The sequence below is a fragment of the Bufo gargarizans genome, chromosome 7 (genome assembly GCF_014858855.1).
Source record: "Bufo gargarizans isolate SCDJY-AF-19 chromosome 7, ASM1485885v1, whole genome shotgun sequence".
Classification (NCBI taxonomy): domain Eukaryota; kingdom Metazoa; phylum Chordata; class Amphibia; order Anura; family Bufonidae; genus Bufo; species Bufo gargarizans.
This window is the reverse complement of record NC_058086.1, coordinates 69,360,559-69,504,737: the sequence shown is the minus strand read 5'-3', so window position 1 is coordinate 69,504,737 and position 144,179 is coordinate 69,360,559. Positions and strand designations below refer to the sequence as shown.

General features: G+C 45.3%; 1 protein-coding gene across 3 annotated transcripts; it reads right to left on the bottom strand.

Moving 5' to 3' along the window:
* Positions 1 to 32,580: 32,580 nt before the first annotated feature.
* PTPDC1 (protein tyrosine phosphatase domain containing 1) lies at positions 32,581 to 139,678 on the bottom strand. 3 transcript variants are annotated; one of them, XM_044300989.1, is made up of 11 exons: positions 139,593 to 139,678; positions 136,817 to 136,941; positions 67,182 to 67,271; positions 57,192 to 57,363; positions 55,027 to 55,107; positions 52,196 to 52,315; positions 50,120 to 50,257; positions 43,630 to 44,849; positions 42,678 to 42,863; positions 39,193 to 39,303; positions 32,581 to 33,369 (listed from the first exon to the last, which is right to left on the bottom strand). In XM_044300989.1, exons 7-11 carry the CDS (start codon positions 50,193 to 50,195, stop codon positions 33,283 to 33,285), a joined length of 1,680 nt encoding a protein of 559 aa, XP_044156924.1. In that variant the 5' UTR covers positions 50,196 to 50,257; positions 52,196 to 52,315; positions 55,027 to 55,107; positions 57,192 to 57,363; positions 67,182 to 67,271; positions 136,817 to 136,941; positions 139,593 to 139,678; the 3' UTR covers positions 32,581 to 33,282. The 3 variants fall into 3 exon arrangements, with proteins under 3 accessions (XP_044156924.1, XP_044156925.1, XP_044156927.1); XM_044300990.1 differs by lacking the exons at positions 32,581 to 33,369; positions 39,193 to 39,303; positions 42,678 to 42,863; ... (4 more) ...; positions 57,192 to 57,363; positions 67,182 to 67,271 and adding exons at positions 102,111 to 103,191; positions 108,496 to 108,588; XM_044300992.1 differs by lacking the exons at positions 32,581 to 33,369; positions 39,193 to 39,303; positions 42,678 to 42,863; ... (4 more) ...; positions 57,192 to 57,363; positions 67,182 to 67,271 and adding an exon at positions 102,111 to 103,191.
* Between the last annotated feature and the right edge of the window lie 4,501 nt (positions 139,679 to 144,179).

Genomic DNA, 144,179 nt, shown 5'->3' with positions numbered 1-144,179 from the left:
GGAGCTTCGTGCCCTGGATGTGCATCCTTCAAATCTCCATCAACTGCAAGATGCTATCCTATCAATATGGGCCAACATTTCTAAAGAATGCTATCAGCACCTTGTTGAATCAATGCCGCATAGAATTAAGGCAGTTCTGAAGGCAAAAGGGGGTCCAACACCGTATTAGTATGGTGTTCTTAATAATTCTTTAGGTGAGTGTATATATATATAACTAACTACCATTAACTGCAGGTCTTTTTTCACACCTAAAAAAAAAAATGTGCAGATGCTACTGAGCACACTACAGATTGTGCCTGTGTGCAAACACTGTAGTATAAAAATTCACTACAGTGCTCTGCAAAATGCACGCACGCAGATGGTGCGTTCGTGCAAAAACCTAAACTCACACTAGCTTAAATTTATATATATATCTATCTAACTTACTACCACTAACTGCAGCTCTTTTTTCACAGCCCAAAAATATTTAAAAAAAAACCTCAAAAATAAGCAGATGCTACTGAGCACACTACTGATCGGTGCTCTGCAGCACGCACATACACAGATCGTGCAAAAACTGTAGTATAAAAATTCACTACAGTGAACACTGGCTAAAAAATTTACATATATAAATATATATATATATATAAATATAGAACTCTCTACAGTGGTGTATCTTGGTTTTGTGCTGCCCTAGGCGAGACTAAACTCGGGCACCCCCCTAATATAAATTTGACCCACCCCTTCCTGTCACGACCAAACCACTTCCTCTGTAAACCCCACCCCTTCCTCTTTAGGCTCCACCCTTTCCTGTTTTGCATAACAATATTAAGAAATTTATCGTGATAACGATATATATCGCGATAAATACCTGTTTAAAAGAAAAAAAACACAAGAAGACGTTATACTGTATGGGGCAGCCTCAAGGAGACGTTATACTGTATGGGGCAGCCTCAAGGAGACGTTATACTGTATGGAGGCAGCCTCAAGGAGATGTTATACTGTATGGGGGCAGCCTCAAGGAGACGTTATACTGTATGGGGCAGCCTCAAGGAGACGTTATACTGTATGGGGGCAGCCTCAACGAGACGTTATACTGTATGGGGCAGCCTCAACGAGACGGTATACTGTATGGGGGCAGTCACAACGAGACGTATACTGTATGGGGGCAGCCTCAAGGAGACGATATACTGTATGGGGGCGGGGGCAGCCACAAGGACACATTATACATACTGTATGGGGGCAGACATAAGGAGACGTTATACTGTATGGGGGGCCGGGGCAACCACAAGGAGACACTAAACTGTATGGGGGCTGCCACAAGCAAATAGTGCACTCTGCTCTGTGTCATAAATAAAGGTGGTATGTCAGACTGTCTATGGTGGCCCTGGCCTCTCCTTGAGGCTGCCCCATACAGTCTGTATGGGGCAGCCTCAAGGAGAGGCCAGGGCCACCATAGACAGTCTGACATACCACCTTTATTTATGAGTCTCACTCTCACAGTGCACTATTTGCTTTTTAACTCTCGTCACACTCACTCCTGTTCCTCTGCCTGGACTGGACCTGGACATTCCTCGCAGGCCAGGAGTCAGGCGAAGTGGCCAACTCTGTTCTGTGACTGTCTGTGTGAGGAGGGAGGTATGTAGACTTTTCCCGTGGCTGCCCCTTGTGTTGTGAATATTCCAGCCCACTGCGCATGCGAGAAAAAGATGGTTCGGCGAAGGCGCAGTAGTTGAAAATTTCGGAACACCTAAGGTTGGGAGGAAGTCAGGAGGACTCGGGAGGAGGGTCCCTTCTTCACTATGCGGCGCCGGCGATGCCGCTCGCATAGTGAAGGATCGGCAAGCAGCGGACAAAGGGGAAAAAAGTTTGGCACATTTTACTATCACTAGGCAAACAAGGCATTTTGCCGCCCCATTGGCAAGTGCCACCCTAAGCAAATGCCTTGTTTGCCTCGTGATAGATACGCCTCTGACTGCGCCCCCTGTTGGTCAGACAGTAAAGTTAGAGTAGAAAAGTAGGAACTCACCAGCACATAATGACTGGTAAACAGTAGAGAGGTGCAAAGCAGCAGGACAAAGGGATGTGTGACTGGTAATAAAGAAATAACATGCCTGTTATTAATTCTCATTACAGACAAAATAATCTTAGTTACATAGTTGATATGGTTGAAAAAAGACAAAAGTCCATCAAGTTCAACCAAGGGATAGATGGGGACGAGAATCCCAGAAGGAAGTGAGACTCAGATTTCTACACGTTTTCATAAGCATTAATGTTTACTTTTAAGAATTCATCTAAACCCTTTTTAAAACTGTCCACTGTTCCTGCTGTGACCACGTCCTGAGGAAGTCTATTCCACAGTTACACAGTTCTTACAGTAAAGAAGCTTTGATGCTTCTGGAGACTGATCTTTTTCCTCTCCAGTCGGAGGCAGTGCCCCCTTGTCTTTTGAGGGCATTTTACATGGAACAGTTTTTCACTGTATTTTTTGTATGGCTCATTTATATATTCGTATAGGTTAATCATGTCCCCCTTAGACGTCTCTTCTCAAGACTTAATAAATTCAATTATTTTAATCTTCATAACTAAGACCCTCCATGCCCCTTATCAGTTTAGTCGCTCTCCTCTGTACTTTTTCCAGCTGCAGTGCGTCCTTTCTATGGGAAATAGCTCAACACCTTTAGATCAGGAGGGATTGTCAGCCTGGCTGGGCATGGTTTTAGCAGTTACTGGACTGGAGCAGGTAATATTGAGCTAATGGGCACAACGTGATGTATATTGCAGTAACAAATCACTTTTGGACTATCGAACCCCCCCCCCCCCCAAAGAAATCCTTGGCGGATGTTCTGCTCCACTACAGTGAGGGCTTGGTAAATGATGATGATGAGAGTAGAATTAGGAGAGGAAAGGATTGACTACTCACTAGGTTGTCTCCTTCCCTGATCCTGAGGAAGTAAAATGAGGAGGTAGGAGACTCCTCCTACAACAGAACCCCAGAAACCTGCAGTACAACCCCTGATATCTCTGACTCCAGTACACCACCAAAAAATAGAAGAGTGGACACAGCTTTGTGATGTTGATGAGAGCTGTGTTGTCTAGGAGCAGGACTTCTAATGATGTCATTAGAGATATGATCTGAAAGTATGAGAAGATGATATTCCACCTCTAGTAACATTATAGACACTAAGTGGGTCATTTATCAAATTGGTGTAAAGTAGAACTGAATTTTGGCCATGGGTGGTATGTGCAGCTCCCTATTTAGGATGCTTGGACTAGGTGGGTTTCTACATTTCAGCTCCAGCCCAAGCTCCTGTCAGTGCTCAGCTGCTTTGTGGTCCTATCTATGGCCTGAGGTGTTGGATGCTTATAACTAATACCAGTCACCTCCACTGCTATTTATCATCTCTCTGCCATTGCTCTCACTACAGCTTTAAGGACCTTAAGTCACATGGTCCAAAGTTGGGTCCTGTGCACCCACACAGAATATTATCCAGCAATAGTACAATTGACCGTTAGATTGCAGCAAACATGTATCACAGTACATACATATTTGTGCGGTATCCACAGGGTGTTTCCCCTAACCCCAGTGCAGCTCATGTTCAATGTCCAGTGCTTTATGCAAAGGATATGTGTTTTCTTGTAAGAGGGTGTGCACTTTGTTTCAACACTGTTACAAGCACAATAGACCTGCTTTCACATAATTGAGTAGTGCTTGCTGGCAGCTTTGAAACATCAGTAGCATTCTTGCCATGAGGAGATGACACACTCACCAAGGATGCAGTGGGAGGATGGTGCCAGCGACTCGCCACACAGAAAGCGTCCCATGGTTCCAGAAGATCCGAGCCCCAAACCAAAAATATCAATGTAAAAGTATGTGTGAAACCAGCCTTAGGGTACTTTTACACTTGCGGCAGGACGGATCCGACAGGTTGTTCACCATGTCGGATCCGTCCTGCGGCTATTTCCCCGTGCCGCCGGGACCGCGCTCCGTCCCATGACTATAATGGGGGGCGGAGCTCTGGCACAGCACGGCGGTGCCACGGTGAAAGGCCGCCGGACTAACCTTACTGCATTGTCAGGCTTTTTAGTCCGGCGGCTTTCTCGTGCACCGCCGTGCTGCGCGGAGCTCCGCCCCCGTCCCCATTATAGTCAATGGAGACGGAGCGGCGGTCCGTATTGAACACACCATGTAAACATTCACAGTGCAGGTTGAAAAAGTATGTGAACCCTTGGATTTAATAACTGGTTGAACCTCCTTTGGCAGCAATAACTTCAACCAAACGTTTCCTGTAGTTGCAGATCAGACGTGCACAACGGTCAGGAGTAATTCTTGACCATTCCTCTTTACAGAACTGTTTCAGTTCAGCAATATTCTTGGGATGTCTGGTGTGAATCGCTTTCTTGAGATCATGCCACAGCATCTCAATCGGGTTGAGGTCAGGACTCTGACTGGGCCACTCCAGAAGGCGTATTTTCTTCTGTTTAAGCCATTCTGTTGTTGATTTACTTCTATGTTTTTGGTCGTTGTCCTGTTGCAACATCCATCTTCTGTTGAGCTTCAGCTGGTGGACAGATGGCTTTAAGTTCTCCTGCAAAATGTCTTGATAAACTTGGGAATTCATTTTTCCTTTGATGATATCGATCCGTCCAGGCCCTGACGGAGCAAAGCAGCCCCAAACCATGATGCCCCCCCACCATACTTCACAGTTGGGATGAGGTTTTGATGTTGGTGTGTTGTGCCTCTTTTTCTCCACACATATTGTTGTGTGTTTCTTCCAAACAACTCAACTTTAGTTTCATCTGTCCACAGAATATTTTGCCAGTACTGCTGTGGAACATCCAGGTGCTCTTGTGCAAACTGTAAACGTGCAGCAGTGTATAATGCGATGGAAAAATGAATCCAGCCAGCAAAGAAAGCAATATGGACAATCCTCCCATGAAATCCATTCTTGTTTAGTGTTTTTCGTATCGTAGATTCGCTAATGGGGATGTTAGCATATGCCAGAGACTTTTGTAAGTCTTTAGCTGACACTCTAGGATTCTTCTTCACCTCATTGAGCAGTCTGCGCTGTGCTCTTGCAGTCATCTTTACAGGACGACCACTCCTAGGGAGAGTAGCAGAAGTGCTGAACTTTCTCCATTTATAGACAATTTTTCTTACCGTGGACTGATGAACAGCAAGGCTTTTGGAGATACTTTTATAACCCTTTCCAGCTTTATGCAAGTCAACAATTCTTAATCGTAGGTCTTCTGAGAGCTCTTTTGTGCGAGGCATCATTCACATCAGGCAATGCTTCTTGTGAAAAGGAAACCCAGAACTGGTGTGTGTTTTTTATAGGGCAGGGCAGCTGTAACCAACATCTCCAATCTCATCTCATTGATTGGACTCTAGTTGGCTGACACCTCACTCCAATTAGCTCTTGGAGATGTCATTAGTCTAGGGGTTCACATACTTTTTCCACCTGCACTGTGAATGTTTGCATGGTGTGTTCAATAAAAACAAGGTAACATTTAATTCTTTGTGTGTTATTAGTTTAAGCAGACTATGATTGTCTATTGTTGTGACTTAGATGAAGATCAGATCACATTTTATGACCAATTTGTGCAGAAATCCATATCATTCCAAAGGGTTCGCATATTTTTTCTTGCAACTGTATACTATATGCTCCCTGTCACTCCTTTCCGGCTCTGTGGCTCTCAGTCTGTTTTCACTGCACTTCCTGTAACGACTGACAACTTCTACACGGACTGGGCGACGTGCGCTGCTGCAGGCAATGACTGGCCTTAGAGGTGATTTGTTCCCAAGCGAGATGACCCAGCAGTGATGTGCCATATGGGGAACTAGATAAGATAAAACTAGAAAGTCTAAGGATGCTCCAAGTTTATCACAGTGGCTGATACTGACTGATAAATCTGGTGCATCTTCTGGCTCTCTAGTCTAATTTTATAGCACCTATTAGTTGGCTTATATGTGTATATAGTGGGCTTTCAATATCTGGCACTGCACATTGGGTCTAACATATTTATTAACAAGTTCCAATAATAGCAATCAATTACATACATTAAAAAACATTATTCCCCAATTGTTGTGTACGACAATATATATTTGCTAAAATTGTTAGTTGATTAATAGGCTTTGTAAAATCCATAAAATTCCTTTAAAATATTCCACATTAAGAAAATGCAATTGATAAGATATAAAATAAACTGCTTTGCACAGTGTGATTGTTATATATTCATCAACAATATTTAGCTCGGTAAGTGGTCCCACTTGTATAGCAGATACTTATCGGGTGTTATTTCTAGTTGGGGGTTAGTTACATGCAGTTCATTATTTGCTTACTGCTAATTATTCAACTTGTCTCTGTATCTGACTATAGTGGCGTCCCACTGCTAGTCAGTTCACTCACCCCTCTTCTTATACACTGTAGAGTATGTTTACTTGCACTCCCACTCTGGGATGTTGCTGCGTTGTCCTCCGGTCTCCGGTCGGTCTCTGTTCAGCGTCCCAGTGTGAAGGCGTCTTTAGAAGTGCAATATAACCATGGCCTGGGTGCATCACACATACACATTGTGTTGCAAACAGCATTTTATAAATTTGTACTGGTCGTATTCTGTACAGTGCCCTACACAATGTGGCTTGGATTGGCAATGGACTGGGTATGCATACTTCAGGTTTTTAGTTTTTTTTAAAGTAGATTTAAAGCAGACATTTCTCTAAGTGAAATCTGCCACATGTGAATTCACCTTTAGGCCTCTTTCACACGTCCCTATCCGTGAAGCTGCCCGAGAAGGATCTGTCACGGAATGTGTACAGGAAACAAGACAACACAAAATGAATATACGACTCACTGGATCCAAAACTAAGGAACAAAAAGGGAGACCCCTGCATAAGACCTGGCTCTCTCCCTTACTGCTTAGCCTATGCGAAAATCCCAATGGTAGATGATCGCATATCCTCGTACCCCGACTGTATAAGACCTGAACACCCTACAATAGTGAGGGGACACGACCACCGGCTCCCTACACTCGATACGGAGGGAGTCAGGGTCACCTGGGATCCAGCAAACAGAAAAACACAAATGAATGCACAACACTTATCTTGTAGAAGACTGGAAAATGGGATCAGCATGCACACACACTCCAGGAAGTAATATAAACCGCACACTGATGCACTATGGGGAGGAATTTAAAGGGATGCAATCAGTACAACTACATGACAGCTGAGCGAGGCTAACGAGATGAGGAACTGAAAGCAAAACTAAGGAAGCTCAAGGAGGAGGTTCTGGAAGGCATCTGTCAGAGCTTCTCAGATGTCTGGTGGTGACAGGATCCATGTTTAGTTCATGTGTCCATTTTTTGTTCTCTGTGTGTCATCTGTATTCCATGAACACCGCTTCCGTGATCTGTGAAAGACCCCTTTTAGGTGAATACACACATTAAAGCCAATGGCTACGTGTGCTGTCCATGAAGACCATGTACAGCACATGTCTGTGATTCACTGACATGTGAAAGAGGCCACACACTGTGTTAACTTCATCCTTCTCAGTGTTAATAGCACAGGGTTCTGGTAGTTTTGTGGTAAGTGAGATACATGTCTTGGCAGATGCTCTTTTCCTACGACCACCATGGTTCCAACAGATATGGAACCATGATTGAGTCACCAAGGCTTCATAGAAATGCAGAGTTCTTATGGTGTCTCCTTTCTGGTTTGACCTACAAACTTCTGTCTGTAGTCTTGATCATGCTTAACTAATGACAGCAGTTGGTAAGGGTTGGGGAGAGCTACAAACATATGTTTTGTGAACCTTTTAATATCGGTAATGTGAATATGAAGTTTTATTCTGCTAGATTCTGCTCCAGCAAGTGCCCAGAGTGGTGCTTTACTGTGAAGTGCTCTCTGCATTGAGCTGCTTCATAGTACCTCCCCTTTGCTCTGAGTGACAGCTGTAGCATCCAACCAGGAGACCAATACAGCTGTCACTCAAAGCAGAGGGGAGGGGCTGTGAAGACTTCACAGTGGCGCTCTTCCTGCACTGCACTTACAGAAGCAGAATTTCTGCCTCTTCTTTGTAGTTTCCACTCCTGGTTTTAACTAATAGTGATTTTAAGAATTGACCAAATACAGACAGTATGATAGTGAGCAAAGACATTTCTAGTAGGAATAACAGAGGTATTCCGATAATATCAAGCTATCCCCATTCCAAAGGATAATAGATAACTATAGATCGGTGGGGGTCTCACACTAGAACTCCCACAATCCCAGGAATGGGAGCCCCATACCCCACGTGGACCACCAAAATGAATTTAGAGGCACGTCGAGCATGCACACCACCACTCCATTCATTTCTACTGGATTGCCAGAAACAACCATGTACAGCACTCACAATCCCATAGAGATGAAATGGAGCAGCAGTACGCATGCTCAATCTACTGATCCTTTCTTTTTGGGGGCCCCTATTCTCATGATCAGACCACTGGGATCCTCACTGATCTAATAGCCTCTATCCTGTGGTTATACGTTCATGTAACCAGAATACCCCTTGAAATAGTATTTTTCACAGTTCTGATAGATATCAGATAGTCACTAGTGTAACTTAATTATAATGTAATCACAGAGTACCTTCACCAGTGTAAAACGTAACCTTTACTGATTATCATTAAAAATCACCCAATTTGTGCCCTTAAAAAGCAATTAACAATGAGTCTGGACAGGACAAGGAAAGGAAATTGACTCACCCTCACACTTGCCCTATCAAGCTATAGGCCCTGCCTAGCAAAAACAGAATGGCCGCCCTGATAGGGGCGATCCCGTGTCAGGCACCTCCTGATAAGCCCTATATGTCCCTGACAAGGGATAGATACCGCCATCCGAGAAGAGACCTAGTATGACTACAGTCCAATAGTAATGTCATAAGTCAATACATGTATCAGAAAATAATGAAGTTACAACAAAAATAATCGCACATAATACATACATGCTCCCAAATAAACCAGTGGCGTCCAGGTTTTAATCACAATTGGGAAAAAAAGAAGCACATACCATATGTCCCAGGAATGCAAACTTTGTTCCGACACATTTATCTGAACCGTCTCTGGGGTCAGTTCATCAGGGGACCACATATAACAAAAAAAACCTCCAAAAAACAAAAGATACAGGAATGGAGGCAATAATATGTGTGTGAATTAGATTATATTCTTGTAGTAATACTCAAATAATAATGGTAAATCTCATGGCCATAAAGAAAGACAATTCCCACATATTTGGGACCAAATATAATGCATCTGCATCACATACCACATGTCCACAGAGCTGCTACTACTGAGACCCTTTTCAAATTCTACCACACACCATTTAAATATTGATAATTAGAGTTGAGCGGACACCTGGATGTTCGAGTTCGGCCGAACTTGAAAAAAAAAGTTTGTGTTCGGGTCCCGAACTTGACCCCGAACCCGAACCCCATTGAAGTCAATGGGGACCCGAACTTATGGCCACTAAAATGGCTCTAAAATAGTCCTGGAAAGGGGCTGCAAAAGGCATCAAAATGTGCTTAGAGCATGACAACTGTTCTGCAAACAAATGTGGATAGGGAAATGACTTAAAATAACATAAAATACAGAAAAATTAAAAATAACAATCTGGATCTAGGAGTAGGAGGTTGAGGATGCGGTGGATGGGTGGATGTGGCGGTGTAAGTTGACGTGGCGGTGTAGGTGGAAGCGGTGGTGAAGGAGGAATAGGCAGCCAACACAGATTTGTGTTATTTTTTATTTTTAAATTGGGACATATAACAAAATAAAACTAAGAATAAGCGCACTTGAGTACAAGAATGGATGGTTGAGGCTGGTATAAATGTCTATTCTGCACAAGGTACGGACAAGTCCTGTGGGATCCATGCCTGGTTCATTTTAATAAACGTAAGCTTGTCCACATTGGCTGCGGCCTGTGATAATGCTCTCTGCCGTGCTAAACACACGTTCACACTATACACTGGCTGCAGGGCAGGTCAGCACCTCCAAGGCTGACAAAGCTTTTCCATATTTGGGCCATGCTAACCCTTCCTTCTCAGGTGCTGGTAGTGCCCGGCTGCATTGGCGACCTCTTCCTCCTCCTCTGCCTTCGCCTTGTGCTTCCACTGTGCCCCCGCTGTCAGGTGGGAATGCCATCATCAGCGTGCGCTTGTAGTCGCGCATCTTCCGATCACTAACAGATGTTTTCACTAAATTTAGTTCCCTGTCAGCAATGCAGAGCAGGGATTCATTCAACAGGGGGTACATGTCCCCCAGCAATAGAACAGAGGATTTTGAGAGATTTAGGCCCCTGTCACCCGGGCACAGCAGGGGTTCATTCACGGCAAAAGGGGGTTCTTGTCACCCAGCAATAGAACAGAGGATTTTGAGAGATTTAGGCCCCTGTCACCCAGGCACAGCAGGGGTTTGTATACGCCAAAAATAGTAAAATGTCACCCGACAATTGAAAATAAGAATTTTATGCACCTATGCACGTGCAATCACAGATGTGCAGTATATGAATTTATTTTTATTTTTTTAACAACAGTATCCTAACAACAGTATCCTAATAGCCGTATTTGTGGCCTAAATGTGACAGTCACCTATGCACGTGTAATCACAGATGTGCACTATTTGAAAAAAATATATTTTTTAAGCACAGTAAGCAGAACGCTGTATTTATGGACTAGCAGACATGCAGATAGATAGTGCTGGTGCACTATCGTTGCATAAAATGGCTGCCGATAAAAAAGTTTGTTTTCAGCAGTAGCAGTAGTTGGCTCAGTGCAGGCTTAAAACAATTGTGCACTGCACCCACAAAAGACATTTGATGTAAATCGCTGAGAAAAATGCCAGTTCTTCAGAATATTTCTCCCTGATCTCTCCCTGACAGCAGCTGCATCCTCTCCCTACACTAATCCGAGTAGAGTGACGGGCAGGGCTATGTGACTCCAGCTTAAATAGAGCCTGGGTCACATGCTTCAGTTGTCCAATTACAGCCATGCCAATAGTAGGCATGGCTGTGATGGCCTTTTGGGGCAAGTAGTACGACGCTTGTTGATTGGCTGCTGTGCAGCCTTTCAAAAAGCGCCAAGAAAGCGCCGAACCCGAACGTTTACGTAAATGTTCGGGTCCGGGTGCCGAAAAACCTAAAGTTCGGTACGAACCCAAACTTTACAGTTCGGGTTCGCTCAACTCTATTGATAATCAAAGTATGGCTTTCAGTAAAGGCAAAATTGCACCAGGATAGGCCAATAAACAAAGGGGAGGATATGATTATACTTCCCCAAATCCTAGATGAGATGCCAAGCCTAGAGAGGGTACGATAAGGGATCAGTCTGGGTCCATCAGGTGGGACAGGACAGCCAATTGAGACGTTTCAGCACATGGACACCCCCCCTACCCTATAAATAAACCCGATCTGGCCGCCATTTTACATTCTGTTTTTTGCCAGTGTAGGGAGAGGTTGCCTCGTGGGGCAGGGACAGGCTGTTAGGGACACTAAACGCTAGCTAATAGGTCCACAAAAGTCCTTTTAAGGACTGGTATAGGTGTGCTATCGATAGGTGTGATACGCAGAGGGGTGTAATATACTTATAATTTACTTTCTAACATAGAAAGTACATTATAGTGCATTTGTATTGTGCAGCAGTTGTGTGCGGTTCTGCTGCGATACTGCAGCTATACAAAAGGACAAACGCTATTGAAACAACTAATTGCAACTGGTGTGCTATACCAGTTGCCCCCCAAAAAAATCTGATTGAGGCAAGGGTGTCATATACCTATAATATAATTTCTATACAGTGCATTTGTATGCGGTTCTGCTGAGATACCGCAGCTATACAGAGGGACAAACGCCATTGGAACAACTCATTGCAACTTGTGTGATATACCAGTTGCCCCCCAAAAAATCTGATTGAGACAGGGGTGCGATATACCTAGAATATAATTTCTATACAGTGCATTTGAATAGTGCAGCATTTGTATGCGGTTCTGCTGAGATACCGCAGCTATACAGAGGGACAAACGCCATTGGAACAACTAATTGCAACTTGTGTGATATACCAGTTGCCTCCCCAAAAATCTGATTGAAGCAAGGGTGCGATATACCTAGAATATAATTTCTATATAGTGCATATGTATTGTGCAGCATTTGTGTGTGGTTCTGCTGATACACCAGTTGCCCCCCCCAAAAAAAACTGATTAAGGGGTTCTATATAATTGCTTCCACAAATACTGCTCTTCTCTAGGGACTTTGGCACAGGGTCATTTTGAAAATGACAGGCAGAAGAAGAGGCAGGCCATTCCGTAGGGCTCGGGCAGGTGCACCAGGCCGGAGCCTAAGTGGGAAGTTGGGGAAGGTGCATGCAATTACGTCAAAGGACGCACCAGACTTGGTTAAGTTGCTCACTCAGCCTTCCGCTTCTACACCCTCCTCATTCTCTGCTGTGTGCACCCCCAACGCCACCACCACCATAGCCCCTACACTCGAGTCAGGAATTATTTTCCCATCAATTTCCAGACCTTACCGATGCGCAGCCATTCTTGGCATCAGAAGAGGAGGTAGCAACGGCCACCACCCAGTGGTCTGACCACAGTACCTAGATCAGCCCAAGGAGGGTGGTCCTAGCTGTTGCTGCCTACTCCGAGATCTCCAGATCTAATGTCCGTGTTGGTGAAGGTAACAATGACGTGTCGATGGATATCACATGGGTGCCCACAAAAGAGGAAGAGGAGGGGAGTTTAGAGGGAGAGACGGAGCAGCAGATAGAGAGGAGAAGCAGGCAGAACTCACAGTGCACAAGAGACAAAAAGCAGACTGCAAATGTATCTGGAGCGAGCCATCCACCATGCACGGTCAGATCTTGCGCTCCCAGGACGCCGGCACATGGCTCCGCAGTGTGGGCTTTATTTTTTAATATGTCAACTGCTGAGAATAGTGTTGCTATCTGCAGACTGTGCTGTCAATGCCTAAGTCGCGGTTGACCGCCTTAAGAAGGCACCTGGCCTCCCATCACCGAGCCCAGTGGGAGCAATGCCGTCAGAAACCACAAAGCCACACTCCACGTCCTGCCTCTTCTCCTCTCTCCTCCCATTTGTCCTCCACCTTCCACCGTGCCGTCGTCACGTTCATCAAGCACAAGGCAGGCTTCCGTGGCCCATATGTTCGAGCGTGAAAAAATTATGATGCAGGATAATCCTCTTGCCCAACAGCTGACCGATGGCTTGTCGGAACTGCTAGCCCACCAACTACTGCCATATAAATTGGTAAACTCGGAGGCCTTTAAAAAATTTGTGGCCATTGGCACACCGCAATGGAAGATCCCCGGAAGGAAATATTTCTCCCAGAAGGGCATCCCTGAACTATATGGACACGTTCAGCGGCAAGTTAATATATCTCTGGCACATAGTGTCATTGCCAAGATACATCTGACTACAGACACGTGGTCTAGATAACACAGGCAGGGAAGGTAGATAACTTTTACTGCCCACTGGGTGAACCTTCTGACGGCCGTCAAGCATGTAACCCGTGGCACCTGTGTGGATTTGGTGTTACCGCCACAGATTGCATGCAGGCCTGCCTCTTCTCCTCCTACTCCATAATTCGTCTTCTCCTTGGCTGACTCCACCTTTTCCACTACTACCGCCTCTTTCGCTGCACCCCCAAGCTCCCCAGAACCTATTTGACGTGCCAGGTGAGACGTTGCCATGCTGTGCTGCGGCTGTTGTGCCTGGAAGCCAAGAGCCACACCGGTCCTGCACTCCTTTCAGCTCTGCGGTCACAGGCCGATCAGTGGCTTACCCCGCTCAATTTGACAGTTGGTAAAGTGGTGTGCGACAACGGTGCCAATCTGCTGAGCGAGCTGAAACAGGGCAAAATGACACACGTGCCGTGCATGGCACACATCCTGAAATTGGCCGTGCAGCAATTCGTTGCCAAATACATCGGCGTCCAGGACGTCTTGCGGCAGGCCAGGAAAATCTCTGGCCATTTTAGAAGATCTAACACGGCCATGGCTCGCCTTGCTGGCGTTTAGCGGCGACACCACCTCCCCGTCAGATGTCTGATTTGTGACTGCCCGACGTGCTGGAACTCCTCCTTGTACCGTATATGCTTGATAGGCTTCTCTAGCAGAAATGTGCCGTTAACAACTACCTGTACGAACTCTGTAGCAGGATAGGTTCTGGGGAGCTTGTTTTTTTTTTTCACAGTGCCAGTGGTTGCTCATGCAGACTTCTGTGGCCATTTGATGAGATCACCAAACTGGTCAGTCGCAGTCAGGGTGCCATCAGTGACATCGTACCTTACACCTTCTTTCTGGAGCGTGCTTTGCATCGTGTCATTGATCAAGCCGTCAAGGAGCGGAAAGATGAGGAAGTCGCAATGCTGAATGAATTCCCAGGGGGGCTACTCTATCTCCTCCTATCAGAGGAGGATGGTGCTATGGGGGAGGAGGAGGAGCAAGAAGAGCAGGCTTTAAACTTTTCTGGGATACCTGGTGTTGTCCGTGGATGGGGGGAGGAGACCGAGGACGACATTCTCCTGGGCAATGAGCAGGAGCCAGGCCGCTCCACCGGATCAAATTTAATGCAAATGGCAGCCTTCATGCTCCAGTGTTTGAAGAGGGACCCCCGTATAAAAAGCATAAAGGGCAAGGACCAGTACTGGGTGGAAACGTACTTAAACCCCCGGTACAAACACAAAATGGCAGACATGTTACCAGCATCACAGAGGGCTGTCAGAATGCAGCATTTCCAGGCCTTGCTGCGAGGGATGCTGCATTCTGCTGTTGTGGGTGCTGGAAGAGGAATTTCCACCCACAGAGAAACAGTTGCGAGTACCAATCCTACAGCGCATGCAGAAGCTCTGAGGAGCGAGGAACCCCTTGACTACTGGGTGTGCAGGCTTGACCTGTGGCCAGAGCTGGCACAATTTGCTATGGAACTCTTGGCTTGCCCCTCGTCGAGTGTCCTGTCCGAAAGGACATTCAGCGCAGCAGGGGGGATCGTGACCGATAAGTGCACTCGCCTAGCTCCCGAAAGTGTGGACTACCTCACATTTCTAAAAATGAATGAGGCATGGATCTCGGAAGAATTCAACACCTGTGACGACCACGTTTAATTGAATTTCTTCATGACAGCCCACAAATATCCGCCACCCAGAACAAATAATGGTCCCTGTCTTAGGTAAATACAGCGGCATAAAAGGTCTTTTCTGTCCAGTGAATGCCTAATGTTTTGGACCTCAGAGGAATTCAACACCTGTGACGACCACGTGTTATTGTATTTCAACTATTATCATTTGGTTTTTTTTCAAGAGGGGGGATTTCGTTAGCCATGTTTTTAATCCAATTTTATATTTTTTGTTCTTTTAAACATATCTATTTGACATGTATTGGTACTGGCAGTAAAACTGATATCCAATGACCATCTAATATACCTCCAGCCACATAATCAGTTGATGTTTTCTGTCTGGTGAATGAATAATTTTTGGGGCCTGTAGTCCAGTGTCCCGCAGTAAAATTGATATTGAATGGCCGTCTAATATACCTTCAGCCACATAATCACTTGATCATTTATGTACGGTGAATGCATAATTTTTGGGACCTGTAATCTAACTGGCCAACAGTAAAATTGTTATACGGTGACCGCCTAATTTACCTCCAGCCACATTATCAATTGTTCTTTTTTGTCAGGTGAATGAATATTTTTGGGGCCTGTAGTCCACTGGCCTGCAGTAAAATTGATATCCAATGATAATCTAAAATACCTTCAGCCACATACAAACCGGATTCCCAAAAAGTTGGGACACTATACAAATCGTGAATAAAAACTGAATGCAATGATGTGGAGATGGCAAATGTCAATATTTTTTTTGTAATAGAACGTAGATGACAGATCAAACGTTTAATCCGAGTAAACGTATCATTTTAAAGGAAAAATACGTTGATTCAAATTTTCACGGTGTCAACAAATCCCCCAAAAGTTAGGACAAGTAGCAATAAGAGGCTGGAAAAAGTACATTTGAGCATAACGAAGAGCTGGAAGACCAATTAACACTAATTAGGTCAATTGGCAACATGACTGGGTATAAAAAGAGCTTCTCAGAGTGGCAGTGTCTCTCAGAAGCCAAGATGGGTAGAGGATCACCAATTCCCACAATGTTGCGCAGAAAGATAGTGGAGCAATATCAGAAAGGTGTTACCCAGCGAAAAATTGCAAAGACTTTGCATCTATCATCATCAACTGTGCATAACATCATCCGAAGATTCAGAGAATCTGGAACAATCTCTGTGCGTAAGGGTCAAGGCCGTAAAACCATACTGGATGCCCGTGATCTCCGGGCCCTTAAACGACACTGCACCACAAACAGGAATGCTACTGTAAAGGAAATCACAGAATGGGCTCAGGAATACTTCCAGAAACCATTGTCAGTGAACACAATCCACTGTGCCATCCTCCGTTGCCAGCTGAAACTCTACAGTGCAAAGAAGCCATTTCTAAGCAAGATCCACAAGCTCAGGCGTTTTCACTGGGCCAGGGATCATTTAAAACGGAGTGTGGCAAAATGGAAGACTGTTCTGTGGTCAGACGAGTCACGATTCAAAGTTCTTTTTGGAAATCTGGGACGCCATGTCATCCGGACCAAAGAGGACAAGGACAACCCAAGTTGTTATCAACGCTCAGTTCAGAAGCCTGCATCTCTGATGGTATGGGGTTGCATGAGTGCGTGTGGCATGGGCAGCTTGCATGTCTGGAAAGGCACCATCAATGCAGAAAAATATATTCAGGTTCTAGAACAACATATGCTCCCATCCAGACGTCATCTCTTTCAGGGAAGACCCTGCATTTTTCAACAAGATAATGCCAGACCACATTCTGCATAAATCACAACATCATGGCTGCGTAGGAGAAGGATCCGGGTACTGAAATGGCCAGTCTGCAGTTCAGATCTTTCACCTATAGAGAACATTTGGCGCATCATAAAGAGGAAGGTGCAACAAAGAAGGCCCAAGACGATTGAACAGTTAGAGGCCTGTTTTAGACAAGAATGGGAGATCATTCCTATCTCTAAACTTGAGAAACTGGTCTCCTCGGTCCCCAGACGTCTGTTGAGTGTTGTAAGAAGAAGGGGAGATGCCACACAGTGGTGAAAATGGCCTTGTCCCAACTTTTTGGGGATTTGTTGACACCATGAAATTCTGATTCAACATATTTTTCCCTTAAAATGGTACATTTTCTCAGTTTAAACTTTTGTTCTGTGATTTATGTTCTATTCTGAATAAAATATTAGAAGTTGGCACCTCCACATAATTGCATTCAGTTTTTATTCACGATTTGTATAGTGTCCCAACTTTTTTGGAATCTGGTTTGTAATTACTTGTTCTTTTCTGTCCGGTGATGTCCTAATGTTTGGGGCCTGTACTCCAATGGCCTACATAAATTTTTTTATCCATTGACCGCATAATGTACCTCGAACCACATAATCACAATTTCTTTTATGTCAGGTGAATGCCTAATTTTTAAGGACCGTACTCCCGTGGCCCAAAATAAATTTTTTATAGGCTCCAGCAGGGCATACTTTTGAGAATTTCCCTCTTAAGACGCATGAAAATGGCCCCTGATTAAAATACACATTTTTAGGGGGAATTTTTGCCATTGATCCCCCTCTGGTATGTCACTGTCCAAGTTGTGGGACGATTTATGCACTTCTTGTAAGTATTTGGTGGCTGCAAATATGACCTGAAGGTTTTTCAGGTTCGCCTGCCATTAAAGTGAATTGGGCCCGCCGCGAAATTGCGGTTTGCGAACATTTGATCGCGTTCGTGAATCGTCCCGGCAGATGTTTGTCCATCATTAGTGGTGCAGTGGTGGTCATCTTGAAGTCCGCGGTGGAACGCATGGTGGAATGCAAAAACAAGAAGTAAATCGCAGCTATTACTGATAATGCAGAAAAAAATAATTGTACAGATGAGCATCCACTATACCCTGTTACTACAAGAAGATTATTTGACTTTTGAAAAATAGTATTTTGCCATATATCATTGTAACTTCATATCAGCTTAACGGACGGGGGATGGGGAGGTAAAATGAGAGGGAGGTTACTATCCCTCATATTATAAGATGAATATTAGGTGCCTAATTAAAATTATAAATAGCACCCTACCTCACCCATAGATACAAATAACATCAGACAGGCCAGTCCAAACACGTAATTATGTAAATAAAGCACACAAAATCAATATATTCATTAAGACCGCAAGGGGTAATGGTGTTCAACGTATACTGTATGTCCATCTGGCTTCTTTCTGTTTCAAAATGGTGTCAAGATCTCCACCTCTAATGCCTGTCCTGATCGTCTCTAACACACAAAAGGTCAGAACTATCGGGGCGGCCATTCCGTTTTTGCTAGGCAGGGCCTATAGCTTGATAGGGCAAGTGTGAGGGTGAGTCAATTTTCCTTTCCTTGTCCTGCCCAGCCTCATTGTTAATTGCTTTTTAAGGGTCCACAAATTGGGTGAATTTTAATGATCATCAGTAAAGGTTACATTTTACACTGGTGAAGGTACTTGTACTGCAGGAAATCACGGGGAGATGTTTATCGACAGTGTATTCATTTGCTGATTACTATACTGTATAGGATTGCTGTCGTTGTAATCGCTTTAATCTGTAATGGATTTAAAGGGGTGCCACCAACTTGGACACTGATAACACCGCCATATGCCATACATTTCTGATATTTGGGTGTCCAACCTGCAACTGTGTGATAAACAACTCACCTGGTGACCCCCATTTTCCACAAAGGGTATGCCGTAAATGACCAAGCTCAGAATACCTCTTTAATAAGAAAAACACTGAAATAAACCAACAGTATACAAAGGAAGCACAGAAATAAACTAAAGCCAGAATTAGAAGGATTAAAAAGCTTTTATTTATGAAACGGTAAAATGACAAAGATCGATAGAAAGATTAAGAGCGCTAGACAGTCAATGAGCTTCCTCCGCAGTCTCTCCATTGACTCCCCCACTAAAAATGAATTTATAGGCCAATACAAAAGCAACAAAAATAGTCCTTTAGGGTTGAACTTTTTCTAGATGGTGGCTTCTTCTTTAAATAATGGTATCAATAATATAAATACACTATCTTTTCTAGTACCTAGCAAACCTAGTGTAGATGGCTATCATGCCAACGTAAACAGACATACAAGTGTAAATGACACAATGCAACATAAAATACACATATGTACATACAACTAACAACATCTATGTATGATTTGGCCCCAAATATAATGGTAAACATTCAACAGGTAACATTTTTTCTTATGAGGACTTCTTACCTAAATGATCTGTAGACCGTCACTCCATAGTAAAAGAATATTCCTTACACAACAAGCAATCCAAGTCTAGAGCAATTAAGATGCAGATCACGTGTGTAAGATACGGACCATGCAGGGCAATGCAATAGGCTGGAGTGCTCCACTGTGTGATTTGCAAACCAAATCTACTAGCCATCACTATCCTTGGCAGAACGGGCATAGATGGGGCGCATATTTTTTTTTAGGTTACAGCAACACTAAACACAGAAAATGCACAAAATAAAATAGACCAGCAACCCCCCCCCCCCCCTCCTCCTCCTTCTTCATCTATTTCATTCCATAGATCCTATTTTGTCGCAGGTGACAATGAATACTGAGAAAAATAAATCTTCTGTGTGTGTCCTAGGAGATCAGTCATGTTCCTCCTCCTGCTCCTCACTGTGGTGTCTCTGGCTGTACGAAGAGTGGCTGGAGCCTTGCTAAGACAAAAAGATTATTTAGACCTGCCCCTTGCCTAAGCTCCACCAACAGTTGGTCTCTATTCAAAGATGAAACTGATCAGCAGAGAACCCCTTTGAGAAGACTGCAGACTGACAAACAGTCAGGGCAACCATGTTTCTTCTTTACTTTTAGCATATTTTTCGAGGTTTAGCGTTCATTTAAGCCCTTACTTCCATAACTAGAACAGGGATGGCAAGTCTACTTTTTAAAAAGGCTCACTGTGTAGATAAAAGCAGATCAGTATCACAAAGATCACAAATATGGTGGTAACGCATTTCAATCCATGTGCATTATCCCCTGAATACACTGGGGCAGATTTACTAACCCTATCTGAAATAAAGACAACATAAACTTAGACAAGGCATTCAGAAGATGCGACAAATCTGTCACGGAGGAGCACGCTGTGTGACTTGGTACATCTTGCTAGAAGTTAGACCCCTTTACATTATAACAGTTCAAATTTAGCTTACTTTACACCATTAAATTAATAAATAATTTGATGGATTTTAGAAATCCACTTAGCCATGGCCCCATTTTCTAGACACTTTAGTTTGGTGCAAAATTTGTCTAAAACCCTTAAAGGGGTTGGCTCAGCTGGGACATTGATGGCATATCACTAGGTTATGCCATCAGGGTCAGACAGGTGTGCCTCCTACCTCTGGGACCCATTTCTATTTCCAGAACAAGGCCCCCAAAGCGAACAGAGTGCTGCAGTGCAGGCACAGCTTTCCTCCATTCATCGCTATGGGAGGTCCGAAAATAGGGTAACGCCAGCTCAGCTATTTTCAGCAGTCCCATATCGGTGAATGAAGAGGAGGACGCACTTGCACAATGTGTCCTCCTTCCACTGCTATGGGAGGTCCGAAAAAAGCCAAGCGTCAGCTCAGCTACTGTGTATTTCCGTTAGTCCCATATCGGTGAATGGAGAGGTAGCAGTGGGTCCCTGAGGTGGTCCCCGCACCTATCCAACATTGATGGCATATCCTAGCGGTATGCCATCAATGTCCAAGATGGACCAACCCCTTTAATAAATGAGGAGCATGGCATATGCACCAGAATACTGGCTCAATTTGCAATCGTAAATCTCACCCACCGTTTCTGGTGGTTCTATGGGGAAACAGTGTCACATACGGCACCAAGGCAATAAAGTACTGCCACATTATGGTGTGCAATACATCCCTGTAACATATTCCAGGCAACTGTTAAGTTTTTCTAATATAGCTTAAAAAAATGAACCTGAACAAGACCACATTTATTTTGATGCATGAGGTCCACTGAGTAGAGCTGCACTTAAAGGGGTCGTTCAGCCATGTTCCAGTACTTTTTTTTTTTTAAACAATTAAGAATGCTTTAAAATAATAAACTAAGTAATACCATACTGAATCACATCTATAAACCGCCCCAAAAGGGGCAGGAAGGCATCCACAAACCTTCCACTTTAGGGTGAATTTGCACAAGCCCACCTCCTGTCCTGTTTGCGGTCATCTCTGTCCCCTTCCCAGCGGTTTCACAGGACTGTTACAAACTATGGCAATCCTGTGCCGCTCCAAGTCTCTGTACTTCTAGGTCCCTGTTGACAGAAAAATGTGACCGCTCAGCCAAAAAAATAAGTGGCTGGACAACCCCTTTAAAATATGTTGTAAACTAAGACTCTTTTCACACTTCAGCAGTCTGTTTACCGTATGAGCTGCAAAAGGTCCCACAGCATCCCATAGGAACCCACAACACTGATGGATGCTAAAAACGTATCCCGTGTGCTTGTAGAGGGTCCAAAGACCAGAGATGTAAAAAGATCAATCATTTAAACAGTATCATCAAATAAATGTTCTATTTCATAATATAAGTGCATTCACAGTACCACAGAGAGACGAAGCAGGGAGATAGGGAAAATTCAGGCATGCTCCGAGAAAACCAGTCAAATGTCCATAATCGCTCAGTTCTTTTCGGAAATCCCATAAAAGTGAATTGAGACCACACCGCGCATGTGTGGTGCATTCTCCTTAGCTTTGAGACCCAGTTCTAGAGATAGGTGCAGGTCTCAAAGGTAGAACCTGCAGCTATCTGGCATTGGTGGCATATCCTATTGATATGCCACCAATGTGTGAGATGGGTAAACCGCTTTAAGGCCCCTATACACATTAGTGTATTTTTGTCCAAACCCACCAAGAACAGTGGGTTTGGCCGAGAGTCTTAGGGTACTTACATACAACAGTGAAAAGCAGCTGTCACATGGCCATTTTAAGAAACATTGCAGTCTATGTGGCTATTCACATGGCCGTTTTATTTTTTATTTTTACGAGCAGTGAATAGCGGCCGTCGAAAAATAGGACATGTCCTATTTTCGGCTGTTTTAAAATCAATAGTCCTTTACAAGTGCACCCATCTAACAGCCATTAAAAACATGGCTAGTGGAAGGAACAGAGATAGGACAATCCCTTTAAGACACCTTCTGGAATAAGATTCATTTACAGGGTTAGGCATGTAAATGACACATTACAGGCATTTTTCTTTCCTTTTGGACAATCTTGACACTAAGGGGGGGGCGGGGGATTTATTATTCCCTCCCACACTAGTTTTATAGTGTAAAAACAAGTTTATAACTTTTTAAACTCCGCTGCAAGACTTTTTAAGCACCGCCCTTGCCACATTCTGAAAAAGGGGGCGGGGAGGGCGCAGGGCCAGCAGGGCCCGCACATTGATCTTCATTCACGCCAGTTTTCTAGGAGGCTGCAGTAGATTTCAGTCTGGCGCATGGCCTGCTGAAGGATATGCCAAGTGTATGATGAAGTCTGGGTATTGGCATAAATTTGGCGCAACCTCTGGCTGCGCAGGAGAAATCAAGACTGGAAAAGAAAATGCTGGTCTTGATAAGTGACCGCTAAATTGAGATATTTCTGGATAGGAATTCTTTCAGTTGCACTTTCTATATGGTATTACGGCAGCCTATGGATTTTCTGTAGGTGAAGTCATGTGCCCGTAAGGTCCTCATCCTACAAAATAACACACTTGTGGCAACAGAGAGATTATTTTTCCTATTCTTGATGGCTTCTCTTTACAAGTCATATCTGTTGTTGCAATTGGATGTTATAACTTAGTAAAGGCACAGTACAACCAACTTGTAAGTAAAGTCTGCGATCACAGTGATTGCTGATTCCTTATTTATATGTAAATGAAAACAAATCAAACATTTACAGCACGATTTTAAAGTGATTTCATTTCCATTACAGTCGGCCATGTGATGATTCGGAGGTGGCTGAATGCACTGGCAAATACAACCAAGGGGCTCCATTCATCAAAACTGTCCGACATTGCCCATAGTATCCAATATTTGTCACTGATTGGTTGCTATGAGCAACAAGGCGGTTTTGATAAATAAGGCATTTGGAGGGGGGGGGGGGAATATATCAGAATAGTGTAAAGGAAATGTGGACCAGTTGCCATAGTAATCAACTAGATTGTGAGGTGAAACCCGATTACAGATATGTCAATCTAGGAAGCAGAACATGGCAGAAAGGGGTGTGGACTTTTTGCGGAGTGACATAAGACTGTGGATAAATATATTCAGTACCCTCTATTGTAATATCTGACCCCAGATTAGACTCTGAAAGAACTGTCAGACCCCAGAACAAATTGCCTAAATATAATTATACTCTAGGGAAGAAAAAAAAGTCACAGTTTTGTGGCGTGAAAAAGTCACAAAAACCAGGTGTGCGAGTTTTTAAATGACACTTGCGCCATACTTTTTTGTGCACGTCCCATTTCTAAGTCTCCCTCTCCACTTCCTATAATGGGAGTAGTGTGGATGCAGTGCGGGGGCTCTTATGGCATAAATGATGACTGGCGTAGATTTAAAGGCTATGTACACCTTTGGCAGCATTTTTATATTTTTTTGTTTCTGAGTAGCCTTGAAGTTTCTCTACTAGCAGGCTCTGAATTTCCACTTTGTTCCGTCAGGCAGCTTAACTGACGGCTTCATAAATCTGCTTGAATAAGTATTTATGACCTTTTTGTAGTTTAGAGCTAAGGTTTAATACCTTAGGACCAGCAAAAAGTTAAAGAAAAAGTACAGTTCTCACAGCTAGTCAGTTAGCTCTTTGTGACAGAACAGCTGAATCGTTTTTTTTAAATAAAGACCAATTGAAAAAAAGATTTTTCGCCCCAAATGAGTAAAATGCAATCATAAAAAAATTGCCCCCGAAGGTGTACATAACCTTTAATTTTAGGTACACGGCCGGCCAGAGGATGCTCTTAACATATGACAAGGCGTGGGCCTCGTCGGTGGAGTGGGGACATCGATACCAGCATAGAAATCGTCGGCCCTGGTAACTCACCCAGAATGTTTTCTAAATGGTGCCACGTGTCAGCTGCACAGCACAGCATTTCAGGCCAAAGCTAATGTGTTACCTGCGGATTTTGTGCGGATTCGCCAGGGATGTTACCCATTCATGTAAACTGAAAATCTGCACAATTTCTAGTTAATGGAAGATGTTATATCTTTATTACTGCTGTAGCAAATGTGAAGCTGCTACATATTTGTTGGATGTAAAACTTTAATAAAATAAAAATAAAAACTACCCAATTTCTGAGACATTATTTGGAAAACTCGCAGCATGCTTTATATTTTTTATATTTTTTCCCACTATGTGCGGATGGAATTTTGAAAACCCTGTTTAGATATATTGTACTGTCAAATGTGGATTCTGATGCACCAAAAATCTGCGACAATTCTGCCATTTCTGAAGCTGATATCAAATATGCCAGTTTGTCATCTGCTTTCTAACCCCCTTTTGTGCGGTGCCCTACTCTCGCTCTGCACATTTGTGCTCATGGGCAGGGTCTAATTACGCAAGATTTTGCCATCACAAACATTAAAATTGCACGAAGGGCTGCTTTCCAGGAGAAAGCAGCCCTTCATGCAAAACTGGAGAGATTTGCCAACTCGTCCTCGAGGTCTCCCCTTTTTCAGGGAGCTCCTGGATGATCTGGTAGAGTTGGCAGGTATGATTTAGGTGAAGTCATCAGGTGACATTATCCAGATGCTAAAGAATGCCCTGGTATGTAAAATCCAAGTTAGAATGTACCTTTTCAAAAGAAATTGCTAATATTTTAGGGAAATAATAGAATTGGCCATTTGAGACTGTCTGGTTCCTAGAACCAGAGACTCTGAATGCGATTTCAAGGCAGGACGTCCCCCGCAACCAGTCTATTTCAGACTAATTAAATCAAGGTCAAAATGGTTCTGAGCTGAGGGGAAGGAAGGCTTTGCAACCCCCAACCAATACTGTTCCCTCTCTTTTTGTGACTTTAATAAACTTTTTGAAAAAATGTCTGTAGAATGTCTTTACTATGTACCTATGATATCAATAAAAGTGACGAAATGGGAGTGATACAGGCTACTTTCACACTTGCGTTCGGAGCGGATACGTCTGGTGTCTGCACAGAAGGATCCGCTCCTATAATGCAAACGATGGTATCCGTTCAGAACGGATCCGTCTGCATTATATTTCAGAAAAAAATCTAAGTCTAAAAGTTAGTCAGACGGATGCGTCCTGACTTTGCATTGAAAGTCAATGGGGGACGGATCCGTTTGAAATTGCACCATATTGTGTCAATGTCAAACGGATCCATCCCCATTGACTTACAATGTAAGTCTGGACGGATCCGTTTGGCTCCGCACGGCCAGGCGGACAGCCGAACGCTGCAAGCTGCGTTCGGGTGTCCGCCTGCTGAGCAGAACGGAGGCCAAACAGTGCCAGACTGATGCATTCTGAGCGGATCCACATCCACTCAGAATGCATTAGGGCTGGACGGATCCGTTCGGGGCCGCTTGTGAGAGCATTCAAACGGAACTCACAAGCGGAGCCCCGAACGCTAGTGTGAAAGTAGCCTTACTGGTGAGAGCCTTTGAAGGAATATTAACCATAGGTTCATGCATACCCCTGCTCTTCTCAATATTCTAATACATCCCCTCAATGATAAAGGAAGATCACCCCCCCCCCCCCCCCCAAAAAAAAACCTTCTTTCTATAGCTAGTAATATATGGCGGCAGATAGAAAGGCACTCATAGGGTAAATACGTCAAAATCTGCTCCTCAAAGAGGATGTAGTTTGCTCACCTGTTTGTGTTGTGCTAACCTGGGCAGAATACCAGTATAAGCAGAAGAGAAGAAAAAAGCTGGTCGGTGCAGCCGAGACTATCTGGAACCCTTGTGGCAGGAGCCAAACCGCCAGTGGGGTACGATATAGCAGTAAAAATTGGCAAGACTAAACTCGTCGAGCTGATTGTTGATAGTACACAACCAGACGTGAGTATAATGATGATTACGATTTTATTTTAGGTTCGAGACAACTCGTTTCGAGGTACGTGGGACCCCTTTATCAAGTCTGTATAACTGGCGTAGATGCCAGAGGATGTATCGCTGAGAAGCGTGGCCCCGCTGTCCGGGGCTGTCGGCAGTTGAAAAAGCTACTTTCAATAGCCGACAGCCCCGGATGCTGCATGTGCCTCTGTAGCACAGCCAAGCCGCGCTTCTTAGCGATACATTCTCTGGCGTCCACACCAGCTATCCCACGTACCCCGAAACGCGGTGTCTCAAACCTAAAATAAAATCGTAATCATCGTTATACCTGACGCCAGGTTGTGTACTGCAACAATCAGCTCGACAACTTCAGTCTTGGCAATTTTCACTTTTATGGCTAGTTTCAGATCTGGCAATGCCAAATGGTGCTGCCTGCCTGCCAGACGCCATTGACTATAATGGGAACCAGGGGCGATCCGGCCACTGTCCAGTAAATATACCGGGATTCGGCCAGACAAAAACAACTGCAAAAAATGGTTTTGCCCGGCCAATTGCCGCCGGAACAGTCGCTGGAAAGCTGTGATGCAGATCTGAAACTGGCCTAAGAAATGTACATCGGAATAAATGTGGCAACTGCTCCGCTTTCCTGTCTTCATAAAAATGAACATGTGGTATTAAAGGGCTTCTGTCACCCCACTAAAGTCATATTTTTTTTTTTGGGCTAGTTACATTCCTTATAGTGCGATATATGAAAATATAATGGTGTTACTTACTTTCATTCAGCCGTTTCTTATAAAAACTAAGTTTTATAATATGTAAATCAGGTCTCTACCAGCAAGTAGGGCGTCTACTTGCTGGTAGCCGCCGCAAAAAACCGCCCCCTCGTCGTGTTGATTGACAGGGCCAGCCGCGATCTTCTCCTCCGGCCGGCCCTGTCAGCATTTTAAAAATCGCGTGCCTCTGTTCATTCGGCACAGGCGCTCTGAGATGAGGAGGCTCGCCGATGACATCTCTTTCGGTGATGTCATCGGCGCAGGTGCACTGAGGGAGTTCTGAGGAGACGAGCCTCCTCATCTCAGAGCGCCTGCGCCGAATGAACAGAGGCGCGCGATTTTTAAAATGCCGACAGGGCTGGCCGGAGGAGAAGATCGCGGCTGGCCCTGTCAATCAACACGACGAGGGGGCGGTTTTTTGCGGCGGCTACCAGCAAGTAGACGCCCTACTTGCTGGTAGAGACCTGATTTACATATTATAAAACTTAGTTTTTATAAGAAACGGCTGAATGAAAGTAAGTAACACCATTATATTTTCATATATCGCACTATAAGGAATGTAACTAGCCCAAAAAAAAATAATGACTTTAGTGGGGTGACAGAAGCCCTTTAAGAAAGCTAAACACATGCTGAGAGAATTGGGATCTTCTTGGGTCTCTGCTCAATTCATCCTTTGGTCTATTGAATAAGTAGGCCTCACGTCACATTAATTCTTATACTGATGTGAAGGGAATACTGACTGTAAAGTACAACACTATTTTCCTACTGCGGTATCTCTCTAGAAATTAGTATAACACCTAATACAAACCAAATAATTTTTTGAATTATTTAAGGGAGTCTGTCACCAGGAAATTCACTGATAGACCAGGCACAATGTCTTGTAGGGCTAGCTCAGGTGAATGTAATGATACATTTCACTCATTCATTCAAGAGAAAAATGACATTCCATAATGTATATGTAAATGAGCAGTTAAGTGCACTGAGGGCGGACCCAGGCCACTCTGAGCACCCTTGCTCCTCCTGCTTTCCTCTGCTAAGCTCTCTCACTCTCCTTCTTGATTGACAGGGCCATGTTACTGCCTAGCCATCTCGCCTGGCCTGGCAATCAAGAGGCAGAACAAGGGTTTGGCAGAAGAAGCAGAATGAGGAAGGGTGCATCAAAAATGGCTTGGGCATCCTTCAGTGCACTTAACCTCTCATTTACATACGGCTTAAAAGTAATTTTTCTCCAGAATGAAGCAATAGATTACTAAGTGAAAGGTATCACTTGCATTCAGCTGAGCTAGCCCTACAAGGCATTAAGCCTAGTTTAAAGGAGTTGTGTAATCTGATACATTGGGGACATATCGCTAGGATATCGCTATCTCTAAAATGAAGGACGCAAAGAGGAGGACAGTGGGCATGTGCGGCCGCCCTCCATTCATTTCTATAGCAGTGCCGAAAACAGACCCACAGCACACTGGGCTATTTCTGTCAGCCCCATAGACGTGAATAGCGCAGTGGCCTTGCTTGCGCAGTGCAATTCCCATTCATTTCTATGGGACCTCAGAAAATAGCAGCACACACCGCTAGGCTACTTTAGGCACTCCCATAGAAATGAATGGTCCTCTTTTCTTCTCTTTGCAGGCTCCGTTTTAGAGATAGCTACCGGTCCCAGAGGTGGCACCTGCACCTATCAAACATTGGGGGCATATACTAGCGAGAATCCCTTTAAAAGGGTTGTCTCAAAAGGACATTACAAAGAGTGGTCTCCTGATCGGGACTCTTCTATATGGGCCAGACTGCTCAAGAAAGGGAAATTAATCTGGTGGGCACAACCGCATTACTTTTTCAGCAATTCATTTGAATGGTTGACCTGTAAATACTACATTTCTTGTCCACTGAAATGTACACTTTCCTTAAGGGGTGATCATTAGGGTCGAGCAAAGCAAGATCGAGGTCGCTTTGGTGGACGGAGATCCGTCTCCGTACAGCATTAAAATGTATGGGCTCCGGTGAGGTGAAATTCGTTATCACTGAAGTCTCTCAGGACTTTGGTGAACAACTTTGGACTTTGATTTTTAAACTTGAAAACCAGTTTAAAACTTTTTAGTACCAAGGTACGAACCAGTAACCGAAGCCGACTTTGGATCCAAGTTTTAAAATGTTTTTTAGGTTTAAAATCGATGACCTAAGTTACTAACTTCAGTGATAACAATTTCACCTCGCTGAAGAGCATACATTTTAATGCTGTACGGAGACAGATCTCCATACTGCATTAAAATGAGTTTTTTACGAATCGACTTGAGATCTTGGATCCGAAGCTCGATTCGCTCATCACTAGTGATCATCATGAGACCACAACTTCAGGGACTCAATCAAGTTGAAGGTGCAGCCAAATCTGCAGGCTGCATGTTACAGAAAAACAAAAACTGAGCAGACTGATATATAGTTTTATAGGAAAAAGATTCCGTATAAGTAATTGATACAAATCTCTGTTCATTCTGGGTTTAGGAGTCCAATAGGCGGTCCTAATCAGTGATGGATAGACTTCCCAGTATGAGTGCGAATAAGAAAAAAGCTGTCAGTGACTGAGTAGGACAGACCACTGGACTTAGCCCAGAATGAACTGGGATTTACATTAATTAGTTTTACTAAATATTTTCCCCAAAAAGTAAATATCAATCTGCTCAGCTCCTCCTGCGCTATAACATGCTGTCTGCAGACAAGACAAATGTCACAGGTTCCCTTTAAAGGCTATGAACACCTTTGGGGGCATTTTTTTTTTAATGATTGCATTGTACTAATTTTGAGCTAAAAATATTTTTTTCAATTGGTCTTTATTAAAAAATATGGAGTCCTTTTTTGTGTACAGAGCTGAGATGCTCTACTAGCAGCTGCCTGTGGATTTTCTGTTACCTGACGGGCTGACAGTCTCCTTATCTCTGCTCTCTGACATTATAAACACTCATTATAGCTCCGTTCTTACCTTACTGATAAGAATGTGGCTTAAATAAGTGTTTATGACCTCTTACAAACAAGGGTTCTTAGATGACCGGCACAAAGTGCAAGTGAAAGGACCAGTAACACAGAAAAACAATTAACCCTTTGTGACAGAATGGCTCAATATTTTCAATAAAGGCCAATAAAAAAATAAGATTTTTACTCAAAAATGAGTAAAATGCAATCATAAACAAAAATTTCCTAAAAAGGTGTACATAGCCTTTAAGCTGTACATATTCTACAACATGGGCATTTTCTGCCTACAGTAAGACTTTGCTTTGTCAGGATATTTTCATACAGGTAATGTTAAAAATTTGCATTTGCATGAGACTTTGAAAATGGACATACTCATCATAAACATACTGAACCAATGAATAATAGAAACATATAAATATTTAAATGGGGTGAAAAATTAAAATGTCATTTAAAATGTCAGAATACCTATATACCCCTCTCCTGATATATGTTTATAGGTGCTGTTCCCATCTTAGATATTTATAACCTATCCATAAAATATGTGTCTGATTAGTGGTTCCCAGAGGCTTGTTGGCCTCCTCCATCACTCCCATAGACCTTAATAGAGAGCTAAGTACATGCACGGTCATCTCTCAAGGTATACTTTGCCTGGATAAGGCCACCTCATGTGCACCCCTTTCACCAAATAGATGCGTGTTCTGCAACTTCCTCTCATCAGACATCGATAAGAGAAGAATCTGGATAAACCATAAATGGCTAAGATAGGAACAGTCATGTAATAGATTCACTGAACTTATGAAAATAAATAGCATATATAGTAGAATAAGTTATAGGAAATAAAATTTTCCAATCTGAATAAAGTTACAAATATAAGGCCTAAGTGAGTGAAGGGTTTTCCGGGAGTACTGTAATAATGAGCTATCCTCAGGAGACGTCATCAATATCAGATCAGTGAGGGTAGGATGTCTGAATCCTCTGCTGTTTGAAGTGATGCATACCAAACACAGCGCCATACATCGTATAGTGGCTGTGCTTGGTATTGCAGCCCAGGACACCAAAAGATTAGATATTAGTGACCTGTCCTGAGGATACGCCGTCAATATTGTACTCCCGGAAAATCCCTTGTAATGCTTTCCTTTCATTTTTATATTAAGAAACAGTCCCATGCTGAGATAGCCTTCAGCAACCCTTATTCTTTTGAAAGGATAGCTCTCTTTAAATGAGCTGCAAGTTAGTAGGGGCTAATCAGGGGCCCAAAAGGATATAGCCATCTGATACAGTGATGACCCCTCACAGATCCTGAGAATTAACAGCGTAGATTTAGCGCTGAGTCAGCTTCTAAGTTTCACCTGCAGAGCAGCTCGCTGAATGGGACTGCGCTGCAGTTTCCTGCACAGCTGGGTGGTCAGACCTCCTCCCCAATCTTAAAGTGATGGCCTAGTGATAGGCCATCACCTTATAAGATGGGAATCATCCTTTAAACCTAACATATGCTGTATACAAAGAGCGCACAGCCTCCCTTTAATGGCTCCATCCCATGTATCAGAATTGCAGCAGTTTTTTTTCCACCCGGAATAGGTCGCAGACTTGTTGCGGATTCCCCCTACTGGGTTCAATGGGTATTCAAATCCACAATAAACCTCAATGATTGTGGAAAAAAATTAAAAAAATTAAAATACTTACCTCCCCTGGCACTTTCGTAGCTCCCTTGCCTGGTCCCCTGTACAACCCGGGCTCCTGTGAGGACGTTGCGTCAAATGTGACCACTGCAGCCTAGAGATCAGGCAAGAAGTCAGGTGTACAGAGGTTGGCGGGTGACGACAGAAGCTTTGCCATGGGAGCATCGGGGGCAAAGGGGGGGCAAAGGGGAGGCAAAGTATATATATTTTTTTAATTGTAGTTGTTCAGCTGTTTTCCTCAGGTGAAATCGACAAGCAAATCAGCACCAAATGTGAATCTGACACTGCAGATTCTTGCTGAACCACAATGGAAATTACTTGTAGCAATTCTGGATATAGCCATATCCTTCCTGGCCAATCATAAGCTGTCAAAGAACGTTCTAGGTATTTCCCATCCTTTTAGGGTAAGTTCACACTGAGGGGGTCATTTATCAAGCTGAAATACGGCTAAATTAGGAATATTTCAGGCGCAGATTGCCAATATGCAACTTTTCCCCCTCATGCCAGGTCTAAATAAGTGGGCAGGAAAGGGCACGGGCCAGCAGGCCCCTCTCATTTATCATTTTCTACAAATGTTTAAAGCGTAGAAAAAGGTCTAAATGTAATACAGCTCAGAAGCTGTCTCACACTTAGAAGTGGCGGAGGATCCGCCGAAGTTATAAGGAGGCCTGAGATCCACCGCCAGCTATAGGGCTTTAGTAAGACTAGCTTCTAAAACGCCGGTCTTAATAAATGACCTCCTGAGTTTTATGGTAGTCGGATTTGAGGTAGATTTTCCTGCAGGGTTTTTCAGCCAAAGCCAGAAGGCCATTTGAAAGGAATCAAAAATACAACGATGGCCCACGAAAAAGTAGCCCGCCTCCAATGTCTCCAAATCAAACTTCCTAATAGTCGTCCATATCAACCAATCAGAGCTCAGCTTTCAGTTCCTACAGGGCTCTGATCAAATGAAAGCTGAGCTCTGATTGGTTGCTATGGACAACATAGACAGACATATTTACTGTTAGACGGTTTGATTCGGAGATATTGGAGGCGGGGCCAATTTTTCGTGGGCCACCCTGTATAAAGTTAGGACTCTCCTACTTCTCCTTCCTGTTGGATTCACTTCCGGCTTTGGATGAAGAATAATTGCAGGGAAATCTGCCTCAAAACCGTCTCCCAAAATGTTGTGTGAACTTACCCTTAGACTTGAAGAAATTCTATGGATACTTGTGGGAGATGGAGCACTCTGTGCATACAGTATGGACTGGATTTTGACACCCTCAATGAATAGCTCAGGGGCTTTTTAGTCTATTTCGACATCCCCTACCAGGATTACATCCCAAACCTCCATAGATGTATGGCTCTACATGGGCTACAGTAGGTCTATTTTAATATTGTCTGACCTGCTGAGTCCAATCATTCACATAAAATGTTCACAGTGCATTCCCTGGGCACGTTCTGCTAGCAGTATGCCCGATAATAGTAATAAATACAACAGATACATTCCATACAACTAGTTACAAATAGTAAACTGGCCCAGAGACGTATAAAGGTGCTGCAAAACACAGTGAACTGTACTTCGTAGAAACAAATACCAAAAGATAAAATAGCTTAGAGAACATGAAGTCACCTAGATTTCCTACATTCTCTGTAGTCTGAGCCCTTTATGTAGCCGACATGTAAACACAAACCTCACAGGAAACACACATGACACCTAAAAAGTGCACACAAGCTTCCATGTTACAAGGCCAAGCTTGTGTACCGAGAGCTGCCCTGGAGTCCTTATTTTCGGATGTCCGTCAAAGCATGTAGAAAGATTGGTTTCAGGGTATTATAAACCAGAGAACTGTCTTCTGAATGTGGTTCAATCTGTAAAATCAATATATCTCAAGGTTAGACAGGTTTGTCTGTAATCTAGAAAAAGTCCTATAAATCCCCCCAAAAAATTTACTCTGAAGTCAGAGCAGCACCAAACGTTTGGAATTGACTATATGTTCCAGTTATAACAAGGATAGGGGAGAACTAACAGATTGTTGGGCGTCCTACCGTTGGGACCCCCACCGGTCACCCGTAACCTATGGAGCCCCCCTAAAATGGATGAAGCAGCTGGTCATAAATGCGTGCTGTACTCTGCTATTTCTGGTGCTGCCATAGAACTTAATAGAGAGGAGGGAACTTTTACGACCAGCTGCTCTGTACAATTCAGGAGTGGCTCCACAGGGTCGCAGCGGTAGGCTTCTATCTATAACCCGACGTATAAAAGTACTTGGTTACATCGCGATCTGCCGGCGGCCCGTGCCGCTGCAGATCACTGTGACCGCACTGTCATTAGACATGGAAAACTCCCGAAGTCAGTAGCAGTCAGGCTGTGATAGATCCTTGCAGCACCCTGCGCAAGCATCTATCACAGTGTTAGGCCTCATGCACACGGCCGTTGCCCGGCCGTGGCCGTATTGCGGCCCGCAAATAGCAGGTCAGCAATATGCAGGCACCGGCCGTGTGCTCCCCGTATCACGGATGTGGACGCATTCACTTGAATGGGTCCGCAATCCTGAGCTGCGGTGCGGATGGAAGGCACAGAAGCACGACGGACTGGTTCTGTGGTGTTTCTGTCCTTGCCTCCGCACTGCAAAGAAAATAGAACATGTTCTATTTTAGGCTACTTTCACACCTGCGTTCAGAGTGGATCCGTCTGGTGTCTGCACAGACGGATCCGCTCCTATAATGCAGACGATGGGATCCGTTCAGAACGGATCCGTCTGCATTATAGTTTAGAAAAAATTCTAAGTGTGAAAGTTGCTCAGATGGATCCGTCCAGACTTTACATTGAAAGTCAATGGGGGACGGATCCGTTTGAAACTGAGCCATATTGTGTCACCTTCAAACGGATCCGTCCCCATTGACTTACATTGTAAGTCTGGACGGATCCGTTTGCCTCCGCACGGCCAGGCGGACACCCGAAAGCTGCAAGCAGCGTTCAGGTGTCCGCCTGCTGAGCGGAGCGGAGGCTGAACGCCGCCAGACTGATGCAGTCTGAGCGGATCCGCATCCGCTCAGAATGCATTAGGGCAGTACGGAAGCGTTCGGGGCCGCTTGTGAGAGCCTTCAAACGGAACTCACAAGCGGAGCCCCGAACGCAAGTGTGAAAGTAGCCTAATTGCGGTGCGGACGGATCACGGACCCATTCAAGTTGAATGGGTTTCGATCCGTCCTGGCTGCCACATGGATGTTGCCCGTGCATTGGGGACCGCAAATTGCGGTTCCCAATGCACGGAACGGCCGCGTGCATGAGGCCTTAAATGTCAAAGCCGTCAGGGAGCGCTTTTCCTTGTGGAAGAGCACCACCTGCTGGCTGTAACATTAACTGTCAGCCTGCAGGCGGTGAATTAACCCTTTCTGCCCTGATTAAAAAAAAATAATAAAAAAAAAATTAATACATAAAATGACAAAAATTAAAAGTTACAGCAATAGTTACTAGTATTAGCAATAGTATAGAAGACTATGTACACACCCATACAGACCTCCCCCCCCCCCACACACACACACACACACTTCATTAAAAAAAATATATATTATATTTAGCAATAGTATAGTGGAATTTGTGTAAAATATACAAACATACACACTTTTTTATTTTAAAAATCAAGGTATTCGTTTAAGCTATATTTTGGATAGCAGGGTTTTTTTCTGCGTAAAATACTCAAGCACCCTTAAAATGTACACATTTCCCCAAGATGAATATTAGGGGAACAACATAAAAAAAAGTCACTTTGAAGGGGCATGTCACTTTGTGTTAGTACGGTGCCATAGAACCAGCAACAGAAAAATAGACTGTCAAAATCCAAAATACGCTCCAGTCTTTTGAAGTCTAGCGCCCATTTTCAGGGTACAAGCAAATGGTAATAGTTTTAGATATGTTTTGTCTTGAAACCTTTTGTAATAGTTAGCAAAAATAATTATAATAAAGGAAAAATATAGAATTTTTTCATAATTTTCTGTTTTTCGTTAAATATTTAAAAAAATATATATCCATCATCTAATGACACAAAAGAAAGCTCTAAGGTGTCCCGTGAAAAATAATATCAAATACATGTAGGTTGGCTCAGAAATTAATCAGTTATTTGCAGTTAGATAGGCCCATTGCTACATCTAAAAAAAATGGCCTGGTGAGGAAGGGGTTAAAGAGTTATTGTCATTTTTTTTCTATACATTTACATCATCATATTTTTGCAAAAGTGACAAGTGGACGGGACGAGCTGCAGTGCCAAGCACATCCACTACTACAGACAAGCAGCTATGCCTGTGTAAACAATGAAAGCTGTAGACCCCTGACTGTTCTGATTATGGGGCCCTAGACATTGGACCCCCACCGATAAATTTCGAAGATGGCCAAACACCATAGAAAGCTGTCAGTCATTCTTCCCACCCCTCATACAAATGCACACTGTGGTCTCAATGGGGAATAAGTCAACACTAGACACCTGTGGTGGTGGTGGCTAAAAGGGGTTGTCCTAAGGATAGGTCATCCATATAAGGCTACTTTCACACTAGCGTTCATGGGTCCGTTCGTGAGCTCCGTTTGAAGGAGCTCACGAGCGGACCCAAACGCCTCCGTCCAGCCCTGATGCAGTCTGAATGGAGCGGATCCGCTCAGACTGCATCAGTCTGGCGGCGTTCAGCCTCCGCTCCACTCAGCAGGCGGACACCTGAACGCTGCTTGCAGCGTTCAGCTGTCCGCCTGGCCGTGCGGAGGCAAGCGGATCCGTTCAGACTTACAATGTAAGTCAATGGGAACGGATCCGCTTGAAGATGTCACCATATGGCTCAATCTTCAAGCGGATCCATCCCCCATTGACTTTACATTGAAAGTCTGAACGGATCCGCTCAGGCATCTTGCACACTTAGAATTTTTTCTAAGTTATTAATGCAGACGGATCCGTACTGAACGGAGCCTCCGTCTGCATTAATATGATCGGATCCGTTCAGAACGGATCCGATCAAGCGCAAGTGTGAAAGTAGCCTAAGACTGAAGAGGGTCCCGACACCCCTGCCAATCAGCTGTTTGAACAGGCTGTGGTGCTCCTCTGCCTCCTCGCAGCTTACAAGCACAGCACCGTCCACTGAATAGTGGCTGTGCTTGGTATTGAAGCTCAGCCCGATTTACTTAAATGGGACCGAGCTACGTCTAGGACATGTAACCAATGAACTTGATGTCACTGGCCTAGGAAGAGGCCTAATTGCTCACCAGAGCACCGTGGACTCTTCAACAGCTCATAGGCGGGGGTGCCGGGAGCCAGAGCCGACCCCTGCCGATCTAAGGGTAGGCCATCAATATGACAATCTTTTTAACTCTTGTGAGAACAAAGGATTGGGCCTATTGGAGGAGAGAAGAAGCAGATGAATGTAATTTTTTTGCGAAATCCTTCTGAACTCCCAGGAGATAAGCCACCACTAGAGGTTTCTGGCAGCAACTTTCGCCTCCTTCTTCATTAAAAACACATATATGCTCAGTTTAGATTAGAATGTATGTGTATGGGAGAGACATCCATTGTCTGACGGCTACTGATGGTGTATGGGCACCTTAGGGGAGGACATCTATAAGTCCTAAAGAACTATCTGAAGTCCACACTTTCCACCATAATGAACTCCAGTGGCAGGACGTCCATAACTTTTCATTACACAGAATTCCTTTCAGATTTTGAGATGAAATGGGATAAAATTACAGGAAGTCCTGATGCCCGGGGTTCTCACAATTAGGGTCCATTCACACGTCAGTATTTTTACCTTTCAAGATAAACGTTCCTGTTTTTTGCGGATCCGAAAATCTGGATGACATGAGGATGCTTTTAGCATGTCTTCCGCATTTTTGACGGATGCATTGACTAGAATGGCATGACGGAACGCAAAATCGGACAAATAGTAGGACAGGGTATATTTTTTTCCTGGATCCGAATAAACGGAACCCACGGAACGGAATCATGGAATCGGAGAGCACCATGAGTGCTGTCCGATTATTTGCGGATTCCATTGAAAATGAATGGATCCGCATAACGTTCCGTTTTTAATCGGAACGGATGCGGAACAACAAAACGGACGTGTGAATGGACCCTTAGCTGCTTGTAGAGGGGGAGCCCCAGTGCCAGCCTTTGCAGGTAACGCAGGAAACTTTGATAAAAGTAACATAAAATCTGACTTTCCTTCAACTTTTCCATGGGAGAAAAAAATAAAATCCCAATGGACAAATGAAAAGGTGCGGAGATCTCTACTAGATGAGACCTGATTTGGGTGATTTAGCTTCGAAGAATTAGCTGGATTTTGAAATGAAACCTCAATTGAAGATTTAGCTGTTTCCTGCAGTTGCCTTGGACACAACCCTCTTACAAAGTAGGTCATATATATGAAGAAGTCTTCAAGAACTTGCCTTATTTCCATTCCAGCCACATTCCCCCGGGGCAGATCATTTAGCTTTTTTCCAGTGGCTCAGCAGGAAGCTCAAACCCCCAATGCAGAATCTACACCAGCTTCCTCCCAACCATCATACACAATGACTGCGTAGGACATAGATATGAGAATGAAGTATTCATTTGTATAATTAGATAGCTCTGGCTAATATCACATTACTGTGTAACAGCTATGAAATGCCAACATACCCTTTAAGTCCAGGTGCAACTGTGACCTCTGGACCCTCTAGACCTACACCATTAAGACCTGACCCTAATCGTAACTGAATGTTAACTGTGTAATTGGTTCACTAACTGTGAGCATATGGAAGCATTTAGCTTTAATGTATTTTGTATTTTTCATAGACTTGACTCTTCATTTCCAACACTGATTATTTTCGATGCTGAACCCCTTGGCTTTCTATGTGGCCCCGGGCCAGATATAAGGTACGGGGTCCATCTTCTGTGTGGTCTCTGCTTGGCCTACGCTGTTCAGTAAATTGAATAATTCTAACTAACTTTGTACAAAGTCTGGCCTGAAACCTAGTGTTAAAAATACAGGGCTGCGTGGAAATCCCAGCTTATATGTGAAAGGCAATGTACAGTATAAAACAAGAAAAGTATTGTATTAGGGCTCATGCACACGACAGTACGTATTTTGCGGTCCGCAAAAAAATACATACTACGTCCGTGTGCATTCCATATTTTACGGAATGGAACAGCTGGTCCCTAATAGAACAGTCCTATCCTTGTCCGTAATGCGGACAATAATAGGACATGTTCTATTTTTTCGTGGAACAGTCAGATGGACACAAAAAACGGAGCAGACACGGAAAGAAAATATGTTACTTAAGCTTCCATCTGTTGCTTGTATTTGGCATTGCTTAAAGGAGTTATCCATATTATAACAAAACTCCCGCTGTGCCCACAAATGTAATCAAATATCCACGATCACATCACTCACCACTTCAAGGGTTCATGCCATGACTGAAATGAAAATCAGAAATCATATAGTGCATGGCATACCTTGTTGCTGCCAGCCTGTGTGCTGTGAAAATGATTTTGGGGGCATACTGTCATACCATAGATCCAAAAATATATCAGATTCCCCAGTTAATGACTAAAAATGAATGAAGTGAAGTGATTTTATGCAAAAGCAGCAAATTCTCAGATATCCCATGTGTGGGTATCTCTACTCTATAGCCTGAGAACTCAAAATTTTATTTTGATAGTGCCCCCCCATAGTACCTACCATAGTGAAGGCTGCGATCATTCGTGTCAGTATTGCATCCTCTATCTCGGAGGGGAGAGGCCGCAGGTTACTCACACACTGCAGAATGCACAAGATGGTTTGATGTTGCCCCTACAATTAAAGAGATACAAACTGATTTAGTACATTCCATGTTCAGCAGCCGGACAGCCATTTATACACGAGCCTTCAGGGTCTATGTAGCATCATTGACTTTTACCTTTAAGTCGTAACTACAGCTGGCCATACACACGAGGCAACTGTCAGCCCAGCACTAGTTCGGCCAATGGCTATGTCTCCTGATCCTCCCGTAAATATGCATGCTCGGCTCAGCCAAACATGCATATGTGGTACATGGAGAGAGGCAGGGGCAGACTGGCCATAGACCCTACAGGGAAATTTCATGGTGGGCCGATGCCCAGGGGGCCGTCAGAGCCCTCCTTTCAGCCGCCAGCCGTGTATATAACAATCTGAGGCTGTCAGCATTAATTAATGCTAGGAGCATCAGGTACTTATGCACCTGGCCAGTGGCCGCAAGTGCCCTCCTGAATGAAACTATATTACATCCTCAGGACAACGGTAAGGGTGGAAGTATTTTGTGCTGCACTGTGGTATTTGGTTCTGCTGGGGCAGTATTTTGTGGTGCACTGTGGTATTTGGTTCTGCTGAGGCAGTATTCTGTTCTGCACTGTGGTATTTGGTTCTGCTGGGGCAGTATTTTGTGGTGCACTGTGGTATTTGGTTCTGCTGGGGCAGTATTCTGTTCTGCACTGTGGTATTTGGTTCTGCTGGGGCAGTATTTTGTGGTGCACTGTGGTATTTGGTTCTGCTGGGGCAGTATTCTGTGCTGCACTGTGGTATTTGGTTCTGCTGGGGCAGTATTCTGTGCTGCACTGTGGTATTTGGTTCTGCTGGGGCAGTATTTTGTGCTGCACTGTGGTATTTGGTTCTGCTGGGGCAGTATTTTGTGCTGCACTGTGGTATTTGGTTCTGCTGGGGCAGTATTTTGTGGTGCACTGTGGTATTTGGTTCTGCTGAGGCGATATTCTGTGCTGCACTGTGTTATTTGGTTCTGCTGAGGCAGTATTCTGTTCTGCACTGTGGTATTTGGTTCTGCTGGGGCAGTATTATGTGCTGCACTGTGGTATTTGGTTCTGCTGGGGCAGTATTCTGTGCTGCACTGTGGTATTTGGTTCTGCTGAGGCAGTATTCTGTGCTGCACTGTGGTATTTGGTTCTGCTGAGGCGATATTCTGTGCTGCACTGTGTTATTTGGTTCTGCTGAGGCAGTATTCTGTTCTGCACTGTGGTATTTGGTTCTGCTGGGGCAGTATTATGTGCTGCACTGTGGTATTTGGTTCTGCTGAGGCAGTATTCTGTGCTGCACTGTGGTATTTGGTTCTGCTGAGGCAGTATTCTGTGCTGCACTGTGGTATTTGGTTCTGCTGGGGCAGTATTCTGTGCTGCACTGTGGTATTTGGTTCTGCTGAGGCGATATTCTGTGCTGCACTGTGTTATTTGATTCTGCTGAGGCAGTATTCTGTTCTGCACTGTGGTATTTGGTTCTGCTGGGGCAGTATTCTGTTCTGCTCTGTGGTACTTGGTTCTGCTGGGGCAGTATTCTGTGCTGCACTGTGGTATTTGGTTCTGCTGGGGCAGTATTCTGTTCTGCACTGTGGTATTTGGTTCTGCTGGGGCAGTATTATGTGCTGCACTGTGGTATTTGGTTCTGCTGGGGCAGTATTTTGTGCTGCACTGTGGTATTTGGTTCTGCTGGGGCAGTATTTTGTGCTGCACTGTGGTATTTGGTTCTGCTGGGGCAGTATTCTGTGCTGCACTGTGGTATTTGGTTCTGCTGGGGCAGTATTCTGTGCTGCACTGTGGTATTTGGTTCTGCTGGGGCAGTATTCTGTGCTGCACTGTGGTATTTGGTTCTGCTGGGGCAGTATTCTGTGCTGCACTGTGGTATTTGGTTCTGCTGAGGCAGTATTCTGGTTCTGCAGGGGCGGTATCTTGTGCTGCACTACGGTATTGCTGCCTCTCCTACTACTGTTATCCCTGCTTACTTGTGTTAGTCTTGCCTTCAGTCATTTTGAACGCATCTACACACTTGGGGCCACTTTTGTTTTTTTGTTTTCGTCCGGGGCCACTTTAAAGTACCAGTTTGCCCCTGGACAGTGGAGAAAAAGCGGCTGCCAGACATGTCTTCTGACATCAGATTTTCTCCCTCAAACTGGGCAATTGAAATCTGACTTGAACGATCCTCATCTCCTCCAACATCTGCTGTCAAGGAAGAGTTGGGAGGCCCCATAGACATTCGATGGTTGGCCAAACACGTTGAAATCAGAGAGTTTGCCTGACATAGATCTAATGTGGCTGGCACCATCTTGGGAGCTATGGCCACATGAAGCACTTACACACAGTGTCCATGGGCAGTGGGAGAGCTTCCGTTTGGGAGATGCAGTAAGGAAAGAGCTTTTAACATTTGCTATGTCGGTAGACATCAGGTTATGGCATTTCATAATTTTTATCCGAAAGCAACCAACTTAAGATGAGCCAATTGATTAATCTCATTAGCCAGACTTCTTCACCGGTGAGGGGCTGTCCCCACTGATAAAGAAGTGGATGATTGATAGAGCCAGATATCCCGCCCGGCCCTGTCAATCTACTCCCTGCACCACCGTTGAAGCTCAAATTTGGCTTGGGCAGCAGCTGCTGTGAGTGTGCAGCTCCCGAGAGTCAATTTGCTCATCTCTACTACCAGCATTTTAAGTCTCTGGCTTTAATAAATGATTGAATTCACTGGCAAGCAAGCTAGTAGTTTGTCAGTGTATCAGCTTATGGGGGACGCCAGAAAACCGTAGTCTTGAGGCGACTAACTGATTTCTATGGGGTGTTTTAAAGTCATGCCCTTCACCTATGCAGGGGTCACTTTGCAGGAGGAGGGAAACTGAAACCAACACCCATTGTTAAAGGTAGATCCTATGTTATCCGCCTTTAGCTTTATAAAAAAGGTGTTACCTGTCACTGCAATCATGCCTGTGATGATAATAAGATGACTGCTGAGAATTGATCTCTGCAGCCCTGGAAGTCTCACTCTCAGTGTGAAAATTGCTAAATGTCCTAGTTATTTTAAGGCTATGTTCACATCTGCGTTCACACTTCCATTTTTCTGTTCTGCCGTATGAACAGCACCCTAAGCAACCCACTGAGATATATTGGGTCTATTGGGTTTCCATCATGGCAACGCTCATTTTACCAGAAAATATAGGACTGCGCTACTTTTTCCTGCATTTTGGACAGAATTTGTGAAGCCTCCAATGCACATGTGAACAGAGCCGTATATAATCCTCAATACATTCCCGTTGCATGAATGTACAGATGTAGCAGAGTAACCAGTCACAGTCATAACACGTTAACGACATGTGATAACTCACCAAGTGAGCTACATCTGTATTTCAAAGGAAAATAAGCATGACTGGCAGTTACCTTTTCCAGCAAGTAGAGGGCGCTGTCTGGGTGGCTGCCATAACTTGCTAATAAATGCACACCCGCCTTGGTGATCACCGGTTCTTTCAGCTGTTCAAGCCATGACCACATTAAATTGGTTAGGACAAAAGGGTTTCTCTCTGCGCAGATCCGATCCCAGGCGGCTTCTCTAGCATTTAGCTCTTTCTAATAGAATGGAAGCGAACAGAGATCATATAGACATTGCCATACAAAGATTTAACCAAAAATATGAAAGTTGTGCCTAATTTATCAATCAAGTACCAACAGCTGTCATACTGATTTTATTTATTTTTTTTTTAAAGGGACACGCGGCTTATGCTACTTTCACACTTGCGTTGTTAATTCCGGTATTGAGATCCGGCAGAGGATCTCAATTGTGGAATTAAGCGGATCCTTTTTGATTTTGCACATCAGGATGCATCTGTTCCGTTAGGATGCTGTTGTGCAAAATCAAAATGGAAAAAAACAGATCTGTCACTAAATACTTGGGTGATGGATCCAGGATTTTAGGCTCCTAAAAAAATAACCATCCGTCACCATTGACTTACTTTGTTTTCAGTGACAGATCCGTATTTTTTTTTTTTTTTAATGACCGGACTCAAAACCGCAGCTTGCAGTGGTTTTGTGTCCGGTCAGAAAACAGAATGATGTCGGAACGGAAGAGATCCTGATGCATCCTGAACGAACCTCTTTCCATTTAGAATGCATGAGGACCAAACAGAAATGTTTTTCCGGTATTGAGATCCTCTGCCGGATCTCAATATCGCAAAACAACAACGCAAGTGTGAAAGTAGCCTTAGGAGTTGTACCAATGTATATAACATACAGTATGTAATCAGATGTAAATATGTAGCATACATATAATCTAATAAAAGTAGTAAAAAGCATAAAAAATGCACACACAGGCTCCCCACCAAGTCCAAATGTCTACCTGCCACATGGTGACTTTTCTGGATATCTCTTCCACACTATCACACTCCAGATTGGCAAGGGCATTAGCAGTCAGCAATCTTCTGGCCTCCAGGTTTAACTCAGATTGGAGGACAATCTGTGGGATGACTTCTGGGGTCTCGTTACATCCAAGATAAAATGTCACCTTTGGAGAGGACACCTCACTATTATCATCAACCAAGGAACTCTCATCGTCCAGGACTTTGCTGATTCCGGTGACACAACTGCAGTCTGGAGTGTCCTGAGGCGTTATGCTTGGCGCTGAGAATTGTGAGTCCGTCAATCCTGTTTGGCCATTTAACGGTGAAGAAAATCCTAAGGAAAAAGTGCGGCTTCTCTGTATTTCCCTGAGAAATCTCGGCCTGTAGAACAGAGGGGAGCAATCGCGAGGAACATCAATGCTACTAACTTTACTTTGACTCCAGAAGGAGAATGCAGTGGACGCATCTTTCTTCAAATTTGGCGTGGGTAAAGGATGAGCATCCTCATTTCCTGACACAATTGATCTCAACTGTTCATTTAACTTGCTTAAGAAAGTTAAGTGTGAAGGTTCTGTCCAGGGAGTCTCACCTTGTTCAAGAAGGATTTCTGCCTTATTCAGGTCGGAGTCACTGTAACTCAAACGTTTCTTTAGATGAGACAAAGGCTGGAGACATTCTACGTTCCTCCTTTTCCACAAAGGGTCGAACTCCTGTTCACTGGACAATACCGAGTCCTGAACCCCGTAACAAACTGCAGTGGTGACTGAATGAGTCAGGGAATCCACTGTCCCAATGTCACAGCCTAATACTTTATCGAGTTGCTCTGTGGAGAGCTGGGACACTGTCTTCTCGATTTCGGCAGAGAGATCTGGAACATCTAGTATCTGCTCCTCTACCACCAGCCTGTTTTCGACCAAGTCTATCAATACCTTACATATTAGGTGAATAATTTTTGGCACATATTTCAGATGTCGCGCTTCATACCCATGGAGTAAGTGCTGCTGTCGAATTAAGTACTGGGATAAAGTGACCGCGTGGGCTTTGGGGTCACAGCAGGAAAATACATTATGCAGTGGAATTAAAAACTGAGTGAATTCTCGGACGCATAAGAGCTGGACTCGGGTCTGAATCGCGTTGTGTCGCTTTGCACGTACGAAAAGAATCGCCTGATCTGCCGTCATCCTAGTGGCATATATTAGATAACACGCAATTAACACACCTGGAAGATAGAGAATAACAGGTTAATGGCAGCTTTAGAATTTATACAAAGAGATATGTGTGAAAATGGAAATATTCACTTCTCCACCCAAACGTTACTTTAGAAAAATCTGATTACTAATGCAGGTTGAAATGCAGCACGGCATAGAGTGACTTCCTGCCAAGTTTCTATTCACTGGTTTCTGCTGGCAGCACAGTGCCAACCCAGCTCACTAATGTCATTCAAGATCAGCAATGTTAAGGGGGTATTCCAGTTTTTATTTATTTGCTTATATAATAGGAAATAATACCATTTTCTAATATACATGTATTTAAATTCTGCATACATACCTTTCTTATATCAGATGGTTGACCCCTATATGCAGAAGAATGGTATAACCCATGTATCAGTCCCATGTGATTAAAAATGACATCAGTCGTGTGACACTCTTTACACCCTGACATTTAGTAAGCAGTGTTACATGACATACGTGTGCTGGGTCAGCACACAGGACACATGTATGTGATAACTAAATAGGACTAGTAGTGAAATCATGACTTTTATTGTGGTTATTACAGTAGTTACATCATTATGTGCCTGTCTGTAGTGATTTGTAAAATGGCTGCCTGTCTCTAGGTGATGTTATCGTGTTAATAAAGTTTAGTATATATAAAAACAAACAAATAGCACACACAGAGATCTGCTTCTACACTGACAGACATGAGGTGCTGTACTACTGTATATACTGTACACTACTAGTCACCTGATAGATACCTGGGTAGTTAACTGAAAGCCCGGTCACGTGATACACGTGAGGGTCACTGACGCCATGTTTAGTCCTATCTCATAATCCCATTTTACAGGACTAAAATGGATTGTACCATTTTTTTCTTAGGGACAGGCAAATACATGAATATAATAAAAAGGTCTCTCAGCAAAATTTTTAATAGATGTAAATTAGAAAATTGTTCGACCTCCTATTGTGTATATAATCATTAAAACCAGGATACCTTAACAGTTATAGCCTTATCCATGGGGCTGACCGGCAGTGCACCCCTAGTAGCCAGTCTGTCTCAAACTACTCAGGTCTACTTTGAAAGCCTACATTGGCTCTGATCTGTAAAAAGGGATGGTTGGTAGGAACCAAAAGGTGGCCATAAACCTTAGATAGTTGTCAGCTATTACCCCCGACTCATGTGCATATGGCTTGGCCAAGCTGCATGTGTTCTCAGTTTGGTGGGGGTAATAAGCCACTGGCCAAACTCCTCTGGCAGAGGTTTATATCCCTTAAATGCAAAAGGACCAGGCATGCTGAAGACCAGCATGTCCCACCCTTCTTCCACCATCAGAGGAGAGTCGGAAGACTGCCAACACATTAGATGGTCAGCCAGTCATGCTGAAAATGGCAGATTATGCTGGCCTTCATCTATTATGTACAGCCACCTTAAACGGGTTGTCCAGCCTTTCTTTTTAATTTACTTTGCCCCTCCTTCCCCAGGCCGCTGTACCTCGCCGCCGCTCCATTCAGGCTCCCTGGCTCTCTTCAACATTTTTCCACTCCTCGTCTGTCAATTTTGCCAGTCACTGGACCTAACGGTGATGTGTCCCCAAGCGGCACGTGAACCAGAAGTGATGTGACGCTGGAGGACACATCACCACTAAGGCCAGTCATGGGCTGCAGAGGGGCACTCCATGCAGAGGTTGACAGACGGGAACCAATAGACCAGTGAAGGGAAGCTGGGAGTAGGAGCGGAGAGGCGGGGAGCAGGTGAGTATGAATTCTTCAACAAGTACAATTGGCTGGGGTGTAGATTTAAAAAAAAAAAAGCTAGACACCCCTTTTACTATCAAGAGTTAAAACAAAGGTGAACACCTCCAATAAGACATTGTTCCCTTTTGTCAATGGTCATACACTGGTGGCTAACCTCAGGACAAGATGTCGATGTATGTTCCAGAAATACCACTTTAATGTCGATTCTCCAAAAATTTGATTTATTGCCTACAACTCTGACTTCATGGACACCCACCTATTAGTGTCTGTCTCACGCGCTTCATCTCGGCACAAAAAAGACTGTCATTTTTAATCATCTTGGGAAAAACCCTCCAAGAGCGAGATGATTAAAAATGACAGTCCTTTGTAAATGAAAATATATAAAAACACATGTACGTAAAAATTCCACTGCCACCACTTGGCGGTCGCTTATTCTTCACTAGAGTTCGGGGTTTAAGTGAATTACGTAATGGATTCCATTCTCACGGAATCCATTGCGTAATTCAATGCTGGCATGCCGCATTATACAAGTGTATGGCCAGATCCGAGGGTTCTGTTCTGCTGGCCATACACTTGTATTATGACGGCATGCTAAACGGAATGCCTCTAAAAGCATTCCAGCATTGAATTACGTTATGGATTCCGTGAGAACGTAATCCATTACGTATCTCACTTAAACCCCGAACCTGCCAAAAGGCAGATTCACTCAATTCTACTGCTCACCCAGAGATGTGGTATAGAAATCCATATGGCACAGGGCATGTTAAAACCGTTATGCCTATGATCCTTTACATCAGCACTAATGTCTTTAATTTCCATCAAATACAATGCTTTATCCAGCCATTACAGAAGGTAATAGGACTTTAAGGTGTTTGATAGCTGCATTACCGCTTGCAGGCAGTAAAGATCCTGAAAAATGTCTTTCATGTGCTGGGAGAAGTAGACAAGTGACCCAGTTCCTGGCACCTATCTGGATCTCTGAGCACCGTAACGCCTCCTTTTTTAAAGTGGTTGTCCAACCCTTTACAAGTGATAGCCTATCGGTCGATATCGCCATCTTCATGTTACCTGAAAACCTTAAAATGATCCCCTAAAATAAAATTCTTCTAGTTCCTTATAATTCTATTCAGATATTTATACACCCGTTGACAAAAGAAGCACCAAGAAGGAGTTGCTGGAATTGAAGGAAACTTTCTCTGTAGGAATGTAATGAGGATATATGTAAGTGGTTACAATATTAGGGCGAAGGAATACGTTTACTGGGGAAAGCTATACAATTCAAAGGGGGCTTCTAGGACCCTGTTGGGCGCCTCTAGCCTCACAAGATGAGATACGGTTGGGCAAGGAGACATACAGCTTCTTCATGGTATCCTGCAGCACATTTGACCACAGATGTTACAGCTGGGCTTGTAGACCCCGCACACTCGAAGGTTGCTGAAACAGCATCGCAGCTCATCCCATAAATGCTGGACTGGTGATAAATCTGGTGACCCAGCAGGGCAAGGAAGTGTCGTAATTTGGTGGAGACATTCCTGGGAAACCCTTGCTGAAAAATGCCAGCTGGAAGCCCTTTCATGAGAGGCAACACGTGGTCACAGGACGTCCTTTACATATTGCAGAGCTGTTAGTGTCCCTCGTATCACTACTAAGGGTGACCGACTGTCTTATGCAATGGCTCCCCGGATCATCACACCGTCAGTAGGGGGCAGTGTGTCACTCCACAGCAAAGGCAGGGTTGAAGCGCTCCCCACGAGGCCTCCATACTTGAACCTGACCTCCATGGGATCCCAAACAGAACCTAGATTTATCACTAAAGATGATACAGTTCCAGTCCATTTGGGCAGAGACAGGGTTGTGTGTAATGAAGGTGCCACCTGTGTCTGGAGGGTGGACACCGAAACTGTGGTCGCTGCTCGTGGTTATCGGTGAATCGAACAATCCTGTCTACTTGTGGCCTGTCTGGAGCCTGTTCACGGTGTGTGCCATAACCACTGAGCATTACCGCTGCTTCCAACACTTCTAACAGCTAGGTCAGAACAGGCGAGAGGGCAGCTACTCGTGGAAACGACCATCCTGCTTCTATCAGTGCAATGATGTGCCCCCTATTAAATTCCGTCAACTGGGCTAAATGAGGGACATTTACTAAAGTGTTTACGCCACTACTGTGGCACAAAAAAGTAGAAAATTATGACATATGCTATAATTGCACAATAATTTGCGACTTTTCACTTGTTTCATCACTTTTTAAAAGTGGTGAGAAAAAAGGGCGGGCCTCCATAGCCCACCAGATTTACTGTCATTTACACCAGAAACTGGCGTAAATAATAGTTCCAACCTATGCCACGGCTGGTGTAGATTTGAAAGTCTGGTGCACGGACTACCTGGAAATGCAGACAGACTTTCTACTAAGACCAGAATTTGTAACATCAGTCTTAGACTAGTTTCACACTAGTGTTAAAATAATCCGGTATAGGAACAGCCTGCCAAAGTTCACTGTATCCGACATTGCCGGATACTACCTTTCCTCGCCAGAGCCTGTGGACTATAATGGGGCCTGGCAGGGACCTGGCCTGGTTCCGGCATTCGTTACGGGATTCAACTGGACAAAAAAATGCTGCTTACAGCAGTATTTGCCCAGCCGATTCTCAGCACTAATGCCAGAAACAGGCTGGATCCCTGATGGGTCCCATTATAGTCCATGGGGCCTGGCAGTGCTCCTGCCCCTTCCGGCTATGTCGGATGCAATGAACTCCTGCAGGGTGTTCCTCTGCCAGAACAGCTTGCAGGATCATTTCAGCGCTAGTGTGAAACTAGCCTTCGTATATTTCCCCAATGTCAACGATCTCTCACTAAGGGTTCGTTCACACGAGCGTTTTTTTGCGTTCCGTATACGGGCTGTATTTTGCGTTCCTTATACGGTCCGTATACGGAACCATTCATTTCAATGGGTCCGCAAAAGATGCGGACAGCACTCTGTGTGCTGTCCGCATTCGTTGCTCCGTTCCGTGGCCCCACAAAAATTATTCGTTAATGGGCCTCCTGTTCCGCTAATTACTGAAGGCACACGGGCGGCATCAGTTTTTTTCAGATCCGCAATTTGCAGACCGCAAAAAATGGCACGGTCGTGTGAACGAGCCCTGAGGGGTACACTTCCCAAAAGTAGCCTCTGGCAGCAGGTGAAGCACTTCTACACCCTCTTGTGGCAAGATCCAGTGTCTAATCAGACCACACCTATAATCATTTATATATCTGCCCTGAGACATAACGGCATGCAGAGTTTTGCAGCAATCCGACATTTCCACCTGGGTGCGGTATTTTTTTCAACGAGTGTACTTTATTTCTCTTTCCAGAAATACTAGATATCTCTGCCAAGTTACGCAGCAATAGATTTCCCCCTCCGCTACCATACTACAACTAGGCAGGGTTACCATTCTCATGGAAGGTGTATAGGCAGCCGTATTAAGGTATAGAATTTGTTACCGGTCACCGGAAGGACTACAACTCTACAGAGCCACCTTACCTGTCCGCCCAAGCCCAGCATGGCAGTGAATAGCTACTTTTCCTTCTTGTAAGGCAAAAGACATAACCTTGACCATGTCGAGAATGGTTGTCAGGGAGGCGACACCATAATCTTTCCATCCAAAGTTATAAAAATAGACTGAAAGAGAAAAAGAGACTTTTTTTGACTCCTGAAGTGTGAGGAGCATTCACACACAACACGTACTGGGGCCGCTCTGCTTGCTGTGGCCTCACATAAAGAACACCTGGTAATTAGTGGTCAGGGAGATAACACATTTATGACAAAGGACAGAACAGGGAGCCGTCCTGATGGTGAATAGCGCCGAATGTGTGAAATGTGACTACCGGTATAATTCGGAGGTGTAAAAAGGGTCTTATATCCTAATTACTAGGCCCAGCATTCATCATTATGTCTTTTCAAGCGGCTGATTGTTTCATTGTGCTGTTCAGAGGAAGGACATGGATTCACTGCACAATCTAACATTTAAAGGGGTCCTCCTCACATACATTTATTGCATATCAATAGGAGGCCCTTTAATAAGGGTGACAAGCATGACAAGCGTTTTGTCCAGGAGCCTTGTCAATAAGTTAAAGTGAAACTCCGAGCCTATTTCCTAACTAGATACCAGGGCTGTTCCTTCTTTCACGCTGATCCCCTAATTGCAAGTTTTAATAGCTTTGTGCGTCCACCATGTAATAACAATTCTGGAGCCTCTATTCTTATGACTCTTTGTTGTGCCATTCCTGTATTGTTTCTACTTGAAGTTATGAATGAATTGCTAGCAGTCTGCAGTAATGGTACAGAGGGGAGGTAGTCAGTTGGGGGCGTGTACCTGGACAGTCTGAAAATGGCAGCACTGATTGGATGGAGTCAGTCTGTGCAGGTACACACCCCTAACTGGTTACCGCCCTCCTGTACCCTTACTGCAGACTGCTGGCAATTAATTCTAGTAGAAATAATACAGGAATGGCACAACACAGAGCCATAAGAATAGATGCTCCAGAATTGTTATTACACGGGGAATACATGAAGCTATTAAAACAGGCATGTCAGGAGTGGTGAAAGGTCCTCTTTAAAGGGTTTGTGCCATGATAATTAATTTTTAATCTGCCCAAGATGGGGAATAAGCATCTGCACAGTGGGGGTCTCACCGCTAGGACCCTCCTATCAATGACATGAACATGGGACTTCTATCCCTCTGTATGAATGAAGCGATAGTCAAGCATGCACAATGACACTCGGCTATATTCAGCAGTTCTATAGAGAATGAATGTAGCGTACATGCTCGAGGGTCGCTCCATTCATTTGGGGAACTCGGGACCCCCACTTCTTGCGATTAGTGCTTGTCCCTGCGGTCACACCCCCACCGACCAAATGCTTATCCCTTACCCTGTGTATAGGGGATGAGCTTATATTTTTGTAAAATCCCTTTAACTCCACTGTACAGACGAAGTTGCCAAAGAGATCCCCCCCCCTTTCACTGACACGAACTCTGCAGCCATTGGCTGAAGTTGCACCTCTGCCTGGAAGGGGGCGTCAGTTTGGCGGCCTCTCTACAGCCCACTAATATGCAGCATTATTCCTACCTTGTAAAGAGAGAGACTCCAGATATAGCTACAATCGCTAATAATGCAATTCCCTAAAAGTGGCAGACTTTAAAAAGCGAGGAATCAGCTTCAGCTTATCCAGCTCAATGATCTGTCGAGGGGTTTGTGATCCAATACTAAGCATTAAAAATTTTGCAATAGGAACCCTGAGCTTTATTATGGGTGACCCAGGACCAGAAGACTATTTTCTGAGCTACACTGTAATAGGAATTCATTTCTATATAGATTTAATTACAATACATTTAGCAGAGCACGGCCAATGTAACAGGAAGGAAAGGCGGTATTTAACAAAGCCAGTGTCCAGAACATATGTGACAACCCAGCGTGGAACTTACCTTCCAATTACTCCGGGCAACGAGCGGCGGACACAAATGTAGACTCTTACACAACGCTCCTCGCCGCTCTGCCCAGCAGCTCAAATTGATGCTGTTTCATAATTAATGGGAACAAACAGCAGGATAAGACTTACTTTCAGCCTTCCATAAAGACCTCTGGAAGATAAGTGAACCCACTTTCTTGCTCTAAAGGATTCCCACAGCTCGCGTGCTCCCCGGGGCGCTGCAGGTTAATTACTGTTTTTATACCGCAGCTTGGAAATAGAAGTAAACAAGAATCAGGGGCACATTTAATATTAGCGTGTTTTCTACTTTATGACGTGGATACGAGATTTTAGGTCAAACTTTATATAGGTCAAACACGTAGCTACCTTTGTGATGGAGGGCGACTTTGTTTTTTTTAAGGACACGTGGGTGGATTTGTTATTTTCTATATTATGCTCAGGTTTCAGTCTAATGTAGTAAGGGGCACAGATAGGACGACTAAAACTACCTCTTTATTTAAACTTGATTAAAATATGAACAGGGGAAAGAACTCTAACCTAATATAAAAAATAAAAAACGCGTTTCGCCATTTTTAGGCTTGTCCATTGGCCGCCCTAGGGGCTTGATCCGGCTAAGGGGAGGGGTTTTCTCCTTATCAGCTGCGCGTTCTCACAGCCGCGTACGGCCATCATAGCGCTGTTGCCGCTGCCTCTAGACAGAGGCTGGCGCTTTTTTGTTGTTTGTCTATCCCCACTTCTAAACTGCTCCAGACAAGCCTAATAATGGCAAAACGCATATTATAATTTTTTTTTATATGAGGTTAGAGTTCTTTCCCCTGTTCATATTTTAATCAAATTTAAATAAAGACGTAGTTTTACTAATTCCTTCACAACGTTCCTTTAGCCAGTGATTTATACTTAATAGGGTGGAACTTAAACCACTAATCAGTTGTCAGTGATTTGCACAGATAGGACTGCCTTCCTGTAAGTAACGTAAGCAGAGACAGTACTGCCTCCCCGTTTCACACTTGCGTTGTTAATTCCGGTATCGAGATCCGGCAGAGGATCTCAATACCGGAATTAAACGGGTCCGTTTTGATTACACATCAGGATGCATCCGTTCCGTTAGGATACGGTTCTGTGAAATCAAAATGGGGAAAAAAAAACAGATCCATCATTAAATAAATCCGGTTTTGTAGGCTCCAGAAAAAAACGGATCAGTCACCATTGACTTACATTGTTTTCAGTGCCGGATCAGTTTTTTTCCGTTTTTATGACCGGACACAAAACCGCAGCTTGCAGCAGTTTTTTGTCCGGTCACAAAACGCAATGCTGCCAGAATGGAAGACGTCCTGATGCATCCTGGACGGATCTCTTTCCATTCCGAATGCATGAGGACTAAACGGAAACGTTTTGTTTTGCCTTCTTAATGATATATGCCTAAATAATACTGCCTTCAAGTTTCTTCCTATAAATGACAGAGGTACAGATAGTACTGCCTCCTTGTTTCTTCTTGTAAATGATGTAGACATATAGTAATGCCTTCGTGTTTTGCCTTGTAATGATTTATGCACAGATAGCACTGCCTTGTTATTTCTTCTTGTAAATTATGTAGATACAGATAGTACTGCCTCCCTGTTTTGCCTTCTTAATGATATATGCCTAAATAATACTGCCTTCCAGTTTCTTCCTATAAATGACAGAGGTGCAGATGATACTGCTTCATTGTTTCTTCTTGCAAATTATGTAGACACAGATAGTACTGCCTCCTAAACAAAGCTGCCATTTTTAGACTGTGTAGGAGCCCAACCTATTCACAAGCAAAAAAAATAAAGTATAAAATGATGTACATACTGTAGTACACCTGTATCCAGCACAGAACTGCAATATATGTGGAATTTCACGTGACCAGAAGAACGCAGAGAGGAGGAAATTGAACTAAAGAGGACATTTTTTTTATTAGAAAAAATTTAAAAAGCAGCTCAGGGAAGGTAATGGCTCTCCTTAAAGGGGTTATCCAACCCCTATAATGCTCCTCAAAATGCCCGGGCCCCTCATAATGGTTATACTTAACCTGCTTCCCAGCACCAGCGTCGCTTCAATGTCCGGGCGTCCCCCACTGCATCTCCCTGTCGCGCGGATCAAAACATTCGGCGACTGAAATCGGGGGAGGATGCAACCAATAGCAGGCCGTGATGGGGGACGAGCCTCCCGGCCTGGTATTGGCTGCATCCCACCCCATCGCCGGATGTTTTGATGCAGCGGTGGTTGTCCGGGCATCAGAAGTGACGCATGTTTCGGGGAGCGGGGTAAGTATAAAGAGTATGAGGGGCCCGGGCATTATAGTGGTTGGATAACCTATTTAAAGGGGTTGTGTCATTGCATACATTGAGAGCATATCTAAAATGAGAGCGGACTGCGCATGAGAGGCCACCCTACATTTATTTGTATGGGCTTGATTATTTCCGTCAGCCTCATAGAAGTGAATGGAACGGTGGCCGCGATTGCGCAGTGCGCTTTCCACTCATATGGATCTTCTGAAAATAGCCAAGTGTGCGGATCAGCTATTCTCGGCACTCCCGTTTTAGAGATAGGTGCAGGTCACAGAGGTGGGACCCGCACATATCAGACATTGGGGGCATATCCTAGCTCTATGGCCCCAATGTATGAGTTGACACAACCCCTCTAAGGAGACCAGCTGTGTATGGAGACTTCACTGCAACGCTCAGTGGGAAAATAAAATGCAAAAATAAAATGCCAAGAGGTAACTCCTAGAGAAAGAGAACCATCTTGGAAGGGGCTCCTTTTGAGTCAGTTTTTGCCTTTTTAACAAGCTTTAGAATATGTCAAGGGAGAATAGCCAACCCAAATTTCCATCCACAGACAGCCCCTTCGGGTGCTGGCCCTTCAACACTTGTTATGGCTGCAATGTTGACAACTGTTTTGCTGTACAATGAATGCATATTGTATTATACAATTACCTCTGGAACTGCTTAATGATGTTATACTTTTCTAAGATTTCCGTGGATGGTCTCGCCATTGCTAGTATATTGTCGGTGATCCTGAAATAAGCATAAAATTAGTCAAGTTGGCAATTCTTTTCTGACGTTCGTCTGCTTTCTTCATACAGGACCCAGTTAAACATTTAGGGGCACATTTATTAAGCCCTAAACAAATGGTGGATCCACCAAAGTTATGTAGAGGTGCAGGCCTCTCCATAACTTTGGCGCATCCAGCGCCAGTTCTAAATGTTAAGACCCCTTTTGAGCGTCTAAAACTGGTGTAGAAAATGGTAAATGAGATGGGCCAAGTCCTCCAATGCAAGAGACTCTCTTTTTAGCTCCTCTCGCCTCTTTTGAATTAGAGGGTCTTTCTCTGATGGCTTAGCATTCCCTAATATCATATTTGAAAATTAGTTTCCTAAACCAGACAACCTCTTGTTTTGGCATGAGCCAAAATATGTACCAAAAAACAAGAGCTTTTTTAATACTGAAACATAGATATGGGCAAAGTAATAGAAGTCTTACATCATATATAGGCTAGTTTCACACTGCCGTTACTAGTTCCAGCAAAGAACAGCCTGCCAGAGCTCTCTGGGACCAGCATTGCCGAATGTTACCGGATTGCCCGCGAGCGCCCTTTGACAATAAAGTCGTCCAGCAGAGATCTGGCCGCTACACAGCAAATATGCTGGGATTCAGCCAAACTAAAATTACCAAAATGCAAAGTGAATGAACAAAAGAGAAATCAAATCAGTATCTAATGTGACCACCCTTTGCCTTCAAAACAGCATCAGTTCCTCTAGGTACACTTGCATACAGTTTGTGAACAAACTCGGTAGGGAGGTTGTTCCAAACATCTTGAAGAACAAACCACAGATCTTCTATGGATGTAGGGTTGCTCAAATTCCTTCTGTCTCTTCATGTAATCCCAGACAGACTGGATGATGTTGAGATCAGGGCTCTGTGGAGGCCATATCAACACTTCCAGGACTCCTTGTTCTTCTTTACACTGATAGTGCTTAATGACATTGGCTGTATGTTTGGGGTCCAGTGATGGCCAGTTCGCAGTGTTCGCCGACAAACACATGGGATCTGCCATCTTTATTCCCAAAAGGACTTACCTCTGCATCGCCGGGCTTGGGAATAAAGATGGCAGATCGCATGTGTTCGTCGGCGAACACTGCGAACTGGCCATCACTGTTGGGGTCATTGTCTTGTTAAAGAATACTTTTGGAGCCAATTAAACGCCTACCTAATGATACTACATAATGGATAAGTATCTGGCTGGATTTCTCAGCGTTGGGGACACCATTAATACTGACCAAATCCCCAGCTCCATTTGCTAAAATGCAGCCCAAACTTGCAAGGAACTTCCACCATGCTTCACTGTTGCCTGTAGACATTCTTTATTGTACCGCTCTCCAGCCCCTCTGCGAACAATGTCCTTCTGTTACAGCCAAAGATTTAAAATTTTGACTCATTAGTACAGAGCACACGCTGTCATTTTTCTGCATCCCAGTTCCTAGGTTTTTCGTGCATAGCTGATTTGCTTGGCCTTATTTCCACGTCATAGGTATGGCTTTTTGGTTACAATTCTCCCATGAAGACCTCTTCTGGTCAGACGTCTGTGAACATTGCATGGATGTACCTGGATCCAGGAGGCTTGGAGGCAATTCTGAGTTTCTGACACTGCTCAACATTTTCAGATTTCGAACGGAAGTAACAATGATTTGTCTTTCATCCGCTGCACTAAGTTTCCTTGGCCAACCTCTGCGTCTATGGTCCTCAGTGTGGTCAGGATTAATGGTGTCCTCAATGCTGAGAAATACAGGCAAATACTTACCATCATGTAATACCATCAGGGAGGCATCTGACGGGTTCCATTCACTTAGCATTTTGTTAATTCATACAAATAAACCATTAACACTTCTATTTTTGAAATCATTCTTCCTTTGCAGTATTTTTCCACACCTAAAACTTTGCACAGTTATATATATATACGGTATATATATAGATCTACAAAATCAACATGTAAACATAGCGTTGGGATAAGGGAGAAGATTGTGTTACAGTGTTTGCTTTAAATAGACAGAAATCAATACTTCACTTCCGCATGAGTAATGAAGGATCGGTTAAGTGCTTACCAGGAGGAGTACAGTCCCTTAATAGCTTGTTCCTCATCACTCCACCGTGTGGGATTTTCATATTTACATGCACGGCCTCCACAAGTCATCGAACACTGCATGTGGCCTGGGATGACATGACGCAGACGTTCTCCAACTTTGGTGTATTTTGAAGTTGGACGTCTTCCGCTTCCTATGTCAGAGAAACATTAAAATGTAGCTCACTGTTTAATTACTGGTGTAAAGGATATGGGTAACTTAAAGGGGCTGTCCAGTTTTCCCATATGTCCATACATGTGCACAACAGGGAATGTACAAGGAAAGTAGACTGCAAACTCCAAAGGGATAAGAGCTGTTTGGAGTCTTGGCCTATCAGCAGGTGTTATCCTCATCTCTGTCCAATGTAACACTTACTTTTCCTATAACACTGGTGTTTATAGGCTGTGTTCTATACATGACACAGCACTACAAGTTCAAAATCACTTTGGTGTATTTACGGGCTGAATCAATATTGTGATTATGTACCAGTAGCTTTTTGTGTGTATAGGCTGTACTTGAGTATTTATAGGCTGTGCTTCTTTCGGATATTGTCACAATAGGATATCTGTGCTAATTTTGTGAGGATGCCAAAATACTGGGCATTTCTAAATTGTGCTCTATTGTGATGATGTCATGGGTTGGTCTTTATAGTGATCGAAGAGGTTGTGGGGTTTAACTAGCCCACCCCAGATGGGGTTTAACTAGCTGATCTCTGGGGTCCAACTGCTGGGACTTCCACCGCTCTGATGGAGCGGCAGATCGTGAATGTGCACTGCTGCTCCATTCATTCTCTATGGGAGCACCGGAGATAGCTTAAAGGGGATCTCTCACTTCAGCAAATGGCATTTATCATGTACATAAAGTTAATACAAGACACTTTCTTGTCCATATTGCTTTCCTTTGTAGGCTTGAATCATTTTTCCATCACAATATACACTTCTCATTTCAATTGTTACGACCACCCTGCAATCCAGCAACGGTGGCCGTGCTTGCACATTGTAGGAAAAAGCGCCATCCTAAGCGCACTTCTACGGTACCGGCCATCAGAGAGGTCGGCTCTTTTTCCTATAGTGTGCAAGCGCGGCCACCTCTGCTGGACTGCATGGCAACAAGAAGTGTATAATGCAATGGAAAAATGAATCCAGCCAGCAAAGGAAGCAATATGGACAATCACAATACATTAGTAAGTGCCTTGTATTAACTTTCTCTACATGATAAATGTCATTTTCTTAAGTGAGACAACCCCTTTAAAAACTTGCCACACCCCTTTAAGCCACAATAGTGAGTATATCTGTAGGATGAATGTTATTGTGGTGTTGTCCCAAAAGTGTCTGTTACAATATTAAGTGTATATTGAGAAAATGGTCCCTCTATGGTTCACATCGACATATTCGTAACAAAAAAAACGAAAACGCAGCACAGTCCAGTAAAAAATAATATATACTTTTTTTTTTTTTTTTTACAATGGAACTCTATGGTGAATGGATGCCACTGTGTGGCATCAGTCTGAGGCATCCATTTAACATATACGTTTTTGCATACGTAAAAAGGATGGGAAAAACGTGATGTGATGTCATAAAAGAACGTTTGTGTACAGTCCTGCAAAATAGTAAGAATAACCCAAACAATATTTTTTTTATTTTTTATGGACATATCAATATCTGATCTTTATTCATACACCACTCTGTGATAGTAGTACGCTGCAATACTTTACTTTAAAAATGGCCAATTTAAAATGATAATTTTGTTGCTTCTGTGAAAGGTAGACCTAAAATTAGAAGCAAGTACACGTGATTACTTATGTTAAAATATACTTTAGACGGGGTGCCTTTACTTTTTCACAAGACTGTAAATATTTGCAGGCTTTATTGTATTGTCACCAAAGTATGTAAACATATACTGTGGTATTGTCCCAATATCGCTGGTCCTTACAGTGATGATGTCACAATCAAGTGAATGTGTAAATATTTGTAGACTGCAATCCATGGTGGTGATGTCACAACAGAGTGTGTTTATTAAAGGGGTCCTCTCACTTAAATGGCATTTATCATGCAGAGAAAGTTAATACAAGGCACTTACTAATGTATTGTGATTGTCCATATTGCTTCCTTTGCTGGCTGGATTCATTTTTCCATCGCATTATACACTGCTCGTATCCAGGGGTTATGTGCACTCCCACAGTCCCAGCCACTTATAATATGCAAGCACGACCACTGCTATTGGATTACAGGGTGGTCGTAAAACACCTGGACACGAGCAGTGTATAATGCGATGGAAAAATGAATCCAGCCAGCAAAGAAAGCAATATGGACAATTGCAATACATTAGTAAGTGCCTTGTATTAATTCTGTCTTCATCATAAAGGCCATTTGCTAAAGTGAGACAACCCCTTTAATGGCTGCGCTGATTTATGATGATGTCACAAAAGTAAAAATTCCCCATCACTTCTCTACAGATCTTTGACTGCTACCTATTAAACGTCATGACCTCATATTTCGCAGACAATTGTTAGTAAAGACTTGACATTTCAAACAGTCCAGCACTAGGACTATAGGACAAAAGAACCGAAATATGGAACAATATCTACCTTGAGGTGCATTTGTCCTTAAAAATCATAAAAAATTCATTTCTTAATCAAAATAAGTTCAAATATCTCTCAAATTAACGTACGATATTACCTATACTATTTGCTGAGAGCAACACAGAAAAAGTTATACTCAAGAAAACTTAACTTTTTATCTGGGAGACACTGGCAGCCCCATCTTCTGCGCTGACTGACGACATGGCCACCATGACTCTATGAGTAGAGGTGGACAGCACCTCGATGGCTGACCTGTGCCGGCGCTGGAGGCTGGTGACGGCAGCAGAGGCAGAATGCCTGCGTCCTTGGAGAAAGTTACCGACGATATTCACAGCTGAAAGTCTCCGGGGTGATCTCTGCATGGCGCGCCGCGTATAGACAGCTGTGCACTGACCTATCACTCAACTGCTGGGGACTGTGCGGACGGATTTATAGCATCTAACTGCACTTCACGATAGGCTGAGAGGTTTCTATAGAAACCAACAGCTTGACTCACCGACGGTATTAAACAATACGTCTATGCTGCGCCACGCTGGTAGCAGGACCTGTAGTGAGATATCTGACATGCACATGCTGCAGAACCCCGGGCAACACATCTGAGGCCAGCACTGGGATCTCTGCTGCGGATGCAGCATTTCCACATCGGGCTACCTGGCTGCACTTTGCCTTCTCCAGATTTCAAACACTGTGCATCGAAAATCCATGGTCATATGATGCGCAACACGACTTTTAAATTTTAAACAATGGTATGTGGATCTGCCGTGATTTCAGATGGATTTTATCTCAAACCGCGCACGAAATTAAAACCGTGTGAACATAAGGTTTTCCTCTGGATAGGTCATCAGTATCTGAGCAGAGGGGGTCCGACACCATGGACCCCCGCTGATCAGCTGCTTGAGAAAGCACCAGCGCTCCTGTCAGCGCCGCGGCCTTCTCTGAGCTCACCATGCAGCAGTGCTTGGTATCACAGCTCAGTCCCATTCACTTCTATGGGGCCGAGCTGTAGATAGCCCATGTGACCAATGAACGTCGTTGTCACTCTGTCTGGGGAAATCTGCGAGGGCGGCTGACTTATCAAACAGCAGATCGACAGGGGTCCTGGGTGTCAGACCCCCACCGATCAGATACTGTTTACCGATCCAGAGGAAAGGTCATCAGTATAAAAGTCTCGGAAAATCCCTTTAAGGGTCCATTCACACGTCCGCAAATGGGTCCGCATCCGTTCTGCAATATGGGGAACGGGTGCGGACCCCATTCATTCTCAATGGGATAGGAATGGATACGAAGAGCATACTATGTGCTCTCCGCATCCGCATTTCCGGAGTGCGGCCCCAAACTTTCTGGCCGCGGCTCCGCAAAAAAATAGAACATGTCCTATTCTTGTCCGCAATTGCGGACAAGAATAGGCAGTTTTATGGGGGGTGCCGGCTGGGTGTATGGCGGATCCGCAATACACTACGGACGTGTGAATGGACCCTAAAGGAAATCTGTCAGCAATTCTGACCGTACTAAACTAGATAGCACTAGGGCAGGGGCTGGGAGAGCAGTACAAACATACCTATTGTGGAGTTTTTATTTCAGTCTACAATGTGAATTAAATTATACAGGACAGCACCTTTAAGTGCCATGGAGGCGGAGCTTCATTGTGAAGGGCTACACTCGGCCCATGCCTTCTGCTTTTAGTGACAGCTGTAGTGGTTTTATGGTTGGATGCTACAGCTGTCATGCATAGAGAAAAGTGCACTTGAGTGAAGCCCCGCCTCCAGTGCACTTAAAGTGGCTGCCTTGTAAAATTTAATTCAAACTGTAGGCAGGACTACACCTCTAAAAACTCCCTTCATTCTAGCGCTGCAGTCCCCGCTGGACCAGAAGTGAAGGGGACCAGTTCATGGTCGTGAGACCAATGCAGCCAATCGGTAGCCTTAGCAGTCATGTGTGTAAGAGTGGCATATCACTGAGCTCCAGCAGAGATGTGCCTTTCTTGCACACACACCATCCGAGGCCAGTGGAGTCACCAGGAAGTTGGCAAAAGAGCTTATAGAGTTGATCAAAATTAGGGACTGAGCGAATCGACTTCGGATGAAACCTCCGAAGTCGATTTGCATAAAACTTCATACAAGGTACCACATAGAACCGAACCTGAGTTTGGGAAATAGGTTTTTACAGTAGAAATACATTTATGAAGTTATTACCCAAAGTCTCGAGACTTCGCAAAGTTATAACTTCGGCTCATAGGAGCCAATACATTCTAATACTGTACGGAGTGCTCGCTCCGTAAAGTATTCAAACTAAGTTTTATGCGAATCGACTTCGGATGTTTCATCCGAAGTCGATTCTCTCATCCCTAATCAAAATGTATATTAAGAAGCCCATGTTCATGTCAATAAACTTTGCTTAGCAATAGATCAGTGTACATAAAATCCGTCTAATTTTCTACAGCTCTTGCATCAAGACTACATGTGATTTTACAACTTACTGGCTAAGTGGAAACACTTATTAGTACACTAGACATTAAGCCCGGGCAATTACAATAACGGGCGCTAGAACACTGTTATGTAGGGGTATCTGTGGATGACACTGTTATGGGGGGGTACCTGTGGATGACACTGTTATGGGGGGGTATCTGTGGATGACACTGTTATGGGGGGGTATCTGTGGATGACACTGTTATGGGGGGGTACCTGTGGATGACACTGTTATGGGGGGGGTAACGGTGGATGACACTGTTTTGGGGGGTACCTGTGGATGACACTGTTATGGGGGGGTACCGGTGGATGACACTGTTATGGGGGGGTACCTGTGGATGACACGGTTATGGGGGGTACCTGTGGATGACACTGTTTGGGGGGGTACCTGTGGATGACACTGTTATGGGGGGGTACCTGTGGATGACACGTTATGGGGGGTACCTGTGGATGACACTGTTTTGGGGGGGTACCTGTGGATGACACTGTTATGGGGGGTACCTGTGGATGACACGTTATGGGGGGGTACCTGTGGATGACACTGTTATGGGGGGGTACCTGTGGATGACACTGTTATGGGGGGGTACCTGTGGATGACACTGCTATGGGGGGGGTACCTGTGGATGACACTGTTATGGGGGGGTACCTGTGGATGACACTGTTATGGGGGGTACCTGTGGATGACTGTTATGGGGGGTACCTGTGGATGACACTGTTATGGGGGGTACCTGTGGATGACACTGTTATGGGGAGGTACCTGTGGATGACACTGTTATGGGGGGGGTACCTGTGGATGACACTGTTATGGGGGGGTACCTGTGGATGACACTGTTATGGGGGGGTATCTGTGGATGACACTGTTATGGGGGGTACCTGTGGATGACACTGTTATGAGGGGGTATCTGTGGATGACACTGTTATGGGGGGTACCTGTGGATGACACTGTTATGGGGGGGTACCTGTGGATGACACTGTTATGGGGGGTACCTGTGGACGACACTGTTATTGAGGGGTACCGGTGGATGACACTGTTATGGGGGGGTACCTGTGTATGACACTGTTATTGGGGGGTACCAGTGGATGACACTGTTTTGGGGGGGTACCGGTGGATGACACTGTTTGGGGGGGTACCGGTGGATGACACTGTTATGGGGGGGGTACCTGTGTATGACACTGTTATTGGGGGGGTACCTGTGGATGACACTGTTATGGGGGGGTACCTGTGGATGACACTGTTATGGGGGGTACCTGTGGATGACACGTTGTTATGGTGGGTACCTGTGGATGACACTGTTATGGGGGGTACCTGTGGATGACACTGTTATGGGGGGGTACCTGTGGATGACACTGTTATGGGGGGGAACCTGTGGATGACACTGTTACGGGGGGGTACCTGTGGATGACACTGTTACGGGCGGGTACCTGTGGCTGACACTGTTATGGGGGGTACCTGTGGATGACACTGTTATGGGGGGGTACCTGTGAATGACACTGTTATGGGGGGGTACCTGTGGCTGACACTGTTATGGGGGGGTACCTGTGGCTGACACTATTATGGGGGGGTACCTGTGGCTGATATCCACAGATCCCCCCATAACAGTGTCGCTGTTTAGTGTGAATGTAATGGCAGCGGGGCCCGGTGCAGTCACTGTATTGCACCGGCCCCGCTCAGAGTAGTAATACTTTGAATAACTGTAATAATAATAACGATCTTCACTTCTTCACTTACTACAGGGTGAGGCAGGAGGCCGGGCGGGCGGGCGGCCAGGCACTGGCAGCGTAACTCACTACGTCATGCGCCTGCGCCGCCTGCTTCATTCATGCAGTGGGCGGAGCAGGGGCGTCACTTAGTGAGTTACGCTACCAGTGCCTGGCCGCCCGCCCGGCCTCCTGCCTCACCATGTAGTAAGTGAGCGGGGCCGGTGCAATACAGTGACTGCCATTACAATAGGATGCTGCACATGTAGTGTCCGTGGAGTGTGTGCCGATGGAGCGGCGTCTGGCCGCACTGCGCGTGTGGGGAAGCTGGCGCATGCGCAGTGCGGCATAATGAGTAAGATAGCCGGCTCTCAGTGTGGACGGCTCCCCTGTCCTGTGTGCTCCGGGCAGAGTAACTCTGAAAGCCGCTGTGCCCGACTACCGGCGTCCTCCTCCCTGAGCGCTGCTGTCCCGCCGATGTGCTCCCGAGCCCGGCTCTGTGACCTGGATTGGCCTGTGTGTGTGTGTGTGTGTGTTTGTGTCCGTCCGCTGCGCATGCGCACTTCTATAATCGGCACACACGCATGGACACCAGCCCTGAGCACGTACACAGGGCTTTTATTAGTATAGATATATATCCTCTATAATAAAGTCCCTGTGCGACCGTGCGTGTGTGATTAGTTAAGTGCGCATGCGCTGCGGCCAATCATCACACGGCGCTCCGCACACACCGCCCACCCCTACGCATCGGCCCGCTGTTGTGCCCAGCTCCACCGTGCCTCCCCCCCCCCCCCCCGGGCTTCCTCTGCAGCTGACTGACACCCCGGGATCTGGGCCTGGCAACCGCCGCCTGCCACAACGTATCGTTCACCGACACCCTTATGCACTGCCCACGCCTGCACACCGGGCAGAGAGTGGCCCGTACCTGCTGCAGCATTGCATAGAGCCTGGGAGGACAAAGCTGGGAGCACTGTGGATGGGGACCTCCTATTCTGGACCCCGGGTATCTGTCAGCACAGGGGGCACATGTTAGTCCCCTCAGCGGCCGAATCCTACTCGCTCCTATCTCACCCTAACCCGCCCACCAAAGTCAGGAAATGTCCGCACAGTAGCAAGTGAGGGAAGCTATTACAGGCAGAGAGCATTACACATGTATTACACTCCAACCCCCATCATTTCACTACAACCCTCATTGGAGTGTAATGATGGGGATTGGAGTGTAATATGTGTGTAATGATGGGGGTTGGAGTGTACTATGTGTATAATGTTGGGGATCCTGGGGTGTAAGGCGTCTGCAGATGAAGCTGGAGGGGGAGGAGGAGTCACGGCGGGAGCTGGGCGCAGGTGGAGCGCCGTGTGCTGATAGGTCCCCGCGCCACGCATGCCCAGTATACCAAACGGCACACACACACATGGACACAGGGCACTCACACAGGGATTTTATTATGTAGGATTACACTCCAGCCCCATCACATAAAATCCCTGTGTGAGTGCCCTGCGTCTGTGTGCCGTTTGTTATAGTGGGCATGCGCGGCACAGGGACCCATCAGCAGCCCCCTCTGGTAACTCAAACCAACCAACCCCCCTCCCTCCCCAGTATTAATTATTGGTGGCAGTGGCCACAGGGTCCCCCTCCTCCACCCCATCATTGGTGGCAGTGGGCAGTTCCGATAGGAGTCCCAGCAGTGTAATGCTGGGGCTCCGATCGGTTACCATGGCAGCCAGGACGCTACTGAAGCCCTGGCTGCCATGGTATATTAGTGAGCAGCATTATACTCACGTGCGCCGTGGCCGCCGGTCGCTCCTTCTTCTCATAGGTCTGTGCGGCACATTGCTAATGCTATAAGCATTAGCAATGCGCCGCACAGACAGAAGAAGGAGCGACCGGCGGCCACGGCGCACGTGAGTATAATGCTGTTCACTAATATACCATGGCAGCCAGGGCTTCAGTGGCGTCCTGGCTGCCATGGTAACCGATCTTCACTACCGCTCCGTGGTCATATCGCGGTCCAGCGATATAGACGATATGCACAAAATCTATATCGCCCACCCCTAGGATGGATATGGCTTCTCACCTCCACTCACAGAGACTGCCTGCCGGACGCCCATGCGTATGCGCACTTAACAAATCGGCACACACGCACGTACACAAGGCTTTTATTAGTATAGATGTGGAGCATCTCATTCTAGTTCATCATACGGTATTTCGAGAAGGTCACTTAGTAGATGTCATACATCTAGGGCTGCAACGACTACTCGAGTAACTTTTCTGCATCGAGGATTCATTTGTGTCATGTGACCATGGAGCATGAGTGAAGCGCTTGCTATTACTCACACTCCGTGGTCACCCGACTGGATCCTGACACATCGTCAGGACATAGTAGACGTCAGCGTGCACTATGATTTGATGCTGTGTGACGTCAGGTCCCAGTGCAGCGCGCAAAGAAGAAGAGGCAAGAAGAGTGTCAGGCGACGCTCCTACAGGAAAGGTACGTTTTTCCACTAGCGCTGGGGACTGATGGCTAGGATGGTGGCACTGGGGGAGCGGAGGTCACAGAAGACCAATGGCTCAGAGGACTGATTGCATAGGGGGAGCTGATGGCACAGAGGACTAATAATCACTGGGGGGAGCTGATGGCACTGTGGGTAACTGATGGCACTGGGGTACTATGGCTGGGGAACCTGATGGCATTGGGGGAGAGTTGATGGCGCTGAGGACTGATGGCACAGGGGTCTGATGATGGCATGGGGGGGCTGATGGCACAGAGGACTGATGGCACTGGGGGGGGAGCTGATGGCATGGAGGAGACTGATGGCACAGGGGGGCTGATGGTACAGAGGACTGATGGCACTGGGGTCTGGGCACTTATGGCGCTGAGGACTGATGGCAGGGGGGTCTGATGATGGCACCGGGGGGGGGGCGCTGATGAGTTTTTATAAAGGAAACGTTCTTTAAATTAGTTTTTTTCTTAGAGTACTTGATTAATCGTTGGAATAATTGATAGATCGATAGAATACTTGATTACTAAAATAATTGATAATTGCAGCCCTACATGCATCCACTTGCTTGTTGGGCCCCTCCTGGAGCTGGTCTGTATATCAGCACACAGTACATCTCCAAAAAATAGATTTTTATTTCTATGGCGGCCTTTTGTGTGATACGTTTGGTTGACAGTTATTATAACATCTACGTCAAACAATGACCTCAACAGATATGATATTTCGTACCTGAACTCATTGCTGTCTGCTGCATGTTGTTTGCAGAGGTGCAACACAGCAAATCATTCTGAATCAGGATCTCAGACGCCATTGCAGCCACTGAAAAACAATGAAAATATTAAAACTACATTATTTTTAATTAAGAAAACTACGGTACACATTAAAACAATCTATTGTCTACAGCACTATAGCAAAGTTTGCCTGTATGCCAGGCTAAAACTGAAGACTAGAGATGATGTGCCAGACAGCAGGGTCACCTTGGTGTGACATGATGTACTGGGCTCAGTACACTACTTGTTTTTTTTACCTGGTTTTACTGGTCAATGGAAAAGCCAAACGTTTTACATTTTCATTGACCTCTATGGAGTCATGTGGACAACACAAAAGCTTTAGACAACTTTTCATAGTAGATAGTTTACAACAACACGGATTTGCAGATTGTCTAAAAAAAAAGACCTCAGTACAAGGCTGAAACGTGTAGACTGTCTGAAGAAGACCTTAGTACAAGGTTGAAACGTCTAGACTGTCTGAAGAAGACCTCAGTACAAAGTTGAAATGTGTAGAAGACTGTCTGAAGAAGACCTCAGTACAAGGTTGAAAAGTGTAGACTGACTGAAGAAGACCTTAGTACAAGGTTTAAAACGTATGAATAAAAAATTCAGTTCTTCGGAACTCCTGTAGCCCGACTCCACATCTCAAAGGTCCATGCCTGAAGGGGTTTAAAGTCATGCTTTATCCTTTTGGTTTTGTACACATTATTTAGGTATTGGGATACACCTCCAGGTCCTGTCATCTTCAGGACCTTTCAGCCATGGTCTCCTTGAGAGTAATTCTCCACAAGCTAAATACTGAGCTGTGCTGATATACATGTACCACTCAGAAAGCATTGTTCTTGTGGTCTGTGTCCCGAGTAATATCATCAGTCCCTTAGATCAGGCATGCTCAACCTGCGGCCCTCCAGCTGTTGCAAAACTACAGCTCCTAGCATTCTCGAACAGCCTACAGGTATCAGCCTACAGCAGGGCATTGTGGGAGTTGTAGTTTTACAACAGCTGGAGGGCCGCAGGTTGAGCATCCCTGCCTTAGATAGTACCCTAGAGGAAAGCCATGTTCTCCTCTTTTTGTGTTTTATTGTGAGCATTTGAAGATTTTTCAATGCTGTATTCCTCTTGAGAGTGACCATAATGAGACAGCTCCTAGGCATTATGAATCACCGTCTCCATATGATTCTCTTTTATTATTTGGTATAATATGCTATAAATAATATTACAATGGGCATCAGTTAGTCAGTCTGCTATGCAGAAGGAAGGATAACATTAAACAGGTAGGCTGTGAACATTTCTGGACAAACTATGGGTGAGCGTGGGCAAGGGAGCTGCAGAATCATTGACTACCATGTGGGATTAAAGGGAACTTGTCATCAACTTTATGCTGACCTCACTCAGGGCAGAATAAATTAGTGACAGAAATGCAGATTTCAGCCATGTGTTACTCATAAGCTAAAAGTAAGTGGTTGCCGAGAACCAGCATCATAATCATTACAGCCCAGGCCTTGAAAAGAGTCAAATCTACTTGAGATGAGTCCTGGTTATTCATAATCTCCTGCTCTCTCACCCATCTGCTGATGATTGGCAGTTCTCTCCTAGACAGAAAGAGAGACAACTAGGTAGAAGACTGTCAGTCATCAGCAGGTGGGCGGGAGAGCAGGAATTCATGAATAACCAGGACTCTTCTCAGGTGGCCGGGACTCTTTTCCAGGCCCAGTCCGCAATGATTGTGATGTTGGTTCTCGGCAACCACTTACTTTTTACTTATAAATGACAGACCGCTGAAATCAACTCACCTGTCTCTACTTTATTCTGCCATTAGTAAGGGATCATGTTAATAAAGAAGATAGCCTTATTACAACTCTCTGTGGCCCCATTACTGAGAAAACAGATTTTTTTTATGTGCAAATGATCTACCGGTAATTGGAGCTCCAAGGGGCTGGTCAGAGCCCTCTGAGCACCAGTTTGTTGCACCCCCTTCAGTTTCAGTCCTTTTCCCCTTCACCTGGATTGATAGGACTAGATATCTCACCACTTGTCCGTGGAATTCAAGTAAAAATACTAACAGTAATGGCAGCATATCTGAGTGACAGCGGCAGGGAGCGCACCTATGTGGTGGACAGGGCTGATGTGTTTATTATAAGAGACCAGTCAAGGCTGAGAGATGCAGCTCATTTACCAGATGATAGGTCTCGATACTTGCTTAGAAAGAAGCAGGAGCTCCAATGAGCAAGCGCAGAGACTGGAAGACAGGGCTAGACGAGATATCAAGCCCTGTCAATCCAAGCGAAGGGGGCAGGAAATGAAGCTGCAGGAGTATTCCCGAAAGCTGCTCCGGGGGTTCTGGTCAGCCAATAGGTGCTCCAGTAAGCTTATTTGCATATGAACAAGAATGCATTTTTGTCAGCAATGGGCTGTCATAATACGGGTGCCGGTTTTATCAGCATGATCAACCCTACCAAGCTGTACGGCTTGTTTAATAGGGTTGATCATGCTGACGGATGCTCTTTAAAAAATAAAAGAAGAATCACTACATTAAAAAATAAACAGTATTTCTCGTCTATGTCTTTATATCTAAATAATGGATTTAAAATCACAGACATTTCCTTAAAGAGACCATATATATATATATACACACACACACACACACACACACAGTGGATATAAAAGTCTACACACCCCTGTTGAAATGTCAGGTTTCTGTGATGTAAAAAAATGAGACAAAGATAAATCATTTCAGAACTTTTTCCACCTTTAATGTGATCTATAAACCGTACAACTCAATTGAAAAACAAACTGAAATCTTTTAGGTAGAGGGAAGAAAAAATATAAAAATTCAATAATATGGTTGCATAAGTGTGCACACCCTTAAACTAATACTTTGTTGAAGCACCTTTTGATTTTATTACAGCACTCAGTCTTTTTGGGTAAGAGTCTATCAGCATGGCACATTTTGACTTGCCAAGATTTGCCCGCTCTTCTTTGCAAAAACACTCAAAATCTGTCAGATTGCGAGGGCATCTCCTGGGCACAGCCCTCTTCAGATCACCCCACAGATTTTCAATCGGATTCAGGTCTGGGCTCTGGCTGGGCCATTCCAAAACTTTCATCTTCTTCTGGTGAAGCCATTCCGTTGTTGATTTGGATGTATGCTTTGGGTCGTTGTCATGCAGAAAGATTAAGTTCCTCTTCATGTTCAGCTTTCCAGCAGAAGCTTGAAGGTTTTGTGCCAATATTGACTGGTATTTGGAACTGTTCATAATTCCCTCTAGCTTAACTAAGGCCCCAGTTCCAGCTGAAGAAAAACAGCCCCTTGGCATGATGCTGCCACCACCATGCTTCACTGTGGTTATGGTGTTCTTTTAGTGATGTGCAGTGTTGTTTTTGTGCCATACATATCTTTTGGAATTATGGCCAAAAAGTTCAACCTTGGTTTCATCAGACCATAACACCTTTTCCCACATGCTTTTGGGAGACTTCACATGTGTTTTTGCAAAATGTATCCTGGCTTGGATGTTTTTCTTCATAAAAAAAAGGCTTTCATCTTGCCACTCTACCCCATAGCCCAGACATATGAAGAATACGGGAGATTGTTGTTACATGTAGCACACAGCCAGTACTTGCCAAATATTCCTGCAGCTCCTTTAATGTTGCTGTAGGCCCCTTGGTAGCCTCCCAGACCAGTGTTCTTCTCGTCTTTTCATCAATTTTGGAGGGACGTCCAGTTCTTGGTAATGTCACTGTTGTGCCATATTTTCTCAACTTGATGATGACTGTCTTCACTGTGTTCCATGGTATATCTAATGCCTTGGAAATTCTTTTGTACCCTTCTCCTGACTGATACCTTTTAGCAATGAGATCCCTCTGATGCTTTGGAAGCTCTCTGTGGACCATGGCTTTTGCTGTGGGATGCGACTAAGAATCTTTCAGGAAAGACCAACTAGAGCAGCTGAACTTTATTTGGGGTTAATCAGAGGCACTTTAAATGATGGCAGGTGTATGCCGACTCCTATGTAACATGATTTTGAATGTGATTGCTTAATTCTGAACACAGCTACATCCCCAGTTATAAGAGGGTGTGCACATTTATGCAACCACATTATTTTTTTTTTGTTTTGTTTTCTTCCCTCCACCTAAAAGATTTCAGTTTGTTTTTCAATTGAGTGGTACGGTTTATAGGTCACATTAAAAGTGGAAAAAGTTCTGAAATGATTTATCTTTGTCTCATTTTTTTACAGCACAGAAACCTGACATTTTAATAGGGGTGTGTAGACTTTTTATATCCACTGTGTATATATACATATTGTGGGGATTCGCTTTGGTAGGCAGGGTAAGCGGACGCAGTACAGAGGCAAAAACAAGGTTTAAATCAAAGTTCAGTGTTTATTCACACATAGCCAGAAAACAAGCCAAAAGAAAGTGTTCAGTCTTGGTGCCTGTTCACACCACACAAAGTTCACAGTGCAAAAAGACGTCACCTGGTCAGCAGATGATTTTCACCCAGAGTCCGCAGCAGTCTTTAGTGGCCTGTTTCCCCAGCCTATGGCTCACACAAACAGATCCCTCAGTGTCTCAAACCACAGACTCCTCAGCTCCTCTGTCATGGAGGATAATCCACCACCTGAACATGCTGGCTGGGTTTTTTATATTCCAGCCAAAACCCGGCCTGGAACCGTGGGGAACAGCCACCCACTCTGCTCTTTGGCTGCTCCCAATAAGAACCGGCCCGGATTGGCTTTACAGCCATTCTAACAGTTGAAGTGTCAGATTGCACTACAGACCTGACACTTCAGGAAAAAACCCGGTTCTTACCTCACCGAGGCCAGGAACCTCGGTGACACGTATCTTCCGTCAAAGACGGCTCCTTGTTCCTTCTTACATACCTCCCCCCTTTGTTCAACCCTGAGGGGGTGAACACTTGCCAGACAGTGTACGCGGGATAGGGCATCCGCGTTTCCCTGTAACCTGCCTGCCCTGTGTTCCACGGAAAACTTAAAATTTTGCAAAGATAAGAACCACCTGGTGACCCGAGCATTCCTCTCTTTGGCCTGGCTCATCCATTTCAAAGGGGAGTGGTCGGTCACCAGACGGAACCTTCTCCCCAAAAGGTAGTAGCGGAGAGACTCGAGTGCCCACTTGATGGCCAGGCACTCTCTCTCCACTATACTGTACCTAGTCTCGGCTGGGGTGAGCTTCCGGCTGAGGAAGACAACGGGATGCTCCTCCCCGTCAATATCTTGAGATAGTACAGCACCGAGACCTACCTCAGAGGCATCGGTCTGCACTATAAACTCCCTTTTGAAGTCGGGCGCCACCAAAACCGGGGACCCACACAGGGCCGACTTCAAAGCGGAGAAAGCCTTTTCCGCCTGCTCATTCCAGTGGACCGTCACTGACTTGCGTCCCTTCAAAAGGCCTGTCAATGGTGCGGCGACTGTAGCAAAATTGGGGACAAACCTCATATAGTACCCCACCATACCCAGGAACGATTTTACTTGCCGAGTAGAGACAGGTCGGGGCCAATTCCTAATTGCCTCAATTTTGTTCACCTGAGGTTTGATCACTCCGCGCCCAATGACATACCCCAGGTACTTGGTCTCTTCTAACCCTATGGAGCACTTTTTTGGGTTAGCGGTTAAGCCAGCCTTCCTAAGGGAGTCCACTACAGCCTGGACTTTAGGTAAGTGACTTTCCCAGTCGTTGCTATGGACAACGATATCGTCCAGGTACGCTGAAGCGTATCGACGATGTGGACGGAGTACAATATCCATTAACCTTTGAAACGTGGCGGGAGCGCCATGTAGACCAAAGGGTAATACCTTGTACTGATACAGCCCCTCTGGCGTGACGAAAGCCGTTTTTTCTTTGGCAGCCTCCGTCAAGGGTACCTGCCAGTACCCTTTGGTGAGGTCCAACACAGAAAAATACCGGGCTTGGCCCAACTTTTCAATAAGCTCATCCACTCGGGGCATGGGATACGCGTCAAACTTGGACACCTCATTAAGTTTGCGGAAGTCATTACAAAACCGCAATGTCCCGTCTGGCTTGGGTATTAATACTATCGGACTGGCCCACTCACTTTTTGACTCCTCGATGACACCCAGCTGGAGCATTAGCTGCACTTCCTCCGTGATGGCTTGTCGCCTAGCCTCGGGTACCCGGTAAGGTTTTAACCGGACTTTCGCCTGAGGCTCAGTGACAATGTCATGCCGGATTACGGACGTGCGTCCAGGGAGGTCTGAGAACACATCCGTATTCCGACTAATGAACTCCCTGGCTTCCTGAGCCTGTTTAGAGGAGAGGCTGTCAGCAATTTTCACTGTGACAGCCGCTTCCCCTGCTTCAGACTGAGGGGCCAAAACCGCTTCCCCTAGGAACCCTGGTCGTGGGCTGTCTTCCGTACAGGTTTCCCTTTCCTTCCACGGCTTGAGCAGATTCACATGGTACACCTGCTCCGGCTTTCGCCTCCCTGGCTGGTGTACTTTGTAATCTACTGGTCCAATTTTTTCTAGTACCTCGTAGGGCCCCTGCCACCTAGCTAGGAACTTACTATCTACCGTTGGTACCAGAACCAACACCCGATCACCCAGGTTAAAGTTTCGGACCCGAGCCTGCCGATTATAGACCCTACTCTGGGCTCGCTGCGCTGCCTCCATATGCTCCCTAAGGCTAGTTTCACACTTGCGGCAGGACGGATCCGACATGCTGTTCACCATGTCGGATCCGTCCTGCGGCTATTTCGCCGTGCCTGCGGACCGCCGCTCCGTCCCCATTGACTACAATGGGGACGGGGGCGGAGCTCCGGCGCAGCACGGCGGTGCACGGAGAAAGCCGCCGGACTAAAAAGCCTGACATGCAGTAATTTTAGTCCGGCGGCCTTTCTCCGTGCAGCGCCGTGCTGCGCCGGAGCTCCGCCCCCGTCCCCATTATAGTCAATGGGGACGGAGCGGCGGTCCGCGGGCACGGCGAAATAGCCGCAGGACGGATCCGACATGGTGAACAGCATGTCGGATCCGTCCTGCCGCAAGTGTGAAAGTACCCTAACCAGAGGTAACACTGTTTCCATCCGTCCCTGCATCTGGGTGACATACTCAACTACACTTTTGTGCGGTGTGGTTTGTTGTTCCCACGCCTCTTTGGCGACGTCTAATAAACCACGAGGGTGTCTGCCGTATAGTAGTTCGAAGGGCGAGAACCCAGTAGAGGCCTGGGGCACTTCTCGCACTGCGAACATGAGATAGGGCAGAAGAAGGTCCCAGTCCCTCCCATCCTTAGACACCACTCTTTTCAGCATATTTTTTAACGTCTGGTTAAACCTCTCTACCAGGCCATCCGTTTGCGGATGATACACGGATGTCCGTAACTGTTTTATTTGGAGCAACTTACAGAGTTCCCTCATGACCTTGGACATAAATGGGGTCCCTTGGTCAGTTAGAACCTCCTTAGGCAGACCCACTCTAGAAAACATTTCCATTAACTCCTTAGCTATGAGTTTGGCTGACGTATGACGCAATGGCACCGCCTCCGGGTACCGCGTGGCGTAGTCGAGGATGACCAGGATGTGCTGGTGCCCTCTAGCTGACTTCGGTACTGGGCCTATAAGATCCATAGCGATCCGCTCGAAGGGAACCTCAATAATCGGGAGAGGGACCAGAGGACTACGGAAATGTGGCTGGGGGCTGGTTATCTGGCAGGTTGGGCAAGACTTGCAAAACTCTTCTACCTCTCTGAACACACTGGGCCAGTAAAACTGCTGTAAAATCCGGTCCTGCGTTTTCTGCTGGCCCAGGTGTCCCCCAAGAACATGTTGGTGGGCTAATTTCAACACGAGCTTGCGATATGCCTGGGGCACCACCAGCTGTTCAATATGTTCACCCCGTAGTTTATTTACCCGGTACAGCATCTCCTGTTGAACCACAAAACGGGGGAACATAGATTCGGCCCCCGGTTGTTGCGGCTCACCCTCAACTACTACCACATTTTCCCAGGCTCGAGATAGAGTCGGATCCTGGTGTTGTGCTGTACCGAAATTATCCCTAGAGACATTGAGGTCTGCCAGCTCAGGACCCGGCGGCATATCCTCTCCGTCTCCCACCATCACACTTAACGGGGTTGTCTCCCCCTCTTCCACCGAAGTGGCGGTCACCCCTACAGCTGGTCCTTCTGACTCCGGTTCCCAAGGTTCTGGCCTCCCCCCCGAGTCAGGCCACTCTGCTAGGGGTACATCTGTCTCCCGGGTAACTTTCGTATCCGGCCAGAGTGCCGGGAACCCGGGGAAGTCTCTCCCAATGATCAATTCATATGGTAGCTTTGTGGCGACGGCCACCTCATGCATCCACCTGCCGGCCACCATTGACAGAGAGACCCGGGCGGTGGGATACTCCTTTAAGTCCCCATGTATGCAAACAACACCGACTTTTCGGCCAGTATACTCAGCCGGCCGCACCAGGGCAGCTCTTACCAGGGACACCAGGCTCCCTGAATCCAGCAGAGCCACCGCCAGAGTGCCCCCCACTTCCACCTGGCACAGGTGGCTATTGTCCATAGTCTCTGAAGTTCCTGTGGCACACAACATCCTGGCATATAATGAGTGGCGGAAGCCATAGTTGGTGTCCATGGGTTCCCCCCGATGGGGACAGTCCGTCCTTATGTGTCCAGGCTCCTGACAACGCCAGCAGACCACCGGGTTTAGGTCGGCAGGGGGTACATCCCGGGCGGGTCTAGCTGGCACCGGCCGCCGGGTCTGGGGCGGAGTTTTCCGGGGTTTGACTGGCCCCCTCCCAAAAGAACCCCCCTGTAGATTTCTGGTGGCCTCATAGCGCTCCACCAGGTCGACCATCTCCAGGGCATTATTCGGAGACACCTGGCCGATCCAGTGCTGGAGAGGGTACGGCAAAGCCCTCCAAAACACATCCGCCAACAGCCGATCCAACATAGCAGTGGGAGTCAACATGTCCGGCTGCAGCCATTTTTGGAAACGGTGCAGCAGATCATAATATTGTGGTCTAGCGGGTTCAGCCGGGTTAAATTCCCACCGATGCACCCTCTGGGCCCGGACCAATACATTCACCCCGAGTCTCGCCAGGATCTCACCTTTTACTGTCGGGTAGTCGGCCGCCTGATCATCGGGGAGATCAAACAATACTTGCTGGGGACCGGACGCTAGGAACGGAGCAACGACCTCAGCCCACTGGTCTCGGGGTAACTTTTCCCTCACGGCCACTTTTTCGAAGACCGCCAGATAGGTCTCGACGTCATCCGAGGGGGTCATCTTCGGAATCGCCGCGCGGACAGCTTTCCGGGCATCGTGGACATTCTGGGACGCTCCTGACGCCTGCAACGCCATCACATGTTGCAATAGCAGCTGGTTCGTTTCTTGTTGCTGCTTGTTAGCCTCCCGCTGCTGCAAGTTAGCCTCCACGAGGGCCTTCACGACCGCCTCCATTTTGTCAGGGGATACGGGTCGTAACCTTGCCGGCTTAATGTAGGACATGCACTTGTGCCCGGATAAACAAAAACTTTTCGGCCTTCAGGCCTGCCTCACTGCGTTTGCCCGCATCCGACACCAAATGTGGGGATTCGCTTTGGTAGGCAGGGTAAGCGGACGCAGTACAGAGGCAAAAACAAGGTTTAAATCAAAGTTCAGTGTTTATTCACACATAGCCAGAAAACAAGCCAAAAGAAAGTGTTCAGTCTTGGTGCCTGTTCACACCACACAAAGTTCACAGTGCAAAAAGACGTCACCTGGTCAGCAGATGATTTTCACCCAGAGTCCGCAGCAGTCTTTAGTGGCCTGTTTCCCCAGCCTATGGCTCACACAAACAGATCCCTCAGTGTCTCAGACCACAGACTCCTCAGCTCCTCTGTCATGGAGGATAATCCACCACCTGAACATGCTGGCTGGGTTTTTTATATTCCAGCCAAAACCCGGCCTGGAACCGTGGGGAACAGCCACCCACCCTGCTCTTTGGCTGCTCCCAATAAGAACCGGCCCGGATTGGCTTTACAGCCATTCTAACAGTTGAAGTGTCAGATTGCACTACAGACCTGACACTTCAGGAAAAAACCCGGTTCTTACCTCACCGAGGCCAGGAACCTCGGTGACACGTATCTTCCGTCAAAGACGGCTCCTTGTTCCTTCTTACAATATATACAGTACAGACCAAAAGTTTGGACACACCTTCTCATTCAAAGAGTTTTCTTTATTTTCATGACTATGAAAATTGTAGATTCACACTGAAGGCATCAAAACTATGAATTAACACATGTGGAATTATATACATAACAAAAAAGTGGGAAACAACTGAAAATATGTCATATTCTAGGTTCTTCAAAGTAGCCACCTTTTGCTTTGATTACTGCTTTGCACACTCTTGGTATTCTCTTGATGAGCTTCAAGAGGTAGTCACCTGAAATGGTTTTCACTTCACAGGTGTGTCCTGTCAGGTTTAATAAGTGGGATTTCTTGCCTTGTAAATGGGGTTGGGACCATCAGTTGCGTTGCGGAGAAGTCAGGTGGATACACAGCTGATAGTCCTACTGAATAGACTGTTAGAATTTGTATTATGGCAAGAAAAAAGCAACTAAGTAAAGAAAAACTAGTGGCCATCATTACTTTAAGAAATGAAGGTCAGTCAGTCCGAAAAATTGGGAAAACTTTCAAAGTGTCCCCAAGTGCAGTCACAAAAACCATCAAGCGCTACAAAGAAACTGGCTCACATGCGGACCGCCCCAGGAAAGGAAGACCAAGAGTCACCTCTGCTGCAGAGCATAAGTTCATCCGAGTCACCAGCCTCAGAAATCGCAGGTTAACAGCAGCTCAGATTAGAGACCAGGTCAATGCCACACAGAGTTCTAGCAGCAGACACATCTCTAGAACAACTGTTAAGAGGAGACTGTGTGAATCAGGCCTTCATGGTAGAATATCTGCTAGGAAACCACTGCTAAGGACAGGCAACAAGCAGAAGAGACTTGTTTGGGCTAAAGAACACAAGGAATGGACATTAAACCAGTGGAAATCTGTGCTTTGGTCTGATGAGTCCAAATTTGAGATCTTTGGTTCCAACCACCGTGTCTGTGTGCGACGCAGAAAAGGTGAACGGATGGACTCTACATGCCTGGTTCCCACCGTGAAGCATGGAGGAGGAGGTGTGATGGTGTGGGGGTGCTTTGCTGGTGACACTGTTGGGGATTTATTTAAAATTGAAGGCATACTGAACCAGCATGGCTACCACAGCATCTTGCAGCGGCATGCTATTCCATCCGGTTTGCGTTTAGTTGGACCATCATTTATTTTTCAACAGGACAATGACCCCAAACACACCTCCAGGCTGTGTAAGGGCTATTTGACCATGAAGGAGAGTGATGCGGGGTGCTGCGCCAGATGACCTGGCCTCCACAGTCACCGGACCTGAACCCAATCGAGATGGTTTGGGGTGAGCTGGACCGCAGAGTGAAGGCAAAAGGGCCAACAAGTGCTAAGCATCTCTGGGAACTCCTTCAAGACTGTTGGAAGACCATTTCAGGTGACTACCTCTTGAAGCTCACCAAGAGAATGCCAAGAGTGTGCAAAGCAGTAATCAAAGCAAAAGGTGGCTACTTTGAAGAACCTAGAATATGACATATTTTCAGTTGTTTCACACTTTTTTGTTATGTATATAATTCCACATGTGTTAATTCATAGTTTTGATGCCTTCAGTGTGAATCTATAATTTTCATAGTCATGAAAATAAAGAAAACTCTTTGAATGAGAAGGTGTGTCCAAACTTTTGGTCTGTACTGTATATATATATTTTTTTTATTTTATTTATTATTATAATTTTTTTTAAGATCATTGAATTCAGGAAGTGGGGAAAAAAAAAAAATTCCCATTCTGTTTTTGGCATAATATTTACAGTGCAAACACTGCCACATCCATATACACAAGCCCTGTGTACTGGATCTTGCAAAATGTAGGCAAGAAAATTAGGGCAACACAAATTTCACCCAGCTTTCCAAAGACCCTAAGTGTTAGCAGTTACATCCCCTACTAAACTACTGGTTTAGGCTACTTTCACACATGCCATAAACTTGCCGGAAGTCCGCCCGACCGCCTCTCGGCATGTTTTCCGAGCTGCGGCCGGATCTCCATTAAACTGAATGGGGCCGGGCGCACCTCCGGGAGCACACTTGTGCAAACGGTAGTACGGATCTCCTGCCGGAACAGCCTGCCAGAAAAGTTTATAGCGAGTGTGAAAGTAGCCTTAGTTCTGTCAGAGTTGACCTACTGCTGTTCGTTATATGGATCATGTATTACTACCGTATATCTATAGGCCTTATTAACATGAGTGATACAGAATGTGACAGGGTCTGTTCAGTGAAAAATGGATGGTTCTGCTTGCAAGTTGCATCAGTTTTGTCTGTGACTGTGTTCAGTGTGTTAGTTTTTTTCTGTCAGGATTGCATCTGGTTTACACAGCCATCAGTAAAAAACAGACTCCATCCGGATGCCACGTATGTGGTGTCAGTTTTTCTTCACTGACCCATTGACTTGAATGGACCAGTCCTGCGTGAAAAACAGATGAAGACGTGACAATTTTTCCTGAACTAACAGAAGGTCTGTGAAAAACAATGCTCGTGTGCATATCCTCATTGAAATGGATGGGTCAAGGTTCAGTTCGGATGCTGGCTGTTCACAAAAATGGAACGCATACACAAAACGCACTTGTGTGAAATTAGCCTAATAATGTGCATGTGCGTGTGAGGGGGGGGGGTGAATGTGTACATCATATGTAGTGCAGTATTTAGTTGGTTTGGTATGTTGCAATACTGGGCCTTGTTCACAGAAGCATATACGTCTTTAAACATTACAAAATAGATGGGCCTATAGATTTATTGCTACGCAGCCAAACCTATGAATAACCCGGTATACACTCACCTAAAGAATTATTAGGAACACCTGTTCTATTTCTCATTAATGCAATTATCTAGTCAACCAATCACATGGCAGTTGCTTCAATGCATGTAGGGTTGTGGTCCTGGTCAAGACAATCTCCTGAACTCCAAACTGAATGTCAGAATGGGAAAGAATGGTGATTTAAGCAATTTTGAGCGTGGCATAGTTGTTGGTGCCAGCCGGGCCGGTCTGAGTATTTTACAATCTGCTCAGTTACTGGGATTTTCACACACAACCATTTCTAGGGTTTACAAAGAATGGTGTGAAAAGGGAAAAACATCCAGTATGCGGCAGTCCTGTGGGCGAAAATGCCTTGTTGATGCTAGAGGTCAGAGGAGAATGGGCCGACTGATTCAAGCTGATAGAAGAGCAACGTTGACTGAAATAACCACTCGTTACAACCGAGGTATGCAGCAAAGCATTTGTGAAGCCACAACACGCACAACCTTGAGGTGGATGGGCTACAACAGCAGAAGACCCCACTGGGTACCACTCATCTCCACTACAAATAGGAAAAAGAGGCTACAATTTGCACGAGCTCACCAAAATTGGACTGTTGAAGACTGGAAAAATGTTGCCTGGTCTGATGAGTCTCGATTTCTGTTGAGACATTCAAATGGTAGAGTCCGAATTTGACGTAAACAGAATGAGAACATGTATCCATCATGCCTTGTTACCACTGTGCAGGCTGGTGGTGGTGGTGTAATGGTGTGGGGGATGTTTTCTGGGTACACTTTAGGACTCTTAGTGCCAATTGGCCATCGTTTAAATGCCACGGGCTACCTGAGCATTGTTTCTGACCATGTCCATCCCTTCATGACCACCATGTACCCATCCTCTGATGGCTACTTCCAGCAGGATAATGCACCATGTCACAAAGCTTGAATCATTTCAAATTGGTTTCTTGAACATGACAATGAGTTCATTGTACTAAAATGGCAAGATCTCAACCCAATAGAGCATCTTTGGAATGTGGTGGAACGGGAGCTTCGTGCCCTGGATGTGCATCCCTCAAATCTCCATCAACTGCAAGATGCTATCCTATCAATATGGGCCAACATTTCTAAAGAATGCTATCAGCACCTTGTTGAATCAACACCACGTAGAATTAAGGCAGTTCTGAAGGCAAAAGGGGGTCCAACACCGTATTAGTATGGTGTTCCTAATAATTCTTTAGGTGAGTGTATGTTAGCAACAATGTTTTTAAACGACACTCCTTAACGCTTAAATTGAAACACCAAGAATGACAAGCCATAAGATTATGCAGATAGAGGAAGTGGCAGGTGTCTCTATGATCTGCAAATAATACATTTTTCAAGCACCTAGCGCCATTCTGCGGCATGTGAAAGGGGCATAAAAGCCAGATTAAAGGCAACTTTTTAGCCAAATGAAACCTCAAAAACTACATCAAGTCATGTGGGATGATTGTGTGATGCCTCCTGTTCATCTATATGCCAGTTATCACAAACGGAGAGGGACAATTCTTGACTGAGAGACCTTGGTTTATCACTCCGGTAGATCACTACGTGCCTAGACCGAGATTTCAGCACTGTTCAACGTTGCATTTCCCGATGGTTAGGAGAACAAAAATAAACTGGAATGACAGCAGGAGGACTCTGCACAGACGGATCGTCTGATTAGAACAATGGCACGTAGTGATCCATTCTGTACTGCAAGTGAAATTGGACATCACATTCTAAGGCCCCTGTCACACAAGCAAGTTTTCCGTGCGGGTGCAATGCGTGACGTGAACGCATAGCACCTGCATTGAATCCTGACCCATTCATTTCAATGGCTCTGTGTACATGAGCATTATTTTTTTTCGCGAATCAGTTGTGTTGCGTGAAAAACGCAGCATGTTCTATATTCTGCGTATTTCACGCAGCCCTGACCCCATAGAAGTGAATGGGACTTCAATGAAAACGCATTGCATCCGCAAGCAAGTGCAGATGCAATGTGTTTTTTACTGATGGTTGCTAAGAGATGTTTGTAAACCTTCAGTTTTTTATCACGCGCGTGAAAAATGCATCAAAACGCATTGCACCCGCGTGAAAAAAAACTGAACGCAATCGCAGACAAAACTGACTGAACTTGCTTGCAAAATGGTGCGAGTTTCACCGAGCGCATCCGGACATAATCCGTCACTGCATACAATGTCTTCACAAACCATCAGAACTCATTTACACATTGGGTTACGAGCCAGACCTCCAGCTACAGGTGTTTCATTGACCTCACACCACCGCTCCAAAAGGCCATCATGTTGCTCAGCAAGAAAGCAATGGAGGCTGGAATGGAGGTCTACCATCTTTAGCAATGAGTCTGGCTTTTGCCCAGGATGCAATGACGGGAGGAGATTGGTCTGGAGACCAAGTGGGCAATGCCATGAAAAGGCCTTCACAAAGGAACATCACAACAGCCCTACCCCTGGGATTATGGTGTGGCATAATCTACGGTAGCCAGATCCCTCTAGTCTTCACTTCAGGTACACTCACAGCTCGGCGTTACATTTATTTGGTCTTGGAACCAGTGGTGCGGCCATTTTATAATGTGCATATTATTAACATGTCCATCGATCCTGTGATTTCTCTAATTCCGCTACTTTTTCTTCCTGAAATTGCAATTTCAATGTTGGGGAGTGTATGTTTAAAAGGTTATTAAAGGATTAGTTGTCTATGCTAATATACTTCTTTTTTTACAAGAGTGAATGGCTAAAAAAATCATGCAGATCTGGTCCATATGTTCGGTGGTATAAGGTCCTTTCACATGGACAGAGGTTTCAGGCAATTATCAGGAACGATAATTGCTTGATCCTCGGCAGAGAGTGCAGCAACCACCTCCATTGTATGAGGGCAAGCAACTACTACAGGTGCCAGCTGAAAGACATAATCACCCGATGAACAAGCCGAAGGAATGTCTCATATGAAAGGCCCTTCGATCACCGACAGACAAGCAAACGGTTGTTTGTCGGGTGATCAAACCTTTTATGAACTAGCAAAAATTATCGTTTGTCAACAACACATCCCGAACAATACTGGAAACCACCGACCACGAGAACAATTTCATAAGTTGTGAGCAATCATCTATGCAGCTGTTCACACCCACAATTTCTTCACGTAAAAGCTGCTTTTATCGAGTGCTGATCAGCTACTTATATCATTGATCGGCGCACGATACGAGCTCTTATCTGACCGGGGAAAAGGATCCATAGACTTTTAGAGCAATTTCATGCCCTAGCCAGTGATCTCATATCAAGTCTCTTATGTGTTCCCCAGCCTCCCAAGAAAGAAATGACTTAAAATCCCTAAGTTCTCCGCTCTCAGCATAATAAAAATTATTCTTACCCCAATGTCTTCTCCTTGTCGAGTATTCAGTAGCTGAAAGTTTATAAGCCATTGTTCTATATCTCTTCTATGTTAGGAGAACAGAAATGCATCTTCAGCTCAGATATGAGAGAAGTTTTTAGCATCAAGAGCAAACAATCGGCCTTTTGTCCCCGAGCTCTTTTAGCTTAGAAAGGCAGCATTATTCCTTAAGCCGTGACTGAGTACATGCCATGGCATGACGTGTTCTGTGACGTGCCTCCCACACGCCATATTGACAGCTGATGCAAAATCATTATCGCAGTCTTGAATGTTTTTTAACAGCTGAAACAAATCACTGTCGCCTCATTCTCCGTGGGGGAAATAAAGGCTTCTCGTGCTACTGCAGAACACGTAAGCTTGTTCTGTGTAAGGAATGGAACCGAACGTCAACAGGCCAAAGCAAGTTGTATAGCTGAACAAAAGGCCACATAAAGCTGGGCTTAACTTACACTACAACATACTGCGGCCTCTTAAAAAAGGATCTACCCCTGGGCAGAGGTCAGGAAGATTCTACTGATTTAGGCCTCATGCACGCAACCATATTCTTTGCCCGTGTCCGGTTTGCATTTTTTACCGATCACACACAAACTCATTCATTTCTATGGGTCCACAAAAAAAAGAATGGACCCTTTTGTGTGCTATCTACATCTGTGCGGCCTGGCCTCAAATCATAGAACCTGTCCTATAATTGTGCATTTTGTAGAAGAATAGGCTTTTTTTTACAGTGGGTGCCGCATCCGTATTTTGCAGACTGCAAAATGAATAAGGTCATGTGCAGAAGGCCTTACTAGGAAAAGAATGGTTATGTTGTCCATGTGCATTGGTGGCATACTGGGCAAAATGGCTACCCAAGGTGCAAAGCATACTATAACTGATTATGGAGCAAGAGCTACCGCAATTCTAAAAGACTAGGGCTACACAGTGACCTGTGGTGGCACTAGAGCAAGCTTTTGTCTTCTTGGATTTACATTGCCTTTTTCCCAGGGACCAGAAGACTACCTAGGCCAAATTGGCGTTGTCCACAAGGAACAAATTAACTCCCCCAGGCTCATGTCAAAGCCATAACCCCAGGCCAAACTGGTACCCTGCTCTGCACCAATGAGGGGGGTTGTGGTTATAGCATATCTCAAGTCATTGTTCCAAGGCCTATTTAAAGGGCCAGATATTGACGTATACGGTAGCCATCCAATAAGTGACACTGGAGAGCCTTATTTTGTCGTCCTGGATAGGAGGTTTTCTACAAAAGTTCACAATGTCATGTTACTACGTTACAACTAATGATAGTCAATGTGGTTACGTTGCAGGCCGTATATTACCATGACACAGCAGTCATCTGAAATCCAAACCTGCTGGATTCCTGTGCGACCTCACTCATTATCATTAGGTGCTATCATTTGTGATCTTAAAGAGGTTGGCCACCTTCTCGGCAGACCTGCAAAGGGAAGCATACTTGCCTGCTCCCTGGCTCTGGGGTCCCAGCTCCTTCACTCTACAGCCTCGGGTCCCACACTATAAACATCAGCTTTGACGCCGCTGTAGCCAATCACTGACTGAAGCGGTGACCAGCCTCCCTTGCATAATGTCAACTGGTAATGTGGTACAACGGGAACAGGTGTCTGCTGCGGCAGCTGACAGCGGGGGACCTGAGCGAGGAAGCTCAGGCCAGGGAGCAAAGGAGCCTGGACAAAGCGCAGGGGAGCAGGTAAGGAGGCTTCCTTTTGCAGGTTTCTCCAGAGGTGGCCAACTCCCTTAAAGACGCATACCATTCTGTGCTAGCCCAATGCATTGGAAAATTTCCAAAAGGCCTCTGTGAAATGAGAGAAGGGCTTGGGCTGGTTGCTATTGGCAACTGCTTCACTTTTCTCTTAACCAACTCTTGATAAATGTCAATTTTTGTATTTGGTTCTTTATTATATATTTCATTTATACCTTTTGCAGAAGTTACCTTTGGTCACAGACTATGAGGCGCTATAAGCAAATGTCTGAATGGTCACTTTGTCCCTGCTATTACGGAAACAACCCTAGTAAAGCGATGTCTTCTCAATGTATTTGCTACACATCAAAAACCAGTCCATTCACAGTCCTAGCAAAGGCCATACAACCACGATCCAGCCCATATAACAGCACTCACCATGTGCAGCGTCCATATAATATTACCAGCCACTGAACCAGTCAAAATGCCACGTATCGTTGTATGGTTAGAGAGTGGCATCACAACCAGTGGGGTCCTGTTGGCCGATTCCACATTCCTTCTAAAAAGTGAGGTTACAAGAGAGTCCGGTCTCCTGATTTTTCCAATCAGGGCTTCTGAGCGCTTTAAACCCTTTCCTTATTTAACCAGAGCAATTTTTATACTTTTAAAACCTTAATTACAAAATCACCTCCCACCCCCCTTCCGAATGGTGGCACATTGTAAAATCACACCAAGCACTTTACACTCAAGGGCGCGTCACGTAATGTAACATTTTCTAAATTAAAAAAATGCATAAAGACATACAATACCTCCTAAAAATAAAAGTTTGAAATGTGCAGCATTCATACATACCACGTATGCACCTATCATAACACTCTCCAGCTCTAAACGGACTGAGAGATCCAGATGGCGTCAAGCAGAGTTGACAAATGTCTTCATTATCTGCAGGAGGCGATTAGATGTGTAAGTGCTCATCTTCTTAGCCTTAAAGGGTTTTTTGGGAGTTTAAAGGGGTTGACCAGTTGATATTATTAGCTACGTATGTGCTGGGAACAGAACACACACATGCAGCTAGTAATAACCATTATTAAGACCTCCGGAGACGTGCCAACCGCCAAGAACAAGAAGGTTGAAAACAGAAAACAACACGCAAAGTGGTAAAGAAGAGAACCAATCCGATAACTCCTCTAATACTTTTTAGAAAAGTAAATCTACCAACTACTATACACTAGCTGATGACCCGGCGTTGCTCAGGTATTTATTTCTTGCAATTTTATATGAAATAACAGTGACTTTCACAGTGGCCGCCCCTTTAACGGTGACCGCCCCGTTAACAGTGACTTTCACAATGGCCGCCCCTTTAACGGTGAGACTTACGCCGCCAGGGATAGGTCCCATTACGGTATTGTAGACCCAGACTTTCCCCAGCCCCCAGAGGTGAGAACAAAGTAAGAAAGAAGCAAGAGCTAATCAGGTTCCTCCTACCCGGAGGACAGGAAACCTGAACCGAGGTGAGGTGGGGATGTGAACTATTTTATCTCTTCAGGTTTCCTGTCCTGGATGTGAGGTCCTAGGGTGCCGTCATGGGTGAGGGGAAAAATTTATGTTTAGGGCTCATACACAGAACTGCTGTTGGCCGTTGCAAACAGAGGGTCCACTATATAGGGGCACCTGCCGTTTTTGCACCGCATCACGGATGAGGACCCATTCAGTGAACGGGTCCGCATCTGGAAGGTGCGGTGTGTAACGAAGGCACGGAACCCAACGGAAACACTATGTAGTGCTTTGTGGAGTTTCTGTCCGTGCCTCCGCATCACAAAAAGTAGCGCATGCACGGGCCATCGGATGAGGATCACGGACCCAATTCAAATGAATGGGTCCACGTCTGCAGACGGCAGGCACAGGCCTGGCCAGCACACGTTTGTGTGAATGAGCCCTACATCCAAGTCTCCTGACTGGCATTCCACTGCTAAGCTCAGTCCATGGCCTCTGATGGGAGTATCCCATCCATCTGCGGCCTCCATTTACATATACTGGAAAATACAGGGAAACTAGCGCATGCGCAGTCCGTCTCTAGTACAAGTGAATGGAGGCCGCTGATGGACGGAATCCTTTATCAGCGGCCATGCTCGCAGTGGCGGCACGCAGGTCAGGAGACCTGCATGTAAACATGAATTATTCTCATTAAAGTATCGGACATCAGTGCCGATAGTCTAATAATGATTACTAGGCTAGGGCGAATCACAAAAATATATATATATATACAGTCATGTGAAAAAATTAGGACACCCTTTGAAAGCATGTGGTTTTTTGTAACATTTTTAATAAAAGGTTATTTCATCTCCGTTTCAACAATACAGAGAGATTAAAGTAATCCAACTAAACAAAGAAAACTGAAGAAAAGTCTTTTCAAGATCTTCTGTAAATGTCATTCTACAAAAATGCCTATTCTAACTGAGGAAAAAGATAGGACACCCTCACATGTATTCCCTCTTAAATTGGCTCAGATCTCACACAGGTATATCACACCAGGTGCACATAATTAGTAGATCGTTACTCTGCATGTTGAATGAGGCTTGCCCTATTTAAACCTCAGACATTTAGTTTGGTGTGCTCCTGACTGTTGAAGTGAGAGTGAGCACCATGGTGAGAGCAAAAGAGCTGTCAGAGGACTTCAGAAAAAAGATTGTAGCAGCCTATGAGTCTGGGAAGGGATTTAAAAAGATCTCAAAAGATTTTGAAATCAGCCATTCCACTGTCCGGAAGATAGTCTACAAGTGGAGGGCTTTCAAAACAACTGCCAACATGCCCAGGACTGGTCGCCCCAGCAAGTTCACCCCAAGAGCAGACCGCAAGATGCTAAAAGAGGTCTCCAAAAACCCTAAAGTGTCATCTCGAGAACTACAGCAGGCTCTGGCTACTGTTGATGTAGAAGTACATGCCTCTACAATCAGAAAGAGACTGTACAAGTTTAACTTGCATGGGAGGTGTGCAAGGAGGAAACCTTTGCTTTCCCAGAGAAACATCGAGGCCAGACTGACATTTGCCAGAGATAAAGTTGACAAAGACCAGGACTTCTGGAATAATGTTCTTTGGACAGATGAGTCCAAAATTGAATTATTTGGACACAACAGCAGAGGACATGTTTGGCGTAAACCAAACACAGCATTCCAAGAAAAGAACCTCATACCAACTGTGAAGCATGGAGGTGGAAGTGTCATGGTTTGGGGCTGCTTTGCTGCAGCAGGACCTGGTCAGCTCACCATCATAGAATCCACGATGAATTCTACTGTGTATCAGAAGGTGCTTGAAGAACATGTGAGACCATCAGTTAGAAAATTAAAGCTGAAGCGGAACTGGACCATGCAACATGACAATGACCCAAAACATACTAGTAAATCAACCAAAGATTGGCTGAAAAAGAAGAAATGGAGAGTCCTGGAATGGCCAAGTCAAAGTCCAGATTTGAATCCCATTGAGATGCTGTGGGGTGACTTGAAAAGGGCTGTACGTGCAAGAAACCCCTCAAACATCTCACAGCTGAAAAAGTTCTGCATTGAGGAGTGGGGTAAAATTTCCTCAGACCGATGTCGAAGACTGGTAGATGGCTACAAGAACCGTCTCACTGCAGTTATTTCAGCCAAAGGAGGTAACATTTGCTATTAGGGGCAAGGGTGTCCTATCTTTTTCCTCAGTTAGAATAGGCATTTTTGTAGAATGACATTTACAGAAGATCTTGAAAAGACTTTTCTTCAGTTTTCTTTGTTTAGTCGGATTACTTTAATCTCTCTGTATTGTTGAAACGGAGATGAAATAACCTTTTATTAAAAATGTTACAAAAAACCACATGCTTTCAAAGGGTGTCCTAATTTTTTCACATGACTGTATATATATATATATAAGTTGTCACCTGTCACCTTGTACCACTAGCCTTACTAGCTGCACACATGTGCAGCCAATAATATACACTGACCAACCCCTTTAATACTGATGGCCTGCCTAAGGGCTCATGCACACAACCGTATGTATTTTGCGGTCCACAACGGATCCGCAAAACAGACGGATGACATCCGTGTGCATTCCGTATTTTGCGGAACGGAACAGCTGGCCCTTTATAGAACAATACTATCCTTGTCCGTAATACGGACAATAATAGGACATGTTCTATTTTTTGGAGGAACAGAATTACGAACATACGGAAACGGAATGCACACGGAGTAAGCCGTGGAACACGGACGTGAGCGGTCCGTGGTATCCCGGCCTGGCATCCTGCTGACAGCAGGAGCGCACGGCGTCATTGGTTGCTATGACGCCGTGCGCTTCATGCCGCGGCTGCACTACAGTAATACACTCGTGTTCCACGGCCGTGTGCATTCAGCCTAACTTCATTTTTTTTTGCGGACCCATTGAAGTGAATGGTTCCGCAAAAAAAAGAAAACACGTTCGTGTATATGAGCCCTAAGCATAAGTTATCTGATCAGTGGTGGTCCACCTCCCAGAACCGCCGCCGATCAGCTCCAGTGATCGCTGTGGTCTCTTCCTAGGTCACTAGACGCAGCTCAGTCATATTGAAGTGAATGGGCCTGAGCTGCAATACAAAGCACAACCAGTATACAATGTACATCACTATGCTTAGTATGCTGTGATCACCAGCTCATCGATGGTGGTGCCCGGTGTCCGAATCCCACTGATCAGATACTGATGACCCATCCTGAGTATAACTCAGCAATATTTTCCTTCCAGAAAGCCCCTTTAAGGATATGCTCATGACGCATAAGCTTCAGATTTTTAGCCACGGTAGTATGCGTAGAAAACCCTCAGTGTATCACATTCCCAGCAAAGTGGATTTGATTTATGAAGCTGCAGGTAATAAAAATATGCCACAGAATGCACACCTGCGGCTACTTTCACATCTGCGTTTTTGCTGGATCGGTCATGGTAACACAACCGTCTGCGTCCATTATGAACGGATCCAGTTGTGTTATCTTTAACATAGCAATGATGGATCAGTCTCTAAAACCATTGTGTGTCAGAGAAAACGGATCCGTCTCCATTGACTTACATTGTGAGTCACGATAGATCCGCCTTGCTCCGCATTCCAGGACGCACTCAAAAACGCTGCTCGCAGCGCTTTTGTGTCCATCGTGGGAACGCGATGAAATGGAACGAGATGCATTGTGGTGCTTTCCGTTCCCTTCAGTTCAGTTTTCTCCCCATTGACAATGAATGGGGACAAAACTGAAGCGTTTTCCTCTGGTATTGAGATCCTACGACGGATCTCAATAGCGGAAAGGGAAAACGCAGATGTGAAAGTAGCCTAATCCAGCAGAAAATCAACCCATGCTTTGGATTTCACCCGTTGCAATGCAGAGGGGGAAATTTGTGGCAAACCAACAGTATTAGGGCTCATGCACGCGAACGTGTGCGCCTTTATAAGTTTTATTTCTTTGCAGTGCGGAGGCACGGACTGGAATCCCATAGAGGTGCTCGGTAGTGCTTCTGTGAGTGTCTGCTCCGCACCGCTATGTATCTTGCGGATCCATTCAAGTGAATGGGTACGCATCTGTGATGCTGGTGCCGGTATATTTCAGAATGCAATATGGGCACAGGGCACACACGTTCGTGTGCATGAGCCCTAACGCTATTGATGCCACAAGAAAATCAAGACTGTTTGGTGCGGATTTGAGACTGTGGAGTTCAGGGGGATAAGACAGACCCCATCCTGTGTGAACAGACCCCAAATATGACAACCAGAGCACATAAAGTCCTTGATTGCCAAGATGAGTGATAGCATATAAAAAAAAGTTCCCGTTTCCACCAATGGTGTCCCTGGAGTATGTACAGGGGTAGAGATGTCCGTAATCTGCTCCTCTCCCACTGCTCTACTCAGACGCAGGACCAAGAAATCCGAAGAAATGTCCCCCAAATATTGCACCTGGTATAAAGCCTGAGGCATATATAGTTACCAAGTCAAATTGAGGCCACAAATGTCCCCAACCAATATGAAAGTACAAACAAGTGCTATTGAACTCAGGCTATCTTCAGTTACAACACCTGTCCACGGGTTGTGTCAGGTACCGCAGCTTAAAGGGGTTGTCCCATCTCACACATTGGTGGAACATCCTTGAGATATGCCACCAATGTCAGATAGGTGCTGGTCCCAGAGGTGGCACCAGCACCTATCTCTAGAACCTGATCCCCCCCCCTCCATTCACTTCTGAAAATAGCTGAACGCTATTCCCATAGAGGTGAATGGAGAGGTGGCCGCACTTGCACGTGGTGCTCTTCATGCACTTCTATGGGAGTTCCAGAAACAGCCTGCTCGCCTCTTTTTTGGGATTCCCATAGAAGTGAATGGAGAATACGATGTGCACGCACCATGCGTTCTCCTTCACGTTCTAGAGAGCCACCTCTGGGATCCGCACCTATCTGACATTGGCATATGTCACCAATGTGTGAATTGGGGAAACCCCTTTAACCCCACAGACGTGAATGTAGCTGAGCAGCAATATCACACACCTATGGACACCTATGGAAAGCATGCTCTGGAAGAAAGCGGACATGTTTTACTGATCCTATTCCACTCCGACGATTTACAGGTATCAACTATGATTCTGACCCAAGCTAATCTAGTTGGATTGAGAATTGTGCATGTACTCACGTCACTGACACGAAGTTACTATAAGGAGCAGCCGTACCACAGTTGGGACGTGTATGGCATGACCATGAAGGCCGCAGGAGGATCATAATATCTGATGAGAACTAAAACGGTTCAGTATTCGGTATTCATTTTTGTGGGTTACCCCTGAGCAGTTAAAGGGCTTATCCTAATATAAACTCCTATCCTCTCACTAAAGTGATCGTCAACCGCTAGGGCCGCCACCGATCACCAGAACAGGACCCAGTGTTCTCTGTCTGAATGGAATGGTGATGCGCACAACTCCATTCCCATCTATGGAAGTGCTGGAGATAGCTGAGTGCTTGTACTTGGCTATCTCCGGCAGTCGCATAGAGTTGAATGGAGCAGTGGACATGTATGCGCTCCACTCCATTCAAACAGGGAACACTAGGTCCATATGCTGTTGGCAGGGCCGGGGTCCATCCACTTCTGCCCCTGCTTATCAGACACATTCCCTATCCTGTGGATAGAGGCAAAGGGGGTGATTTATCAAGACCTGCGTTTTACAAGCTGTTCGTTCCTCAAGACTCACATCAAGGCTGTCAAAGAAACTGACCTTCTGTCCACACAAGACATTGTGTCATTTTGAGAGTCGGTGTGTTGGTCGCATGACTGCTGAGGACCAGAAAGGACCCCTCACAACTACAGTCACCAATACCTCACTACAGTTTACATCACGTACCTTTCTAACCGGCCAGAGAAAAAAACCATTTTTGTGGGAGTGCTTCTTTAAGTCCAGTTTATAATTCTATAGCGTTTTTCCAAAAGGAAGGCAAAAAAGTAAAATAAGAATTCATCATCCTCAAAATAGAGGCCTCAAAGTCCCAAGTGAGAATCGAGCGGCGGTGTGCACACGTGACCACTGCTCCATTCACTTCTAAGGGACTGCCGAGTACAGCACTCAATGCCACCCCCAGCAGTCGGACAGGAGTGACCATGCATGCACATCATAGCTACATTCTCACATGGGACTAGGAGCTCCGAGCAATCCCTTTTCCTCAATCCTGTGAATCTGGAATAAGTATTGTTAGTAGTAAACCCCTTTTAATTACCTTGGTCATCCTCCTTTGCACCCATTCGGTTTACTCTACATCCTCCTTATACACAGGTGCCCAAAACTACACAATATTCCATGTGTGGTCCGACTAGTGATTTGCACAGAGGCAAAACTATGGGCTATCAGATATACGCCAGTTAGTAAAAAAAAAAAAACTAAAAAAACTAAAATAAAAAACGCCAAAATAGTTATAGAAACATAGAATGTGTCGGCAGATAAGAACAGTTTGGCCCATCTAGTCTGCCCAATATACTGAATACTATGAATAGCCCCTGGCCCTATCTTATATGAAGGATGGCCTTATGCCTATCCCATGCATGCTTAAACTCCTTCACTGTATTTGCAGCTACAACTTCTGCAGGAAGGCTATTCCATGCATGGATGGTAATTCCATTTGCGGTCCATTGGATGGGGGTGGCACGGCTTATTGCTGGCTGAAACTGACTATTAGCCAGCAAGATGCTGGAACCGGATGTGACGTTTGGCCGCGTTCCACAGGGCGGAAGCACGGCACACATGCGGTCCCTAGACCGGAAGTGATGGAAGCAGAGGCCTCAGGAAACCGGAAGTGGCGTATTTGGCGTCCTGAAAGCGCCAGATTCAAAACAGCTGAGGAGGGGGTATTTAGGGAGGTAGGTAGTTCGGTATGTGTGTCCATCTGGAGGCATAGGAAAGTATCGGAACGCAAGAGAAATGTGAGTAAGGACCATGTGGTCTGCTTTTGATTGACTTATCTGGACTTTGGCCTGAAACAGAATTTTATACTGTATGTCTTTCCAGCCTTTGGATAAAGTATATGGCCTCATCTAAATGGGCTTTTGACCAAGCCGATTGTCCAGGACTTTAAGTAAGTGACCCCTATTGGGTTGAAATAATTAATAACCCTGTAATGAGGGCTTATTCTGATATATCTCTACCTTCCATCCACAGGTGGGATATATCTAATGGTCAGCTTGGTCCCATACACACATCAGCATCTGCGTATCCGATCCTATGTCCTCCATACATATCATGAGTATATCTTAAAATTATCTGTTCATGTAACGGTTTACCCATGACAGTCTTCTGACCCCCTGATGAACCTAGCAGTAGGGGAAACGCGTCGGGGTATTGACGAGAAATAGCCTGGGAACATACTGTCATCATGATGTTCCTTTCAGGCTTCTCATAATGGTGTTGGAGGATTTATCCTTTCCTCTGCACCTCTTTATTTTTTTTCAGTCTTTTCATCTCTGTGGGCTGTGATTTGTACAGGTATCAACTAACTGTGACACAGTTAATGTCCGTTATCTATACGGGACAGCCAGGTATCGCTTATTGAGAGGAGGGTGTGCGCAGGGCAGTCCGTTCAGGAACGAGGACAGGGAGTCTCCACCATCAGGGGACGTCCCTGGGCTGAGCAGTGATTCAGGGCGAGAGCAGGGACAGGTTAGACATCTGTCCAGATATGGTCTCCAGTACTGCACACAATACTCCAAATTAGGTCTCACTAGTGCTCTGTAGAGCGGCATGAGCACCTCCCTCTTTCTACTGCCTCTCCCTATACACCAAAGCATTCTGTTAGCATTTCCTGCTGCTCTATGACATTGTCTGCCTACCTTTAAGGGCTCTTTCACACTTGCGTTGTTCTTTTCCGGCATAGAGTTCCGTCATCGGGGCTCTATGCCGGAAGAATCCTGATCAGGATTATCCCCATGCATTCTGAATGGAGAGAAATCCGTTCAGGATGCATCAGGATGTCTTCAGTTCAGGACCGGAACGTTTTTTGGCAGGAGAAAATACCGCAGCATGCTGCGCTTTTTGCTTCAGTCAAAAATCCTGAACACTTGCCGCAAGGCCGGATCCGGAATTAATGCCCATTGAAAGGCATTAATCCGGATCCGGCCTTAAGCTAAACGTCGTTTCGGCGCATTACCGGATCCGACGTTTAGCTTTTTCCGAATGGTTACCATGGCTGCCAGGACACTAAAGTCCTGTTTGCCATGGTAAAGTGTAGTGGGGAGCGGTGGAGCAGTATACTTACCGTCTGTGCGGCTCCCGGGGCGCTTCAGAGTGATGTCAGGGCGCCCCACTCGTATGGATGACGTGATCGCATGGATCACTCTGACGTCATTCTGGAGCGCCCCGGGAGCCGCACGGACGGCACCGCTCCCCACTACTACTATGGCAACCAGGACTTTAATAGCATCCTGGCTGCCATAGTAACACTGAACGCATTTTGAAGACTGATCCGTCTTCAAATGCTTTCAGTTCACTTGCGTTTTCCCGGATCCGGCGTGTAATTCCGGCAAATGGAGTACACGACTGATCCGGACAACGCAAGTGTGAAAGAGCCCTAAGTCTTCTGAAATAATGACCCCTAAATCCCTTTCCTCAGATACTGAGGTTAGGACTGTATCACTGATTTTATATTCTGCTCTTGGGTTTTTACGCCCCAGGTGCATTATCTTGCACTTAACATTAAATTTTAGTTGCCAGATTTTTGACCATTCCTCTAGTTTTCCTAAATTTGGTGAATCCCTCCAGGAACATCAACCCTGTTACAAATCTTTGTGTCATCAGCAAAAAGACACACCTTACCATCGAGGCCTTCTGCAATTTCACTGATAAAGATATTAAACAATATGGGTCCCAGAACAGATCCCTGAGGTACCCCACTGGTAACAAGACCATGGTCTGAATATACTCCATTGACTACAACCCTCTGTTGCCTGTCCCTCAGCCACTGCCTAATCCATTCAACAATATGGGAGTCCAAGCACAAAGACTGCAATTTATCGATAAGCCTTCTATGTGGGACAGTATCAAAAGCCTTACGAAAGTCTAGATAAGCGATGTCCACTGCACCTCCGCCATCTATTATTTTAGTCACCTAATCAAAAAAAAAAATCTAAAGGATTAGTTTGACATGATCTCCCTGAAGTAAATTCATGCAGTTTTTCATCTTTCAATCCATGAGATTTTAGATGTTCCACAATCCTCTCCTTAAGTATGGTTTCCATTAATTTCCACACTATTGATGTCAGGCTTACTGGCCTATAGTTGCCAGATTCCTCCCTACTACCTTTTTTGTGAATGGGCACAACATTTGCTAATTTCCAATCTTTTGGGACGACTCCTGTTACCAGTGATTGGTTAAATAAATCTGTTAATGGTTTTGCTAGTTCACTGCTGAGCTCTTTTAATAGCTTTGGGTGAATCCCATCAGGCCCCTGTGACTTATTTGTATTAATTTTAGACAGCTGACTTAGAACCTCTTCCTCTGTAAAGACACATGCATCAAAAGATTCATTAGTCTTCCTTCCTGATGTCCTTTTCCTTCATTTTCCTTTGTAAAAACTGAACAGAAGTATTCATTGAGGCAGTCAGCTAGTTCTTTATCTTCTTCCATATACCTTCCTTCTTTTGTTTTTAATTTGGTAATTGCTTGTTTTAGTTTCCTTTTTTCATTTATATATCTGAAGAATGTCTAATTTCTCTTCTGCCTGTGCTTTAGAAGCTCTTATAACTTGTTTGGCCTCTCTCTGCCTAATCCTATAAATTTGCCTGTCATCCTATTATTATTATTTTTTTTATAATTCCTAAATGCTATCTTTTTGTTTTTAATGATTTTGGCCACTTCTGCCGAGTAACACAGTGGTCTCTTCCGTTTTTTTGCTTTTACTGACAAGCCTAATGCAATTATCTGTTGCCTTCAATGGTGCCACTTTTAAGTAGTCCCATTTCTCCTGGACTCCATTGAAACTGTTCCAATCTGATAGGGACTCGTATACACTAACCTAATTTTAGAAAAGTCTGTCTAAAACTTTTGTTTTTGTGTGGTGTGACTTTGGTGTTGTGTTGTGTGAGTCACTGTACTTCTAGTAAACCAGACTGACTGGTGATTACTAGATCCCAAGCTTTCCCCTACAGTAATATCAGATACCAAATTCCCATTTGTGAATACTAAATCTAAAATGGCCTCCTTCCGGGTTGGCTCCTCAACTACTTGCTGTAGAGATAATCCCATTAGGGAATTTAGAATATCTGTACTCCTGGCAGAACTAGCTATTTTGGTTTTCCAGTTTACATCAGGAAGATTAAAGTCTCCCATAATGATTACTTCCCCTTTCAATGTCATTTTTGCTATTTCCTCAACTAGTAGATCATCTAATTCTTTGACTTGGCTAGGTGGTCTATATATCACACCTACACGAGTTACCTTATGATTATCAAGCTGCAACGTAACCAAAACTGACTCTAAATTGGTCTCGCTAACTTGTATTAAATTAGATTTTATGCTATCTTTCACATATAGGGCCACCCCTCCCCCTTTCTTGCCTTCTCTGTCTTTCCTATATAGAGAGAATCCAGGTATTGTTATATCCCAGTCATTACTCCCATTGAACCATGTCTCAGTAACACCCACTAAATCTATATTCTCAGATGTCATTATAGCCTCAAGTTCATTGATCTTATTCCCTAAACTGCGAGCATTTGTAGACAAGACTCTGAGCTCGTCATTTCTTAACCTATGTGCTACTGGCATCTTCTGGCATTGTTCTGGTGGGCAGTCGGACTGCTGGATTATCACTCTTTTGCCCTCCTTTCCTAGTTTAAATGCTCCTTAGCAAATACTTGGAACTGTTCACTGAGGACATTCGTTCCCTTGAGAGAACGATGCAAACCATCTTTCTTGTACAGTTATTTTCCATTCCAACGAGAGCTAACATGAGACACAAAGCCAAACCCTTGGTTCAGACACCATTCACCAAGCCATACATTGAATTCCTAAATGCGCATCTTCCCGTCATGTTGAAGGTTATGCACAGGCAAAACTGCAGAGAATGAAACAGTCGATGCAACCTCCCGTATATCATTACCAAGTGTGTGAAAAGCTTCCTTCACCTTTGAAACCTCATTGCAAAACAGATAATTTGTCCCAAGATGGACAATAGCATCCACTTCACTTTCCTGCTTTGCTTGCCTAACAATATTAAGGATACATCGTCTGTCCCTGCTAGCGGTAGCACCAGGGAGACCTCTCACAAAACCATTTACCTCAAACTTCACACCTCTTATGATAAAATCGCCCAACAACAGCTGCTTACTATTAGTTCTCACGTTATCCTTTTTCTCTTTGGCTGCAGTCTTGCATACTTTAGGCATGGGTGATGATTGTTCCTCACCCACTGTGCCTGAGCCATCCTCCATGTTGTTCTTGCGCTCTGAAAGTACTGCAAATGGATTACGGAGAGCCACAGACTGTGGGACATGTCTTCTATCGACAACTCTAAGGCCTCTTTCACACGAGCGTGTCCAGATAAGGTCCGGATGCGTTGCGGCAAACCCGAGCGAGTAGGTACGCAATTACAGTCAGTTTTGACTGCGATTGCGCTCCGTTGTTCAGTTTTTATCGAGCGGGTGCAATGCGTTTTGCACTCGCGTGATAAAAAACTGAATGTGGTACCCAGAACCGAACTTGTTCACAGAAGTTCAGGTTTGGGTTTAAGGTTGTGTAGATTGTATTATTTCCCCTTATAACATGGTTATAAAGGAAAATAATAGTATTCTGAATACAGAATGCTAAGAAAAATAGGGCTGGAGGGGTTAAAAAATAAAAATTTAACTCACCTTAATCCACTTGTTCGCGGAGCCGGCATCTCTTCCGTCTTCATCTGTGAGGAATAGGACCTTTGATGACGTCACTGCGATCATCACATGATCCATCACCATGGTGATGGATCATGTGATGGACCATGTGAGGAGCGCAGTGACGTCAAAGGTCCTATTCCTCACAGATGAAGACAGAAGAGATGCCGGCTGCGCAGGTGAGTTAAATTATTTTTATTTTATTTTTTTTAACCCCTCCAGCCCTATTTTACTTCGCATTCTGTATTCAAAATGCTATTATTTTCCCATCATGTTAAAGGTTATGCACTTGCTTGAAGATGCTTGCAATTTTCACGCAGCCCTATTCACTTCTATGGGGCCTGCGTTGCATGAAAAACACACAAAATAGAGCTTGCTGCGATTTTCACGCAACACACAAGTGATGTATGAAAATCACCGCTCATGTGAACAGCCCCATAGAAATGAATGGGTCCTGATTCACTGCGGGTGCAATGCGTTTAACGCATTGCAACATTCCCAGCCTGAGTTTAACAGTTCATTTACAAATCTTAGATTTCAAAAATGCAATTTCCTGCTGCATTATGGAGAGCTGTCTACAGATCAGACAGCATCCAAACCTCCGAAGAGTGGAACCTGAAATAAAAGCACAACAATTCCTGCACAGAACCAGGTCTGCCATTTTAAAGAGGGGAAATATTTTAAACAAACCTTACTTTTTTTAGATTGTATCCACCTCCAGATTACCTCCTATCTCCTGAATATCTCAGATGCACTTTGAGAATGCAGCAAGCTAATACTATGTTGCTATATATACACAAACTCCCACAAAAGCTCCTCCCCCAACAACACCTAACCTATGCTTATTTGATAGACAATAGCAAAAAACCTGTCTAACAAATTCCTTAGCTGTTTTGAAGCAGTGTCTAAGTAGCCACCAAAAAAACAGCTGAAATTCTGCTACAGTGTAAAAGCTCTAAGTTAGTCTCCTGAATATCTCAGATGCACTTCGTAATGCTGCAAGCACTAAAAGTTAAAAAAAAAAAAAAAAAATCACCCCCTTTCCCAATTTTACATACAAAATTTACAAACAATAAAAAATATACATATTACACGACGCCACGCACGAAAAAGTATGAACTATTAAAAAATATTACCTATGCGGTAAACGCCATAACAGAAAGAAAAAAAAAAAAATATCAAAACCGCGCCGTTCGCCATTTTTTGTCACCTTGTCCCCCCAAAAAAATAGGATAGGACTGTTCAATTATGGGCCGGACGTTCCATAAAATATAAAAATGCACACAGCTTTTTTAGCGTTTTATTTTTTTTGCGTGGTATCGAATATCGCAATACTTTTTTTATGGTATCAAAATTAAAATCAAAATTTAGGTATCAAGACAACCCTACTGCACATAATTGTAGAACTTGTCACCCTGACTGCACAGCCTTATATTTGACATATGTTTGCCCATCCTCCAGTTTCCCCAAGTCCCTCAGTAATACTATTTTATCCTCCTCTGTATCTGAGCTGCTCATTACTACTGCACTCCAATAAAAGGAACACTCCAGATAAAATGTATAAATGGCCTAGTGCATGACCTGAAGATGGAGGAATGCGACCCCTAATGAACACCTAAGGCTGTTGCCACACTATGAGGGACACTTATTTCGGATCACTTTCATGTCACTTTTAAGTCTGGTATTGCATTGTGTGGTTGTACCAAATTTATGAAATGGTGCACAGTTTTCATGTATTAGATGCACCTGCATTGTGCTGTATGACTAGTCTTAAAGGGAATCTGTCACTCCAATTTTGGACTATTATCTACAGTATACATGAGTAGTACTTAAGATATGGAGTCCACTCAAAGTTGCACTGAAATACATGGTCAGGACTGCTGTGCTGATCTAACATAATTGAGAGGACTCCTATGCGCTATGCGTATGCACAGCAGTCCTGATAATATATTTTAAACACAGCTCTGAGCGCTGACAGCAGAGGAAAGGGGGGAGGGAAGGGAAATAAACAGAAATTGTGATCTGGACTCCATTTCTGCAGTACTAATGTATTAACGTAGATAACAGTCCAAAATCGGAGTGACAGACACCCTTTAAAAAAAAATAAATAAAATAATACACCAGGGGGCGACTTTTCTGAGACTTTTTTGCGACAATTCCAAGTGTCACAGATAATAAAATGTGCCATAATCCAGGTCTAATCTCATTTTTTACCCTCAAACATAGAACACTTTAAAAAGTGGCATGTCTCGTAAATGCTGCAGAAAACCAAACTTATCTGCTTTGATGAATATCCCCCTTTGTCTTGGATTTTTTTTCTAGCTGGTAAATACACTATGAAATTCAATATTTTTACAACCATTTTTTGGGGTGTTTTTTTTTTTACCTATAGGGATGTCCATGAGAAATGGTCTGGGAAAAAGAGCGTTTGTAGGGCGTTTTATAATTTCCTATTGGGCAGTATGTAATATCTGGGCCGTCTCTTTGCAACATTATTTATTTTATTTTTTTTATTTTTAATGTAAAAAGGCCCAGATTTACTAATCCTGTAGACTGCGTAAGCTTAGACAAGCTGTCTACGGGTTGAACTACCCATAGACCCTACAGGGAAAGTTCCCGGCAAGCCGATGGCCAAGGCGCCACTCGAGGCCCATAGAAGTGAATGGGAGCGGTGGTCGGTTATGTGCGGTGCGCTCCCGTTCACTTCTTTGAGGAGGGAGCTTGGTGGTGGCCGGGACGGCTCTGTTTGGGAGATCACCGCTGGGCTCACATCTATCAGACAATGGGGGGGGGGGAGATATCCTAGCTATATGCCCCCATTGTCTGAGATAAGGCCCATCCCTTTAAGTTCCCATGTCCACCCCTGGCTGTCTAGACCTGCACCAGATTTATCAGGCCGTAGTGCAGGGATAGATGCTTTTCTGACTCTCTACTAACTATTGGCTGGCTTACTTTGATTGAGAGAGCTTTTTACATCAGAATTATGGAACAACTTTGGTGCAAAATGGTGCATTGTAGGCTCTACCCCTTTCTGCTACCCCCCCCCCAGGAGCATGTAGGAAAATATATAGTGTAGAAACCCTAGATGCACTAATTTGCACCACTTTTTAGACACATTTTTGAATATGAGTCATATGGTCAAACCACTCTAAGAAACAATCCCTGTGTGAGGCATTGACACCTCAGTCTTTTCAGAAAGTTCCTTCAAAAGGTCCAGGGAAGGTTCTTCTAATCAATCTTTCCATACCGAATCCCACCTCTCCATTTCAACATCATGTGAGAGAAATCATGGTACCAATTGTAATATATGGCATCTCCTGTATAGTTTAGGGCAGGGATGCCAAACCTGTAGCCCTCCAGCTGTAGAGAAACTACAACTCTCAGCATGCCCGGACAGTCTACAGCTATCAGCAGGGCATGATGGGAGTTGTAGTTTTACAACAGCTGGAGGGCGGTTGGTTTAGGGTTAAACCGTGCTGCCAATATTACAGTACAAATGTGTGAAATAAAATTCCCACGAGAATCGTTTCATTATCAAAAGCATTTATTTTCAGGCATGAAAATCCATGGTATAAGCCTACATCAACAACAAAAATACTTTATTCAAAATTTCAAAAGCAGCAAAAAGTATCAAAAAAGTAAAATCTGAAAAACAAGCCGAGCACATTTTGGCGATCAGAAACGGTGACACTTGTACATTCAACTGATATGATAGGTAGTCTATTGTACAAAGGCAAACGCAAATCATTTAGAGACAACGCAAGGTCTCAGTTTTCCATCCGAAAGTAAATAATTGCCACATGCAAAAATGACTAGGCAGCTACAAAGAGTTTCTGACATCAGAATCAATTGATGTCCACCCTGTCCTACCTAGATCAGAGATTACCCACCAATCCCAGACCATCTACAAAGTTCTCACGTTAGCAGGAAGACCTCCAGTCTCCAACTAATTTTCCAGTTGTGTTTTCTGCACTTAAATGGATGTCACCTACTGAGCTACAGGTAGCTCTACATTGCTTATTGGCTTTGTGGATTCTTGTGTGGAATCTTTCGCACATAGGAATTCCTCTAAGAGGCACTTTGAGAGGGCACAGGGGGGTCTTGTTCCTCTGGTTCAGGAGGTGGCGGAGGCAGAGGTGGAGCTGACATAACTTCCTCTTTATTCTGAGACTCTAAGTAATCGTGTATAGCCTTTTCGATCTGCGGCCGGAATATATGATTCATTTTTGGATCCACCACCTGTGAAATAATTCTATCGACTCCAGCTTCCAGCATCCCGGATTGAATGACACTTTGTCTCAGCCCGTTTCGGAGCTGGTTTTTGTTCATTCCAGCGTTCCACTCCTGCTTGTCTAAGTGGGTGGAGACAAAGTTGTCCACTTTCTGTCGTAGGTTCTGGTACGCTGGCTTTGTGTCGACGTCGGCTAAGCAATCCCTTCGGAAGCCATCAAACAGACCTCGACTCTTCAGCTGCTCAACAATCAATGCAATTAGCTGTGCATCACCGGGAGGAAGAGAAGAAACATTTGTAACGCCTCCCACTGCTGAAGAGCCACTCGTCCCACTGCCACTCTCTGCCATGGTCTCCTCCAGCCCGGTCACCTCCGATATCACACCTGGAAACAAACAACGCAATGCTGTAAAGGTGAGGCGGTAAGAACACAAAGCAAGTTGCGTCTCATTTAAGATATACAAAAACATAATAAAGTTCAGAAAAGCTAGTAAATTCGGAGAATGGCATATGCAACACAGGGCCCAACTATTAAAAGGGCATCTGTCAGCAGATTTGTACCCAAGACACGGGCTGACCTGTTACATGTTCACTTGGCAGCAGAAGACATCTGTGTTAGTCCCATGTTCATATGTGCCCGCATTGCTGATAAAAAGTTTTAATATATGCAAATGAGTCTCTAAGAGCAAAGGGGGCGTTACCATTACACCTATAGGCTCATGCTCCCTCTGCAACTGCTGCGCCCTCTGCACTTTGACAGAGCCAGGTACTGTAAACGTGATCACACCTGCCTGGCCCTGTCACAGCGTAGAGGGCGTGGCAGTCAGAGAGAATAGAGCCTCTAGAAGCAACGACAACGCCCCCGTTGCTCCTAGAAGCTCATTTGCATATATTATAACTTCATTTTCCTCAGCAATGCGGACACATATGAACATGGGACCAACACAGATTCCTTCAGCTGCCAAGTGCACATGTAACAGGTCAGCCAGTGTCATAGGTACAAAACTGCTGACAGATGCCCTTTAGTAGGGTTGCACACTTGACGTCCTCTCAGTGTAAGATCTTTTCTACATAGAGTAATTTTCATTAAAAAAAGTACAGATTGATTTTGGTTGAGTTTGGTGGCAAGAAACTGGAGGTAAGATCTACCCACGTAGCTATCAACCAAAACGATTGTTCTTTGAGTGAAACTTAATAAGGATTGTTTTAGCAGACAGATGACACATGATCACCGTCTGGAAAGAGGTTGGCCACGATTTAAAAATTTTATCCGACTGTTTCTAGACCCTTAGGGTGTATCGTGCAGTTGGCCAATACACGAAAGGTGTTGCCATGAAAGATTGTTGGCGATGAACAGGACAATGACCAATAGGGATTAAAGTGTGTGTGGCTGTATCGGCATTATGATCGCTCACCAGACGACCTTTCATTCAACCAATAACTACCACTATCTAGTGTGTGTAGCCACCTTTAGGTACGTAACAGAATCAAAAGCCCACGTTTAGGACTGCCAATTAGGTCAAACAGCTAAACGCATAGAATATTTCTTAATGGAAAAGCTATTTTGAAATTACTATCCATTTATTGACCAAAAAGAACAGGTACAAATAACCAATCAACACCAGGCAAAACATAAGAATACCGCCTAATCCTGCAATACTGCACCGCAAAGGCGTAAAATAGAAGCCATTCTGAGATACAGCAAATACGCTGTATTATTCATATGTACTCTATTGTTGGCGATGCCATTTCTGCTCTTGTGATTTAGGACATGCATAATAAGAAAAAAAAATATATGAAAACTAATGGAAAATGCTCATTATCTTAAATTATAATAGAAAAGAAAAAACACTAAGGTTTCCAAGGACTGAGTAAGTACAGAAGATTATTTTATTGCAGGAGCATTTATTCATCCAGAACAGCCAGGTTTTTGAAAGGTGAAAAGAAAAATGAAAAAAATAAATAAATAGCAAGGAGTTGTATTGTGTTCGAGGCACGTCACTGTGGAAGGAGCCAAAACAACTTAACAAAATACTTAGGCCCCGATTCACCATGCTGGTCTTGATGGGGGCTGTGCTGCTGGAGGAACCATGTCATATTTAGGACACGGTGCATGACTCATCATAAATTACGTGGCTCCTCCGCAGTCCACGTGTTGGAATAAAATCTATGGCGGCTCAGAGCTGCCGTAGGTTTCAGTTGCAAGGGCGAAGAAAAAAACACCAGTTGCAGCTAGATTTAGTAACAATAGTGTTCAAAAAGTCACAAAACTAGGTTTGGGGATTTTTTAACACCCAAAACGCGGAACATGGGAATGACAAATTTGCCCCCAAGCATATATCCCCAGGATAGGTCATCAATTTCAGGTCAGTGGGGGTCCGACTCAGCAGCTGAAGGCATCTGTGTTGGTCCCCTGGTCACATGTGGCCGCATTGATGAGAAAAATTGCCGAAAAACCCAACAACTGTCCTTAACCACCAGAGACGCTATCACATCAATGAAGACAATCAGACCCATCAACAGTCGAAATAACCAACATCTAAAAACAGAGAACGCCAACCAAAGCCGTTCTTTGAAGATGTGAGACTGGGACAGCGTTTTTGGAAGATGGGGGAAAAATGTTAAGATAAAAAAAAAAAAAAAATAAAAAAAAAAAAATACACCTTACATGTACCCTCTCACAAATTTCCCCGTTATATGGCTGCTTTTACTTAGACAAAGTTTTACACAGTTTGAAACCTCCAGGTGACTCCTTGGAAACATTTTTTGTAGAAGATCCTTTAAAGACAGCATTGTACTCACTAATGGTGTCGAGCGAACTTGTGGTTTCAAGTTTTCGGCGTGGGAGTATCAGGTTATTTAAAAATTCCGTTATGGATTCCGCTACCACGGACAATAAGTTATGGTCCGTGGCAGCGGAATCCATAACTGAATTCTTAGATCAGCAAACAAGGTTCAGGTTAACTTGAAAACACAAGTTCAATCACCCTACTCACTACTTGGCCCCAAAGTAGGGAGTTATACCTGCCATACACCTGAGACAGTTGCCGGCCAGGCACTCATTTGGCCAACAGCCATTTCTTCCAACTCCACTAAAAAAACAAAAACATACGGGGTCATTTATCAAACAGGCGTAAAGTAGTACTGGCTTAGTTGCCCAGAGCAACCAATCCGACTCCACCTTTCAATTTGGACAGCTCCTTTGGAAATAAAAGGAGGAATCTGATTGGTTGCGATGGGCAACCTATTGGGGTCATTTATCAAAACTGGTGTCAAAGAAAACTGGTTTAGTTGCTCCTAGCAACCAGAGTCCACCTTTCATTTTCCAAAATGAAAGGTGTAACAGCCGCCTAAGGCAAAGTAAAGTGTAACGTAAAACGGCCTTCGTTTTCCTTCACACCAGTTTCGATACATCTCCGAGGAAGCACGTTTATTTCAGTAGGGAGAGGGAAATAAGCGGCTGTCAAGCACTTCAGCAGTGGCTTACCCTTCTACAGGAACAAACCATTGGGCATGTTAAAATCCAACATGTCCACTTCCAGTCACCTCCCCAATCTTCTGGTGTCAGGGGACCGCAGGGAGGCAGTCCTGTCGGCAGATCCTCCCGAAACCAGCGGGTACAGCTGAAGGTTATCTTAAATGTATGGCCCGGTCTGTTGTAGTGACTACTTGCATCTCTCATGTAAGAACTCTATTTTGTGACAGTTCTCCATTATTCCTTCTAGACGTTTATGAATGATTTGCCAGTAGGTCCAACTGGCTGTTACCACTTGGGGGAATAGTGTTGTCAGTGCAGGAACACCTCCCAACTGGTAACACCCAGATGGACCTTTATTCCAGACTGCTAGCAATTCATTTGTAAACTTCTAATAGGAATAACAAAGGAACAGCACAGCACAGTCATAAAAATAATGCTCAGAACTGTTATTACTTGGGGAATGCAAGTAATTACTAAAACAGAGAGAGGTGACAGCCTGGAAAATGTTCCCATACCAGCAGTCCCATCAAGCTACCAGCACTGTAAGGCCTCAAGCGCCATCCCCACAATTCTTCCCATTTCAAAAGAATCAAGGTAACCAAGGGCTAGCCTGCAATTATTCCCAATCAGCAAATGAAGAAGGTGGAGGTTTATTCCAACATGGCCACCACTGGTTCAGCAGCTACAGAACATCTTCAAGACAATTTTTATTTATTTTTTTAAGGCCTTATGCACACGGCCGTATCCGTTTTGCAGTCCACAAACCGTAAAACCACACTTTCGATTCTGTATGTCCTGTTCCATTGTAGAAATGCCAATTCTTGTCCTATTCTTGTTTGTATTGCAGACATGTTCTATCTTTTCCGTGGAGCCACAGGAACGTACATATGGATGCGGGCAGAATACAGTTTGCTGTCCGCATCTTTTGTGACCCCCATAGAAATAAATGGGTCAGCATCCGATCCGCCACACAAAAAATGGGGATTGTAGGTGGACAAAAAAAATACTGCTGTGTGCATGAAGCCTTAAAGGGGCATTCTGGTTGTTTCAAGTTATCCCCTATTCACAGGATAGGTAGCGGTAGGACCCCCACCAATCAGAACGGGGGCCCTGTATCCCCTGAAACGAGCGGAGCGGCCCGTCACACATGCGAGTGGCCACTCCATTCATTTCTATGGGAGTTCTGGAGATAGAAAATGAGGGTGCCAGCGGTAGGACCCCGACCGATCCACTAGTCATCCCCTAGCCACAGGGTAGGGGGATAACGTGAAACAACTGGAATATACCTTTAAGGCTATAGACTTTTGTGGAAATGTATTATTGAATTGCACTTATAATGGGTTAAAAAAAACTTTTTTATACTTTTTCTGAAAAGTTTTAGACCAGTAGACCCGGACGCATATTTTTTAACCCACTCTGCCCCTTTAGAAAAGGTTACTCCGCTGGAACACCCCTTTTCCATATGCGCTGCCATTACTGGCTATATGGAGAGATGAGGCAGCTCCCATCCGATGCAGAAAATATGGCTATGCCTTTATGTATAGGTGGCTATGCATGCACCGACAACCATCTTTAGCATGCCCCTGGGGACTTTGGAGCGCTGCACAATTGTTTTCTGCCATAGCGAACCCCTGAGCTGGGATTTTGACTCTCCCCTTCCCCAGTGAAACACAGAGTTTTGTATGACTTTAGCACGACTAAAAGGACACTGAGAAAGGGTACATTTACGTGGCCGTATGTATTTTACAGTCCGCAAAATATGGATGATGTCTATGTGAGGTCTGTGTTGCATCCGTTTTTCTTTGCAGACCTACTGACTTCAATGAGAAAGCGTGCTTTCTGCATCTGTGCGACGTCCGTGTTGCATCCGTTTCTTTGTGCACCCATTGACTTTAATAGGTCTGTGAACCGCATTTTGTGGCCAAGTATAGGGCATGTTCAGTCCCTTTGAGGAATGGACATACAGATGCAGAAAGCACACTCATTGAAGTTAATGGTTCCGCAAAGAAAAATGGATGCAACACAGAAGTCATCCGTATTTTGCGGATCCGCGTTTTGGCTGTTTCAATATCTCCCATTCGCTATAACTGGGTGGCTGTGTATGTGCGACTAGCTGTTTGCTGCAAAAAGGAAGGGGGGGGGGGCACCATCATAAAACGGTCTACAGCAGTATACACAGAAACGTTACTTGATGTAAGGATGACTACTCACCTGTACATAAAGCGCGACTTCAGCACCCTGCTCCGAGTGCAAGATGGGCTCAGCGGTCCTATAAACTGAGCACTCCAGGACATAGGCTGAAATCTGGAAGAAAGTGGGGGACACGTGACTGCAAGGAAGCAGCGCCCACAGCTCAGCTGCAGAGGAGTCAATTGCTTGTTTGCTGAATATTCACATACAGGCGAATCAAGATCGGGAGCGAAGAAAACGCAGCACATGAGCGGTGGTCATCAGACGTGCCGATCTGGTGAAGCCAATACACTCGAGACGTATTCGTTCGGTAGACCGATGTTGGTTATTCCATGGTCATTCTATTTAAGGACATTAGGGGGAGCTCTTTCATTCTGGCTTCAGGAACCAATCCGGTTCCTGATCCGCGTTTCCAGCGGACTCATCTGTGTACATATGAGGCGAGGTGCGTGTGTATTAGCAACTGGTAGCGTGTAAAGCATGATGCAGCCATTTGGGGTTTCTAAGAGGTTGTCCATGGGGGGGGGGGGTTTATAAACATCCTGTCTATCACCAAACTTTATGAACCAAAATAGAGAGCTGTGCTCTGTAAGAGAGACCCTTGCGTTTGTACGGTGGCCTACGTAATGCTACATTTCTCCGTTGCAGGGGTAATGAGAGACCAGACATCGGCTATCCCCAGACGAGAATGGGCCGCTAGGGTTAAAGAAGATAATATTTTGGCGATAGTCTAAACCAAAGCACTTGATTGGCGAACACCTATCCACATCGCTAAACTCTGCCGTTCAATGGAGCAGTAGTACGCATGTGTAACCGCTGCGCCATTCTAAAGGTGGGCACGATAAATGCTCTTTGCTTGCGAATCGCTTTAACAGAAGTGCAAACATTTCCAAACCTGTTCATAGAAGTCATATTCACTGTATTATACACAATGTCACCTTTCTGATTTCTGCAGTGAAGTTACATTTTCCTATCACATAGGCATTTAATATGGACAGTATCCGGAGGAGTCAGGGAAGTTTCCAGCTCCGAAGCCCGGCGAGCAGTGAACGAAGCAAGCACAATGTTTACTGAATGTGTTGCCAAGGGACAGAAAAATGACAGTAAGCGCTGCCTATCGACCCCTCAAGCTTGTATCCACCATGCACACATTGGGCACCAACGTGTGATGCCCGTTGCCGTATTGCGGACCACATTTGCGGATCCACAATACAGAGGCACCGTTCCGTGGCCATTCCACATCACGGATGCGGATCCATTCATTTCAATGGGGCCACAAATCCGGAGATGCGGAGCGGAAGAACGGAACACTACCGAGTGCTTTCTGGGGTTCCGTTCCGTGCTTCTGCACCGCAAAAAAATAGAACTTGCTCCATCTTTTTGCAGAACGGAAGGATCGCGGACCCATTCAAGTGAATGGGTCTGCGATCCCCAGGCGCCTGCCCCACGGACGGTGCCGTGCATTGTGGACCACAATTTGCAGTCCACAGCACAGTCTTTACACGTTTGTGTGAACGAGCCTTAGGATGAGTTCACATCAGCGTTCAGCCTTTCTGTTCTCCTGCGCCGTTTAGGAGCAGAACGGAAAGGATGGATTCGGCACATAACTGAGCCGAACGGAGCGCATGGACCCCATAGCCTATAATGGGGTCCGTTAGGTTTCCGCTCAGAGGAAGATTTTTGAATCTGAGACCAAACAGACCCCATTATAGTCTATGGGGTCCATACGCTCCGTTCAGCTCAGTTATACTGTATAACGGAGCAGGAGACCGGAAAGGCTGAACGCCGATGTGAACTCAGCCTTAGTCAGACCATTACCATAACTGATCAGGAAAGTCACAGAAACTGCCCTAACTAAAACAGGGTGCGTTATACCTAAAACACACAACAGAATGGCCAACTCGATCATCGGTCAACCTAGTCAATCCCTGACCAGAGACCCAAAACTACACCGAAACACTGATGACAACCAGATGGCGCAATGCCGGTTTCACACTTGTGGTGTTGTTTTCCAGTATCGAGATCCGGCAGAGGAAACGTTTCCGTTTAGTCGCCATGCATTCTGAATGGAAAGAGATCCGCTCAGAATGTCTTCCGGTTTTATATCCGGTCATAAAGACTGAAAAAAAAAAACTGATCTGTCACTTAGGGCTACTTTCACACTAGCGTTATTCTTTTCCGGCGCTGAGTTCCGTCCTAGGGGCTCAATACCGGAAAAGAACTGATTAGTTTTATCCCCATGCATTCTGAATGGAGAGCAATCCGTTCAGGATGCATCAGGATGTCTTCAGATCAGTCTTTTTTACTTTTCTGGACGGAGATAATACCTCAGCATGCTGCGGTTTCATCTCCGTTTAAAATTCCGGAACACTTGCTCATTTCCCATTGACATGCATTAATGCCGGATCCGGCCCCGAGTGTTCCGGAAAAACGGATCCGGCATTGCGGTCTGCGCATGCTCAGACCGCAAACAATGTGAAAAAAATAAAAATAAATGCCGGATCCGTTTTTCCGGATGACACCAGAGAGACTGATCCGGCATTTCAAAGCATTTGTCAGACGGATCGGGATCCTGATCCGTCTGACAAATGCCATCAGTTTGCATGCGTTTTGACGGATCCGTCAGGCAGTTCCGGTGAGGGAACTGCCTGCCAGAATCCTCTGCCGCAAGTGTGAAAGTACCCTAAAACAATGCAAGTCAATGGTAAAGAATCCGTTTTTTTTTGCGTTTTGATTTCACACAACTGCGTTGTAACAGGACAGGAATCTCTCTCATTCCGGTATTAAGATCCTCTGCCGAATCTTAATACCGGAATTAACAACGCAAGTGTGAAAGGAGCCTAAAAGTCCCAAATATACAAATACTGCACACAAAAAAAAAAAAAAAAAAAGGAAAATCGGAAACTAAACCACCCTATACAATTACATACAGTAAAAATGCATCTCCCCATGGCAGTCACAGTTGATCAGGAACATAATGAAAATACATATATACTGGTGATAGTACATAGATAGTGAGAAATGTCGGTGCGATTACAGAAATCAAGTGCATGAGTAGACACTGTACACATGAAAATAAGCCGCACTGTCAGGATGATGCTAGACGGCAGTCGTCGCCATGCTTCCAACAATCAGACTGGGTGTGGATCATACACGGGGATCAGGGCGTTAGCACGAGGGCGTGCAACTATAAACTGACCACAGAGTCAGAACCTCGGTGCGGGGTGCGTGTACTTGCTTGGTATGACCGTGCTTCTGTAGTCGGACCTCGGGGACGCTACTATTGTTTGTCACCACACATACATGTCCAGGTAGATATACATCCTAAGGAGTTCCATAGAGATGAATGCAGCAGAGAAGGGCAACTGCTATTCCACTCAAGTGAAGGAAGACCGGACCCCTTTTCTTTTGATCAGGAGGGATCCGAGTGGTCGTACCTACACTGATCATATACCCTGAGAAAACCCCTTTTAACTTACACTCACCACGTACTCCGCTAATGTCACTTTTAATATATAGGTTACCTTTTGGCAGTTCTATTACAGGAGGTTTTGTTATGGAAACTGTCAGCAAGCAACATGTACATCTGTAAATAGCGTGACAATCGGTACTCGTGTCAATCCCACGAGGAAGGCATGAAAGTGGTCACAAGTCTGTCCCAACAGGTTCTAAGCTGCGGTGATCAGCAACATGGGGGAGGGAGGACCACAAAAAATGTAGTATTAAAAATGGCAGCAATTCACATCACTTGGGGCTTGGCAGAGCAAGAGACACTCCTTCCAAGAAATGCCACCCAAACTGCCTGGTTACTGTATATACTGCCACAAAACTATCATCAGTCAGTACAGGATACCCAGCATAGGAAAAATCCAAAAAGTAAAGTGGATCTGTGCACAAAATAATCTAACGTCGTGTACCAGGCCTCACAGACACGGCTGTATATATTTTTCGGTCGACAAACTGCGGATCCTCAAAATATGGATACTGTCCTTGCCGCATCCTTTTTTTTTTTTTGCAGACCCATGGACTTTAATGGGTCCGTGGTCCACATTTTGCAGCCAAGTATAGGACACGTTCTATCCTTTTGCAGAAAGTGCACAAATCATCCGCGTGCTTTCAGCATCTGTATGTCCGTTCTGCAAAAAAGATAGAACAGGCCCGCAAAATGCAGACCAAACAAAACAAAAATTAAATTAAATAAAAAATGCAGACACCACACGGACCGCATCTGTATTTTGGGGACAGCAAAAAGTATACAGTCATGTGCATGAAGCCTTACAGGGACAGGTCTCCCACCAGCCAAACTGGCCCAGAAAATATTTAGAGGTAAAGGAGCGCTCTCCTCATGAAACCACTGCACGCAATTTTTGTACGGCCATAGCGAGTGCTGACTGACTAACACGTGATTTTTTATTTTTTTTTACACGGCATAATGCAAACTGTAGGGGGACACATTAGCGTGTTTGGGCCCCATACCCTTGGCAGTCGACAGTGATTGTTTTTAGACCCGCATAAAGGATCCAATCAGCCGTTTGTTAGCTGATTGCTGCCAAGTTGACCTGGGACACTGATCAGGATGAGCGCGCTGTATTCGAGAGCTCCCATTAGCCAACTGGCACAATATTTTTAGGAGGACGGACCTGTATCTACTGTAGTAAGGCGACTGATCTACTTTAACATTTGTATTCCTAGCTCTAGTGGATGACCATATAATTATCATCTGAAAAGGGGAAAAACTCTCCAAGGAAACGTCTAAAGTGCATCTAATTACAGTATTATTGTGAAGTAGCGCGCTCCCCTAGAGAAACGCTCGGCTGAGATGGTAGGTGGGTGTAATCCGGCAAACAAAACCTCTAAAAAATCAGGTCAATGGTACAATAACGTTCAGTAACATAAAATGCTGACTATTCACACACCTCCTGAGGACTGCATCTAAAGCCGTGGTCTCCAACCGCTGGCTCTGCACCTCTCGCAAAATTACTCCCAGCATGCCCCGACAGGGATAGGAGTTGTTGCTTTGCAAGAGCTGGAGAGTTACCGGTCAGAGAACATAGATTTAAAAGTATTCCTACTACAAACAGCATACAAATAATTAGCGCCAGTTTACAACACCACATGCACATCACTTATCGGGAAACCGATCGCCTTTCCTGCTTATTCGGCATCTGAGGGTTATCAGGTATACAAGCCAGTCTCCAAGGCACCCGGCTAGTGTTGAGCAAACTTGTGTTTTAAGTTCGGCGTCTAAAGTTCGGGTTATCGAAGAATCGCGTTATGGTTTCTAAATTCTGTTATGGTCCGTGGTAGCGGAATCCATAACGCGATTCTTCGATAACCCAAACTTTAGACGCCGAACTTATAACACAAGTTTGCTCAACACTAAAAATGCACTAAATAAAGGTGATCCCAATTAGCAAACATAAATTAAAACCTAACTGTTATGGATAATAATAAAAACCAATCCCACAGTACAATTGCCACTACACAAACACCTATAGCATTAAATCTGTATGTGTTGAGCACTGACCTTGTCAGTCCGACCAAAAACACGAATATGTGAAGTCCCTCAGGGCGGTGCCGATCTAAGCAGGAACCATGCGTCCTGCAGGGAAATAGCGGACACTCTCCCTATTATGCCCTGTCCATAATAAGGAGCGTTTCCTCCTCCTTTCCTACATGATACTGGCTGGGTTACCACTTATCGGGATGCCGGTATGAAATGTGAAAGACCTCGTCACTGCAACCATGATCACAAATATGTGAATTCTCTCAGGGCAGTACTGATCCAAAAGGAAGAACCATCCATCCTGCAGGGGATACTCCCCCTATTATGCCCTGTCCATAACGTGGAGCGTTTCCTCCTCCTTCCTTGCATTGGCTGGATTACCAGTCATGGGGACACATAATGATGTATAGAAACTGGTAAGAATGTCCCTTTATTCCCCCCACCCCTTTTATATGTGGCTGATGTATGTTCTCTCTGGGGCTGGTTGATGGATGGTTCCCGCTTTGGACCAGTACCGCCCTGACTGAATCCACATTTGTGATTTTAGTGGGACAGACATTTTGCACTTAAGCACCCTATACGTGCAACTGTTTCTGTATTGAGGAAATTGCACTGTGGGATTGGTTTTAAGTGGGATCACCGCTTTGATTTAGTGCAATTCAGCATCTACCCAAAATATATTTTTATGTAAGGCCTCATGAACACGGCCGTTGACATACTGTGGTCTGCAAAATATGGACACTGGCCGTGTGCATTCTACACTTTCTTCAGTCCCTATTATAGATATAGGACAAGTTCTATCATTTGAGGCTCCGTAGAATATGGGTCCACATGCGATTTGCAAAAAAAATGTGGTTTGGAGGTGGACTCAAAATGGTTGTGTGCTTTAGTTCTACGTTAGAAAAAACTGCAATGTAACCTGACCTAAAGTGCGGTTTCTAGATCTCAAACACCTCAGATTTTAGTCTTTGTAATGCATAGTGTGAAATCCACATCAAATTTTCTACCCTGAGGTCTACCATTAAAGTATCCTACAGACAAAAAATAAAAAACAATCCAGGAACTAAATGCAGAATATATACAAGACCCACACCCTTAGCCACCCTTCATACAAGGTGAACAGTACCTCTAGTGTATAACGAAGGCTGACACCTTACACAACTGGCTAACGTAGTCAGTCACTCTCAGACAGAGAAAGGTGGAGATTTCTGGTGCTGAATTAAGGGCTTTCATGGACAACTCAACTACTAATGGAAGTGATGTAACAACCTGGAGAACACAAGACCATGGTCATCTAAAACCTGCGTGACAATACCCACTGCCCCTGACTTACCACCTTCAGCAGTCATGAAATATCACTTCAATAGATCACACGAGGAGGCTGAGGCTGTCTGACACTTAGAGCAGCTTGTTAAGATATCCAGCTTCTCTCATGATCCTCTTATCTCCAACTTAGGGATCCAACCTAATGAGCAGACCTTGATCCATTTCAAAAAGCTTATACTATATGAATTTCTGCAAGGCTCCACGATAATTGGTGTACGTATAATAGTGTATCCAAGGTCTAATAGGCACATCAAGTGAATTTGTATACAGAGATGATTAGAATAACACATGATGGTACTTGACGTACCTGGCTCCAGCTATTATACATAAATCGAACCATGCCTACCTCAGCACTTGTTGGAGGAAGGGGGGTACACATTACATATGGGGTGGTTATGCCCTCAAATCAGTCTACTCTAAAAGAGTGTTTACAAATATGCATGCCACCCCTTACTTGTGGATATCCTTCGTGATCCCACCCTCATCCTTCCTTGTGTAGGATCCTGTTTAGTTCTATTCTAGAATGCAGCTGGACATTGGAAATCTGCCCAAAATCTAATTATGGGAGAACTCCTTGAGATATTGCATCATAATTTCACCATGGAACATTTGTTCGTCGTAGGGGCCTCAAAACATGTCCTTACACCTGTTGGGTCCCACTCCTCTTCCTCTTGACCCAGGCTACCATATGCTAGCTCATTCGACATTGTACACTACTTTTGTATAATACCATACACTTGTATGGGTTTGTCTGTTGCGGGTCGTATCCCGGCCTGTATGGTCCATTCTTATATGTTAAACAGCCTTTTGTGCATATGATATAGAATAACCTACTGTTTTTTTATTTCTGAAAAACCCCAATAAAAACTACTGAAGATCATATAACAACACAAAGGATACAGAAACAATGCAATCGGGCAACCCCAGTCTACCTACATCATCTTCCACCATCACTTGTAGCAGACTAGTACACAGTCATAATGGGAGGTACACTTTACAATATCATTAGTAAGTGCCTTGTATTAACTTTGTCTACATTGGTGTTGAGTGAAGCGAGCTTCGGATGCCACATCTGAAGTCGCTTTGTTCAAAACTTCGGAATAATACTGTACGGAGATTCGCCTCTGTACAGTATTAGAATGTATGGGCTCCAATACGCCGAAGTTAGTTATGAACGAAGTTGCGCGTGACTTTGTTGAATAACTTCGGTAAGTGTAAAACCGCTTTAAAACTTGAAACTGAACTCTGCTTCCAGCTGTCGTAAGTTATCCCTTGTCCACACAATAGCTACTGGGTCAATGGGGAGCCTCTAGGACCACCAATAACGAGAACGGGACTCCTGAACATGAATGAAGCTGCAGATGGAACACTCACTGCAGCTACATTCATTTCTATGGGACTGCCGGAAATAAGTGAGCGCTGCACTTGGCTATCTTCAGCAGTCCCCTAGAGATGAAAGGCGCAGCAGTGCGCGGTCAACCTGCTGCTTCATTCATTGTATTGGAAAAAACACAAACTGTGATCCCCTCAGGGTATATTTGGTTATTTGCAGCTGAGGAAGAACAAGTCAGGACCTGACTTTTCCCTCAAAATCAGCTTGTTTTCTGAACCGATTTTGATGTTGACAACCGTTTTCGTTGCTTCCCAACGATGGAGTGGGATTTTCAGTGGCGATTCTGAATGAAGATTTTTCTCAGCTTGCTTAAATGATTGGCCATTTATAAAGGGCGTCGGAGAATGATAAAATGCAGGAGTCGGAGTAAGAACTTTGGCTTACCGACCCCACAGCCCTGTACAGCAGTGTAGTTTATGCAAATTTTACGTGCAGATCTTCGCGCAATTGTCACACCAAAATCTGCATGCGAGGTTCGACGTGGATTTTGACCCAGATTTGCCGCATATTTTACCCTTTGCAATGCAAAAGGTGGAATCTGCACTGAAAATCCACATAAACAATTAAAGGGCTTCTGTCACCCCACTAAATTCATATATTTATTTTTTGGGTACTTATAATCCCTATCCTGCGATATAGCTATACATTATGTTATTAATCATTTTCGTTCTGTAGATATGTCAAAAAACGTACTTTTATAATATGCTAATTACCTGTCTGCCAGCAAGTAGGGCGTCTACTTGCTGGTAGCAGCCACAAAAAACCGCCCCCTCCTCCTGTTGATTGACAGGGCCAGCCGCGATCTCCTAGTCCAGCTGGCCCTGTCAGCATTTCATAAATTGCGCGCCTGTGTTGATTCGGCCCAGGCGCTCTGAGATAAGGAGGCTCGCCTCCTTAGCACTCCCTCAGTGCGCCTGCGCCGATGATGTCACTGAAAGAGAAGACGTCATTGGCGCAGGCGCACTGAGGGAGTGCTGAGGAGGCGAGCCTCCTTATCTCAGAGCGCCTGGGCCGAATCAACACAGGCGCGCAATTTTTGAAATGCTGACAGGGCCAGCCGGAGGAGGAGATCGCGGCTGGCCCTGTCAATCAACAGGAGGAGGGGGCGGTTTTTTGCGGCTGCTACCAGCAAGTAGACGCCATACTTGCTGGCAGACAGGTAATTAGCATATTATAAAAGTATGTTTTTTGACATATCTACAGAACGAAAATGATTAATAATGTATAGCTATATCGCAGGATAGGGATTATAAGTACCCAAAAAAAAAATAGTTTAGTGGGGTGACAGAAGCCCTTTAAGGCTACATTCACACCAGCAATTTTGCTGGATTAGCAAAAACGCTTCCGTTATGATCATACAATCGTCTGCATCCTTTATGAACGGATCCAGTTGGATTATCTCTAAAATAGCCATGACGGATCCGGCGCTAAAACCATTGTAAATCAATGGGGGACGGATCCATTTTCTTTTATGTCAAAACGGATCCATCACCATTGACTTGCATTGTGAGTCATCTTGCTTCGCATCCCAGGACGAACTCAAAAACTCCGCTTGCCGCGCTTTTGAGTGCGTCATGGGAACGAAATGCATTCTGGAGCACTCCGTTCCCTTCAGTTCAGTTTTATGCTAATTACCTGTCTACCAGCAAGTATGGCCAGCAATGAATGGGGACGAAGCTGATTGGGATCCTATGATGGATCTCAATAGCGGAAAGTGAAAGCGCAGGCGTGAAAGTAGCCCAACATGCTGTGGATTTCAAAATCCAGACCGCAGGTCAATTTCTGCACCGTGTACATGAGATTTTCAACATCTCATTTTCGGGTACTCTATTAAGCCACAGATTTTCTGCGCATATCGCAGACCCGTGTGCATATACCCTAAGGCCCCGGTCATTTTGGTGTGGAGCATGTCCCAGATGTCACTGGAAGCCACAGCAGGTGTCCACTAGCAGGTTAGCCTCATTCAACGGGGTAAACGGAATGCGGGTTCATAGCAGTCAAAGTGGAAAAACTCGGCAGATAGTGTCAAAATCTGCCATGTGAACGGGTACCTGCACGCAGGTGTGAGCTGTCTAACGGGAATTCAGCAAGAATTTTCATGCGTATTTCTGCGAGTTTCCGTTCCAAAAACCTAACGCGTCAGGCTACTTTCACACTGGCGTTTCTGGGTCCGCCTGTGAGATCCATTTCAGGGCTCACAAGCGGCCCAAAACGGATCAGTTTAGCCCCAATGCATTCTGAATGGATAAGGATCCGCTCAGAATGCATCAGTTTGGCTCCGTTCCGCCTCCATCCGCTCTGGAGGAGGACACCAAAACTCTGCTTGCAGCGTTTTGATGTCCGTCTGACAAAACTGAGCCAAACGGTTCCGCCCTGACTTACAATGCAAGTCAATGGGGACGGATCCATTTTCACTAACAATATGGTGCAATTGAAAACGGATCCGCCTCCCATTGACTTTCAATGTAAGGCAAAATGGATCCGTTTGCATCATCATGAACATGTTAATGCAAACGGATTCGTTCTGAACGGATACAATCGTTTGCATTATAGGTGCGGATCCGTCTGTGCCGATATCAGACGGATCTGCACCTAACGCAGGTGTGAAAGTAGCCTCACTTGCGATTTTTGTTGCAAATTTGCCGCAGATCTAAACTTTGTATTGCAAAGAGTGAAATCTACACCAAAAACCGCACAACCAACCAAAAAAAAAAAAAAGGGAGATTTATCATTTCTCTTGCACCTGAAAAGTGGTGTTAAGTGGCGTTTGATGGAAATGAAGCCAGTAATCTACAGGCAGCTCTGGTAGATTTCTGGTTAATCAGACAGACTGCGGATAGGCACCTCCTTTAGCAGGACAGGGACTATCAAGACCAGCACAGAAAGCTGGGGGAGGGGGAAGAAAGGAAAGTAAGGGTACATTCACACTTGTGGCAGAGGATTCCAGCAGGCATTGAAATGCCGGATCCATCTCTCCGGTGTCATCTCTGGAAAAACGGATCCAGCATTTATTTTTTTTTTCGGTCTGAGTATGCGCAGACCGCAATGCCGGGTCCATTTTGCCAGAACACTTGGGGCCGGATCCGGCATTAATGCATGTCAATGGGAAAATAAGCCAGATCCGGCATTCCAGCAAGTGTTCTGGAATTTTGGACGGAGATAAAACCGCAGCATGCTGCGGTAATATCTCCGTCCTGAAAAGGCAAAAAGACTGAACGGAAGACATCCTGATGCATCCTGAACGGATTGCTCTCCATTCAGAATGCATGGGTATTGAGCCCCTGTGACGGAACTCTATACAGGAAAACAAAACCGCTAGTGGGAAAGTACCCCAAGGGTCCATTCACACGTCCATAACTTGTTTTGCGGATCCACAGATCCGCAAAACACAGACACGGCAATGTGCGTTCCGCATTTTGCGGACCTCACTTTGCCGGCACTAATAGAATATGTCCTATTCCTGTCCACAATATTCTATTTTTTTTTCGGGAACGGAAATGAGGACCCGGAAGTGCGGGTCCGCATATCCGGAGTCGGGCCGCACATCGTACAGCCCCATAAAAATGAACGGGTCCGCAAATTGCGGACGTGTGAATAGGGCCTTCGTGGCTCACTACACAATCTACAGTATACACCACAACAAATTTACACAGGCTTTCTGAAAGCTTAGGCCCCAGAGCGGATAGTCATGTGGTAGGAGGCACATACTGTAGGTTTTCACCCTAAGGTAAGCCTTCTCAGCCTGATCATTTCTATAAAATATTTAGGCCGGGAGAAGGCATATCACGCCCCGAACAGAATATCAGTACCGTCTGACAGAAGGTTACTTACACATGAGAGAAGAGAGTCAGCTCTCCACCTGCACCCAACACACGTCATATGGACTCCATCCATCTGACCTGGAGTTACACGGCTTTCAAGACATGCACTTAATCCCATCAGCGACCCTTGAGGCAGCAATCAACAATCCGGCCACGTGACTAAAGCTTTCTCAAGAAGCAACCACAGAAGCCCTTTATCTTGTACCTCCGAGGACCGACTCCCATCATGTGCACGGATAATGGGTTACAGTAGAGCGCAAAAAGACAGCGCAGGCACTTGACTTAGGAGAAAGTCATCTCCTGAACCTTCCCTTACAATATGGAAGCCATTTTGATCTTGTGCCATGTTTTCAAATTTATATTTTATGACTATCCATTGATAGTACTATCTTAAAAAAAAATATTTAAAAAAAAATTCTGCATGGTTTTTCATGTGGATGTTTTTGTTGTGGATTTGATGTGCCACAGATCTCAGCCTTGCATTGCAAAGGGTAAAAATTCCCCCCAAATAAGAAAATAAATTGCACATACAGGTGACAAGCTGCGGATTTCTAACTCCGCACGGCAGGTCAATCTGCAAACGCTTTGCTTGCGCTGTGTTACGCTGCGGTTTTTCCCCATGAAAATCCACAATGTGATTACTTTCACACTTGCGTGATCCGTCACCTATTGATTTTCAATGTATTTAGTGACGGATCCGTTTTTATCCCAGTTTTTGACCGCCATATTGAATTCAGCTCAGGTTTTTCCAAGGGGAAGGAGGGCATGTGGTATGTCAATCTTACCTAAATTTTCCCTATGATGTCAGGATGCAGTGTTTTACTTTTATAACTTCATATACTAATGTCCCTTGGACTAACTTACACCTATTTATCCTGCACCTACCTTATCCTAAAACTTAAAGGGATTCTGTCACCTCCTTTTACCATTTTAAGCTGGCACCATCGCTATGTTGACTAAAGTACCTTATTTTCAGGAGTCTTCTTTTTACTTTATTTCGTTTTGTAGTTTTGATATAAAAGCGCTTTTTATGTTATGCTAATTAGGGTCCAAGGTGCCCAGAGGGGCGTTTTTTTCACTCTCCGGTGCCCAGTGACGCCCCACTGCAGTGCCCAAGAACGCCTCCTGATCATCAAACAACCTCCCACAGCCCGGCAAACGGTTCTGCCCCCTCCCCACGTCATAGTGTACCTTATAGAAATGCCCCATCCTTCTTCCTGTCTGTGGCCAGAGAACTCGCGCAGGCGCCGTACCACCTGCGGCCTGCGCGATCATCAACGTCCTGAGGGCAACAGCGCTCAGGTCACATCACTGGGCTCGGCGCATGCCCAGTGAGACTTTTGAGGCTGTTGCCCTCAGGAGGTTGATGATCGCGTGGGCCACAGGCGGTACTGCGCCTGCGCGAGTTTTCTGGCCGCAGACAGGAAGAAGGACGGGGCATTTCTATAAGGTACACTATGACGTGGGGAGGGGGCAGAACCGTTTACCGGGCTGTGGGAGCTTATTTGATGATCAGCTTGATGATTAGCTTGCTGAATTTTCAAAGTGCTGATTTTTATAAGTGCATTGGAGATATTCAGGAGGTAATCTGGAGGTGGATACAATCTAAACAAGTAAGATTTGTTTGTTTAAAATCTTTCCCCTCTTTACAATGGCAGACCTGGTTCTGTGCAGGAATTGTTGTGCTTTTATTTCAGCTTCCACTCTTCAGAGGTTTGGATGATGTCTGATCTGTAGACAGTTCTCCATAATGCAGCAGGAAATTGCCTTTTTGAAATATGAGATTTGTAAATTAACCGTTAAACTCAGGCTGAGAACGTTGCAATGCCACTGCCACAGAGGCCCCCTAGAAATGGAAGATGGGTTACTGCAGGTTCTGGTAGACAGAGTTGTGGATAGAAGACATGTCCCACAGTCTGTGGCTCTCCATAATTCATTTGCAGCACTTTCAGAGTGCAAGAGCAACATGGAGGATGGCTCAAGCACAGTGGGTGAGAAACAATCATCTCCCATGCCTAAAGTATGTAAGACTGCAGCCAAAGACAAAAAGTAGAAGGTGAGGGATGATAGTAAGCAGCTGTTGGCGATTTCATCATAAGAGGTGTGAAGTTTGAGGAGAATGGTGTTGTGAGAGGTCTCCCTGGTGCTACCGCTAGCAGGGATAGACTATGGATCCTTAATATTGTCAGGCAAGCAAAGCAGGAAACGGAGGTGGATGTTTTTGTCCATCTTGGGACAAATAGATCTGGCTTGCAATGAGGTTTCAAAGGTGAAAGAAGCTTTTCACACACTTGGAAAGGATATACGGGAGGTTGCATCAACTCTTTCATTCTCTGCAGTTTTGCCTGCGCATAACAGGAAGATGTGCATTAAGGAATTCAATGTATGGCTTGGTGAATGGTGTCTGAACCAAGGGTTTGTCTTTGTGTCTCATGTTAGCTCTTGTTGGAATGGAAAAGAACTGTACAAGAAAGATGGTTTGCATCTTTCTCTCAAGGGAACGAATGTCCTCGGTGAACAGTTCCAAGTATTTGCTAAGGAGCATTTAAACTAGGAAAATGGGGTAAAAGTGATAATCCAGCAGTCTGACTTAGGGATCGACCGATTATCGGATTTACCGATATTAATCGGCCGATATTCATGATTTTGAACACTATCGGTATCGGCATCTATTTTGCCGATATTCCGATAGTGTATGGGAACACAGATCGCGCTGCTGACAGCGCTCTCCGTGTTCCCCTTAGCAGCACAGGGGAGAAGGAGCAGTGTCTCCTCCCCCTGTGCTGCTGCTGCCGCCAATGAGAGGACAGGGGACAGGAGGAGGGGAGGAGCTATGGCCACTGCTCCACCAATGAAGATTAATCTATCATTCATTCATATACAGGAGGCGGGAGCTGCAGGATCACATAGCCGGCTCCCGACCTCTATGAGCTGTAGCTGCGATCTGCGGTAGTTAACTCCTCAGGTGCCGCGGATCGCAGCTACTGCTCATAGGAGGTCGGGAGCCGGCTATGTGATCCTGCAGCCAGCTCCCGCCTCCTGTATATGAAATTAAGCTTCATTGGTGGCGCAGTGCGCCCCCCCAAGCCCCCCAGTATCAGACATTGGTGGCGCAGTGCGCCCCCTCCCCCCCAAGCCCCCCCCCCCAGTATTAAGCATTGATGGCGTAGTGCGCCCCCCTCCCCCCCAGTATTAAGCAGTGGTGGCGCATAGGGCCCCCCACCCCAGTCGCAGTGCGCCCCTCCACAGGATCCCCTCTCCCTTGCTCCTCCGATCGGAGCCCCAGCAGTGTAATGCTGGGGCTCCGATCGGTTACCATGGCAGCCAGGACGCTATTGAAGCCCTGGCTGCCATGATAAGCTCCATGCTGCTGTGTGCACAGAGCACACAGCAGCAGGGACAGTGTGAGCTCCTATTCACCCTGATAGATCTCTATCAGGGTGAATAGGACAAGGAAACACACAGAGAGAATGCACCAAACAGATATAACACTGACTATGCTGGCAAGACATGAATAAAAGGTATTAAAAGCTGAGACTTTTGCCAATATATTCCAGTCATGGATATATCGGAGCCCATCATGCACCACGTCACGGTTCTCAGTATGGCAAGGGGTCCTAACCGCTGCTCTAACTATGGTGTGAACACGGTCTGGCGGTGATATAATTCAGCTCGCAGCCAAGCTTCCCACAAATGCCCAGCATGTATACTGCGGTAGTACTATGTGAATGAAGCCAGGCCGCGAGCCACACCCACACCAGACCATGTGATGGAGGTTACCAGGTGCAAAAGAGTGTTTGAATGCCAAGTAAAGGCAAACACACTCAAATCTAACAAGGCAGAAAGAGAAAAACAAAAAAATATAGTGGCAATTCTGGAGGAAGCTTGGCTACCGCAGTATACATGCTGGGCATTTGTGGGAAGCTTGGCTGCGAGCTGAATTATATCACCGCCAGACCGTGTTCACACCATAGTTAGAGCAGCGGTTAGGACTAGAGATGAGCGAACTTCTGTTTTAAGTTCGGCGTCTAAAGTTCGGGGGCGGGTTAGCGGAGAATCCCGATCTGGAACCGGATATGGATTCCGACTTCCGTTGTGGTCCGTGGTAGCGGAATCAATAATGGCCGATTATTGATTCCGCTACCACGGACCACAACGGAAGTCGGAATCAATATCCGGTTCCAGATCGGGATTCTCCGCTAACCCGCCCCCGAACTTTAGACGCCGAACTTAAAACAGAAGTTCGCTCATCTCTAGTTAGGACCCCTTGCCATACTGAGAACCGTGACGTGGTGCATGATGGGCTCCGATATATCCATGACTGGAATATATTGGCAAAAGTCTCAGCTTTTAATACCTTTATTCATGTCTTGCCAGCATAGTCAGTGTTATATCTGTTTGGTGCATTCTCTCTGTGTGTTTCATATGATTGCTACATTTTTTGTGTAGTTTGCTCTTGTGGTGCATGTGGACCGCGCCGACATCCTCCATTGTATGCATTATTTGCTGGGGTTAGTCGATTACTGCGGTCCACATGCGGTTGGGCTGCTCCCCCAATAAAAGACACGCCACAGTGTCAGGGGTTTAGCAGCTCCTCCAGAATTGCCACTATATTTTTTTGTTTTTCTCTTTCTGCCCTGAATAGGACAAGGGTTCTAGTCCCTAAGGGGGCTAAAAGTTAGTTAAAAAAAAAAAAAAGTTACAAAAAAAATAACACCAAAATATAAATGAAAAAGAAAGATTTACCAAAAAAAAAAAAAATAATAATAATACACAATAACAATAAACATTAATTTTCAGCAGATTTGTGGGAATTTTTATTTTTTTTCAAAAATGAAAATTCCCAGAATATCGGTATAAATTATCGGCTATCGGCCTGAAAGTTCACAAATTATCGGTATCGGCCCTAAAAAATCAATATAGGTCGATCCCTAGTCTGACTGATGATCTACTAGTTGAGGAAATAGCAAAAATGACATTGAAAGGGGAAGTTATCATTATGGGAGACTTTAATCTTCCTGATGTAAACTGGAAAACCAAAATAGCTAGTTCTGCCAGGAGTACAGATATTCTAAATTCCCTACTGGGATTATCTCTACAGCAAGTAGTTGAGGAGCCAACCCGGAAGGAGGCCATTTTAGATTTAGTATTCACAAATGGGAATTTGGTATCTGATATTACTGTAGGGGAAAGCTTGAGATCTAGTGATCACCAGTCAGTGTGGTTTACTATAAGTACAGTGACACCATACACGAGGATGACAGACAAATATATAAGATTAGGCAGAGAGAGGCCAAACAAGTTATAAGAGCTTCTAAAGCACAGGCAGAAGAAAAATTAGCTCAGTCAGGGAAAAAAGGCGATAAGGCATTCCTTAGATACATAAATGAAAAAAGGAAACAAACAAGGAATTACAAGATTAAAAACAAAAGAAGGAAGGTATCTGGAAGAAGATAAAAGAACTAGCTGACTGCCTCAATGAATACTTCTGTTCAGTTTTTACAAAGGAAAATGAAGGAAACAGAACCTCTTCCTCTGTAAAGACACATGCATCAAAAGGTTCATTAGTCTTCTTTCCTAACTGAGGTCAAAGTCAGCTGTCTAGTCACAGGGGCCTGATGGGATACACCCAAAGCTATTAAAAGAGCTCAGCAGTGAACTAGTAAAACTATGAACAGATTTATTTAACCAATCAACGGCAACAGGAGTCGTTCCAGAAGATTGGAAATTAGCAAATGTTGTGCCCATTCACAAGAAAAGGTAGTAGGGAGGAATCGGGCAACTATAGGCCAGTAAGCCTGACATCAATAGTGGGGAAATTTATGGAAACCATACTTAAGGAGAGGATTGTGGATCATCTAAAATCCCATGGATTAAGAGGTGAAAAACCGCATGGCTTTACTTCAGGGAGATCATGTCAAACTAATCTTATAGTTTTTTTGATCGGGTGACTAAAATAATAGATGGCGGAGGTGCAGTATACATTGCTTATCTAGACTTTAGTAAGGCTTTTGATACTGTCCCAGATAAAAGGCTTATCAATAAATTACAGTGTTTGGGCTTGGACTCCCATATTGTTGAATGGATTAGGCAGTGGCTGAGGGACAGGCAACAGAGGGTTATAGTCAATGGAGTATATTCAGACCATGGTCTTGTTACCAGGGGGGTACCTCAGAAATCATATTGTTTAATACCTTTATCAGTGAAATTGCAGAAGGCCTCAATGAGACAAAGATTTGTAACAGGGTTGATATTCCTGGAGCGATACACCAAATGGAAAAGGATTTAGGAAAACTAGAGGAATGGTCAAAAATCTGGCAACTAAAATTTTATGTTAATAAGTGCAAGATAATGCACCTAGGGCGTGAAAACCCAAGAGCAGAATATAAAATCAGTGATACAGTCCTAACCTCAGTATCTGAGGAAAGGGATTTAGGGGTCATTATTTCAGAAGACTTAAAGGTAGGCAGACAATGTCATAGAGAAGCAGGAGATGCTAGCAGAATGCTTGGGTGTATAGGGAGAGGAATTAAAAGGGAATCAACAAGGTAAAAGGAGAGAATATTTAAAAGAAGAAAAACTGCTACAAGAGGACACAGTTTTAAATTAGAGGGGCAAAGGTTTAAAAATAAATATCAGGAAGTATTACTTTACTGAGAGAGTAGTGGATGCATGGAATAGCCTTCCTGCAGAAGTGGTAGCTGCAAATACAGTGAAGGAGTTGAAGCATGCATGGGATAGGCATAAGGCCATCCTTCATATAAGATAGGGCCAGGGGCTATTCATAGTATTCAGTATATTGGGCAGACTAGATGGGCCAAACTGTTCTTATCTGCCGACACATTCTATGTTTCTATAACTATTTTGGCGGGGTTTTTTTGTTTTTGTTTTTTTACTTTTTATTTACTAAAATGTAATGTTGATAAGTGCAAGATAATGCACCTGGGACGTAAAAACCCAAGAGCAGAATATAAGATCAGTGATACAGTCCTAACCTCAGTATCTGAGGAAAGGGATTTAGGGGTCATTATTTCAGAAGACTTAAAGGTAGGCAGACAATGTCATAGAGCAGCAGGAAATGCTAGCAGAATGCTTGGGTGTATAGGGAGAGGAATTACCAGTAGAAAGAGGGAGGTGCTCATGCCGCTCTACAGAGCACTAGTGAGACCTCATCTGGAGTATTGTTCTCAGTACTGGAGACCATATCTCCAGAAGGATATTGATACTTTGGAGAGAGTTCAGAGAAGAGCTACTAAACTGGTACATGGATTGCAGGATAAAACTTACCAGGAAAGATTAAAGGACCTTAACATGTATAGCTTGGAAGAAAGACGAGACAGAGGGGATATGATAGAAACTGTAAAATACATAAAGGGAATTAACAAGGTAAAAGAGGAGAGAAAATATTTAAAAAGAAGAAAAACTGCTACAAGAGGACATAGTTTTAAATTAGAGGGGCAAAGGTTTAAAAGTAATATCAGGAAGTATTACTTTACTGAGAGAGTAGTGGATGCATGGAATAGCCTTCCTGCAGAAGTGGTAGCTGCAAATACAGTGGAGGAGTTTAAGCATGCATGGGATAGGCATAAGGCCATCCTTCATATAAGATAGGGCCAGGGGCTATTCATAGCATTCAGTATATTGGGCAGACTAGATGGGCCAAATGGTTCTTATCTGCCGACACATTCTATGTTTCTATGGTACAGTATTCAACCGAAGTTTTGAACTAAGCAACTTGGATGTAGCATCTGAAGCCCGCTCCGTTCCTTACTAATGATGACCTATCCTCAGGATAAATCCTTAATATCTGATCGGTGGGGGTGTCAGGCCCCTGCCGACCAGCTGTTTGAAGAGGAGGTGTTGCTCCGTGTGAGCGCTGCTTCCTCTTCATTACACTACGCGTCGTCTCCTCTGTAGTGGTGGCGTAGTGAAATAAGCATTTAAGTGAATGGAGCGAGTACTCGTAATTACACTGCACTTCGAGACAACGGGCAGTGTAACAGAGAGGAAGTAGCACTCGCATGGCGCGCCGTCTCCTTTTCAAGGGCTTCGGACCACCACCGATCAGATATTGATGTCCTATCCTTTGGATCGGTCCTGCACAACCCCTTTAATACTTTCACACATTGGAAGTCAATTTTCTACAATTGCATCCTGGCTTTTGCCTCACTCTGTATATCAAATTATGGGACCTGATATTTAGTTGTTGGAGTTTTGTGCCATCAGTACTCCGACAGTCTACAGTGAAATAACCAGGGAGAGGAAAAGCGTTTCTAATCAGTGGAGATAACCAGCAAAATACAACTCCAGCACCTGTTGGCTCCCATGGGTGCTGCATTAACAGAAATTTACTATGCAAACAAATTCAAAGGCGCGAGGTATCTAAGTGAGCATAAAAGGCAAATGTGACTACACTCAGCAGACAGACTCCATAGAGAGTAAAGAAATTATATTACCAGTACTATTACATTTTAATATCTGGATGAACTGGGAATTCTGGGGGCAGGGGATAGGAATATTATTAGACACCAACTATCGTTTCATGCACTCTCTCTCTTTAACCACTTCAACCCCGCTAGCTAAAACCCCCTTAATGACCAGGCCACTTTTTACACTTCTGCACTACACTACTTTCACCGTTTATTGCTCGGTCATGCAACTTACCACCCAAATGAATTTTACCTCCTTTTCTTCTCACTAATAGAGCTTTCATTTGGTGGTATTTTATTGCTGCTGACATTTTTACTTTTTTTGTTATTAATCGAAATTTAACGATTTTTTTGCAAAAAAAATGAAATTTTTCATTTTCAGCTGTAAAATTTAGCAAAAAAAAAACATCCATATATAAATTTTTCGCTAAATTTATTGTTCTACATGTCTTTGATAAAAAAAAAAAATGGTTTGGGTAAAAGTTATAGCGTTTACAAACTAAGGTACAAAAATGTGAATTTCCGCTTTTTGAAGCAGCTCTGACTTTCTGAGCACCTGTCATGATTCCTGAGGTTCTACAATGCCCAGACAGTACAAACACCCCACAAATGACCCCATTTCGGAAAGTAGACACCCTAAGGTATTCGCTGATGGGCATAGTGAGTTCATAGAACTTTTTATTTTTTGTCACAAGTTAGCGGAAAATGATGATTTTTTTCTTTTATTTTTTTTCTTACAAAGTCTCATATTCCACTAACTTGCGACAAAAAAAAAATTCTAGGAACTCGCTGTGCCCCTCACGGAATACCTTGGGGTGTCTTCTTTCCAAAATGGGGTCACTTGTGGCGTAGTTATACTGCCCTGGCAATTTAGGGGCCCATGTGTGAGAAGTAGTTTGCAATCAAAATGTGTAAAAAATGGCCTGCGAAATCCAAAAGGTGCACTTTGGAATATGTGCCCCTTTGCCCACCTTGGCTGCAATAAAGTGTGACACATCTGGTATCGCCGTACTCAGGAGAAGTTGGGGAATGTGTTTTGGGGTGTCATTTTACATATACCCATGCTGGGTGAGAGAAATATCTTGGCAAAAGACAACTTTTCAATTTTTTTTATACAAAGTTGGCATTTGACCAAGATATTTATCTCACCCAGCATGGGTATATGTAAAATGACACCCCAAAACACATTCCCCAACTTCTCCCGAGTACGGCGATACCACATGTGTGACACTTTTTTGCAGCCTAGATGCGCAAAGCGGCCCAAATTCCTTTTAGGAGGGCATTTTTAGACATTTGGATCCCAGACTTCTTCTCGCGCTTTAGGGCCCCTAACATGCCAGGGCAGTATAAATACCCCACATGTGACCCCATTTTGGAAAGAAGACACCCCAAGGTATTCCGTGAGGGGCATGGCGAGTTCCTAGAATTTTTTTTTTTTTGGCACAAGTTAGCGGAAATAGATTTTTTTTGTATTTTCTCACAAAGTCTCCCTTTCCGCTAACTTGGGACCAAAATTTCAATCTTTCATGGACTCAATATGCCCCTCACGGAATACCTTGGGGTGTCTTCTTTCCGAAATGGGGTCACATGTGGGGTATTTATACTGCCCTGGCATTTTAGGGGCCCTAAAGCGTGAGAAGTCTGGAATATAAATGTCTAAAAAAAATTACGCATTTGGATTCCGTGAGGGGTATGGTGAGTTCATGCGAGATTTTATTTTTTGACACAAGTTAGTGGAATATGAGACTTAGTAAGAAAAAACAAAAACAAACAAAAAATTTCCGCTAACTTGTGCCCAAAAAAATGTCTGAATGGAGCCTTACAGGGGGTGATCAATGACAGGGGGGTGATCAGGGAGTCTATATGGGGTGATCACCCCCCTGTAAGGCTCCAGACGTCCGTATGATTTTTTACGGATCCACGGATACATGGATCGGATACGCAAAACACATGCGGACGTCTGAATGGAGCCTTACAGGGGGGTGATCAATGACAGGCAGGTGATCAATGACGGAGGTGATCAGGGAGTCTATATAGGTGATCACCCCTCTGTCATTGATCACCCCCCTGTAAGGCTCCATTCAGACGTCCGCATGTGTTTTGCGGATCCGATCCATGTATCCATGGATCCGTAAAAAAAATCATACGGACGTCTGAATGGAGCCTTACAGGGGGGTGATAAATGACAGGGGGGTGATCAGGGAGTCTATATGGGGTGATCAGTGGTTCATAAGGGGTTAATAAGTGACAGGGGGGGGGGGGGGTGTAGTGTAGTGTAGTGTAGTGTTTTCTGGTACTTTGCACAGCTACCCGAGTCCTCTGGTGGTCGATTCAAACAAAAGGGACCACCAGAGGACCAGGTAGCAGGTATATTAGACGCTGTTATCAAAACAGCGTCTAATATACCTGTAAGGGGTTAAAAAAAAATCACATCTCCAGCCTGCCAGCGAGCGATCGCCGCTGGCAGGCTGGAGATCCACTTGCTTACCTTCCGTTCCTGTGCGAGCGTTCACAGGAAATCTCGCGTCTCGCGAGATGACGCATATATGCGTGACTGTGCGCAGCGCTGCCGCCTCCGGACCGCACATCTGCGTTAGGCGGTCCGGAGGCGGTTAAAGGGAACCTGTCACCGGGATTTTGTGTATAGAGATGAGGACATGGGTTGCTAGATGACCGCTAGCACATACGCAATACCCAGTCCCCATAGCTCGGTGTGCTTTTATTGTGTAAAAAAAAACTATTTGATACATATGCAAATTAACCTGAGATGAGTCCTGTATGTGAGATGAGTCAGGTACAGGACTCATCTCAAGTTAATTTGCATATGTATCAAATCGTTTTTTATTACACAATAAAAGCACACAGAGCTATGGGGACCAGGTATTGCGGATGTGCTAGCGGTCATCTAGCAACCCATGTCCTCAGCTCTATACACAAAATCCTGGTGACAGGTTCCCTTTAAACAAAAAATAATAAAATATATATATCTCTATCTATCTACACACACACACACACACACACACACACACACACTATTGAACAAATACAAAAACATAGAAAAATCATCATGACTCCTGACTTTGTAACATTCTGTTCCCATTGCATTTCCTCTGCCGATTCAGCATCTACTTGTGAAACTGCCTGACGTATCCACCAATTGTAAGGGCCTGATGTATGCCATACATCGCCTACCGACCAGAAGGGTAAGGGTACTTTCACACTAGCGTTTTTCTTTTCCGGCATTGAGTTCCGTCCTAGGAAAAAGAACTGATCAGGCATATCCCCATGCATTCTGAATGGAGAGAAATCCGTTCAGGATGCATCAGGATGTCTTCAGTTCAGTCACTGAACGGCATTTTGGACGGAGGAAATACTGGTATTATCTCCATCCAAAATTCCGGATCAGTTGCCAGAATGCCAGATCCGGCATTAATTTACATTGAAATTTTTAATGCTGGATCCAGCATTAAAAATACCACAATGCCGGATCAGTCCTTCCGGTCTGCACATGCGCAGACCTTTAAAAATGTGAAAAAAATTGAAACTGATCAGTTTGTCCGTATGACAAATGGAGAGACGGATCCGTTCTTGCAATGCATTTGTGAGACGGATAAGCATCCGGCTCAGTCTACAAATGCTGTCCGTTTGCATGCAGATGACTCCGGATCACTCTGCCGCAAGTGTGAAGATAGCCAATATCAGATCAGTATGGGTCCACTTCCCAGGCCCCCCCCCCCACATACACACTGATCAGCTGTTTGAAGGGTTCACTGCGTCTGTGTGAGCGACGCACCCTCTTCAATCTTTACGTGCATGCCGTCTACATTGCAGCAGCGCAAGGTAATTACAGTCTCCACAGGGGGGGAAAAAAAAAAAGCACACTACCTCGATAGATGCCTGAAGGTAGCTTATTTGCCCTCCTAGCGCTATCCTGTCGGATACGTGAAATATGTTCATAAAATGTAACGTGAACAGAGTAAATCCTGTACTACACTGCCGATTTTTTGTATGAACGTTCGTTAGCGATCATCTTGCAGTGTTACGCTACATGCACACGACTATGTGTTTTGCAGTCCGCAAAAAAAAAAAAAAAAAAAAAAAAAAAAAAAACACGGACATCATCTGTATGCCATCCATTTTTTTTGTGGATTCATTGTAACAATGCCTAAAAACGGACAAGAATAGGACATGTTCTATTTTTTTTGCAGGGCTACGGAACGGACATACAGATGCGAACAGCACACAGCATTTTTTGCAGACCCATTGAAATAAACGGGTCCGTATCCTATCAGCAAAAAAAGGACACAGAAAGAAACAACGTTCGTGTGCATGTGGCCTACGGTCGCTGATTGTCCAATTAACGAGCAAACACTTAATCATTGGGCAATCCAAATCTTTTGACAAAAGTTATCGTTTGCAGACGGTAGATCGTGTTGTCTAATAACCATCTGCCTCCTTTAAACCACTCTACAGAATGGGAACGAGCGATGACATAGCGATCGCTCCTCCCCATGCTGCGGAGGAGATCACTGCATGTAATAGTAGCAGTCTCCTCCGCTAGCGAGCAGGTGATTGCTGGGAGGGAGCGCTTCCCTATCGACAATTGTCTGCCACATAGTGCTGTCATATGCCCGGGCCCCTCACACTGATTCTACTTACCTGGTTCCCTGCGTCGCTCCTGGTCCCCCCTCCCCGCACGCGGATGAAAACATCTGCTGTTGGGGGGTCAGCCAATGGTAGGCGGTGACGAGCCTCCCTAGTGTCATCCGTGATGCTAGAGAAGCTCGTCCCCCCGGACACTCGATTTTTTCATCCGTGCACGGGGAGAAGCAGTGGCGGTGCGGGGACCAGGAGCGAAGTGGGGGGAGCCAGGTAAGCAGAATCAGTGTGAGGGGCCCGGGCATATTTGGGGGGGGGTTCCAGTCTTGGATAACCCCTTCAAGACTATATAAATGTCTCATAAATCCATATAAAGGAGGTGAATTACAACAGAGCAGTGAGATGCTGATTGCGTAAGCAGACAAGGGAAGAAAACTAAACACACAGCACGATTACACATGTAACAAAATGTGATAAAAAAATAAAACTAAGTTAGGAGTTTCACTTTAAATAGGACCTTTCACTAGTTTAAAAACGTGGGGTTCCCCTGCACTTACTAGTATGTCTGGGCGCCGCTCCGTTCGCCCGGTATAGGCTCTGGTGTCTGCAGCTACCTCTGTTGTACTGGGCGGAGTTTTTGTATTAGGCGTGTCTGTTGCTGCAGCGCTGGCCAATCGTAGCGCACAGCTCATAGCCTGGGAGTCCCAGGGACAACCCTAATGCAAAAACTCTGCCCAGTACAACAGAGGGAACTGCAGACACCGGAGCCTATAACGGGCGAATGGAGCGGCGCTCAGACATACTAGTAAGTGCAGGGGGGCCCCTGGGCGCCGCTCTGCCCACTGATATAGTTAGTTTTTAGTTTTTAAACTAGTGAAAGGTCCTCTTTAAGCCTACATAGTGTACACAAAAAGTAGGTGCAAGCACATTTTCAGTTTTACCCAGATTTAGGGCTCATGCACATGGCCATAGCAGTTTTTGCGGTGCGCAAAACACGGATACCAATGCCGTGCCTTTCGCATTTTGAGGAATGGATAGTCCGGCCCTCTATAGAACAGTCCTATCCTTGTCCGCACAAAGGGAACCGGTCACTACGAAATGCAGTAGTTTTATGGAAATATATTCAGTAAAACTTGTAGTCATTTATTCTTCTAAACCTCTGCTCTTTTTATAAAGAGTCATGTGGGTGGTCCTATGTGGAGGGCGCTGACCGGAATACACCGCACAGAACAGGGGTGCCGGCTGTTTTATCATACTTGATTAAAAAACAAAAAGGATCTGTCAACAGCAACTGGTAACGACAACAAAACAATGACAAGACATGGGAAGACTGCTAAGCGGTACATTTACTGACTTTAAAGCCAAAGATGGACAAGAAATGGAAAGCAATACCTGCGAGCAAGAACTACAGCACTCGAGGATCGGAGGGCGATGCGGCGCGGCTGCGGCTGTTGCTATGCACCATTGTGTCCTCTGTTCCCAGGATACAAGATAACACACCCAGCGCCCTGACAGGTCTGCTGACAGGTAGTCAGGGGTCTCCTGTTCACGCCCAACTGTCCTCCCATTGACTCTTATGTCACCTACACACGAGCGCAGGTGATCGCACATAAGAGCCGCACAAATTTCTGTGTGGATTGATGTGCATTTCCGATTGCGGTTTTCGGGGCAGATTAGGCCTCATGCACACACTATGTTTGGATTGCGGACCACAATACGAGCACGGACCGGCTACGGTCATAAGCTCTTAGGCCTCTTTCATACAAACGATGCAGATTGGCTCCGGATGCGTTCAGTGAAACTCACATCATTTCGCGAGCAAGTTCAGTCAGTTTTGTCTGCGATTGTGTTCAACGTTTTGATGCGTTTTTCATGCAGTTCAAAAAAAAAAAAAACCTGAAGGTTTACAAACATCTCCTAGCAACCCTCAGTGGAAAACACATTGCACCCGGACGGCATTCAGGTTACATCAGGAGAAAGTGCGTTTTTCACTGAAGCCCCATTCACTTCTTTGGAGCCAGGGCTGCCTGAAAAAAAACGCAGAATATAGAACCTGCCGCGATTCTCACGCAACGCAGAACTGATGCGTGAAAAAAATAAAAATGTGCACAGACCCATTGAAATAAATGGGTCAGGATTCAGTGCGGGTGCTATGCGCTTACTTAACACATCGCACCGACGCGGAAAACTCGTTCGTTGGTAAGGGGCCTTAGATGCGTTTTTTCTGCATATCTTACCCGTCACTGGAAAAGGGTGAAATCCGCTGCGAAACCGAAAACATAATTGACATGCTATTTATTTTTTAAATCCGCACGGCCGGTCAACATGACCTTTATGTAATCTCAGAATATTTGCCGCTACTGTAATATGCTGCGGTTTTTCTGCATGAAAAAAATATATATACGCAACGTGTGCAGATGGCCTTAGGGGCGCCTGACACCTGGGAATCCTGACGATCAGCTGTATGAGAACGAGCGCCGCGGCTTTCTCCTCGCTCACAGCGCCGTACATTCTATAGCGGCTGTGCTGGTCCTAGGCCATGTGACCGATGAATATGACGTCACTGGCCTAGGAGCGCCGCTGCCTCCTCAAACCGGCTAATCGCCGGGGGTCCCGGAAGTCGGACCCCCACTGATCAGATGACTGATGACCCCTTTAATAGAAGAAAATGTAATGTCTTATGTTCCCATCATCTCTCTGTCTATGATGTAGAAAAAACGCATACGTATTTGTTTTTTGGCAGTCCAGAATAGCGCGGCATACTACACTAGTCTGTGTATAGAAATCTGAACAGGGGACGATCGGGGTCAGTATGCACTTGTCAATTATGTTTCCCCAAATACAATCTATGGGTACGCCGAGTGTGTCTATACGTTTTTAAATGTATTCAAGAGCATAGGCACGAAAATGAAAAAACGAGGTGTGAACGGCCGCTAAGGCTGGCATGTATGACGTGCGGTATTGTGATGCGCAGGGCCAGGGATAAAGCATAACATATACGATCCCTGAGGGGGCATGCATGGGCGTAACTGCTGGGGGACTGAAGACCATCTCAAGGTGGACGTGCCCCTGTAAACATTTGGATGTGGGTTGTATACAAACTGTGCAAAAAACTTGGTGCAAACCCCCTGCAACAGTTCTCTGCGCGCGCGCCCCCTCCTTTCTACAACTACAATTGATGCCAATGGTATGTAATATAGTCACCTGAGCATTCTAATACTTCAGCGCATGTGCTGCACAGTATAGAGGAAGAGAAGCTACAACTTACCTATCAGCAGGGGCAGCGTCCGGCAGTACTGAGCAGCGGCAGGTCAGGAGACATTCCACATACAAGTGGTTACTGGTAGTCACAGCAATGGCTCATCCAACAACAGGTCGGGCAACCACCTCTACCTAATGTCACCGGGAAAAAGAGAAGAGACAATGATGAGTAAAAGCCTGAGGGGGCGGCATAGCCCTCACTCATTACATCCTAGGAGACAACCTGTGCATTTAAGGGCAGCCATATTCATTCTATAGCTGTTTCCCCTGGCTCTCCCATAGATTTATATGTTCGGCTCAGAGGGTGGAGAGGGGATAAAGCCGCTGGCAAACACCTCTGGTAGTGGCTTATCTCCAGGGAGAACAGTATTCATTTTGCCCAATCCCTCTCTCCCCCGACATTATCCGCTGGGGCAGTGTCAGGAGCTCCCCACACATATTAGACTGTGGGCCGAGCCTGGTCTCTGCAGGCTCCATCGACAATACATTAAGGTGTATGGGGGCCTTCAGACTACGACAGATCAAATGTTCACCCACCAGATAAAGCCGCAGCCATTCTCATGCAAAAATTCTACGGCTGCCATCTAACTGAAAACCACAAAGGACGTCAACTTGTTACGTTCTAACGTGCTCAGGCGTAGAAGACTTTCCCCAAAGAGGTGAGGAGTGTGACAATGGACAAAGAATTGGTGCAAAATGTACCTGGGTCAGAAGCTAGGACCCCTCGCTGCTCATGTGAACAGGGTTCCTCAAGGCCTGCTGCGTGAATGGGGTGTGGGTACACACGCATGACTAACGCTAAATTCACTTCTATCATATTGCACTCCGCTAGAAGTGAATGGAGCACTGATCACACATGTACACCCCCTCCATTCACACAGGAGGACCCCCCCCCTGTGATTGGTGGGGGTACCAGTGATCATTCATTTATCATTCCTGTTCACGAATTAACCCTTTTAAACGCACATCCTTTGTTAGTCGAAGCAGCAAGACACTGTAGCTCTACGTCTGTCCATTAGGCTCCATTCACACGTCCGTAGTGTGTTTTGCGGAAACCGCAAAACACGGACACCGCCCATGTGCGTGCCGCATTTTGCAGACCACACATCGTCAGCACTAATAGAATATGCCTATTCTTGTCCGCAATTGCGGACAAGTGTAGGACATATTCAATTTTTTGGGGAAACTGAATTGTGGACCCGGAAGCGCGGGTCCGCAATTCCGTATACTGGTAGCACATCGTGCGGCCCCATAGAAATGAATGGGTCCTCAATTCCGTTCCGCAAAATGCGGAAAGAAATTGCGGACGTGTGAATAAGGCCTTAATGAGGTCCTCAGGATAGGCCATCAAAATCAGATCGGCAGCGGTCCAGCTCCCATCACCCCACCGATCAGCTGTTCTGCAGTAGCTTCGGTACCAGAAGACCATTGGATCCAGTGTGCTGCAGTAACCAGCTCCATCTACTACACACTGGACCGAGCGGTCTTCTGGTACCAGAGCAGCTGACCGGTGGGGTGCTGGGAGTTGGACCGCTGCCGATCTGATTCTGAAGGCCTATCCTTAGGACAGGACATTGATATAAAAATATGGAGAACCCCTCTATAAGCCCTGTTCATATTACCTTTGTGAGGAGTGTTTTAGTTTTATAATCCCATCGATCAGACAGGTTATAAAAGTAACCTAAGTGAGGGCCCAACCTCTGGGGCCCCCACCACTGAAGAAAGAAGGACCCAGATTCCCCATTCTCAAGTGGCGAGCTGAGCGCACAAGTAGTCACTCCGCACAGACATGAGCTGGGGGTCTGCATTCAGACACCTCTTACAGGCCCTTCCAAAAATTATACTTTTTTGGATGCAAAACATTGGATTACACGTATTTCAGCCGTAAGGGGATAAGCAAGGTACAAAGCAAAGGTATGGCTAAAGCTCTGTTCGCGCTTTTGTCGTGGCTTCCGTTTTCACAGGAGCCCTGATGACTCAGCCATTTTGTAACGGATCCTACTGACTATGTTTCGTATTCACTAGAAGTATCACAGGAGATTTGTACAATGCAGCATGGAAAGTGTTAAACCCCTGACGAGGACAGCCGCAGAGGGCCGTATACATCAGGTAAAACTCATTGGGCATAATCCTGGCAGCATACCCGGGCATGTGTGGTACCATTGGCCAAACGTACAATATAATGCTAGAACTGAGATTCTGCAGCTTTAAACCAGATGCTAATACATGGTGGTCCAAAACCGCCAGCTACGACGCGGGCACCGCGTACGCCGGCGGGGGTGGGCACCGCGTACGCCGGCGGGGGTGGGCACCGCGTACGCCGGCGGGGGTGGGCACCGCGTACGCCGGCGGGGGTGGGCACCGCGTACGCCGGCGGGGGTGGGCACCGCGTACGCCGGCGGGGGTGGGCACCGCGTACGCCGGCGGGGGTGGGCACCTCGTACGCCGGCGGGGGTGGGCACCGCGTACGCCGGCGGGGGTGGGCACCGCGTACGCCGGCGGGCACCGCGTACGCCGGCGGGGGTGGGCACCGCGTACGCCGGCGGGGGTGGGCACCATATATAATAGATGCAGTACATCAGACACCCCTGCTCTCGGCAGCCCCTCACTTCCAGCATTCGGGCTGATCTCCTGCCTTTGCCCTCTCTGCTTCTCTTTGTGATCAGAGGGGCCTGCAGCACATCGCACCTGAGCACACAGCACAGGAGCCTGCAGCAGGAGCTCAGCCCCGTCCACCTCACCCTGACCATTAGGCCGCCCCGGCTCCGCAGCCGCCACATTACCTGATGCCCAGCGGCGTCCACTTTCTTCCCTCTTTCTTCCTGCAAGCAGAAGGTGCCATGTGCGGAGGGGCGGGACTTAAACTGGCCCCTCCCTACTACTGTGGCTGCGAGCTGCTCAGCACCAGCTACGCGCTCGGCTATTGGTGCGCGCGCGGTCACGTGACGTCGGCTCCCAGGGAGACGTCATGTTTGTGGCCGCTGTATAGCAAGGTGCCGGCCGGGATTTTTAACCCCATGTGTGCTGGGCTGCTTGTGTTCCCCAGGATGCATATGCAGTGTGCTGTCTGTGTGCACCTGACCTCTGTGCCGGAGATGTAGGGAAGAGAGCTATGTCTGGGGAGCTTTGCACTGCGGCAGTACCATTTGTCCTGCTAAATTCAGGGGGGTTTGTTCAGTTTTTTGCTTCCCTTTGTCAGGTTGCCAGTATTAGGTCCCATAAGAGTTTCCTAAAATGCTGTGCCTGATCCCACCCTCCGCTGTTAGTGCACAGCTTAGGAACATTGGGGGAGATTTATCAAAACTAGTGTAAAGTAGAACTGGCTTAGTTGCCCATAGCAACCAATTCGATTCCACCTTTCATTTTTCACAGCTCCTTTCGAAAATGAAAGGTGGAATCTGATTGGTTGCTATGGGCAACTAAGCCAGTTCTACTTTACACCAGTTTGATAAATCTCCCCCATTGACTTTTAGGAACCTAGGAAAGCTGGGTGACATCCAATGTTGTATTACAAGGGGTATCCCAGTTGTTAAAAGTTATATCCCTATCCACAGGGGATAACGATTGTATCACTGGGGTCCTACCCAGCGTACACTGAGAACAGGTGTCGCTCGGAGACCCCGAAATGAATGGAGCGGCAGGTCGGGCATGTAAACTACCATTCCATTCATTTCTATGGGAGATCGGGAAATAGCCGAGCGCTGTACTCAGCCGTCTCTGGAGCTCCTGTAGAGATGAATGGAGCGGCAGTGTGCCGTACAGGGTCCCTATCATGATTGGTGGGGGTCCCAGTGATAGGACTCCTGCTGATGTAATAGCTATCCCCTGTCCTATAGATAGAATATAACTTTTAAAGGGGTTTTCCGGGATTTTTTTTATTGATGATCTATCCTCTGGAAAGGTCATCAGTATCTGATCGGTGGGGTCAAAGTAGAGCCGCAGCCTTCTCACAGCTTAGCCTAGGCCAGTGGTGGCACTCAGAGCCCTCTCTGTGGGCACCCGCACCCTGGAAAATGTCAATGGTGCCCAATATGCCTTAGGTTACTTTCACATGAGTGTTTTTTGTGGATCCGTCATGGATCTGCAAAAACACTTCTGTTACCATAATACAACCGCATGCATCCGTCATGAGCGGATCCGGTTGTATTATGTCAGTGGGGGACGGATCCGTTCTATTGTGTCAGGGAAAACAGATCCGTCCCCATTTACTTACATTGTGTGTCAGGACGAATCCGTCTTGCACTGCACCACATAGCGGACAGAAAAAAAACGCTGCTTGCAGCGTTATTCTGTCCGCAATAGGAGCACAACCAAATGGAACGGAATGCATTGTGGTGCATTCCGTTTTATTCAGTTCAGTTTTGTCCCCATTGACAATGAATGGGGACAAAAACTGAAGCGTTTTCTTCCGCTATTGAGATCCTATGACGGATCTCAAAATACTAATATGAAAGTAGCCTTAGACTTATCCTGCCATTCATCAGTGCAGGGCGCACTGTTAATGGCACAGGCAGCGCAGGGCGCACTATAAACGGCACAGGCAGCGCAGGTCGCACTATGAACGGCGCAGGCAGCGCAGGGCGCACTATTAATGGCACAGGCAGCGCAGGGTGCACTATGAACGGCACAGGCAGCGCAGGTCGCACTATGAACGGCGCAGGCAGCGCAGGGCGCACTATTAATGGCACAGGCAGCGCAGGTCGCATCATGAACGGCGCAGGCAGCGCAGGGCGCACTATTAATGGCACAGGCAGCGCAGGGCGCACCATGAATGGCACAGGCAGTGCAGGTCGCACTATGAACGGCGCAGGCAGCGCAGGGCGCACTATTAATGGCACAGGCAGCGCAGGGCGCACCAAGAACGGCACAGGCAGCGCAGGGCGCACTATGAACAGCACAGGCAGTCCAGGGCGCACTATTAATGGCACAGGCAGCACAGGGCGCACCATGAATGGCACAGGCAGCGCAGGTCGCACCATGAACGGCGCAGGGTGCACTATTAATGGCACAGGCAGTCCAGGGCGCACTATGAACAGCGCAGGTCGCACTATGAACGGCGCAGGGTGCACTACGAACGGCACAGGCAGCGCAGGGTGCACTATGAACGGCGCAGGGCGCACTATTAATGGCACAGGCAGTCCAGGGCGCACTATGAACAGCACAGGTCGAACTATGAACGGCGCAGGGTGCACTACGAACGGCACAGGCAGCGCAGGTCGCACTATGAACGGCGCAGGCAGCGCAGGGTGCACTATTAATGGCACAGGCAGCGCAGGGCACACTATGAACAGCACAGGCAGCGCAGGGCGCACTATGAACAGCGCAGGGCGCACTATGAACGGCGCAGGCAGCGCAGGGCGCACTATTAATGGCACAGGCAGTCCAGGGCGCACTATGAACAGCGCAGGTCGCACTATGAACAGCGCAGGGTGCACTACGAACGGCACAGGCAGAGCAGGGTGCACTATGAACGGCGCAGGGCGCACTATGAACGGCACAGGCAGCGCAGGGCGCACTATGAACAGCACAGGCAGCGCAGGGCGCACTATGAACAGCACAGGCAGCGCAGGTCGCACTATGAACGGCGCAGGTCGCACTATGAACGGCGCAGGGTGCACTACGAACGGCACAGGCAGCGCAGGGTGCACTATGAACGGCGCAGGGCGCACTATTAATGGCACAGGCAGTCCAGGGCGCACTATGAACAGCGCAGGTCGCACTATGAACGGCGCAGGGTGCACTACGAACGGCACAGGCAGCGCAGGTCGCACTATGAACGGCGCAGGCAGCGCAGGGCGCACTATTAATGGCACAGGCAGTCCAGGGCGCACTATGAACAGCGCAGGTCGCACTATGAACGGCGCAGGGCGCACTATGAACGGCACAGGCACCGCAGGTCGCACTATGAACGGCACAGGCAGCGCAGGGCGCACTATGAACAGCACAGGCAGCGCAGGGCGCACTATGAACGGCGCAGGTCGCACTATGAACGGCACAGGCAGCGCAGGGCGCACTATGAACGGCACAGGCAGCGCAGGGCGCACTATGAACGGCACAGGCAGCGCAGGTCGCACTATGAACGGCACAGGCAGCGCAGGGTGCACTATGAATGGCACAGGCAGCGCAGGGCGCACTATGAACAGCACAGGCAGCGCAGGGCGCACTATGAACGGCACAGGCAGCGCAGGTCGCACTATGAACGGCACAGGCAGCGCAGGGCGCACTATGAACGGCACAGGCAGCGCAGGGCGCACTATGAACAGCACAGGCAGCGCAGGGCGCACTATGAATGGCGCAGGGCGCACTAGGAACGGCGGCGTCTTAGTAACTATATTAGTAAACAACTAATGATCTTATGTGATTGTCTCACAAGACCTGTCCTTGCCCAATCCTCTGACAGCAGTAGAGGGGTGGGTACCGCGTACGCCTGCGGGGGTGCGTACCTGCGTTGCCTGTGCCATTCATAGTGCGCCCTGCGCTGCCTGTGCTGTTGGGAATAGCATAGGCAGCGCATTGAATGCAGGCAGGATATTATAGCTAAGTGATAAAGTACATGGAAAATATACTATATTGGACTGTAGTATACAGGTTAAATTGCTGTGTTGGCACTTTCCATAAATAAGTGGGTTTTGGGTTGCAGTTTGGGCACTTGGTCTGTAAAAGGTTCGCCATCACTGACCTAGGCCATGTGATGTCACGTTCATCGGTCACACTGCCTAGGCGCAGCTCAGTCCCATAGAAGTGAATGAGGCAGAGCGCAATACTAAGCATAGCCCCTATACAATGTACAGCGCTTGCTCAGCAATTTTTTTCGGAACTCCCATAGTAGGGAAGGGAGAGCATGTGCAGTGCGCTCTCCTTCACTTCGGGGTCCTCGTTCTGGAGATAGGATGGGGTCACCAGAGGTGGGACCTGCTCCGATCTGACATTGATGGAATATCCTAGCGATATGTCATCAATGTCTGAGATGAGTATAACCCTTTAAAGGGAGTCTGTCACCTCTGGATCACAGTGTAGCTCTCCTTTTGTGATTTCCAAATATATCTGTATGTCCTGTTCCTCTTCTTTCTCCTCATTAGCATAAATATAAAAACCTGTTTTTAGGGGTTAAAGGGCATCTGTCAGCAGTTTTGTACCTAGGACACTGGCTGACCTGTTACATGTGCGCTCGGCAGCTGAAGACATCTGTGTTGGTTCCATGTTCATATGTGCCCGCATTGCTGAGGAAAATTAAGTTTGAATATATGCAAATGAGCCTCTAGGAGCAACGGGGGCGTTACCATTACACCTAGAGGTTCTGATCTTTCTGCAACTGCTGTGCCCTCTGCACTTTGACAGGGCCAGATGGTGTAAACGTGCTAACGTCTGGC

Coding starts and splice junctions, on each gene's coding strand:
- PTPDC1 (XM_044300989.1), bottom strand. CDS start 50,195: ATGGTCAAGGTTATGTCTTTTGCCTTACAAGAAGGAAAAGTAGCTATT. Junction 44,850..50,119: donor TGCTGGGCTTGGGCGGACAG/GTAAGGTGGCTC, acceptor TCTATCTTCCAG/GTGTGTTAATTGCGTGTTAT. Junction 33,370..39,192: donor TGATCGCAGCCTTCACTATG/GTAGGTACTATG, acceptor TTGATTTTACAG/ATTGAACCACATTCAGAAGA.